The 106,707-nt window shown below is 43.8% G+C and overlaps 3 protein-coding genes across 6 annotated transcripts; 2 read left to right on the forward strand and 1 right to left on the reverse strand.

Moving 5' to 3' along the window:
- Window positions 1-708: 708 nt before the first annotated feature.
- On the forward strand, window positions 709-16,713 carry FUNDC2 (FUN14 domain containing 2). Of its 2 annotated transcripts, none has more exons than XM_030209390.1 (5): window positions 709-877; window positions 4,607-4,757; window positions 13,070-13,145; window positions 13,678-13,812; window positions 14,102-16,713. In XM_030209390.1, exons 1-5 carry the CDS (start codon window positions 859-861, stop codon window positions 14,177-14,179), a joined length of 459 nt encoding a protein of 152 aa, XP_030065250.1. In that variant the 5' UTR covers window positions 709-858; the 3' UTR covers window positions 14,180-16,713. The 2 variants fall into 2 exon arrangements, with proteins under 2 accessions (XP_030065250.1, XP_030065249.1); XM_030209389.1 differs by lacking the exon at window positions 709-877 and adding an exon at window positions 1,128-1,198.
- Window positions 16,714-17,838: 1,125 nt separating this feature from the next.
- CMC4 (C-X9-C motif containing 4) lies at window positions 17,839-52,057 on the reverse strand. Of its 3 annotated transcripts, XM_030209393.1 has the most exons (4): window positions 33,578-33,656; window positions 32,182-32,187; window positions 29,570-29,685; window positions 17,839-19,231 (listed from the first exon to the last, which is right to left on the reverse strand). In XM_030209393.1, the coding sequence occupies exons 3-4, from the start codon at window positions 29,625-29,627 to the stop codon at window positions 19,077-19,079; spliced, it is 213 nt and encodes a 70-aa protein (XP_030065253.1). In that variant the 5' UTR covers window positions 29,628-29,685; window positions 32,182-32,187; window positions 33,578-33,656; the 3' UTR covers window positions 17,839-19,076. The 3 variants fall into 3 exon arrangements, with proteins under 3 accessions (XP_030065253.1, XP_030065254.1, XP_030065252.1); XM_030209394.1 differs by lacking the exons at window positions 32,182-32,187; window positions 33,578-33,656 and adding an exon at window positions 51,940-52,057; XM_030209392.1 differs by lacking the exon at window positions 32,182-32,187 and having other exon boundaries at window positions 33,578-33,677.
- On the forward strand, window positions 33,672-65,532 carry BRCC3 (BRCA1/BRCA2-containing complex subunit 3). Its single transcript, XM_030209388.1, has 8 exons — window positions 33,672-33,866; window positions 51,510-51,629; window positions 53,341-53,428; window positions 55,530-55,618; window positions 57,986-58,041; window positions 60,239-60,370; window positions 62,817-62,860; window positions 63,869-65,532. The coding sequence occupies exons 1-8, from the start codon at window positions 33,762-33,764 to the stop codon at window positions 64,018-64,020; spliced, it is 786 nt and encodes a 261-aa protein (XP_030065248.1). The 5' UTR covers window positions 33,672-33,761; the 3' UTR covers window positions 64,021-65,532.
- Window positions 65,533-106,707: the final 41,175 nt, after the last annotated feature.

Consider the following 106,707-nt stretch of genomic DNA (forward strand, 5'->3'; position numbering starts at 1 on the left):
CTCTCATTTGCCACACTGAGAATCGGTAATGTGGCTTTAAAAAAAGAGGCCCTGAATGGGCTTGCTATCATTAGCCGCACTAAGAATCGGTAGTGCAGCTTTGTAAAAGAGGCCCTTAAGGATTTTGACATGTCTGTTAGTTGCTCTTCATTCTCAACTGTAAATTCTCTTATGCATTGAACCTTGATGACGTGTAATTAAATCACGTATTCTTAACATGTTTATCTTGCGCAGATTTACAGTTTCGATGAATACAGGTAAATCCAATATAGTCTCCTTGAACCCCATTATTTAGCAGGAGGTGGGGACACGTTTATACGTAGTAATAAAGACATCCTTGCACAAGAAACACACGAGCCTTTACTAAACCGCAGTAGAGATTCCAGGGCGGCAAACATATGTAACGCTACCCATATTTCATCGCATTTGTCGCGCAGGAATCGTTAGCACGGTTTATGGCGCCCACCCCAAAATGAATCCTAAGCAAAAGGCAAACGGATCAATAACCCTCTCCCGTTTAGAAGCACACATCAAGCACCACCTCCTTCCAAACACTCTCAGCTAAGTAAATACTGTATCTTCAGAAAGGCTTCAAATGTTTCAAATCCACAACAACCATTCAGTAATGTGAGTGACGCCAATGTATTACACCCTGAGGACGACAGTCGCACGAGAATGACATCATAAGGGACTACTTGATCACGTGCCAAGGGAGACTGTTCTGGTCCCCGACAGACTTTATTTCCCTTGAGAAATGAGAGGTAGAATGGGAAGAACACTCCGGTCACGTGTAAGGGGAGCGGGCCGTGGAGGGGTTTAGTCATCAACGTTGAATGAGACTGAAGGGCAGGCTTCAAAATGGCGGCCAAGGCTGGAGGTTAGTATTGTTTGTCTTTGATGCGGGACGATAGATAGTTGTTCGGTGGTGCTGAGTGTGTTATCTGGGGAGAGGTGAGTTCGAATGCGGTGGGTTATTTGTAAGGTGGAGGATCGGAATTTATTGGGTGATGTTCGAGGTTGTGAGTCATGGGGTGAAGAAATAGCTTCTTGAAGCTCAGTAGCTGGTGTCTGGGCTAGGGGGGGACGGGACGGGCAGACAGCGGCTAGGAGCTCGGTGGATTATGCCGGAGGATGCGGGATGTGTGGGAGGAGATGGGAGTAGAATGGGGTTCGGAGCTCGGTGGGCGATGCTTAACTGGTAAGTAAGTTGGATGTAGAAAAGAACTTCGTGTTCTTATTTCTTTTGCCTTTAAAAAGCGAGTTTTGTGTGGATGTGTTACGTATAGTTATCTCAAGGTGTAAACTAAAAAGTGTCTTTTAGCTGAGTCTTGGAGTCATGTTTCAGAATTAAAATTGTGATTTCCTAACGCTACAAATAAGTTCCGTTACTTTTACCTTTTTATACGCCCAAATTCTCATGAGATGCCCAAAGGTGCTTTGGGGTCACGATATCTAATTCGTATACGAGCGTTTGTGCAGAGAAAACTTTCTAGTTTGTATTTTCAGTTTTATGCTTTTCTGGGTTTGTGTTTGTCTATTCTTAAATCTAAGGAGTTTTGTCACAGGGTGCTACTTAAATTACATGCCACTTACCTTTACTATTCTGCTACTTTAGATACTCGGACAAACCTTGTGGATTCCTGGGGCTACAGAACAGATTGCTTTCTATCTTTATGGGGAAGGGGAGGAAATACTCTCTCCTACATCCCCTACTTTTCCACTTAAGATCTGCCCTCGATGAGGGTATGCAATTTTACTGAACAAATTTGGATCTCTGGCACACTTGCCTTCTCTCCCACACTAGAAAATCCTCTGTTCCTTGGCTTTTAGAGGGTATTTCTATTTTTTCAAAACTTAGCCGGTGGTGGGAGGCAGGGCTGGTGGTTGGGAGGTGGGATAGTGCTGGGCAGACATACTGTCTGTGCCAGAGCCAGTGGTGGGAGGCGGGGCGGGGATAGTGCTGGGCAGGCTTATACGGTCTGTGCCCTGAAAAAGACAGGTACAAATCAAGGTAAGGTATACACAAATAGTGGCACATGTGAGTTTATCTTGTTGGGCAGACTGGATAGACCGTGCAGGTCTTTTTCTGCCGTCATCTACTATGTTACTATGTTAGTTATGTTAATTGTTAACAGGTCCCACCCTTTAGGTTGGCACCAGGCCTTACCACAGTTCCTGGGGAAAAGCCTCAAGACTGTCTGTTAAGGAGGCTCAAAAGGCCTGATGCACTGTGCTTACTGTACTGGGACTGTTTGCTTTAGACAGGTTGTAGCCAGTCTAAAGCAAATGTTAATTTAGGGAGTAATGCACAAAGGGGTTTTCTGTGGCTCTAATGTGTTCTGTTAAGTAGCCACAGAGCATTCCGGGTAATGCACAGTTCCAGAGCGCCTAGCTGTAATGAGCTAATTTTTCGGCTGCTCTGGAGCTTTTGGAGAGGAGGGAAGCATAAGCAGACAGCTTCAAAGTCTGCCTGCTTGTGCTCCTTACCACCCCCTCCCCCCAATCATTTTTTAAAATGTTCACTGGACCACCAAGTATTCCTTGGGGTGCGGGGGTTGTCGGGGTTGGGTTGGGTCATGCATCACAACCGGCGAGCTATGCACAAAGGGGGATCGATGCAGTTCATTTGCATGTGATCTTTGTGCACTGGTTGCTGTTTGCGACTTTCTAAATTTTACTGAGGCAAACATATTTTACGGCTGCCTTTGTACAAAGGGCCCTCAGACAGCAAACAACCTCATTTTGGAAGGTTCACTCCTATATCTGCTTGCTTCTCTTATTATATCTTTTTGGCATGTTGGTGGAGGAGTAACTTAGTGGTTAGTGCAGCGAACATTGATCCTGGGGAACTGTTTGATTCCCGTTGCAGCTTCTTGTGACTGAGCAAGTCACTTAACACCTCATTGCCCCAGGTACAAATAAGTACCTGTATACAGGGTTGCCAGGTAGAAATTTTTTTTCCAGCCCAATCCGGGCCAGAAACCCGCCCAAACACAAACCCCGCCCCTGACACCCCCGCCGTCACCGGCCCCGCCCCTGCCGTCACCGGCCCCGCCCCTGCCGTCATCGGGCCCGCCTCCCACGTCATCGGCCCCGCCTCCCACGTCATCGGCCCCGCCTCCCACGTCATCGGCCCCGCCTCCCACGTCATCGGCCCCGCCTCCCACGTCATCGGCCCCGCCTCCCACGTCATCGGCCCCGCCTCCCACGTCATCGGCCCCGCCCAAAACGTCACTAACCCCGCCCCCCGCGGCCGAAAAAAATCAAAAAGCCGCCCGGAAGCCTAAAAAACCGCCCAAAAAACCGCAACCCGCCGCGGGCAAAAATTTCCCGCGGCGGGGCGCGGAAAACCGCCCAATTGGGCGGTAAAACCGCCCACCTGGCAACACTGCCTGTATATACTATGTAAACGCTTTGAATGTAGTTGCAAAAACCACAGAAAGGTGGTATATCAAGTCCCTTTCCCTTTCTCTTCTTTTCTTTTGCCCTGGAACCTGAGTTTGCTTGTCTGTGCTTATGTAATCATGGCAGAAAAGAAAAAATCCTTTTCCCCTCCAAAATTAGAACTTAAAACAGCCTAAGGGACCCATGTAGCAGCTCTTCTGGGCACTTCCAGTTGAGAACCCAGTTGAGAATCCAGCTAGAATAATTCTAGGGCTCAATTCCCCATGCAGTTTCTATAGTAGTTTCACTGGCGAAGGGGCATGTTATCAGAATTCCACCTTAAGTAACAAGGGTCTTTGTTGCTCATATTCATTGAAAATAAACTTAACTTCTAGTTAGTAACTTAAATGCAGCTAGTACAAGCTGCATTACTAAATAGTTTATTTCTACAGGCGGCATTGTTATGATGGTTCAAAAAAACTGCAGAGCAACAAAAAATTGTAATAACCAATATTACTCCTAAAAACCAATAGTAACCCCAGGGAATGCAGACAGAGGTATGTTAAAAAATAAACCTGTATAGCCCAGGGTGCCTACATAGATGGTGCACCCCTAACAGGGCACTTATCACCAGTTTCAAACTGAAAACCAACTACAGCAATAAACAACAGGGAGAAAACCTCGCTGGAGCAAAAAAACAGAACAGAATAAACTGCAAAATCTCTACAAGGATTAGTATTGGCGACTACAAAGACCTACTAGACTATTGCAAAAAAAACTAACAGGAGAAAAGGAATTAGTTTTACTTAGCTTCTCCACCCGGGTGGTAATCATCGCTTTCATCAGATCCACCAAAAATCTTCATACCGGGTCCCAATGCGTGGTAGAAATCCTTAAAGCCAGTATAGCTCCCCTGACAAGGAGCCCCCATGTTTCACTTCTGACTCGGGGGGACTTGCAATCCCATCTGTGTAGGCACCCTGGGCTGTTGAGATTTCTTTTTTTTTTTTAACATATCTCTGCATTCCCTGTGGTTACTATTGGTTTTTAGGAGCAATATTGTTGTTATTGTTATGATAATGCATTGTCCCTGCTTCAAAGGTGGGGCATTGTCCCTGCTTCAAAGGTGGGTCTTCATTGCTGAACCTATGTTCTAATTTCTAGATGTAATTAGCTTTTTGACAACAATAAAAGCATGTGTGGTTTTTTTTTTTTTTTGTAGAGAAAAAAGATGAGGTGTATGAAGTACTGGACCTGACTGAATATGCAAAGCAGCAGCGCTGGTGGAACAAGCTTTTTGGAAAGAATTCTGGGCCTGTTGCTGAAAAGTACTCTGTAGCAACACAGCTTGCTATAGGAGGAGCAACAGGATGGTAAGAGAATTACTGGTCAACATTTAATAATGACATTCTTGTGTTATTTTTGCTTTTCTCAGAGTGCTACAATGCTTTCAAAATTGAATTCATTTGTGTGAATGAATTGGCACATTTGAGCGATATTGCGTTGGTATACTGGTGTTTGTAATACAGCTGCTTGCCACCTTTTTGTAATTCCAAATTTTATTTTATTTATTTTTTTGTTGGAAAGAATAAAAAGCTTCCTAAATGAACACAAACACAATGTTGGGAAAATTATACATAAACCAACTGATATTAAGTCAGTTGCGCTTGGCTTTTTCAAAAATTTTGTTGTTTTTAACATTGACGCCAGCTAAAGTTTAGCCCCAGACATTCAGTGCTTGTCCATAGCATTGAACATTGGTGCTAATTGCAGGAGCTTAAGCAGGTCCTAGCTGATATTCAAGTGCTCCTGTTATGCAGGCCGTGGCTGAATATTGACTGGCACCTGCACACCCAGGGCTGTGGACTCCATCTTCAAAGTAAAAACTTACAACATTTATAATGGTTAAATTTATTTTATACTTGTATATTTTTTTGTCCTGTTAAAGGCCTGAAAAAGTGAATATTAAGTTTTAATCAGTAGGAATTCACCAACCTGATGTGACATTCTGGTTGATGGGATGGTATTTAAGACCATCACTTACATCGGTCAGTCATTGGCTGCTTCATCTTGTAACTGAAGGGAAGGAGACATTGGGAATTTTGCTTTACAATTTTTAAAAAATATAAATTCATAATGTCAAAGAAGCTTCCCATGAATCTGTATTTGAGCATTTCACCATAACTCAAGATGGAAAATATTTTGTGTGTAAATGTATGGCACAGGACCCAGATGCTGTGATGCCAAGATCAGCATGTATTCAGGCAGTGATATTGCTCCTACAAGAGCTTCTAGTCTTTTATAGCACTTTCATCCAGAAGTATTCAAGGCTGTGAGTGAAAAAGATGGCAAAAGCAAGGAACCAATGCCCAGTACTTCCAGCCAGGCAAAGGATCAGAAAACTTCAGACATCATACGCTGTATTGTGCATACTCTCTGCAGCCGGCAATAAGACAGTCTGTAAGAAGGACATGCTGCTGCTCTGATTGACAAGGTGAGGAATATGGTGCCAGAACACCTAAAGTTGCTTTAATTTTGAAGATGTGCAGGAAAAGTGGCTATTATTGATCCAGCCATATTCTGGGCCAGTATCTACTTAACATCACCTGAGTTTGAATTTGATTTTGAATATATCTGGATCAGAAGGAGCTTGCAAAGCATCTCTGCATAGAAAAGGATTCCACTGAACTCAGAGAACAAATTAACTAAATTTCTCACTTGCATTGTCTTACTCTCATTTCTTCATAATTTCTTTTCTCCATGTGTGTCTATTCATAGTCTTCCTGCAGCTTCTCACCCTTTCTCACCTTTGTTTCCTTTTTCTCTCCACCATGAACTCCCCCCCCCCCCCCCCGCAACTCACATAAGCCTTTTGAACCCCTCTTTTCCCAATCCCACTTATATGCTCTCCATTTCTTCCAGCTTCTTTTTTTTCTCTGCCTGCTTCCTTCGCCCATGTTCCATTTCCAAGTTTCTCAAAGGCTTTCTATTCCTCACACAGCTCCACTCCCTGTCCCCATCACCCAGCCTGTCTTCCCCTTACAAATCCTTTCTACCTCTTTCAGCCATTCACAGCAGCATCTTTCCCAGTGTTTTTTCTTTTTCATCTTAACTGCTTAACATTTTACTTTTGGCAACACATGTAAAACTGTCATGCCAAAGTTACGTCTCCCTCCTTTCTACTGTGTCTGCAGCACTTCTGTCTTAGGCTACAGAAGCTCCCTCCTCTCCCGACAGCCTATTGGTCAGACAAAGCTAGCCAATAGGCTACAGGGGGAGGCAGGAGCAGTAGATAGGATACAAACATTATGAATTTATATTAAAAAAAAAAAAATTTTCAAAACAAAAATTCCATTCTGTAGGGGAAGACAGGAAGGAAACACTTTCCTTCCTGTCTTCTCCTACAGAATGGAATGTTTGACTCCTTAAATATAAATTCATGTCAAAGAAGCTTCCCTTGAAGTCGGCTGTATTTGAGCATTTCAGCATGACTCAAGATGGAAAATATTTTGTGTGTAAATGTATGACACAGAACCCAGATGCTGTGGTGCCAAGATCAGCAATGATACAAATGCTCCTACAAGAGCTTCCAATCAAGACATTTACAGTACTTTTTATCCAGAAGTATTCAAAGCTGTGAGTGAAAATGACAGCAGAAGCAAGGAACCAATGCCCAGTACTTCAGCCAGGCAAAGGACCAGAAAACTTTGATTACAAAGTATTTTGTCAGTGACAGTTACTGTATCATACAATTTATTGTAAATGATATTGTACCTCTATCATTATTACCAGCTTTTTATAGGTCTGAATGAAGAAGTAGCCCGCAAATTTGGTGTTTCTGTGCGAAGACAGTGCTAGTAAAATGGTATGTGAAGAAGTCCTTAAAAAAAAAAAAAAAGAACTTGAAAGTTTTTTTTTTTTGTGGTTTTTTTTAAGGGTTGCTTTTGTATGTCAGATTTTTGTTTGCAACAAGAATGAAATAGTTATCAAGACACACAGCTCATCACACCAGCAAGTTTCTCCGTAGTGTAAAAGATTCTTCATGATTATGAACTTGAAATGTTTTTCTTTAACTGACAGTGCTTCAGACAAGCTAAGCACAATTAATGAATGCAGGCAATGAATGTGATCAACGGCTAGAAGAACACTTCAGAGATATAGGAATGTTTGAAATTGAAGAGCAGGCACCTGCAGCTGAGGAGCAAGCTGAAGTTGCAGTAGAACAACAAAAAAATGATGGTCTTTAAGACCTTGTAGTAGCTGCCTCAAAACTCTCCCAAATTCAATACATGCTGCTTCTCTGATTAGTATGTTGAGGAAAGTTATTGCTGCCAGAACACCTAAAATTGATTCCATTTTGAAGAGATGAGCTGGAAAAGGGGCAATATGGATCAAGCCACATGTTGGGGCAGTACCTAATTAATGATTCAGCGCTTGTTTGATCTGAAACCCTTTCTTGTGAACATGGTCAACCCTCAAATGATGCTAAGTAAAAGTCAGTGGACGCAGGTGACAGAATTGGAAGAGTTGCCTCATCGCCCATTTACAGTGACTAAAAAATTACAAGCTGAGGATTTACCTCCAAGCATATTCTTGGAATGGAAGAACCTGATGTTTCATCTGTCCCAAAAAGGAAGGTTAATTGCAAATGGCATTTCTGCTTCAATAAAGCAGAGAGGCACAATTACTAGAAAATAAAATTCTTTTGGCAGTTGTTTATGTAGGCTTAATGCATCGGATTGTTGTGGTATGATAAACCCTCACCAAAGGGAAAGGTGCTCTCTGTGAGATCGCAGTTAGGATAAATGGGTCGCAGGAATGTCAGGAGGAAGAATTTAAGGAGTCTGAAGACACTGCAGCACTAGTCATTTGAGAATGAATTTGATTTTGATAAATATCTGGATCAGAGAGTGTGCAGAGCATCTTTCTCCACATAGAAAAGGATTCCTCGAAACATATAGGGGCTGATATTCAGACCACGGGAGTTTGACTAACTCCTGTGACTGGCATTGAATATCCAGTTTAGTTTTGGCTGGTTTAAAGATAACTAGGTAAGTCGATATTCAGACTTAGCCGGTTATCTTTAAACCTGCCAAAGATATCCCATGTTTTCATGCGGCCAAATATGGCTGCTAAACTGGCTTTAAAAATCAGTAGATGGTCAGTTATAACTGGCTCTTTGCTGCTAACCGGGGATATTCAGTGGGGGATAGCTGGTTTTCTCCCCCGCTGAATATCGACAGTCAGTTAAGCACTATTCCCTCCAGTAGTCATCTGGTCATTTAGGGCACTTTTTTGTGCCTTGTTTGTTATAAAAACGGGTCTAGCTCAAAATGTCTTAGTTTTAGTCCTGGACTAAAACTAAGATGTTTTGAGCTAGTCCTGGATGGTTTTTCAGCCATTATGGCTGAAAAATATCCAAGTGTTAGAAATGCCGAGATCCGATCCTGCCCTTAACACACCCCGACACACCCCCTTGTGATTTGAATGCACTTCTGATGGGCTTCATAGAAGACACCTAAAAATTGGTTTTGAAATTACCAATTTGGAAATTTTTGTGAGGAAAAACATCCAAATGCAGATTTGTCACTTTTTGGACATTTTTCTCTTGAAAATGAGCTCCTTCGTAACTTTTAAATAACTTTTTTCCTTGAATAAATACTTTCCTTTGTGTTCATTTTTGCTTATTATTTTGAATTGCTTATAAATATTTAAAAATATATATATTAAGGGGCACTTTTATTAAACTGCTAAAAACTCATGGCGGTAAAATGGCTGTATTTCCATATTTTTCTTTAATGGCCATGTTCTAATTTCCCGGTTAGTGCATGGCAATTATTGTGGGAGTTGTTAGACACCTGTTTTGTAGGCACTAAGGTCTCCCTCACTAACACTGCAGTAATCAGGCAGTGTGTGGCAACGTGCCCGTGCTATCCGATTAGCGCAGGGCACGTCTACTCTGTGCCTGTAGTTGCGCCTCCTTTTCTGAAAAAAATAATAAATTATTTTTCCACATGGGATTAGCATGTGCTGATGGGCACACTACTGCGTGACGCCTCGTTGCCTCCTGCAGCAGTGCTTTTTGCCAGGTGGTGGGCATGCAGTAATGCCCACCACGGCTTAGTAAAAGGGCCCCTAAGTGTGTAACAGTGTGTTGCATTTTTTTTTCTTCAGGTTCTTTGTTCAAACTTCAAATTTATGTTGTGGTATATTAGTCCTAATTTTGTACATAAAGAAATATACTATGTTTCTGTAATATAATTTCTCTCCAATTTACTTACATAGTCTGAATAGGACAGTAGAAAAATAGGAGTCAGTCAAAGGTCTAGTGTACCAACTCCACAGCCCTGCGCATAACCCTCATTGCTTTCGTCCTCCAATTCCCACCTACCTCGGATCCTCGGTGGTCCAGCGGGGACAGGCGTGAACCTCATTCACTCCTGCCCTTAGCAGCTGCATGATTAAAATTGCTGTCATCCCAGTAGCCAAATAAAATGTAACCCTTCTTGGGGAGTAAGTTCCAGCATGTAGGAAAATACTGAGAAGTCTTGCTGGTGGATAGTACATTGTGCAGTTTCTTATGATGATGGTACAGGTAGTGATGCTTTGTGAGAGGACCTTAGAGGTCTCAAAAGGTGTGTAAAGAGCTAACATATTTTTAAACACTCTTGCCCATTTTGTCTGAACCTTGAAAATCAAACATATAAATTGCGAGTGACTGTACTAACCCGCAGATGCGTAGAGACTTCCCTCTGTGCCCCGCCCCCGCATCAATACGTGATGACGGGGGCGGGACAGAGAGGGAAATTGCAGGGAGGGAGGGAACCGCCGAGGTCGCCACCGCTCCCCCCCCCCCCCCCGAGGTCGCTGCCACCGCTGCCCCCAATCACAGTCGCCGCCGCCTCCCCTCCACCCGGCCCGGGCCCTGTCTTCGCTATTGAACTTACAGCACCGAAAACGCAGCAGGCACATCAGCTGAGCTCCCATCGGCTTTCCTTCCCTGCCTGTGTCCTGCCCTCGTGTGATGTAACGTCGGCGAGGGCGGGACACAGGCAGGGAAGGAAGGCCGATGGGAGCTCAGCTGATCTGCCTGCTGCGGTTTCGGCGCTGTAAGTTCAGAGGTCCCGGGTAGAGGGGTGGCGGCGGCGACTCCGGGGGGGGGGCAGTAGCGGTGACCTTGGGGGGGGGGAGGGCAGGAGAAATGCTGGACATGGGAGGGACGGAGGGGGGCCTTGGAGCTGGGAGAGGGAGGGACAGAGGGCCTTGCAGCTGGCAGGGAAGGAGGGAGCATGCTGGACATAGGAGGTCAGAAGTGGGGGGTCTTGGAGCTGGGAGGGAGGGACAGAAGGGGGCCTTAGAGCGAGCTGGGAGGGAATGGGGCATTGGAACTGGGAAGGCAGGCAGGGGCCTTGGAGCTGGGGGGGGGGGGGAGGGAGCCCCTTGGAGCTGCCAGGGAAGGAGGGAGGGCAGGGGGCCCTGCAGCAGCGAAGTGGGGGGCAAGGGGGCCTTGCAGCGGCGAGGGGAGGGAGGGGGCCTTGGAAAACCCCCATACCAATATTCGCCCGTTTTAATGGCTAGTAAAATATAGTTTTAAATGTAGCTCTGTAAGGTTCTGGTATCCAGGCAGGGTCTGATTTCATGCCAGCTGCAGTATTCTGTATTAGTTGGAGTTAGTGCAAACTTTTTGGTCTGACCAGTGTATTACAGTAGTCCAGTTGTGATGTTATGGCACAGACCACTGTGGTCAGATTTGTCTTTTCAGTATATGGAGAGAGATTTTGTAGTTTATTGCAGGTGATGGGAACAATTTTTAAATGTTGTTTGAATTTGTGGGATGAAAGGAATCAGTCTTGTAGTATCCCAAGATTCCTGACGTGTGTTTTTAGAGTAGTTCATATTTCCCAAATGTATTTTGAAGTACTTGTGTTAGGAACCCACAACATCTGTGTTTTGCTTGGGTCAGGCAGAGTTTAAATATGACAAGTATTTATTTAATATGCTGTAGCATAAAGATCATGGAATTGCTCCTTTCAAGGCAACACACGTACATACTAGTTCTGTGAAATGATCTGAATTCTTTACCCTTTAGGAACTCTGTCTACCCTATAAAAATCCCTATCCCAGGTGGGCCGGCTGTGATTCAGATATGTATTGTAAATTCTACTGTCAAACCTAGTAAACCATATAGCTTTCTTACTGGTTATATATGGTGACACTTAATGACTGAACTACTGGTTGCTATCGGGACTGTAGCGAGGGAGGTGGGGGCACCAAAGTTGTGCCCCATCCTTTGCTGCCTCTGCTCACCCTAGCACTTAGGATTTCATGCCCCTGAATGTGTTTTTTGCAGACCTGCCTCTGTGTGGCTCCCACATTGCTCTGTGATTTGGCTCTCTAAGGTTGAGTTGCACAATGCAGAAATTTTGGGCTGGTCTCGTGGTTTCAAGTCTTGTGAGACTTCCCAAACTCTCTAAGTTTGAGCCACATATCAGTGTAAATGTGGGTAAGGGGAATAGGTGCCAGACTCCAAAACAGTAGTTGCCTGGAGTGACACAGAGCACAACTAGGTGAAGGGGGTGGGGAGAGGAGAGGAAGTAATGAGAGAGAACCTGGGGTGGCATTGGTAACGGCAACTGGAGATTGCTGCTGCCTGCCCTACCCTAGACCCAGTTCTCGAGCATTCCTAGCCAGTCAGGCTTTCAGGATATCCTTAATGAATATACAGGAGATAAATCTGCATACCAAGGAAACAGTGCATGCCAATCTCCTGTATACATTTGAGGGTATCCTGAAAACCTGACTGGCTGGGGTGCCCCAAGAACTGGGTTCAGAACCACTGCCTTAGGACTACTGGGGCATCCTTCAGGTAGGCCCAGGGGGACTACAGAGGGTGGTAGTGGTCCTCAGGAGGAGGTAGATGCACTGAGGGTGAGAGAGAACTTTTTTTTGGAGGAGGTTGAATGTGCTGTAGTGGTGTGGTGTGGGGGGGGGGGGGGGGGGGGGGAGAGCTCTTGTGAGATACCATGGTGGACAAGTCACACCGGGCACAATTATAGCTTGCTAGGGCCTGGTTGCTGTGTACAATCTAGTAATGGAGAGCATGGCTATACCTGTTGCTTTGCTACAATGGCATCCTGTGGCTTAAATGTAACGTGCATTCCCCCCCCCCCCCCCCCAAGTATAATGGATACCTAATGGTTAGCTATACCATCACACTTGTTTGACAAGAATAAAATGAAACCAGAGTGTAAATGGAGCAGCTTCAAAACATTGATACTGCCTCCTCTCCAAGTTGGAGGTGGCACAGAACTGCATGCACCTAGAGAAGTTGGAGAGTTCTAAGCTGTCCTCCACATACCCTTCCCCAATTGTGCTCTAACTGAAAAGAAAGTAAGTTTGTGCTGCAGGTTCCCTAGGAATAAAATGGGTCCTTTGGCAGTGGGCGCTGTTAATAAATGACCCCCTAAGTGTTGGCAGCCTTTTCTACTGACAGGGTTCAATCTTTAACAGCGTTCATTTTGAATAATAGCTTTTTATGTTTTTTTTTTCTTCTCCTGACTGAAAAAAGAAAAACTGAATAGTGTTCTGTACTGGCAGGCAATTCCATACTTTTTTTTTTCTTTTTATGTTATCAGAGTCCCCTTTCCCAGCTCACTAGACTGCTGTTTTCTTAATCTTTTGACAGGTGTGCTGGTTACCTATTCAAGAAAGTTGGAAAGCTGGCAGCAACAGCAGTTGGAGGTGGTTTTTTCCTCCTTCAGGTACTTGTGATCTTTGAAGGTTTTAAAGATTAAGACTTGGGGGGGGGGGGGGGGGGGAAGAATCTTGTTTGGGTTGTCCTGGAGAGTAAGAGCTGAATGCTCTTGTAGTAATTAGAGCAGACCATTGTCCTGGGTATTTCATGAATGAAATTTTGGAACATTTAGGAAAGATCATGGTAACATTTTTATAATTTTACAAATGCAAAGATAAACCTAAATTCCTGATCACAAGAAACTATTAATCTCGTGGGAAAAGACAAGATCTAGAACTTCTAGTTTTATTCACTGGGCTAATTTCTATTATAGTTGTCACTATTGTGGAGAAAGTTTGTGCCCAGAATTGCTGAAGTCTTGTAGCAAATGTTCAGTAGTTCCTGATAAGTAGATATCTTAATGGCTTTTTCTCTTTTTATAAGTAGATTAGAGATGGGTTTTCTTTTAAATCTTCACTTTTAACAGACTAGAGCAAGTGTCTAGAGTGTGTTGTGCTTTTAAAATGACTTGTTTAAAAAAATAAAATTCTGTTATGCAGATTGCAAATCATTCAGGTTATATCAAAGTGGACTGGAAGCAAGTTAACAAAGATGTGAACAAGGCCAAGCATCAACTGAAAATAAACAATGTCACTGGCAAGCCAAGAGGTGAAGTGGGAAGCAGGGTTGAAGAGGTAAGTAACAGCCTGGAGTTGGGGAAAAATGTGCTCTCGATTTCACGAAATGCTCACTTTTTTTAAGTTCACAATTCTTTCCCATTAAAGCTGGGCAGCTGAAGCAGATACTTGGTGACTTCAGCTATTTTATGAAAACCTTTTTCTTTTTGTTTAATATTACCTTTCCTGGTGGAGAGTGGATGGGTCTAATTTGTATGTAAGTGGGAGGCTGTTGAGCGTTACTCTTAATTACATACAAGGTGGCACAGAGGAATCATTCCCTTTTTGTTTTTGCATTTTTGTCCAGGTGAAGATATTTGTAAAGAAGAATGCTGTCCTGACTGGAGGATTTGCTGCAGGATTTCTGCTTGGCATGGCTTCTTAGGAAGAAGATATATCACATGTTGTGCTGTTTGCCCTTCCACCTCCCCATAGAGATGGATGGTGTTTTTGTTTTGGTGATGACATTAGGTTCTTCTCCCTTCTATTAATCCCTCAACTGTGCCACAGCTTTTTTCCTGACATCCCTTTTGAGTTGTTCTAGGATGTCAGCAGTTCAAGAGAACTTCTTGAGCCTCAGTTTAAATGATAAATCAGTTTTATTGTCCCTCCCCTTTATTTTTTTTTTTTTAAACATAGCACCATTGGCTTTCTAAGTTAAACCAGTTCTATTTTATTTGTATCTTGAACTATGTGGAGTTGGCCATTAAACAGGTTAGCTATATGGCAAATTGCATTACCACACTTAGTTATACACAGTAGTACCATATATGCTTATAAGAAAAATCTCAAACTCTGAAGGAGTAAAATCTAAGTGTTCCTTCTTGTCACCCCCTCACAAGGTCCAGCTGCTGCTTGTGGTACATTTTATTTAAGAAAATACATTTTTTATTATCGCTGGGAATGGGTTATAGATGCCCTTAGTGAATGAATTAACTGTCCTAGTTTGTGGAAAAACTGACTGGATTTTAAATGGCCCAGCAGCAGCCATTTATATCCCTCAGTAACCAGCAGAATGAGGAGAGGTGCAGAGGAGTATTTGGTATCCGTTAGAGTTATTTATGCCGAGCTTGGCTTACAGAGCTGGCACAGGCATTGGAAATTCTGAACACTAATTCAGCCTGTTTAGGATACATTTGGTTCTATGAACTTCTCTAGCTTTATTGATTTAAAGTTGCGCGTACATTTTGCTATGGTATGAATGCTTTTTTTTTTTCCTCTCTCTATTGCTTGTAAGGTATTTATCCATTTTGCCAGTGAAGCATATTGCACTATAAAAACTGAGCTAATCTATACAAAACCCTTTTGTTTGAGGGTTAGTGAGAAATTTTTATAATAGTCTTAGCATAATCAAAGGGTCTGTAAATCGCCTTTCTTATATAGTATAATGGAGTTTTCTTTCCACGTATATTCTGATACTTGAAGAATGCATAGTGGTGTGGTTAGGTGTCTAAGACAGAGCTTCTCTGTCTGACTTCCTTGATTTCTGTGCTCTAGCTAATAGAAGAGCAGATTTTACAGTAACAGAGCATATCAAAGCTCCTGTGGTACAGAAGGAGCTGTTTAAACAACTTTCCAAGACAGGTTTGCACGTATCCCTAGGTTTTACATGTGAGGGTAATCTGGTGCCCTACAATAGAAAGATGAGGTAAGGATTCAGCTTCTAACCTGTCTTCAACTTCTAGTTAATCTTGATTTTTCCGTTAGACATTGGGTCCCCCCGTCCCCCCCCCCCCCCCCCCCCCGCATGTGATGTTATGCTAGTAGGAGAATAACTTGAAAAACAATGTGCTCAAGGAGAGAGAGTTGGCTCTTGTACTTGTAGCCCAGGCACTGACCTCTGTTTTAGGGGCACTTTCTTCTGATGTAAAGGGACGGAGTGATCTGAAAATAAATGACTCCCCTTAATTATCATATTCTATTTCTACCTCCTTGTGCCTCCGTCAGCTTTGGCCTGCATTCTTAGAATAGAGCTTAGTGCATAAATTGTGGGGTTTTTTTTTTGTGGGGGGGGGGGAAGAAGAAATCCTTTGGCTTGAGTTTCGCTCCGTTCAGTTAAAGCTTGAGTTGTGGTAGTTTTGCTGCTGTTTGAGGGAGGTTAAGACTCTTCTCGAAAGAGTGACACCATAGAGGTGATCTGACTGCTGCTGCTTAAATCTTTTACTTTCCTTTTGAGAAGGAAAACCCTGAGGATCCAAGCCCTTATTTTTTTTATCGAGGGCTTGCTTTCCATAGTAACATGTAAAATCATGAAAACTTGAATTGGACATGATTTAACATCAGTGATATATATATATTTTTGGGGGGGGGGGGGGGGGGGGAGAGAAAATTTGTTTAGGGCTCTAGACTACAGTGACATGACTCCCAGATGGAGTCTTGATAATGGATTTGTTGCTAGTCTCACCTGCCATCATCTAAAAGGTTTATTCTGCCTCGTTCCTGGGTGGAGAAATTAATTCACTAGTTGCACTTGTATGAATGAGATTTAAATAGAGCATTACCAAGATCTGAATATGCACTTATTTTAATCTCATTTTTTTCTACTCCGAGCCTCCTTTATTTTTTTTTTTTTTTTAAAGCTTTTATCTGAGTCAACAAACAGCAGGACTACAGCCCCAATTAAAGTTTAGCGAACAGGTCTGATGTGGTAGTTCTCAGTTAGTGGAACACTTGTACCAGGTTAGTGAAAATGTATGTGTGAGGATAAAACAATTTGTGTGTTTTACACAACTATTTTCCATCTCATTCAAAACTGTTTTAATGTTGATGTGTAAGCTATTAAGCTTTCATATGTAATGTGGAGTTAGAATATAGAAAGACAAGTGTGAAATACAATGAATTGTTCAAAGAAGCTTACTGTGTAGGTGTGCTGTATGGTGTGTGGGGAGATGTGGAATAAAGTGTTCTACAGGAATGGCTTAGGAAGGACTCTCTTGTACTTTCTCTATATATTCGGATGCTTTCCTTTCTGTAGCCCATTTTAGTCTTGGGGAAAACAGTACCTGTTCTGTGCTCAACCCTATCCTCCAATCTGCTCATCTCTGTAATCTGATCTTTCCACTGTATTTCTCTGCTACATCTAGTGGGAGGCAGTTCCCACCTTTCTCCCAGGGTTTCAAGTTTTAACCTTTTAAGCCTGTCCCTTTATGCCTAAACCAATTGGCCATTTTAGTAGCCACCTGCTGGACAGACTCCATCCAGTTTGTACCCTTAAGAACATGAGCACACCAGATTTGCACGAGTTGAGCAGTATGTTGCACTGAGTTCTGAAGTCTGTCTTGAGTCTTTTGACAGCCAGTTGTTTACTGTGTAAGCATCAGCAGTATTTTGCTTATATCCTGTTATTACAACTTCTGTATTGTCACCTACTACAATGTAGGTGTGGTACTAATTATCCTCCCCTTGTGGGCTGGGAGACTAATACATACTCCTTCAGTGCTGGAGTCCAGTTGGACAAATGCTAGTAGGCCTCATGAATGTTGTGACAATGTAAATAAAAATGAGGGTCAGTTTTTGCAGGAGCTGTTAATCATGGATCATTAACCTGTAGAACAGAGGTCGGCAACTTGTGTGCTGCAGCAGGCTTACCATTGAATTCTATGCAGCCAGTGAGACTATGTGAAATACAGAAAAGTCCAAAGACAGAGAACCAAAAAAACTGCCACACAAAAATGTAAGCAAACCAAGAGTGGAAGATGACCAAATGTTACAAAAGTTTCTTTAATGGGTAAAGAACATGTCGTTACAAGTCCCAGACAGAGAAACTCAACACATGCTGTTTTGTTTAAACTGTCTGTAAGGTTGCATATGATCAACATAAAGCCAGCTTAATGCAGTATTTTAATATTTTTGATTAAATTAAATTTTTGGTTAGATTAAATTCTGTTCTGTGGAGTCTCTACAGATTCTCCTGATGAAGGCTGCCCAGCCAAAAACACAACCTGTGTTGAGTTTCTTTGTCTGGGACTTAACTATATATTCTTTACCCATTAAAGAAACATTTTTGCAACATTTGGTCATCTTGATATTTTTCATTTTCCTCTCTTTTTTTTTTTTTTTTTTTAAGTATAGAAAGAAAACAGCCCTACCCATGTTAACCATAGTTTTGTCAGTAGAACTATTGGGAAAATAAAACTGGACAAGACTTGTCAAACAAGTTTGGAAAGCCAAGTTTACAGTAAGATCATTCTGGTGGTAATTTGTAAATCATTACCTTGAGTTTTATTGGCAGTGGACAATATGGTGCATTTAATTTTGTGTGCAGACCCCGGTATATAAAGCTTACCCCTACTGTAGAAGAATGCTAGACGGGGGCCAGAAAGTATGAAAAAATGACCTCAAGATTACAGGTTCAATACATATGCTACCATCTCGCATGTTCTACTGGGAGAAGGGTATTGCATAATGTTACAGAAGGCTTATGGCGGAATCACTGCCCTTTTTTCCCAGGTCGGAAGAGAAATATTACTTGCACAATGAAACAAGTGAGGGCATTTGTGATCAAAACGGACATGTCCTTTTGGTTTTCTGCAGATTGATACTCCAGTATTATCTCTAGTGCAGTATTGAATGTATCCCAGGGTGGTCATTTAGCTAAAACTTATATGTGTATATATATTTGTAATGTATGACAAATAGAAAATTCAGATGAAAACAAGGTTACCAAAGTGTGTTTTATAATATTGGATGATCACCTTTTAGTTCCTGTGTCAATAAATTAAGGCTTAAACTGGTGTTGGGCTTTTAAAATGTCTTGTATACTTTATGTAAATGTCTGGAGTATTTACATATTGTGGGGGGGGTTTCCCCCTGCATACTATTTGTAGGCAAAGTCGTATTAAATTATGTTCTACAAATTATAGTAAGTTGTTTATTAGATGACGGGCTCATGCCATGTCCTATTATCAAACCTATCTGGCCCATTACATGGGCTGAAGCCAGTAGGCGGAGCTTGTTGCCCTATCATTTTCATTGTTGTGGGAGTACTAAGATGGTGGCAGCTGCAGCGGGGAGAATTAAAACCACCTTGCGTGGAGACCGGCTTCAGCCTTGTAACATTAGGCCGTCTCCTGTTACCAAACCTCCTTGCTTCAACTACCTTCTGAGTGTCCTTGGCTAGAAGTGAGGGGAACTCTGAAGCTAAGGAATTATTTAGAAAAAGAGATGAGCTTTACAGCAAGTAATCAACTACATTTGTAAACTAAAGTAAATTTAATATGTCAAAGTTCAGTTGTGTCCTTATGAAACTTGGCATTTCTTCTCATCTTTAGGTGGTAGGGGGTTTAGTCTGATGTAGTATTACTATTCAGCCTTTCTTGTGTTGGCTTCTCTTTCTCAAATCCAGAGCAGGAGATGGATTTTCCTCTGGGCATTCGAGCACAGCATAGAATCATCTCTCTAACAACAGCTTCACATTTACTCTCCATATAATTGTTAGCTACAATTAGAGGGGAGAAAAAATGTTAAATTCATAATCCATTAACTAAGCAACTACGCTTGTAGTTTATTCTTTATTAAAAGAAAACATATAATACTCCGTATTGGGTTAAGTCCAGACAGCTGCTAATGGCAGAGAAAACTGACTAGCAATGTTCTCTAAGGCCTGAACTAATGCTTGCAAACATTTTTCTTCATGAGCAAAGGACTGAGTTGGTGTCAGCAGAAAATTTTAATACACAACAGGCAAAAAAAAAAAACCCTTTGTAAAAATGTATAAAAATGGAGAGAAGTGGTGGGCTGAAAGACTTCAGCAGATGAACTATATATCACAAGTTTATTTCTGCTTCTCAAGAACATAGCACTGTGTTTTGGTGGTGATACACCTGCCTCAGGGGTCACGCACACTGTCTTCTGTTGCAACTAATCTTTGTAGAAAAATGAGAGGCGAGACTAGTTGTACCTTAAGGAAGTTTATCCGCTGTTGACTAAGGTTTCTTGTTTTTCTGTTAAGGATGAAACGGTACCGTGTTGCCTATTCCTTGAGAAGCGGAAATAAACGTTGTGATATTCAGTTCATCTGCTGGAGTCTTTTGGTCCACCTCTACTCTGTTTTTATACAAACACTAGTTAAAAAAAAAAAAAAAAAAGGCCCGTTTCTGAGAAATGAAAAGGGCACTAGCAAGGTTTTCCTCAGTGTGTGAGATTGACTGTGAGAGAGAGGGAATGTGGGAGAGTGTGTCTGTGATAGTGTGTGCCAGGGGCCCATCACTCCCCCTTCCCTGGCAACCTCAGCTGACCTTGTTAATCACCCAGGGCAAGACTCGGAGAGGAGATAATTGCTTTACTCCAGCTGACCTTGTTAATCACCCAGGGCAACCACTCCAGGTGCCTGAGAAAACAACTGTGGCAGAAGTTAACTGCTTTACTTGCAACTCTCTTTTCCTTTGTGTACTTGCTAAACCGGATATCTATGCCACCTCAAGTTTCCGGTTGGAGACTTCAATTAGAACGTTGGAGGTGCCTTTTATATAGAGAGATTTTCTATTACACTGTGAGCACTTCTTACAGATGCATGCACGGATAGTTGTAGGGTGCTCTAATGTTTTCACTACTTGTTCGCCTGTAGTTTATAGCTAATCTGAATTTTACTCGGATAGTGAATGTTTAGCCCAGCTTAAATGGGAACACACTTGGCTATATCAGCCCTAGCTCCCCTGTCCACCATCTTCCTGTTGGCCATGTAAACATACTGTTCAGCAGTACTGTAACAAATTCAGAGATTACTGGCAAGAAGCAACCATAAAATAATTTACTACTACTACTTAACATTTCTAGAGCGCTACTAGGGTTACGCAGCGCTGTACAAATTAACGAATAAGGAAGGGCCCTGCTCAGAAGAGCTTACAATCTAAAGGACGAAATGTCAAGTTGGGGTAGATGAGATTTCCTGAGATGAGATGTAGTGATTAGGTGCCATTTACAAATTTACCTAGTAATGCTTTTGGTAAGCTGCAAAATAACCACCAGGCTTCAGCACTGCTAGTCTTTAGTTTGCTGTTCAGTTACCAAGCACAGATGTATTAGCTATAGAGGAGCAGTCTGAGAAGCAGGGACGGCGGGGGTCAAATCTCACTGATGCGCCTTGAAATCTTAGACAAGTCACTTAACTCTCCGTTGCCTCATATACAGAAGCCTAAGGGCCCCACTTACTAAGGTGCATTAGCGTATTTAGCGTGTGCTAGCCTGTAGGAATAGTATGGGTGCCTACACAGTGCGATCTAAAAATGTTAATGTGCTTCTAGTGGAGCTTAGGAAACAGGGCCCTGACCTTGTAAATCCTCTAGGGACAGGAAAATAACTACTGTACCTGAATGTAACTTCCCTTGAGCTATTGTTGAAGTAATGCAAAACACTACATATGTCTCATAGGGCCTACAGTGAAATTCCAACATACCATAACAGTAGTAACTTCCACAAGTCACACAACCAGGGATCTACCTAGGAAATGACAACACAACAAACACTATAGTGGGTGCTAGAACATCAGTCCACCTGTTGGAAAACTAAACAAGCCCGATGACTACAGAAAACCATGTAGAACACAGACCTTTACCCAGTATCAAATAAGTAACCACAAACTAAAAATAGAAATACAAATTAAACTGAGCTCCCAAGAAGCCAAATTCTGCATACAGTGCAACACTAGTGAAAGAAACAACGATGTATATCCCCCTGTACCATGCAAAAAAATGATAGCAGTTGTAAATGTCTAGAACTGATTGGAATCACTACATTTACAAATTAACAAATTATAAAAAAAAAAGAAATGGAAAATATACCATTTTATTGGACTAAATACATTTTTCAATTAGCTTTCAGAGGCCAAAACCACCTTCCTCAGGACATAACAGCAGTAAATTGTCCTGACCTAAGGAAGGAGGTTTTGGTCTCTGAAAAAAGGTATCTTTTTATTGGACTAATTTTAATAACACCCCATTCCTCAGCAACCCTCCAGACCGGTCAAGACGCTTGGGTTATGCATGCCTACCAGCAGAGGGAGACTGAGAACACTAACTTCAAACTGAGTACATATAACCTGTGCTAGCCCTCTATCTCCAGTATTTTCTCAGTCTCAGCAGAGGGTAGACATGCAGCCTGTGCAGCTTGTCCGGTCTGGTAGGATCTTGTGAGACTAGTTAATTTTCCTGATTTTCTGGGGATAAGTTGGTGATACAGTTCTTCCCTGTGCCTGGAACGCTGTAGTGTGCAAGGGGTTGGTAGGTCCGGTGGGGCCTGCCATTGTCCCCTCTGGGGTGTCACACCCGGGTGGCCGGGTCCCTCCCCCCGACTGGCTCTCCCGTTTTGGCCAGAGTTGTGCCTCGGCTGCAGTGTTAATCCTGCAGCCTTGAGTGCCTTTCAGATTCTAGCAGCAGGGCTCAAATAAAGTTTAAAAAAAAAAAAAAAAACTCCTCGTGTGGAGGACTGCAGGAGCTGCACTCCGGGGTCTCCGGAGTTGTTCAGCCGGTCTGGGAGAGCTGAGTCAGTATTCAGCGCCGGTGAGTGTTGGTTTTCTTTCTTTTAACTTCGCCGGTTGCAATCAGCTGTTTTTTGTTTAGACGCGAGTATGTCGGGGAAGTTCCTTCGTTGCCGGCTGTGCGCGCGTCGGGGTGTTGACGCGGCTGGCGGTTCCTGCCGGTTTTGTGGAGAGCCCAAGGCCCCATCCCTCGCGCCATCGGTGTTAGCTGCGGAGGCTCCTTCGGCGGGATCGCAGGAGAGTTGTGCGGCTCAGGTTGGCGCTTCAGCGGCGGTCCCGATTTTGGCGGGAACCGCCGCCATCTTGGATTCGGGTCTTTTGGGCGCTGAGACGGTCGTGGGGCCGCAGCCCCTCCCGATTTCGAGTCCCGTTGGGGGGGAGGCCTCAGGCAGCATGGGGTTCCCTCCTGAGTTTTTTTGGAGTTTGTTTCAGGCTTGGAAAGCGGGCCCATCGGGTGCGGAGTCCCTTAGTCCTAAGTTGGGGGGGGCTACCGCTAAAAGACCACGTGTGGAGTGCTCTGAAGATGTAGAGGCTTTTTCCCCTCCGGATTCTGAGGGTGATTTTAGCCCCCTGGAAGAGGAGGAGGGGTCGGTGGCAGGGCAGGATGGGGACCTGTCCTTGCCTGGGGAAGACCCCTCGGTGGTTAGGATTTTTCACAGGGATGAATTAGCGGACCTCATTGAGCAGGTGTCTGCCACTTTAAGGTTTGATCCGGCGGCAGCTCCCATTGGGGATGGGAAGCAGGTGGATCCTTTGGTCAAGGGGATCAGGCGGGTCTCTCGCTCTTTCCCTATGAATGCGGACTTGAGAGATATGATCACGCAGGAGTGGCATTCGCCGGAGGCTCAGTGTAAGGTGGCTCGAGCTATGACTAAGCTCTATCCTCTTCCTCAGGAGGACAGAGACTCCCTCAGGCCCCCGACTGTGGATGCCGTGGTTACGGCAGTGACTAAGGCTACTGCTATTCCAGTGGATGGGGGGGGCCGCGTTGCGGGACCCTCAGGATAGGAAATTGGAGACCTTCCTAAAGCGCAGTTTTGATCTGTCGGCCTTGGCGCTGCAAGCGTCTGTTTGTGGAGGTCTAGTGGCTCGGGCTTGTTTTCGCTGGGCTGAGAGGCTCCTGGATAGTCCGCAGGCTGATAGGGCTTCTCTTGTTCAAGATCTGGCCAAGTTGGAGAGGGGGTCGTCGTTCTTAGCGGATGCGCTGTACGATTTGTTGAGGGCCTCGGCTAAGAACATGACCTTTGCGGTGGCGGCTCGGCGGGCCCTGTGGTTACGGGGCTGGGTGGCCGATGCCGCCTCCAAGACTAAACTTTGTTCCCTCCCTTTTAGAGGCTCTTTGCTTTTCGGGGAGGAATTGGATAAGTTGGTGAAGGGTCTTGGTGATGCTAAGGCCCCTCGGCTTCCTGAGCTTCGCCCCAAGGTGTCTAAGGGGGCAGCAGGGCGGGGGCGCTTTCAGGAGGCTCGGCGGTATCGGCCCGGTAGGTCCTCTGGGGGGACTAGGGGTCGGTTTTTCCAGAGAACCCAGTCCTTTCGAGGTGGCCGTCGCGGGGGGCGAGGCTCCTCTTCGGGAGCGTCCGGTACGTCCCGTGTGTCTCGATGGTTTGGGGACTCAGCCTTTGGTTCGTGTGGGGGCTCGCTTACGCTTGTTTTACCAGAGGTGGGTCCAGATCACGTCAGACCAGTGGGTACTGCAGATAGTGCGAGACGGGTTCGCCCTAGAATTCGACAGTCCCCTCTCCGACTTCTTTCTCGCGTCTCCCTGTCATTCAAGATGCAAGGCAAGAGCAGTACGGGCCACTCTGTCGCGTCTAATCGGGTTAGGGGCGGTGGTGCCTGTTCCCAGGTTAGAAAGAGGTACGGGCTGTTACTCCATTTACTTCGTGGTGCCCAAGAAGGAAGAGGGGGCCTTCCGGCCCATTTTAGACCTCAAGAAGGTCAATGCGGCCCTAAAGGTTCCCTCCTTTCGGATGGAGACATTACGCTCAGTTATTGTAGCGGTGCAAGAAGGAGAGTTTCTGACGTCTCTAGATCTGACAGAGGCTTACTTACACATTCCCATTCTAGAGACGCACCAGCGTTTTCTTCGCTTTGTGGTCTTAGGGAGGCATTTTCAGTTTTGTGCGCTGCCTTTCGGCCTGGCGACTGCGCCTCGCACCTTCTCCAAGGTGATGGTGGTGGTGGCGGCGGCGCTGCGCTTACAGGGCATTTTGGTTCATCCGTATCTGGACGACTGGTTGATTCGGGCCAAATCAAGGTCAGAGAGCGAGGAGGCTACCGGTCGTGTGGTGACCTTATTACAGTCGCTCGGTTGGGTGGTCAATCTGGCAAAGTGTCACCTGGTGCCTTCCCAGTCTCTGGAGTATCTGGGAGTTCGCTTCGACACGAAGAAGGGCCGGGTGTTCTTGACAGCTTCTCGCATCTCCAAGCTACAGGGGCAGATCCGGCGGCTCCGAGCGCAGAGAGCGCCTTCGGCTCGGGCGTATCTGCAGGTGTTGGGTCTGATGGCAGCAACAATAGAGGTGGTCCCTTGGGCCAGGGCCCATATGAGAGAATTACAGAGAGCTTTGTTGACTCGTTGGTCTCCTCAGTCTCAGGACCTGGAGGAGAGTTTCCCTCTGCCGAGGGTTGCCCTTCGCAGCCTTCGCTGGTGGCTCCACGCTCCGAATCTAGCGAAGGGCATGCCGCTGGACCCTCCCAGTTGGACGGTGCTGACCACGGATGCGAGTCTCTCGGGCTGGGGAGCGCATTGCCTGGGTCAGGTAGCTCAAGGACGTTGGACGTTGGAGGAAGCATCTTGGTCCATCAATCGCCTGGAGACTCGAGCAATTCGTTTGGCTCTTCGGTCCTTTCACACCCTGTTAGTAGGCAAGGCAGTCAGGGTGCTTTCCGACAATGCCACGGCCGTCGCATATGTAAATCGGCAGGGGGGAACGAAGAGCCAAGCGTTAGCTGTGGAGGCGGCGGAGTTAATGTTCTGGGCAGAAGCTCATCTTCAGGGTCTCTCGGCGGGCCACGTGGCAGGGGTGGACAACGTGAGCGCGGATTTTCTAAGCAGACACACGTTAGACCCCGGGGAGTGGTCCCTCCATCCCTCAGTGTTCAATCGACTGGTGTTGGAATGGGGTCGGCCGGGGCTGGATCTCATGGCGTCGGCCGACAACGCTCAGGTCCCTCGCTTCTTCAGTCGTCGAAGAGATCCTCGGGCATCGACGCGTTAGTGCTCCCGTGGCCGACTCAACAGTTGCTCTATGTTTTTCCGCCATGGCCGCTGGTGGGCCGCGTGGTGCAGCGGATCGGGCGCCATGCAGGTCTAGTGGTTCTGATTGCGCCCAATTGGCCTCGACGTCCGTGGTACGGAGATCTAGTTCGGTTATTAGTGCAGGCTCCGATGCCGTTGGGGCCCAGGGTGAGATTGGTTCAGGGGCCGATCGAGATGGCCGACCCGGCTCCATTCTCGCTTACGGCCTGGCTCTTGAGAGGCTCAGATTAAGGAAGAAAGGTTTTTCAGCCAGGGTAATTGATACCATGTTGCGTTCTCGTAAGAGGTCTACTTCTTTGGCTTATGTGCGGGTGTGGCGCATTTTTGAGAACTGGTGCCAAGAGCGGGATTATGTTCCTCTACGCGTGTCGATCGCGGAAGTTTTGGAGTTCCTGCAGGATGGTCTGGACAGGGGGCTCTCGCTCTCTTCCCTGAAAGTGCAGGTTTCAGCGTTGTCTTGTTTCCGTGGAAAGATTCAGGGAATTTCCTTGGCGGCTTCGCCGGACGTGGGGCGGTTCTTGAAAGCTGTCAAGTTGCTTCGTCCGCCTCGTCGACCGACGGTGCCGCCTTGGGATTTGAATTTGGTCTTGGAGGCTCTGGTAGGCCCTCCGTTTGAACCGTTGGCTTCCATCTCGTGTAAAGATCTTACTTTAAAGACAGTGTTTCTGGTGGCCATTACTTCGGCGCGTAGAATTTCGGAGCTACAGGCTTTGTCTTGTAGAGAGCCTTTTCTCTCCTTGGCTAAGGAGAAAGTGACTTTGCGGACAGTTCCTTCATTTGTCCCTAAGGTGGTATCCTCCTTTCATGTAAATCAGGTGATCTCGTTACCAGTGTTGGGGGATAGGTCTGGTGATCTCTCTCAACGTCGTTTGGCTAAGTTGGATGTTCGACGCATCTTGCGGTCGTATTTGACCAGAACGCAGGATTTCCGAGCGTCGGACCGGTTGTTCATTTTGTTTGGAGGTCCCAGAAAGGGGGAAGCGGCTTCCAAGGCTACTCTGGCTAGATGGTTGAAGGAGACTATTGCCTCGGCGTATTTGTTGAGGCGTCGGACAGTTCCCTCGGTATTGAAGGCACACTCTACTCGGGGGGTAGCCGCTTCTTGGGCGGAAAGCAGTTTTATTCCTCCGCAGGACATTTGCAAGGCGGCGGCGTGGTCGTCCATTCATTCTTTTGTAAAGCATTATAGAATTGATGTGCAGGCAAAAGAGGATGCTCGGTTTGGAGCGGCTGTGTTGTCTTCTGCTTTTCGTGGGTCCCACCCTTAATGTGTCTACTGCTTTGGTACTTCCCAAGCGTCTTGACCGGTCTGGAGGGTTGCTGAGGAAGGTGAAATTAGGCCTTACCTGCTAATTTTCTTTCCTCTAGACCCTCCAGACCGGTCAAGAGCCCGCCCTGTTTCTTATCAGAAGTATTTTTCAGCCGTGTCAATTATCAGAAGTATTTTGAGCCGTGTTCTGCTATGTCTGTTCTTTTTATATTCAGTATGGTCGGAGAACTTTCTTTGACTCTAATATTCTGCAGAGTGGGACGCATGGGCGTTTCATCTGTTTAAGCACACTGTTGGTGTTTGACTATTAGTTTTCCAGGTACAGGGGTTCTATGAGTTTTCAGAGTTACTGTTCCAGGGATTTGTTTTCTCTGCTTTGCTAAGTGTATACTGGAGATAGAGGGCTAGCACAGGTTATATGTACTCAGTTTGAAGTTAGTGTTCTCAGTCTCCCTCTGCTGGTAGGCATGCATAACCCAAGCGTCTTGACCGGTCTGGAGGGTCTAGAGGAAAGAAAATTAGCAGGTAAGGCCTAATTTCACCTTTTAATTTATTAACATACCACACTATCTTAGACTAAAAATAAAATGCCTTTCCCCCCACCTTTGTTGTCGGGCCATTTACTTTTCTTTAATTGTGTTGGCCACAGTCTCTGGTTTCTGCTTTCCTCTTTTGGCAGGATTTCCTGTTCATTTATCATTTTTCTCTCCTTTTCCTTTTAGTTTTCTTCGGTGTATTTTCTGCCTATGTCCAGAGTTAATTTTTATTATCCAGTCCTCAATTTCTCTCTTTATACTGTGTCTAGCTAAAGCTTGCCATCTCCTTCCCTCACCCCAACTCACCTATTTTACTTCCTCTTGCTTCCCAGTTTCTTACTAGTTCTTTTTTCCCATCCAGCATCTGCTGTCTTTCTCCTCCACCCCCCCCCCCCCCAAATCCAGCATCTGCCCTTTTTTTTTTCTTTATTCCCACTTCCATCCAGTGCCTCCTCTCTCTTCTGCGCTTCCAGCCAGTGCCTGCCCTTCTCTCCTCCCTGCTTTGATTCAGCACCTGCCCCCCTTGCTTCCTTCTTAGATCTAGCACTCTTAGGTTCAGCAGCTGCCCCCTCTCCAGCTGGCATTTGCCCACTCTCTCTCCCCCATCTTCCAGCTGTCTGTCACCTGCTCTTGCTTTCACAAGCCAGCCATAGAAAACCAAAAGACAGCCAGTGTGGGACTTCTCTACTGTACCTGTGGCTGCTGGCTCTGACCCGGAACAAGAAGTGAGATTGGAGGGTGCAGACCAACTGCCACAGCTATGTATAGTAAGATCCTGTGCTGGCTGTTTTTTTGTTGTTTTGCTGCTGCTAGTTTGGGAAAGCAGAGGGTGGTGTGGGAGGTAGTTGGAGCAGCTTGTGGTGCTGTCAGCTGTGTAGTGGGCTACAACTACTACGTGGCCTCTTATGAAAAGGCGTGTGGCTGCACAGCATCGAGGGAACAGTGCTGAAAAGTCAGGGAGGACATTGCAAGCATAAGTCGTGAAGCACTGGAACTTGCCAGTACAGTAGAATGCCACTTATCCAGACTATCCTCTGCAAAGGGTGGTTTGGATAATCATAAATCTGGATAATTGGACAACATTGTACATTAAACATTAGTTTTTCATCAATGTTTGCAGAAAAATATAAAATACATTTGTTTGCCACATCCCTGCAAGCAGCGACAGCAAGGCAGAAAGGGTTTTTTTTCTGTTGCATGTGAGTCTAGAAAGGGCTTTTCTCTGTGTGGACCGCAAGGATTGGTGGATAATGGGTCCAGATAATTGGAAATCCGGATGAGCGGCATTTGGATAATTGGTGTTCTACTGTATTTCTCTGTCTCCAGCAGGTAGTGCAAGTGCTGTTGGAGGACTGGTGCAGTAGGATTCATTAGAGAAGGCCGGACTCCCTGGGCCACAGGCTACAGCTGTAGCCCTGTAGTTGAGTCCTTGGGATCAATTTAAGGATCTTTTACTTTATTGGAACTGGCTGGACTAGTGGAGGTCCCTTGGGCCCTCTGAGTGAGGGTCATCCCCCCCCTTTTCTGGAACTGTTGGAGCACTAGCCTGCAGCTATTATAGCTAGTGCTGGTACTACCTTACATCAGACAGATACATGTGCATAGTACAGATAGATATCTATAAATTAACAGATCTGAAGAGGGATGTGCAGGGCTGGCTTAACCAGTGGAGCAGGTGAGGCTCTGGAGCAGAGCGTCAAAATACCCAGCCTCTGACCTCACCTGGGCTACAGATTAAGCCTTTTCTAAACCCCCCCCCCCCCCCCCCCCCCAAGTCTCTGTCCTCTTACCTCCTTCCCCCCCTCCTGGGTCTGGCAATGCTCCCTCACCCTGTGGGTCTTCTCTCTGCTGCATCCTGCCTCTTCTGATGCAATTTCCTGTGGGTGGGACACGGCAGAGGGAAGACCCAGGGGCTAGCCAAAGGCAGCCTGTCAGGCTGCTGTTGATGTGCTAGGTGACTGATGTAAGCTTTACAGGATAAGGGGGAGTGAGAGGTGAGGGAGCAGTACCAGACCTGTAGGAAAGGGGGACAGAGGAGGTGGAAAGACTGGAGTGGGAGGTGGGACATGTTGAAGCTATGGGGAGGGGGGGTGCTGGCATCATGGCGATAAAGAAGAGCTACTGTAACCACAGAGGACCCAAATTAAAGCAGTGACACTTAACGGCACCTTGAAGCTATGTTGAAATGCAGAGTGAAGCTAAAGCACATGAAATCTAGTAAATACATACCTTACCTTGCAAGCATTTCTGGATTTCACAAGCTTGCTTCTGGCAAGGATCCTTCTGAGCCATACCAAGGAGAAACCCTTAGCTGGAAATGGTATTTTCCAGTGCTCTCTTACAGAGCCATCTAGGCAAAGAAGCACAAGCATAACAAGTGAGTACTGGACTTTCCTAATGATTCAGAGCAGGAGGAATCCATTTATTTGCAAACATAGAATTTTGAGACAAAAACTATATGCTTTCATTTCAAGAACAATGTCACATGCAATGACTTCGCTTATATCAAAAATAAAATGGTCACAACAGGGTTGAAAAACTAGAATACCTGCACATAGGGAACTCACTACAACCATTTAAATCTGCTATTTGTTTTTGGAGGCTTTTGGTGAGTGGGTTGGACAGGGTACATTGGCAGGGGTGTGAGTTTCCCCAATACCAACATTGATACATATGTACCAATTCCTATAGGTTACATAAATGCAAGATCAAGCAGTTGACAAGTCAACCATAATGAGAGACTGGCTTGAAACTGAGCAATTAGGTATACTATTCATAACAGAAATGTGGCTGCAAATGCGAAACGACCCAGTACTGCTTGACGTATGCCCACCGGAATATAAAATAACACACCAACAGAACCAAAAAGATTGGAGGTAGGGTCACCTTAATATACAAATCCTTCTTTACAGTAGAAACCATAGCTAAACATATATCCCCTGCAATTGAAATCATGGCATCACAGACTCAATATTAACTGATCAATTATGCAGTATACTTGAGGATGGTCCAACACCCAAGATGACTTCATATCAAACATATGCACAAACTTCTTGAATGTCCTGCTACTAAGTGATATCAATCTACTCCTAGACAAGCAACATGATGCCAACACCAGGCTTCTAACAAACTTCCTGAACCAATGGAACTTCAAAATGGCACCAGCCACCTCATCTCATGTAAAAGACATACTAGACCCTTAGCCAATAATAACCATATAATAGAGAATCATAACTGGGCAGAGCTGCCATGGTCAGACCATAACAAACTCACCTTCACACTTCAATGGAAAGAGATTGGCAAAAACAGAAAACCGAAGACACCATACACTGCCCTAACCAGAGGAAAAGTGGACAACCATAGCTTCTAGTCAACAGCAATGAATGATGAAACAACACTACTTAAAAATAAAATGACAACTGCGCCCCTGGTTCAACAAGGAACTATTAGAGATGGCAGGAAACTGGAAAGAAAATGGTCCAAAACCAAATCAGACATTAACAAAACCAAATTGAGGAAAACCTTAAGCAAGTACAAACACACCATATAAACAGCCAAAGCAGAATACTATAGCACATACATTCACCCAGAAGAGAGAACACAATTATGAACTAATGAAAAACGTACTGAACACACAAGTTCTGCTAACGTCAAACGAAAAACCACCAACAGCAGACAAGCTCACACAATATTTTGAAGAAAAAAAATTATAAGATCAAACCTAGCTGCAACACAAACAACACTCATAGATTTCCATGTGCACAAAGGTTTTGTGGTAAGTGCTTCTCTTGTGCACATGCCCAAACCTGGAAGTGCAAGCACACATTGGCACTGTTCTGCATTTTCAAATCTGAGCCTTTCAAAAACTGCACTTAAAATTTTTGAAAGACTCATAGTTAAGTACAGAAAAACGAGTGCTGAAGTGTGCTTTTCACTTTTGCTTGGAATCGCACACAGCGAGCCTCAATATCAGTGCTTAAAGTTGAATGGGCTTCTACTTGCAAAAGAAGATCAAATCCACAGTTTAATGTGACAAAATATCTTCTTCAGAACATCTTCTACAATGCCCCCAACCTGACAGTATATTTTTGGCATTATGGGTTGTCATTTCCTTTTGTGCATGTGGCCATTTTTAGCACATACATTAACATTGGTGCGCAAACCTTTTGAGCATTCAGCACTGTATAATGCTGGCAGTAGTTTTGTGCATTGGCTTCTTAAATTGCTGGTCTCAGCTTTTTAAACAAGGCCTTGGCCATATTTGACAGCTCTTTGGGTTTCACCTAGAAATTTGGGTTCCCAAAGACACTAAATCCCTGTGTGCCAGCTGAATCAGCCTGCTGAACAGGTGAAAGGGTACCATTAGAGATTCATGCAGTTGGGCCTAAAGAGAATGTATGTATCTGTACTGGGACAGAAGGTAAGAAAGTTATTTCAGTCAAACACGGCCCAAGAATGTACAGCTTCTGAGAATGACAGTGGAAGCCTATTATAATTTTAAAACGGTGATGAGATTATGGCCACTTTTAGAGGCTTATGCTTTTAGTATAGTGCTACAGGTTTTTGGGACTGAAGATCAGACTATTATAATGGGGGACTACTAGACAATCAATTTAGTATCTGCAAGCATTTCAGAACCAGTACATCTGGTAATGAGGCCCTAGAAGTGGATCCAGGCAGGCATCCTTTGTTGAGAATGCTGCACTGATTGCCAGTGGAAGCCTGGATTTATTTTTAAGTTGCTGTCTTTGGTCTTCACGCACATTTCTAAAAAAAGAATTACATGTATGTATCTGGTAGGCGAGGTGGCACGTTTGGTGGTTCTTTCACTTAAGAACATAAGAACCAGAGCCTGCTCTGTGATTCCTGAATGTGGTCTTCCAGAAGAGCCCAGAGCAAAAAGTTTGAACGCGTTGAAATCATCTGGTTTACTCACACCTTGAGACAGCTGATATATAGTGAAACTCTGGCCAAAGTCAGTGTGTTGGACCTATTACCTACAGGCGATATTTTCCCTGCATTTGAAAATTTGAAGTTAAGTTTGAAATTAAGTTTATGATTTTCTTCACATTTTTCTGGATCCATAGTTCTGTGAAGGTTTAGCATCTTTTGCACCATAAAATGGAAGGTTTTTTTATGCCAATGATAAAGGAAGGCGTGGAGGAGTAGCCTAGGGGTTAGTGCAGTGGACTTTGATCCTGGGGAACCAAGTTCAATTCCCACTACAGCTCCTTGTAACTCTGGGCAAGTCACTTAACCATTGCCCCTGGTACAAAATAAGTACCTGAATATATGTAAACCGCTTTGAATGTAGCTGCAAAACCTCAGAAAGGCAGTATATCAAGTCCCAATTCCCAATCTCTTTCAACCTGTGCCATTAAAGATAATCATTTGGGTTGGAGGTTGGGTGGATTTCAGAGGCTTTTTCCTTTTCATATATTTTTGAAACTTAGAAGAGACTAAAGTTCTGTGAAGTGCATCAAAGTACAATATTTGCCTCTATTTTAGAGAGAAATCTTTTGTGATACTGCTTCAAGAAGAGCCAACATTTGAACACTGGAATAATTCGGAGTTCGGGCCAAACGGACAACCTGGCTCTTTCTGAAATAAAAGGACGTGTGAAATCGTGTTGCTGATATTTGCTGTTTAGGGGAAAGTGGAAACTTTGAACACCGTGAAGAGATTGTGTGGAAGAGATAGCATGCTGGTGGTTTTCGGGAAGACTAGATTAAAAATCATTAAAAATAACTAAGTTATACTAGGCATTTCTTGGTTGGAAAATGGAGTAAAAGTGTTTGGGAAACAAACCAATAGTACACAGCACCCCTTCCCTCCCCTCCCAAATCTACGAGTCAGCAGAACCCCAACTCAGGTGTGATGAACTATAAGAAGCATCAGGAATGTGGTGAGACATATGCTGCATGATTTCCCGTCACCAGACCCATAGGTTCTCTGAATTGGCTCGTGCTGAAAATAATAAAAGCCAGCTCTGATTTAAAGCGGAATTGCTTCGATCAGGAGGATGCGGCTCGTTGTTGCAATACAATTTTATTGAGTTTTAGTAATGTTACCACACGACCTTAAAAAAGGCGAGACATTCAGCAAAAAGTTACCCAATCCCCCAATTTCTGAGACAACCCCTACATCAAAACCTGTCTATACAGTTGAAAAGCGGCTTGGCTAGATGAAGCGTTACGCGACGTCTTGGCTAACAAGCCCCTCGAGCAACAAGGACCATTTACCATAGAGTGATCCACTGACACGAGCCCGATGAGATGAGGTTAGAGCCAGCCTTGCAGGAGCCTAAGCGTGAGCTCTCTCCTGGCCCTGGGTGTAAGTGACGTAAACACGCTGGGGATTGCTTCCGGTTTTGCGTCGGTCTCTTGCTTCTTCCGTTTCTGCGCTCGGCTGACGCGGTAGACGGCAATGGCGGTGCAGGCTGTGCATCTGGAGTCGGACGCCTTCCTGGTGTGCCTGAATCACGCGCTCAGCACCGAGAAGGAGGAGGTGATGGGGCTCTGCATTGGAGAGGTAAAGACTGGGTGTCAGACTTATTGCACTACTTACCCAGCCTCTTTTTCCCGTTTCTTGCCATAATAGTGAAGGGGAAGTAAACCCTCCTAGTCCGTGTGGATGCAGTGAAAGAAATGGTAATAGTATGGTTTATAAGGTGTTTCTATTCTATTTTATTGACATTGTAATATAGTTAGTGGATGGCGTTAAAGATTTGCTGTAAAACAGTTTCTGACGCTCTCCTGTTCGATCCCAAAGTCTCCTGCAGTAATTCCATGGCCACCAGTTAAATATGGAGGAAGTTTTTGTGGCCCTTCCCGCAGCCAGAAAATCACGGTAGGCCAGTGGCCCTGTCTATGCTTTTTGTTTATGCAGGCATGTATGGTTATATTGCTTAAAGAATCCCGCGTTTCCAAACTCTTACCCAATGATTTGTAACTCTTTAATTTGTGTATTTATGTTAGCCTTTATTGTTTAAAGTGATTTGATCATGGTTTGTTTTTCTTATATTTCTTACTTTTAATTTTTATAATTTTAATTGTATACTGCTTTGATGCTCTAAAGAAAGATGACATAGCAATAATTTAAATAAACTTCTCCACTGGTTTTTGGGCGCTAACACTTCTCGCAGCAAGACTATATTTTTTGGTAATGTAATTTTTTGCTAATCTTGTTACATAGTAATATAGTAGATGACAGCAGGCCTGCATGGTCCATCCAGTCTGCCCAAAATATCCACTTAATCTTTTGTTAATGGTTATGGTTAAAGTTTGTTTGACAAAAAACTAATTTTTCTTTAGAATGTAGAGAGGTGTGGTAGCCGTGTTAGTCCACTCTTAAAGGCTATCAATAGAAATCAAACAAAATAAAACATGGAAAAGAAAATAAGATACCTTTTTTATTGGACATAACTTAATACATTTCTTGATTAGCTTTCGAAGGTTGCCCTTCTTCCTCAGATCGGAAATAAGCAAATGTGGTAGCAGATAGTATATATGAGAGAAACATCAAAGCATTACTTTGACAGTCTGACAGAGTGGGAGGGTGGGGGTATGCATGGGGACGTCAAAGCATTTCATTGATATTCTAACAGAATGGGTGTTGGTAGGTGAGAGGAGGGTAATAAACAGAGAAATAAAGAGAGAAATACAGCTTTATGTTTTATAATGAGTTAGAAAACTCAGATCCTTATTAAGTCCTGTTTGTTGGGGATCAAAATATTCAGTCATTCTTATTTCAAAGGTCTTACGTTCCTGTATTGTTTTAAAATTACCTTTCAGTATTCTTACTGTGAAATCACTGGTGCAGTGTTCTGGTCTTGTGAAGTGTTGGCCCACAGGGGTGGGGGCCTGACTGGCACCGGCTGTTTTCATGTGATGTCTGTGCAGATTGAATCTTGTCTTAAGCATCTGGCCTGTTTCTCCAATATAGCATCCTTCGTTACATTTTTTACACTGAATGATATATACCACATTGGAAGATGAGCATGTAAAATAGTCCTTTATGTTGAATATTTTTCCTTTGTCAATGACTGTGGGGTCTTGTGAAATGTTTTGGCATAGTTTGCAGCTGGCTGTGTTACACGGAAACGTGCCCTTTTCTTTTTCCGTCTGTGTTGGAAGTTTACTTCTGATCAGCTTGTGTTTTAAATTTGGTGGCTGTTGGAAGGCCAGCACTGGTGGGGGATGGGAATATCTCTTTCAGTAATTCATCTTCCTGAAGTAGTGGCTGTAGGTCTCTTATGATTTTCCTCAGTTTCTCCAGCTCTGGGTTGTATGTCACTACAAGGGGAATTCTGTCTGTGGCTTTTTTTTTTCTTTGTACTGTAGCAGATTTTCCCTGGGTGTTTTGAGGGAGGAGGCAATATTCTTGGAGATTATATTGGAGTTGTAGCCTTTCTGTTTGAAGGATGCAGTCAGGGTTTCAAGGTGTCTGTCTCTATCCTCTGGGTCCGAGCAGATACGGTGGTATCTTGTGGCTTGGCTGTAAATAATGGATCTTTTTGTATGTGAAGGGTGGAAGCTGGAGTTGTGGAGGTAGCTGCATCTGTCTGTGGGTTTCTTGTATATAGATGTTTGTATACAGCCATCACTGATTGAGACTGTGGTGTCCAAAAAATTGACTTTTTCTGGGGAGTAGTCAATTTTGAATCTGATTGTAGGATGGTATGTATTGAAGGAATAGTAAAATTGTTTGAGTTTCTTCCCCCTCCGTCCAAATCATAAAAATGTCATCGATGTACCAGTAGTATTTTAGAGGTTTGGTCTGGTATGTATTCAGAAATGTCTCTTCCAGTTCAGCCATAAAAAGTTTGGCATATTGGGGTGCTGTCCTGGTGCCCATTGCAGTGCCCATTATTTGTAGATAGATATCATTGTCAAAGTGGAAGTAATTGTGAGTTAAAATGAATTTGATTAATTTTGTAATAGTTTCTGGTGAGTATTGATGGTCCAGTGTGGATTTTTTTAGGAGTCTTCCACATGCAGCTATGCCATCGCATGTGGAATGTTGCTATATAGTGATTCTACATCCATCGTGACCAGAAGGGTGTTTGGTGGTAATTGTTTGATATTTTTCAATTTATTCAGAAAGTCTGTGGTGTCTTGTATGAAGCTGTTAGTTTTGTGCACGAGAGGTTTCAGAATTCCCTCTATGAGTCCAGATATTTCCTCCGTGAGCATGCCAATCAGGTATTGGCATGATCTGATATGATTGGTCTGCCCAGGTTTACAGGTTTGTGGATTTTGGGTAACATGTAGAATGTGCCCACAGAAGGCTGGTTTGGTATGAGTTTCTTCAGATGTGGCTGTGCTTGTGTAGGAAATGTATACAAACATCTATATACAAGAAACCCACAGACAGATGCAGCTACCTCCACAACTCCAGCTTCCACCCTTCACATACAAAAAGATCCATTATTTACAGCCAAGCCACAAGATACCACCATATCTGCTCGGACCCAGAGGATAGAGACAGACACCTTGAAACCCTGACTGCATCCTTTAAACAGAAAGGCTACAACCCCCAAATAATCTCCAAGAATATTGCCTCCTCCCTCAAAACACCCAGGGAAAATCTGCTACAGTACAAAGAAAAAAAAGCCACAGAGAGAATTCCCCTTGTAGTGACATACAACCCAGAGCTGGAGAAACTGAGGAAAATCATAAGAGACCTTCAGCCACTACTTCAGGAAGATGAATTACTGAAAGAGATATTCCCATCCCCACCAGTGCTGGCCTTCTGACAGCCACCAAATTTAAAACACAAGCTGATCAGAAGTAAACTTCCAACACAGACGGAAAAAGAAAAGGGCACGTTTCCGTGTAACACAGCCAGCTGCAAACTATGCCAAAACATTTCACAAGACCCCACAGTCATTGACAAAGGAAAAATATTCAACATAAAGGACTATTTTACATGCTCATCTTCCAATGTGGTATATATCATTCAATGTAAAAAATGTAACGAAGGATGCTATATTGGAGAAACAAGCCAGATGCTTAAGACAAGATTCAGTCTGCACAGACATCACATGAAAATAGCCGGTGCCAGTCAGGCCCCCACCCCTGTGGGCCAACACTTCACAAGACCAGAACACTGCACCAGTGATTTCACAGTAAGAATACTGAAAGGTAATTTAAAACAATACAGGAACGTAAGACCTTTGAAATAAGAATGACTGAATATTTTGATCCCCAACAAACAGGACTTAATAAGGATCTGAGTTTTCTAACTCATTATAAAACATAAAGCTGTATTTCTCTCTTTATTTCTCTGTTTATTACCCTCCTCTCACCTACCAACACCCATTCTGTTAGAATATCAATGAAATGCTTTGATGTCCCCATGCATACCCCCACCCTCCCACTCTGTCAGACTGTCAAAGTAATGCTTTGATGTTTCTCTCATATATACTATCTGCTACCACATTTGCTTATTTCCGATCTGAGGAAGAAGGGCAACCTTTGAAAGCTAATCAAGAAATGTATTAAGTTATGTCCAATAAAAAAGGTATCATCTTATTTTCTTTTCCATGTTTTATTTTGTTTGATTTCTATTGATAATCTTTAGAATGTAGAAAGGAACTCCAATAATAGGACAGAGAGAAACAAAGGACAGCATCAGGCATTCAAGGAGACAATGATGATGAATGAAAAAGGGAGTAATGTGATCAAATTTCTTAGCATGAGCGAAAAGTCTGAGGGCTGTATTTTGAATGCTTTGTAATAGTCAAAGAAGTGACTGGTTGATTCCAGAGTAGATGGTGTTGCAGTAATCCAGGCAAGATAGTAGCATAGCATTTAAGTGTCATTTGTGAATCTTGAGCTAATTTTCAACTACTGGAATTGCATGGACGGCCATTCCAGCCCAACCAGATTTATCTATCCATAATCGGGACACAGACTGTAGGAGTCTGCCTGACATTGGCCTTGCTTCCCAAGTTTTGGATTTGTCACTTAAGCAGAGCTAAGTTGTTTTGATTCCGTTCTCTTTTATTAGAGAAGAAATGTTAGTCCCCTAAATCCAGTCAAGAAATAACTTAGTATGAAGAATGGTATCTGCTTTATAAAATTTGTTTTTGTTTAATCATTTTCTTTCTGTGAGTGAAATATAAATGAAATGGTGCAAGCTTGGAATCTGGTTTCAGGTGTCCTTGCAGAAATGTTTCCATATATGGGGGCATAACAAAATCATGTTAAAAATGATTACAAAACCAATTGGTCATAAAAATCCAGAGGATAGGGAGGTTAAATGATTTTCCCACCCTTGTCTTGGCCACACTTTTTTTTTTTTTTTTTTTAATATGACAGCTCGGAGAGGGAAGGGGAGACTACGGTGCAATCACAACACCATGCATCTACAATTTCAAACTGTCAGTATGCATTCACAATTAACCCAAAGTGTAAAATGTTTCATACAGTTCCCTCGGGCCTTTTCTGTTTCCTTCCTCAATTCCTCCACATGTTCATTTATTTTCTCTTCAGCCATTGACCCTTCATAGGGACGAACTAGTTTATCGGGGAACAATATCTTCCTTTGTGTGGGGGGCATGAAAAGCAAGGATAGGCTACAACAAACTTATTCGGGATCACAATTGAAGGGGGGGGGGGGGGGGTTGCCTGACCTTCGTCTTTATAATGTTGCAGTGGCTCTTAGGTGGGTACTTGAGCTTCACACAGGACAATTTAAATTTGCCCCAGAGGGTATGTGGGAGAGCACAGACCTATCTATTTCTGTGTTTAATGCTTTACATTGTAGAAGCAAGAAAACTTATGTTTCCCCTCGTGCACCCATTGAAGAAGGCATGGGATTGGTGGAGAACCAGAATAGGAGGAGCAAAGAGAGCCTCTCCATTTCTGGAGATCGTGCGGAACCCCGATTTTTCTGCTAGCCAGCCTGGATCTCCTTTTGGGTGTTGGTTAAAAGGGGACTGTAGGTATATGGGGCAAGTTGTGGGACAGGGACAGAGCCCTACCTTTTCGCAATGTCAGTCCGCTTGGAATTTATTTATTTATTTGTTACATTTGTATCCCACATTTTTCCACTTATTTGCAGGCTCAATGTGGCTTACATAGCACCGTGAAGGCGTTTGCCAACTCCGGTAGAGAAACAAATACAGAGTGATATTATAGTCCTTCCTTGTCATCAAGCAGATGAAGCCATTACGTATGGGTTATGTCCATCAACCAGCAGGGGAGATAGAGAGCACTCAAACTTTCAAAGTGCCCTCTTGGCCAGCTAGCTCCACTGCCTCTCCAGTATTCTCTATCTCCCTTAGCAGGGTGGCTGCAGCTTGTTCGAGCTCCAGAAAAATCTGCCGGGAGGTGGTTCCTGGCTTGCCAGTTGTTAACCGGGGTGTTGGAGGCTATAGCAGCTTCACTTTAAAGGCACATAGGTTAGCCCTTTCCCTGCCTTACCCATACCTCTGTGGATGTGGACATATTGCCTTGCTTTCCCTGTCCTTACCCACCAACAGTGGATGCAGGCATATAGGTTCGCCCTTTCCCTGCCTTTCCCACTCATCTGAGCCTCCGGAGTCTTCAATACCTCTGCTTTCCTCACAGCTTAAAAAAAAAAAAAAAAGTCGCGTCGCGTTTTTAAACGCAGAGACGCTGGAACAGAGGTTTTTGACCTGATTTTCAGCAGGATCGTAGTTGTACACTAGATCCTTTGAGGTAAGAGTGTTTTCCAACTCCTCCGGGGTGGGCCCGTGATTGGGGCGATTTTGGCGCGAAACCGCCATTTTGGATTTTACCGCCATTTTTTGGCGATGGCTGCGGACAATGTAAAGCGCTGTTCCACTTGTGGCAAGTGCAAATCAGCAGCAGGGCTCTGTAAATCATGCTGTATTGGCGTAGGAGCCGGCCCGAGCATGGCGAGCGATGTTTCTTCCCGCTCTGAGCTGGCAGCGGGCGCCATTTTGCCACAAGGGTCGCCTGAGGCTCCTCTGATTGCCCCCCCCCCCCCCCCCCGATGAATTCTGGCCTGGGACTGCCCAGTGAGGCTTTTTTCCCGGATGCTTGGCCTAAAGATAAGCGCAGAAGGGTTAATTCCCCTTCAGATTGTGGTGCACCTTTTTCCCCCCCCCGTGGTCAGGGTGTGAGGATTCGGAGAACTCTGACAGACGTTCTTGGTCTGAGGAACCAGAGTCAGATGCGGATTTACCACAGGATCTGGATGATCCCTCCGCGGTGAGGATTTTCCACCGTGATGAGCTGCCAGCGCTTATTTCAGATACCCTGCAGGCCCTCTCGATTGAAGATCCTGACAGTGGCATGGCCTCCTCGGGTAATCCCAGGATGGCTAGTACCAAGAAAGCTGCTCGGGCCTTCCCTTTGCATGACTCCATCCTAGAGCTTGTTTCGGCTCAGTGGGCTGACCCCGAGGGACCTTTGAGAGTTTCCAGGGCTATGGGGCAGTTATACCCTCTGCGTGAGGGACATATGGCTCGTTTTCAAATGCCTACAGTGGATGCCCTAGTCACTGCGGTGACAAAGAGAACTACCCTCCCTGTTGAAGGAGGTGTTGCCCTGAAGGATGTTCAAGACCGTAGTCTGGAAACAGCGTTGAAACGGTCCTTTGAAATTGCAGGTCTCACTGTTCGGGCGTCTGCATGCAGCTGTTATGCTGTGAGAGCCTGCCTAGCTTCGCTGCAACAGGCAGTGGCTCAGCCCGGAGATGGAGCGGAGCCCTTCTTGGATGTGGCTCCGCGGATGGAGGTGGCCTTGTCTTTTCTGGCTGATGCCCTTTATGACCTTGTCAGAGCTTTGGCTAAACAAATGGCAGTAGCAGTGGCGGCCCGCCGTCGTCTATGGCTACGACACTGGGCAGCGGACATGGCCTCTAAGCAAAGGTTGGTGAAGTTGCCTTTTCAAGGACTTCTCCTATTTGGTGAGGAGTTAGAGAAAATTGTGAAAGGCCTGGGTGATCCAAAACCCCAGCGCTTGCCCGAAGATAGGCAGAGGCCTTCCTCTAAGGGCCAGGCGGTCCACTCCTCGTACAGACCTCGCTTCCGTGAAGCTAGAAGGTACCGCCCGGGGCGTTCTGCTGGGTTCACTTACGTGCCCGTGGTCAGCAGAGGAACTCCTTTTACTCAGACAGGGGTTCCGCAGCCGGTGGTTCAAGACCAGGAGTTCAGGGGCGACCCTCTCAATGATGGTGCGCCGGCCCTCTCCTCGATGCCTGTCATCGGAGGACGGCTTTCCCTCTTTGTCGAGGAGTGGGCCAAGATTTCCTCAGATCAGTGGGTTCTGGACCTGATCAGAGGTGGATACAGAATAGAATTCAACGCCCCAGTAAGAGACGTGTTTGTGGAGTCCCGATGCGGTTCTGCCGTCAAACGGACGGTGGTGGAGGAGACTTTACAAGGTCTGATTCAGTTAGGGGCAGTGACCCCGGTGCCTCCCGCCGAGCAAGGCTGCGGCTGATACTCCATCTACTTTGTGGTGCCGCGAAAAGGTGGGTCCTTTCGCCCTATTCTGGACTTAAAAGAAGTGAACAAGTCCCTGAGAGTGCGGCATTTCCACATGGAATCCCTGCGCTCCGTCATTGCGGCGGTTCAGCCAGGAGAGTTTCTCACGTCTCTAGACCTGAAAGAAGCTTACTTGCACATACCGATTTGGCCCCCGCACCAGAAGTTTCTGAGGTTTGCGGTGTTGGGAAAACATTTCCAGTTCAGGGCCTTGCCTTTTGGCCTCGCCACAGCTCCCCGAACCTTTTCGAAGGTAATGGTGGTAGTAGCTGCTTTTCTCAGGCGAGAAGGTATCAGGGTTCACCCGTACCTAGACGACTGGCTCATCAGAGCAGACTCTGCAACAGAGAGCTTACAAGCTACAGCCAGAGTGGTCTCAGTACTGCAATCTCTAGGCTGGGTCGTCAATATGGCCAAAAGTCACCTGTCCCCTTCACAATCTCTAGAGTTTTTGGGGGCCAGGTTCGACACAGTCTCGGGCTATGTGTTCCTACCCGAGCCAAGGCGGTGCAAGCTTCAGAATCAGGTCCGTCTGCTCCTGAGGATGCCCCGCCCGCGAGCTTGGGACATTGTCCAGCTGCTGGGATCGATGACAGCCACGATGGAAGTGGTACCCTGGGCGAGAGCGCACCTGAGACCTCTACAGTATTCCCTACTCCGGAGATGGTCTCCTATTTCTCAGGATTACCAATGCAGACTTACTTGGCTCCCTGCGGCCCGTCTCAGCATGGAGTGGTGGCTCTCGGACAGCATGCTGCGGCGAGGAATGCCGCTGACGCTCCCCGTTTGGTGCCTAGTTGTAACAGATGCCAGCCTGAAGGGCTGGGGCGCACACTGCAAGGGGAAGCATGCCCAGGGTCTATGGACACCCGAGGAGTCGGAGTGGTCCATCAACCGCCTAGAGTTGAAAGCGGTGTTTCAGGCGCTTCTGGCCTTTCAAGTGACCCTGGAAGGATTGGCTGTCAGAGTGATGTCGGACAACACAACAACGGTGGCCTATATAAATCGACAAGGCGGAACATGGTGCAGAGCACTAGCCGCGCAGGCCGAACTGATTTGCCACTGGGCCGAGCTGCATCTTCAGTGTCTGTCGGCAGCTCATATTGCAGGTCAGAGCAATGTGCAGGCCGATTATCTGAGCAGGCATCAGATCGATCCAGCAGAATGGAATCTGGCAGACGAAGTATTCCTGCAGATCTGTGCCAAATGGGACAAGCCCGTGATGGATCTAATGGCGACAAGTGCCAATACCAGTCCCGTGCTTCTTCAGCAGACGGAGAGATCCTCGCTCGGCGGGGTTGGATGCCTTGGCTCAACCCTGGCCTCCGGGTCTACTTTATGTGTTTCCCCCATGGCCCATGATAGGGCGCCTGCTCTTGCGGATTCGGCTGCACCCAGGAGAAGTGGTCCTCATCGCCCCGGACTGGCCAAGGAGACCTTGGTATGCAGACCTCCGACAGATGCTCCTGGAGGCTCCTCTGCTGTTACCTCTGGTACCAAACCTGTTGACTCAGGGACCGGTAGCCATGGAGGACGCCGGCCGCTTTGGTCTTACGGCATGGCTATTGAGAGGGCGCAATTGAGGGATAAAGGTTATTCCAATAAAGTTATTTCCACTCTCCTGCAAGCCCGCAAGCGGTCCACTTCCGTGGCTTATGCCAGGATTTGGTGCCTGTTTGAGTCTTGGTGTGCTTCCAGAGCCATTGTTCCATTGTGGGCTCCTGTCTCGCCGATTCTGGACTTTTTGCAGGAAGGTGTACAAAAAGGCTTGGCCTATAATTCCCTGCGGGTGCAGGTGGCAGCGTTGGCCTCCCTTCATGGTAAGGTGGAAGGCGTGTCTTTGGCTGCTCACACAGATGTGGCACGGTTTCTTAGAGGGGTGCTTTGGCTCCGACCTCCAGTGCGAGCACCCTGTCCAGCTTGGAACCTGGGGTTAGTTTTGAAAACCCTGCAGGCATCTCCTTTTGAGCCGCTTCGGCGAGCATCGGAGAAAGACTTGACACTGAAGGTCGTTTTTCTGGTGGCCATTACCTCGGCGAGACGGGTGTCAGAGCTCCAGGCGCTGTCCTGTAGAGACCCATTTCTGCAATTTTCAGAGTCCGGAGTCACGGTTCGGACCGTGCCTTCCTTTATGCCTAAGGTGGTTTCAGCCTTTCACTTAAACCAGCCTATTTTCTTGCCCTCTTTTTCAGAGGAAGAGTTTCCAGAATCTTTTGGGCAGCTGCACCTTTTGGATGTGCGAGTTACTAACTCTTTCAGGACTTTGATCATCTGTTTGTTTTGCTATCCGGTTCTCGCAGAGGGTCTCCAGCGTCTAAAGCCACTATTGCCTGCTGGCTCAAAGAAACTATCTTTTCAGCTTATCTGCTGGCCGGCAGGGTTCCGCCTGTAGCCTTTAAGGCACATTCTACTAGAGCGATTTCTTCCTCTTGGGCTGAAACTGGAGCACTCTCTCTTCAAGAGATATGCAGTGCAGCAAGCGCGTGGTGTGGCTTGTTCCCACCCTATCTAGGGATTGCTTTGTTACATCCCATACGTAATGGCTTCATCTGCTTGATGACAAGTAAGGGAAAATTAGGTTCTTACCTTGGTAATTTTCTTTCCTTTAGTCATAGCAGATGAAGCCATGAGCCCTCCCTGTATGATTGTCTGTATGCTGTGAATCTGTTTTTCAGGTTCTGTTCTAATTTCCTGAAGTTCCTTCCTTGGGAGAAAGTTGGAAAACAATCTTCAGGATTCATGTTCAGTTTAAATTTAGGAGGATGTGTTCATTCCCTCCAGCATGTTTTTTTTTGGAGAATGTGTTGATTCTCTCCAGGAGGCGCGTGTGTTCCCCTCCAGTTCTATAAATAGGAGGATGAGTTCATTCCCTCCAGTGTGTTGGGAGGATGTGTGATTCCCTCCAGGAGGCGCGTGTGTTCCCCTCCACTTATACAATAAGGAGGATGAGTTTATTCCCTCCATGAGGATGTGCATTCCCTCCTTTATGAGTTCATGCCCTTGTGATGGGCCATCGTTCGCTGTGAGGAAAGCTCTTGTGATTCCCATTGCGGTTTGCCATACTGCTTTGGAAGCTTCAAATACTGAAGAGGCAGTGGAGCTAGCTGGCCAAGAGGGCACTGTGAACGTTTGAGTGCTCTCTGTCTCCCCTGCTGGTTGATGGACATAACCCATACGTAATGGCTTCATCTGCTATGACTAAAGGAAAGAAAATTACCAAGGTAAGATCCTAATTTTCCCATAATTTCATAGTTAGACACAATTGGGAATAGTCGAGAAGGAGCGATATATATATCTATATATAGATATATAGATATATATAGTGTTCATTACGCGGTTTGGTTACGTTGTGTTGCAGGGGTTTTAGGCACTTAAGTTGGGTCGGTGGGGTATGCTTTTTTGAACAGGTGGGTCTTTAGTGATTTCCGGAAGTTAAGATGGCCATACGTTGTTTTCACAGCTTTTGGTAGTGCATTCCACAATTGTGTACTTATGTAGGAGAAGCTGGATGCATAAATTGATTTATATTTGAGACCTTTTACAATTTGGGTAGTGGAGATTTAAGTATGTTTGTGAAGATCTGGTTGCGTTTCTGGTTGGGAGGTCTGTGAGGTCTGTCACGTATCCTGGGGCTTCGCCATAGATAATTTTATGGACCAGAGTTCAGATTTTGAAAGCTATGCGTTCTTTGATTGGAAGCCAGTGCAGTTTCTTTCGGAGGGGTTTGGCGCTTTCAAATCATGTTTTTCCAAATATAAGTCTGGCTGCTGTGTTTTGAGCAGTCTGAAGTTTCTTTAAGAGTTGCTCTTTGCATCCCGCATAGATTCAGTTGCAGTAGTCCAAGTGGCTTAGTACCATTGATTGTGTCAGGTTACGGAAAGTTTCCCTCGGAAAGTATTGTTTCAGGTGTTTAAGTTTCCACATTGAGTAGAACATTTTCATGGTTGTAGAGTTCACTTGGCTCTCTAGTGTAAGGTTATGGTCGATTGTGACCCCGAGAATTTTCAGGCTGTCTGAAAATAGGGAGGTTGTAATCTGGGGTGTTTAGGTTTATGGGTTTGTTCGTGTTGTGTTGGGATGAGAGGATGAGGCAGTGTGTTTTTTCTGTGTTGAGTTTTTTAATTGGAATGCATTTGCCCATGAGTTCATAGTATTCAAGCTGAGCGTGGTTTCTTTGATGATTTCTGACAGGTCGTGTTTGAAAGAAATGTATATAGTGACTTCGTCTGCATAAATGAAAGGGTAGAGGCCTTGGGTGGCTAAGGATTTTGCTAGTGGGGTCATCATGAGGTTGAAGAGGATCGATGATAATGGTGATCCTTGCGGTACTCTGCAGTCTGCTTTCCACTGAGATATGTTTGAGTTTGATTTCACTTGGTATGTTCTGGTAGTTAGGAAACCTTTGATCCAGCTACGTATATTACCATCAAACCCGAAGTAGTCTAGGAGTCTTAAAAGGATATTGAATGCACTAGACATGGAGTGGTAAGTACTGTTTCGGTGCTATGGAGGAGGCGAAATCCAGATTGTGATTCATGTAATATTGATAGAAATCAAACTGCCCATTATAAACCATAAAGCTGTATTTCTCTGTTGATCACCCTCCCCACACCTATCCACACCTATCCTGTTAGAATATCAATGATATGCTTTGATGTCCCCATGCATACCTCCTACCCACCCCCATCCTCCCACCCTGTCAGACTGTCATAGTAATGCTTGAATGTTTTCACTTATATACACTGTCAGCTAGCACATTTGCTTATTTCCGATCTGACGAAGAAGGGCAACCTTCGAAAGCTAATCAAGAAATGTATTAAGTTATGTCCAATAAAAAAGGTATCATCTTATTTTCTTTTCCATGTTTTATTTTGTTTGATTTCTATTGATAACCTTAAGAGTGGACTAACACGGCTACCACACTCCTCTACTTATGTAATATTGAGAATTTATTTATGTGATCCATGAATTGTTTGGTTACCGTGCTTTCCATCAGTTTGACTGCTAGTGGGATGGATGCTACTGGGGGGTAGTTGGTCAGTTCATTTATATTTTTCTTGGTATCTTTTGGTATAGGGGTGAGTAGGATGTTACCATTTTCCTTGGGGAAGAGACCTTGTTGGAGCATGAAGTTTAGGTGAGATGTGAGGTCTGTTATGAAGCGGTTGGAGGCGGATTTTATTAGGTAGCTGGGGCAGGCATCCAGTTTGCAGTGAGTATTGGAGAATCTGCGGATCGCATTGGGTAATTGTTTCAGTCGAGAGGGGGGCGAAGTTTGACCAGGTTCGGTCCGCTGGATATTCTCCTGGGGTTGGGTCCAGACCATTGATGAAATTTTTGGTATCGGTAGTGTTATGAGGGAGTGAGTTACATAGTTTTATGATTTTTTCATTGAAGTATTTGGCAAGTTCGTCTGCCATTGGGATGTCTGTATTGGTTGTAGTGACTAAGGTGGTGTCTAATAATTTGTGTACGAGTTGGTATAGTTTTTTCGAGTCTTTGTAATCTGGTCCTATTTTAGTTTTAAAATATGACCTTTTAGTCTGTCGTATTGCGTATTTGTATTTTCTTTGCATTTGTTTCCAGGCGTTGAGTGTGTTATCGTCTTTTATTTTTGTCCATGCTCGTTTGAGCTTCCTGGTTTGTGTTTTTAGCTTTTTCAGTTCTTCGTTGAACCATGCTATTGAGTTATGTCTTCGTGCTGTTCTTGTTTGTAGGGGTGCTGTTTCGTCTAGTATGCTTCTGCGTCTTTTGTCCCAGTCAGAGAGGTAGTTTGTGGATTCCGTCTGAGCTGTCCATTGGTTATTGTATATCTGTTGCCAGAATGTTTTCGGGTCTATTTGGCCTCTTGTGTGGTAGGTGGTGTGTTCTTGTATATGGTATTAGCCCTCTTTTTTTGCCAATTTAGGGATAGGTTTAGTTTGTAGTGATCGGTCCAGGGTGTTTCTGACCATTTGGTGTCTGTTATTATTAGGTTCTGGTCTGTGGTCCATTTGTGTGCGATGAGGTCGAGTGTGTGCCCTTTGACGTGGGTTGCTTGCTTGGATGGCCATTTGAGATCCCATAGGTGGAGGAATTCCTTGCATTCGCGTGCGTTGGTAGAGTTTAGGTCTTCTAGGTGAAGGTTGATGTCTCCTAGTACTAGTATATTGGAATTGGCCACACAAGTATTTGAGATGAAGTCCGTGAAGTTTGATTGGTTTTCGTTCCAGTTACCTGGTGGTCTGTAGAACAAGACACAGTTCAGATGATCGAGTAGGGATTTGCTGTGGATTCTTATTAAGGCAATTTCAAGTTGGTTTGTTATTGACTCGGCGGTAAAGTGGGATCGGTAGATTAAAGCTGTGCCTCCGCCTCTTTTTTTCCTTTCTGGTCCAGTGAGTGATTTTGTATCCTGGGGGGCAAAGGTTGAGGATTATGGGGTCCTTTTGATCATGGATCCAGGTTTCGGTGATGAAAATAAGATCAGGGTTTTCTGACATAGTCCAGTCTGTTGTTATTGTTGTTTTGTTTACAACGGATCTGGCGTTGATGTATCCCAATTGAATTTTTTGGTATGGGTCTTCTAGGATTGGTGTTGTGTGGATTTTTTTTAGTTGTCATTTCTTTGTGAGCGTGTGGTTGTTTTGACCTTTCATTATGTTCTGTTGATGTCCACAGGTTGGTGTTCTTCTTTGTTTTGGTTGTTGTTAGTTTGGTGGGTTGTGGGATATCTGGGCAGTCTGTGATGGTTGTGTAATATCGGTATGATGATGTTTTCTGCGAGTGGGGTGGTTAATGTTTGATGAATTAGTGATAAGGAATAGATTACTAGGAGTGATTTGATGGTATTCATTTTGGATCGGGACAGTTTGGGCTGTAGTAGTCCGTGTACAATAGGGAGGGGTGAGGTTCCTGTTTGGATTGTCACCTAATGGTTACTTGTATCCATTGTGAGGAATAGACGACAAAGATACTTTTATTCATTTTTACAATTCAGACATTATTTAGCTTCTCTGAGAGGTCGCGATGGTGGCCTTGCCTTTTTCACAGCTTTGGACAATATGTATCTGCAGGTGCCTGCCGCCAAAAACTCACTTTCTTTCTGGTATAGGATGGGGAGGGAGCACAGACCTTCCCCCTTTTTCAAGCAATTGGCGGCGGACTGGAGTACACGTTTGGGGGTGGAGGTCTCTGTCCAGGAGTTATCCTGGTGCTTTGGCCTAGCTTTTTGGGTCACGCCTAATGCGGGCGTTCATGCGATCCAGTTTAAAATACTACATAATGCTTACATCACCGAAAGTAGGGGTAAGTCCATGGACCTGTGGAAGACGGATGTATGTGATAGGTGTGGCTCGGGACGAGGGTCTCTAGTTCATCAATTTATAGAATGTGTGATGCTCAGGGATTACTGGCCCAAAGTTATTGCTGTTTTGGGGGATGTTTTGGCAGGCTCCTACGAATGGTCTTATGGGGTTCTGCTGATGGACTCGGACACTGAGTTGCAGGATCAGAGTCTTAACAGTAACTTGTGCAAATTTGTTTGGCTAGCACTGTTCTTGGCCAAAAAGGTCATTTTGCAGAACTGGACGAGCCAACTTGCCCCACCTTTAGAGCAATGGTATGGCCATATGCATCAGATGGCAGACTGAGAGGGCCGGAGGAGCGCCACTTTGGCCCGAAGGTCTTCCCAAGAATATAGTGGTTTATGGAGACGGTGCTTGGAGCGACTGCCTGCTGCGCCTTCGGCTGCCACCTCTGCTTCCTTTGTATACTTACTGGACACAGGGAGGGAGGGGGGTAAATGGGTAGGAAAAGGGGGGATCCTTGGTTTTCTTTTTCTATTTTCCTATCAGTTAAAAGGCAAGTAGAACATCGAATTAGGCTATGTGACAGTGTTTGATGATGCTAAAGTTTATAATGATGCTATGTTAATGTTCCACATTTTATAGCCTGTTAAGAATGTGAATTAGCTTTGTTATTGCTCTACTTGTTAACAAAAAAAAGATTAAAAAAAATAAAAGAAATAAGCTATTGTTGGAGTTGGAAGGGTAGAGGGTGGTGGTGAGGAGGATTGTTATAGCTGCTCGCTGTTATTGTTTTCTATTTGTAATTTATACACAATAGTTGCACAGCATACTGTTCCTTTTTATACTTTAATAAAAAGATTTAAATTAAAATCATTGAGACTTCTGCAGATGAAAACAGAGCCCCTGGGGATGGAGCGGGGATGGGGACAGAACCTGCGGGGATGGGGCAGGGATGGAGATGGAACCCATGGGGACAAACTTTGTCCCCATGTCATTCTCTTTCCACCCATCTTCCCTTCTGACCAACTCATGCCTCATCAATTCCACTTAAATACTGTCCATGCTCATTTACACTCCCAGACTCTCCTTCATTCCCATTCATCTCCAAATTCCCTTGCCCACCCCCACTCTCTACATCGCTTCCTTTCCTACTCATATCCACAGCTTCTTCTTAGTGGCCTCTTTCTCCTTTACCTATGTATCCCCCCATCCCCCAGAAGCAATATTAACATTCAGCTTTTTAACACTGACGTTGTCGCAGTTCTCAGAATTAAATTGGCCCTCTGCACCCTTGCATACACTTCACCTACACTGATGCTGGTAGTCAGTAGCCTGAAACATCCTCTCTCTCTTCTGCCCTTCCAAGCAACTCTGCTCTTCCTCACTTTTATGACTTATTCTCATCTCTGTCTTGCATACTCGGGGTCTGTATCCAACAGCTCCCTCCCTTGGACCTGACGCTGCTGCATGCAGATGAGTATGCTCTGAGTCAGGCATCTGATCCCCACCCCGCTCTTACTTGCATGTTGCTACCCACGTCTCCCTTATCTGTCAGCACCAAACCTTTTCTTTCCAGTTGTACCCTACCTCCCTCCCCTGTTCTCTGAAGAGAAATGCCACCAGCTGCATATCCTATTTCCCTCACTTTGCCAGTAGCCTGCAGCCAGTTCTTCTTTCTTCCCCAGTGTCTGATAGCTTTGCCTTTGGTACGCCTGGGGTCTGCTGCTGGGGATAGATAGCCCACACGCTACAGCTACCCTAAGTGCAGTATCTTCTCCTTTGCTGTAATCCTTTCAGATCTGCTCTTGACTCTCCAATTCTTTCTTACTGCCTTTTTGTTTTTTCTAAGAAAAACAAAATTATGAGGGCAACAAAGAACCCATTTCTGATGCATACAGAAAACATAGTTTTAAAAGCACATGATGCATGCATGTTCTTTACAAAGTATGTACTGATTTATTTAGCCAAACAGATGATACTCAGAAATAAATTAGCAAGTGAAATGATTGACATGAAGAGAGGTTCCTGAATACTAACTTCTGAGGATGCGTGCAGACAGGCAGGAGTGAGAAAATAACCAAAATGTACAAATCCATAGAGAAATTCCGTCCTACCTTAGTTGAGGAAGTACAGGAAGTTTCCCAGGTAAATGGCAGCTGAGTACCTGAGAACAGTTAGAGCCCACGGCATTGTAACATCAAGTTATTTAAGCAGACCAGGTGGGCCATGTGGTTCTTATCCGATACCATATTTTCTGTTTGAGATAGCTTTTCCCATTTGTGTTCATTTTGATAAATATTGGTAAATAAATTGGGTAATACTGTTCCTCTCTGGAGCTTGGAATTCCTGACCTTTGTGCTCTCAAAGAGGGAAGACTTATTTCTTTGCCTCTTTTTCTAGGTGGACACCAATAAAATTGTTCACATTCACTCTGTCATTATCTTGCGCCGCTCTGATAAGAGGAAGGATCGAGTGGAAATCTCTCCAGAGCAGCTTTCTGCAGCTTCCACGGAAGCAGAGATATCCTTTTATGTGGCTGAGTACAAGTGAGGAAGATGTCAGAAACCCTTCTGCACTCTGTGGCTACCAGCTGGATATAACTCTTTCAGTGTGGGCTGAACTGAGCGGTTAGACTGGAATGAGCTGATCGATCTATTTCTGCTATGATCTGATCTGTTGCTATTCAGACTGGGAGCGTCCGTCAGAATGTGTTGATCTGACCTATGTTTGAGTTGAAGCTTTTGAGAAAATGATTTGCATTATAGTGAATGAATGAAATGTTTCCCCCTGAAAAAGTTGTGTGCAAGATGCTGCTTCCTTGATAGCTTACCTTTTTATAGAACATCCCCTCCCCTCCTGTCGCAGCTGGTTTCCGTTGAAAAATCTGTCATGATAAGCTGTTCAGGAGCAGGTTCATCATATGTCAAGTCCACTGCTATGGAAGATGCCCAGGATGTGAAAAAGAAGACTGTTGGCCTGCCAAAAAAACCTGCCTTTGCTCAACTACTTGTTTGTTTTTCTTTTAATGGAATGACTCTCTGTTTTGTTCTGGTGTTTGAGGGCCCAATGCACAAAGCTTACCATGCTTGGAATGTTTGCTTTAGACCGGTTGTAGCCTGTCTAAAGCAAACATTTTTTACCATGTAATGCACAAAGGAGTTTTGAGTCCCTTTAACTGTTCCTTGTAGCAGCTACCGAAAACCCTATAGAAATGCATTGCAACAAGCTCATTTAGTATTAAAATGAGCATTCCGAATAATGCACAGACATAAGTACCTACCTTTAAAGTGAAAAAAATGTTATGGCAGGTCTGGACCTGTCCTTGTGGGGAGCAGTCTGCTTGCACTGTATAGTGCAATCAGACTGCTCCCCATGGTAGTCGTTCTCCTCCTCCCCCATAAGATCCTTTACAAACTTCCCTTGTAGTCCAATGGAGTTTTTTTTTCCTTATATGGTGCTTAGCCCCTCCCAATGCATTCTGGGATGCACTGGACTTAGGCTTGGGCACTGCTATTTTGAGAAGGCGGGGTCCAGAGGGAGGAGGCGTTGCTTCTGCCCTCCTGCCTCCAACAGAGGGAGGGGAGGGTGGTCACTAGACCACCAGGATGACTTTTGCTTGGGAAGGACCGGGAGGGGGTACGGCATGCACTGGACCACCAGAGATTTTTTTGCTTGGGGGAGAGAGGTCAAGAGGGGATGCCGGGGTCCACTGAACTACCATAGATTTTTTTTTTTTTTTTGCTTGAAGAGGCGGGAGGAATGGGGTCCACAGTACCACCAGGGGTTTTCTGGAAGGGAAGAGGGAGTCACTAGATCACCATGGAGTTTTTGAGTTGTGCGAAGGAGAGGTGGAGGCTCGACAGGGGGGGGGGGGGGTCTACTGGATCCCTCTCAAGCCCCCCCACCCCCACGCAATTAAAAGTTTCTGTTGGCTGCTGTCAATTACAGTTGACAGCTTGTGCATCGGTTGCTGTTTGCAACTCGAAGAGGGATCCATGCATCTCATTTGCATGCCTCGTCCTTTGTGCATCGGTCGCTGCTTGTGACTCATTAATTTCTTGTAGGGCTGCCATTTTTAACGGGGCACTTTGTGCATTGAGAGACAGACTTTCAGGACTGATAAAGTTGTTGTTTCAGGCAAAATGTACCAAATAAGAATGGAGGAAGCTGATTTTATTTTGTGAATGTATCATCTGATTTTGAAAAGGTTGTAGGTTCTTGACTTGCACACAGGCTAGCAGAGACGACAGGACGTCCCATGAGGGTTGTGGGCTGGTATCACTCGCACCCCCACATAACTGTTTGGCCATCTCATGTTGGTAAGTTCCAGTATAACGTGAACAAAGCTGTCAACTTGAAAAAATAAATGTAAAATTAGACAGTTACTGGTTGGTCACTTTTTTTTTTCTGTATTTTTAGAAAATTAAATACAGTAAAGGAAAATACACCTAACTTCTAGAAGGTGACTACATTTTAGTTTCAGCACCAAAACCAGCCCAAAATTCAGATTTGGCCATGTTTCAGTTTAAGCCGAAAAGCCGTTGTATTTTCGGCTGAAACTGACCTCTTCCCCCTCTCTCTCATCACCTTTTTGCCCTTCCCTGGTCTGCCTTAGAAGCCCTGGTGGTCTAGTGGCTTAGATGGGGCAGGAGCAATCTCGGAGGTCCTGGCAGCCATTTTGAGATCAGAGCTAGCCTGGACAGGAGTGACTAGAGATACTCCTGCCCTGACTAATTATCCACTAGACCACCAGGGCTTCTAAGGTAGACCAGGGGAAGGCAGCGTTTTTAATTCAGTGGGGTGAGGGGGGGAGCGTGTGATACTGGTTTCGGCTGAAACTGTGCAGCAAATTTCAACCACAGATTTGGTTTCACTTGAAACCAAAAAACCCAGTTTTGGTCGTTCTCTGCCATCTTACCCAACCAAATTGTGTGCTAAAGGCCGACTGAATTTTGGTTTCGGATTCTGTACCTAAACGGACCAAAAATCTGGGTTTGGGCTTAGGCTGAAAATGCCTGTGCATTTTTGGCTGAAACTGAAATTCGGCCTCCTGTTCCCCCCTCCCCGACACCAGTAGGCCCTCCCCAAGCCTACCTTAGGAAGCTTGGTGGTCTAGTGGCCACTTCAGGGGCTGCTCCAATGGAAATGACTGCCACGAGAAGTCCTGGCAGTAATTTTGAGGTAGGAACCGGCATGGACAGAGAACTCACTCCTGCCTGTGCTAGTGCCAGTCCTCAGCAGCCATTTCCATTGGAGCAGTGGCATGGGGCAGGGAAAAGTGTAGTTCATTCCTGTCCCTGATGAGACCACTAGACCACCAGGGCTTCCTAAGATAGCCCCATGGAGGTTCTTCTGTTGTCTGGTAGGGGGGAGGGGGACTGAGGGTAATTGTGGGGTGGCTGCTGGTGCCAGGGGGTGGGGTTGGCTTTTTTGGTCGATTGGCTGTGGGTGGGGGACATTTTTGTTTGCAGTTTTGGTTTCTACCGAAACCAAACCACCAATTTCGGTTGCAGATTCGTTTTTGACAGAAACCAAAAATTTTGGGTTTGATTGGGCTTGTATGCATCAAATAAATTGATGCTGTAAAATACATAGGGCTCCTTTTTACTAAAGTGGTAAATTTGGGGGGGGGGGGGGGGTTGTACATTTTACAGTGCTTTAACTGCAAAACTTTATGCTCGGTAAATTCTGAGACTATATGGTAATTGTTGGGGGTGTTCAGGATATCCTCTGGACTTACCCCACAGAAAAATTATTTACCTCACATTATGGTTAGTTGCTATTAGCATAGCTGCACTAATTATGGACAGCATGCGGTAAGTACCATATGCTAACTGCAGTGTATGGTCTGTGCCAACTGCAGTGTGTAGTCTGAGCCTATTCTCTGCCCATAGCCTTCTCCCCCCTCCCCCAGTTCCTGCCCCCTTGCATGGCAATGCAATTAACATATAAATTACCACATGCTGTTATGTCAAAACAGTAACAGATACCACACTTTGTGCATTAACTTCTGCTAATTAGTGTGTTAGCTTAACATACTTTAATAAAAGGGCCCCATAATACATTGATATTCACAGATTTTAAAACAGTAAATACATTAAGAAAAAAAATAAAATTTCAGAGATAGACCTTTCAGAGCTGGCTCTGGCTTACTGAAAGGGCTACTGTGTCATATGGGAGTTTCAAGTTTCATATCCAGTCAGAATATCTTGTGCCAGGTAGTGATTTTAAATGAGCTGGGTTCTACCAGCCTGTTTTGGTGCAGGTAAGAGAATTTTCTCTTCCCTGAGCTTATGTCCCAAATTTGTTTTTCTGTGATGTTGTTTTTGTTTTGTTTTGATTGACCTGTGGTTAGTAGCTTTAGACTTGGTTGAACTAAAAGTGCTTCATGTTTCTGTTGCTTTTTTTTTTTTTTTTTAGATGTTCGCACCCAGGCTATGTACCAGATGATGGACCAGGGTTTTGTGGGGCTCATATTCTCCTGTTTCATCGAGGACAAAAATACAAAGGTAAGTATACTAAAGTATCATTTGTGATATCAGTATACTCCTGTGGGGGCATTTTTTGAGCATGATTATTTGACCTCACTCTACCATAATTCCTGGTAATGGACAACCCTTCTCCAGGAATGATCAAGATCAGCAGCAGGCAGGCTTTAACAGGTCTTGTTGGCCAGGCCTTAAATCAACATTTTGCTTTGTCTTGTTTTTCCAATTTTCAAACACTTGGCTGTTATTCTTTGAAAGAAATGAATGGGATGGTAACAGGAGGCCTCCCCGGGTTGCTTTTGAGGGAGCAGAAGTGTAATGGAGATAGACACTGCAGCACCTAGATTTCTTGTATTAATACACTGGTAACAACTCATTGGTTTTCCGTTTGTATTGGAGGATGTTTAGGAAGGAACCAGCTTGCATTGTTATGAATATATCCAGAATTGTCACTTTTGGTGCTTTATAAACACAAAAATTTTCTTTATATAATATACGCAGGCTTCAAAATTTCGGTGTTCTGTTCTAGCTTTGACCACAAGGGGGCATACTCATACAATACATCAGTGATGGCGAACCTTTCAGAGACCGGGTGCCCAAACAGCAACCCAAAATCTAATTATTTATTGCAAAGTGCCATTCCCCCTCCCTCCTCCCTCCCAGTTCCAGGGGTAACAAAGGAGAGAATGTGTATATATCTGTGAGACAGTATTAAGGGAGGGTGGAAGAGAGACAATAAATAAGCCTACCCACCCCCACCCTCAACTTCCACTGCCAATTAAACTTCTAACTAATCTATAAAGAATTTCACGGTGACAAAAAACTCCAAAGTTTGGGGATATTACCTGGGCTCTGTCTGCTCTGCTCCTCCAATTGCAAGTCGCGGAGCGGCGGCTGCACTGAAGACCAGTGGGCGGGCGCACTGACGTGCTGGCGCAGGGTGAGGAAGATGCGACGCCGTGACGTTTAGTCCAGATGGGCTGGACTGGAGACGGAGCAAACGTCCTTGGGCGGGACTCGGGAGAGAGGAGCCTTACAGTGGGAGGAGACGAAGCAGTGAGCGAGGCAGCGAACGCGGCGTAAGTGGAAGGTGCGTGCCGGTGACACCCCCCTACTGGCTGCCGAGCCAAACAGCCAATGGGATGGCTGCCTGGGCTGCGGTGCTGCGATTGCTTGTTTTTTTTTCTTTTTCTTTTTGTAGCGGCCACGAAGGATGAAGGGAAAGTGGCTGGGCGCGCGTGCCAACAGAGAGGGCTCTGCGTGCCCTCTCTGGCACACGTGCCATAGGTTCGCCATCACTGCAATACATGTTCTCTGCAAAAGAAAAGGCAAAGCACTAAGGAGGTGGAGTTCCAGCTGAATTTTCAACTTGTTACTGTAGCTAGGCTTAGTATATGTACCTAAGTTCTTTAATATTGTTGCAAACATGAGTGTGACTTACTGTTTTAATATTCATTTGGGCAGAGTCCCAGTTTTGAATTTTTCTATATATGGGCAGTTAATCTAACTGCTTGAATTCTTATCACCCATGAGTTGTAAAAATGGATGGAATTCATAAGCAAATATAAACTTACAGTGGTGCCGTAGAATAAATGTCCCTCATACTAGGAGCAGTTAAGAAGCTTCTGTTAGAATATCATTACTTGGGGTTAGAGAATGAGACCACAAAGCAGGGGCGTAGCCAGACCTTGCCAGGAGGGGGGGCCAGAGCCCGAGATGGGGGGGCACTGTTAAGCCGCCTCCCCCCCTCCGGCAACCCCCTTCCCCCGCTCGATCGCGCCGACACTTAAACTCCCCCCCCCTCCCGCCACCAACCCTCCCCCACCATCGCCGCCAGCCCCGCTACCGCATGATTTACCTTGATTGCTGGCGGGGATGCCCAAACCCCGCCAGCCAAGAGTGTTCTTCAGCGCTGGAGTTAGTAAACTCCGGCGCCTTCATTCAAGAAAGTTCGTCTGAAGGATCAGCTGGTTTTGACGCCTTACGTCCTGCACCGTGCATGTAGCCCCGTGCAGGACGTAAATGCGTCAAAACCAGCTGATCCTTCAGACGAACTTCCTTGAATGAAGGCGCCGGAGTTTACTAACTCCAGCGCTGAAGAACACTCTTGGCTGGCGGGGTTTGGGCATCCCCGCCAGCAATCAAGGTAAATCATGCGGTAGCGGCGATGGTGGGGGAGGGTTGGTGGCGGGAGGGGGGTCGTCGGCAGGGGGCCAGGGGCGAATCTGCGGGGGCCCGGGCCCCCTCAGGCCCCACGTAGCTACGCCACTGCCACAAAGCATTTCAAACGCTGATAAATGGGGCTTAGCAGGTTTCAGGTGCTGTGTCCTGCATACAAAGACCATTCTCAAGAAGTGGCCTGACTTAGTTTTACTGGTTTTCTTTCAGACAGGCCGGATTCTCTACACATGTTTCCAATCTGTACAAGCACAGAAGGGCTCAGAGTAAGTATGAAGGATTTCTTGTCTTCACTTTGTGGAAGATATAAGAGGTACTCTGTGAGTTTGGATGATACTTCCCAGGAGTCTGAGTATTTTATTTGACCTGTTTATTATTGTGTGCTTATTTATTGTCAAACTTATAGGGGATTTCTAAGGTAGAAATATTTAAGTTGGGCCAGCCTGCTGGCTCAATCCCATAGCATTGCCTTGCTGAGGACCTGGGATTGATTTCCTATGCCAGGCTTTGGTGGAAGATACTACAGAGGCATTACCCCAAAGGTATAATGCCTCAGCAGTTGCTCAACAGTGACACCTAGCAGTCATTCTCAAGGACTGCAGTTACGTGGCCTCAAGGGAGTTAAGTATGAGGATCATTGCCACAAAAGCTGTTCTAATTAAGGGAATTGGATATAAAACAGAAATACCTCAGGTAGTTTCAAATGAAGGATCATGTAGCAACTTTCCCAGCTCTCGTCTACCTGAGCTGGAAGTATAAAGGAGGATGAGAAAACTACTTGGCCCCCATGTATAATGTGTGCACGCATACTGGGTGGGTGAGGGGCTGCTGTCAAAAATACCAGGAACAAAAAACAGGTCATGTACTTGCTGCCCCCAAGCTCTGAGTGTCACCATGTGTTAGTCATGTTCAAGATATGTGCTGTTTGTTCTCTGAACAGCTAAAAGTAAGGGGTACGGTTAAAGTACGTGGAGACTATATTTTTACCTACACAGAAGGTTGACTATTCAGAAAAAGCAACATTTGTTTATAAGCTGTATCTCTAAAAAAAAAAAAAAATAATAACTCAAAGCAGTTTATAATTGGACAACCAAAATGCTATTGGGTTATACTAAAATCTAATTGTATTACATTCAGTAGTAAAATTGCACACAATAAGAGAGACACCATATGTAGTAAATGATCTAAAACCGTTCTATAATCACAGTAGAACGTTTGGTTGTATTTGCCTTTAATTGCTGTTTTTAATGGACAATTTTAGGTGGGACACAGAGGAGAGCATAAATAATCAGAAAGGCCATGTAAATGTGTTTTGCACATGATATATACACAACAGCTTCTTATATATGATGTGAGTTTCATCATGTTCCAATAGTTACTGTCCCAAGCCACAATTTTGATAGAAAATGCCATTTGGTCTCAAAATTGTTTTATGTAGCCCAGTTTATTTAATGTCAAAAAGAGATAAAACATTCTCTATTAGGATAGTAGGATGGACAGACATCACAACTGACTCTTTTTTTTGTGTGTGTGTGTGTGTATTAAACTAGATGCTAAAGGGCCCTTTTGCTAGGCTGTTCTAAGAAATAGGCTTAGTGCATCCTTATGCAGGATTTCCCCTTGTGCTAAGCCCATTTTTAGCACAGCTGTCAAAAGGGCCTTTTTTGTATTTCTTGAATATATGGCCATGTTCTATGTAAGCATTAGCGTGCAGCCATTGGAAACAAATCCTGCTGGAGCACTTATTGCCTCCTATTTAGGAAGTTGTAAGGACTGTTGTGTTCTGGATCACTAACTGATTAGTGTATCCATGCCCATTCTCTCCTCTGACACACCCTCTCCAAAAAATAAATAAATAAATAAAATGCGCTTAGCTTGCACAGATGGCAAAACAAATGCAGAATGCTTTACCACATCCTGTTAGGCTGTTTTTCCTGTGTTACGAGTCCCTGTTCTGAAGGAAAGGGGGAGGAGGGATTTAATATATTGCCTTTCTGTGGTACTGTCAGAGTTGTTTACATATTATATACAGGTACTTTCTCTGTCCCTAGTGGGCTCAAATCTAAGGCTTTTTTGTACTTGGGGCAATGGAGGGTTTAGTGACTTGATCAGGGTCACAAGAAGCTGCAGTGGGGGTTGAACTCAGTTCCCCTGGGTTTCAGGCCGCTGCACTAACCATTACGCTACTCCTCCACTCAGATGTGTATTAGCAACTAACACAGTTTAGTAAAAAAGCCTCTAAGTTAGTAGATGACAGGATTTTTCAGTATGAAAGACTTGCTTATAAGGTCTTTATGGCTTTATCTACTATGTTTTATTCTATATTTATGTCCTACCAAAATTCATTTTGTGGCTTCAGAAGGGAGTTTTTTTTATAGGTTATACAGGTTATAGTGTTATGATGCCTGCAACATGTTTCTCGCTGTTAATACAGTTCTTAATAGAATATAATGTGATTACCAGGTTTGAGAGAATTGAGATTCCTATTCATGTAGTTCCCCATGACACCATTGGGAAAGTGTGCCTGGAATCGGCTGTGGAACTTCCCAAGATCTTGTGCCAGGAAGAACAAGATGCATATAGAAGAATCCACAGGTAGGGATGTTGACAGGTGGATTCCATGCAAACCCATAATTTAGAAGAAATAATCTGAGTCTGAACTGGGGAACAATTTAGCAGAATTGATCATGTTTTTGTAAATGTTTGGGATTTCCAGGAGCATTTTCGATATGTCGTCTAAATTCAATTTTGGATGTTTTGTGGAAAACATCCAAAAATCCAGTAGTGAACATGGCCATTTTCAAACCAGAAAGTCCAACTTTTTGTTTTGAAAATGGCCGTTTGCTAGATATTTTTGTGTTCAATGCGTCTATTTTTTAGGGTTCCAAGGGAATCCACAAAAACAAGCCATTCAGATGGGGGGGGGGGGGGGGGGGGGCAGCATTCCTACTATATTGGCCACGCAAACATCCCAGCAGAATAGTGAGGCACCCTAGGAGGTCCCAAGTACAAATCTCACTATTACCCCCTTATATTGTATGTGAGCCCTCCAAAACCTACTTGACCGTATACCACTGCAATAGTGCTTATGTCTGCAGGTGTGAACTGTAGGTACATTAGGTTTTTGGTGCGTTTTGGAGGGCTCACACTTTACAGCACAAGTGTACCAGTTAGAATGGGATATGGGCCTGTGTTCCTCTCTGTACTGTGCACTGCACTGACCACTAGGCTACTCCAGGGAACTGCTTGCTGCTCTAATAGGACTGAACATAACATCTAAAGCATCATAGAGGTTGATATATGCTGCTTCTTTCACATTCCTTGGGGGAGTGGAGTCAGTGACCACTGGGGAAGGGAGTATGGGGGAGTCATGCTTTAATCTGTCCAGTGGTCATCTGGTCATTTAGGGCACCTTTTTGTGACTGTCATGATTGAAACAGGTCTAGATCTAGCCTGAATGTTTCTTTGTTCCATTATGTCAGAAAAACATCCAAGTTTTGGGAATGCCCAAATCTTGTGATTTGGATACACTGCAGAGAAAAAGTCTCAAATCTGAGTTTTGAAAATCGCAATGTCCAAATGCCACTTTATACCATTTTTAGACATTTTTCTCTTTTGAAAATGAGTCCCCAAATCTGCTTCATCTTCTGGTTCTTTTCTTTTAATTAGAACAATTTAATAAAGTGGCACATTTCCACTGTTTATAATGGCATCAAATTTACTTAATAAGCACTATGAATTTTGACTGCTGGCTACTACTACCGTAATTTTTTATATTTATTTATTTGTAACATTTGTATCCCGCATTTTCCCACATATTAGCAGGCTCAATGTGGCTTACAAAATACCGTAATGGTGAACGCTAAGTACGGTAGGTATTAAACAAAAAATGGACAATCTAACCAGCTTTCGCAAATCTTTGAAGACACATCTCTTCAACAAAGCCTACTAAGGACATCCTTACTAAATCATTCCTCAAACTACTCAGATGCATCAAAACACCTCTCACAACACCTTACCTAGCATCTAAATTACCTACCTTAGCTTATTATCGACTGTATCTAAGATCATGTAATGACTGCATCATAACAACACTCTGTAAGGCACATTGAGCCTGCAAAAAGGTGGGATAATGTGGGGTACAAATGCAATAAATAAATAAAATTAGAAAAAGTGTCAGGTAAGGTAGGGGTAAATGGGTACAATAAGGGACAAGGAAATAAATGTCCATTGCAATGTATGTATAGATGCATAGTAGAGTTGAGGCATTTAAGTAGAATCAGTAGGGTAGTCCTTGCAAAACAGGTCTAAAGTTCGCTTGAAGTTTTGATGGTCGTGCATCATTTTCACACTCTTTGGTAATGCATTCCACATTTGCATACTTAAGTAAGAAAAGTTGGATGCTTAGGTTGATTTGTATCTGAGTCCAATGCAGCTTGGATAGTGAAGGTTCAGATAAGTACGTGATGAACTGATTCTGTTTCTGGCTGGAAGATCTATTAAATCAATCATATATCCTGGGGCTTCACCGTAGATTATCTTGTGGACCAGAGAGCAAATTTTGAAATAATGTGGTCCTTGACAGGGAGCCAGTGTAGTTTCAATCAAAGAGGTTTAGCGCTATCAAATCTTTTTTTTGTTGAATATCAGTCTGGCAGCTGTGTTTTGGGCTGTCTGGATTTTTTTCATAAACTGTATTTACAACCCGCATTGCAATAATCTGTGTGGCTCAATACCATTGATTGTGTCAAGTTGAAAGAATCCTGCCATTTCATTTGACTAAACCATTTCTAACAAACCCAATAATTAAAGTGTGATTGTTCACTCATGGTCTGTTTTCTGCATTAATCCATGAAGCAGGAAACATCAATAGCTTTCTAATAGTGCATGGAGGGAAGAGAGAATAAATAATTAAACTGAAGTCTTTTTTTTTTTTTTTTTTGTTCTGAAAACATTTGGCATGGATTCCATGTCTGGCTCACATTTGTGTAGGTGCTTTGCTATTCTTAGTTTTGAGTGACCATTCTTATTTCTTTTTCAGCCTTACCCACCTGGACTCTATAACCAAAATTCATAATGGCTCAGGTAAGACTCCTCTGCAGAGAGGATGGGTGGTGGATGCTGAATGAGTGTGAGGTGGGAATTGCTTTTGGACAAGTTTAACTTACTCCTAGTAAAAGCAAATGTAGCTTACTGGTTTTGACAAAGTGGGAACCAAGCAGACATTAGCAGGGGCACAAAGCTGTTTTTCAGATACCCAGCAATGGAAGTATTATGTCTATGTTATGATTGCTTTCTTCGATTAGAAGGAGGTGCCTTCTGAAACTCTTTGGATCTAGCACAATAAGCACACCTGTAGTCCCCTATCTTGTAGGATAACACTGCAATTTCCCCCCAGTGTGATATGTTAATGTGGAACTGATTCACTTTTTGCGATCTAATCAAAAATGCATTTTCTTCTGCAAAATGTCTCAAAAAATTCTGTGACTGCCTCCCTTCCCCCATATTTTCTCAATTAGTTTAGCCTGTTTTGTTTTTATTTTTGTATGTATGTGATAGGTGGGGTTAGCTTATTTTGTTTGTTTTAGGGGGAAAATAAGGGGGGTTTCAGTTAATGGGCTTTTTCTCCCAGGTTGATGGCACAAAGGAGGGGAAATTGTGCATTGGAATAGCCTGGCACAGATACTGTGAGAAGGATTTCTGTAGGAAAACTGCATATGTGCATTGGAATAGCCTGGCACAGATACTGTGAGAAGGATTTCTGTAGGAAAACTGCATAATAGTTCCACATTTCACTCTGTTCCATGCTGTGTGGTTCTTGAATATGCAGAACTAAAAATAAGGAGGAACAGCTTAAACTGATACAAGTTGGCAAACTTTTTCCTGATGCCTCATTTTCCAGATTCAACATATTTGATGACAGATATCTTCAGGTTTGGTACTACAACAAAATGTGTCTCTGGTTTGCTAACAGTTATTCTTCAGGGCTTGCTTGTGAGATCTTGCTTTTCTGCAAGTAACAGATCACATTTTCTAAATTTGAGGCATGAACTCTCTTCTTGTGTGTGAAATGTTGCTTTTTGGATTTTTCAGTGTTTACGAAGAACCTATGTAGCCAAATGTCCGCTATCAGTGGTCCCCTTTTGCAGTGGCTGGAAGACAGGCTAGAACAAAACAAACAACGTGTTCAGGAACTGCAGCAGGAGAAGGAGCAGCTCCTGCAGGAACTGGCAGCCTTGGAGTGAAGATGATTGTAGGGGAAGAATGATGAAAACCCTGTGAACTGTGGCCATGCAGTGTGTTAATCACTTCTGGTGGGAGGATAGACCACCTGGTCTGAGCTGGGTGTACTGAGCAGTCTCTATACATGGGCTTCCAACTTGGATCTGTTCCTACCAAATAGATGCTGCTGTTGTCAGGGGAGGAAGGGTAGGCCATGGGCCAAATTCTGGTTTGAGTTGTTAAGAAAAAGATGGTGATAAGTTTAAAGAAGATTGTTCTTAAGCTAGTAGTTCATTTCTGGAAGCGGGGGACATCTATCAGATGTGATAGAACCACAGTGCCTAGCTAGCGACCTGTGAGCTCATTCTGAGCAGCCAGCCCACTCTGCCTTCTTTTTATATGCTGATACTTAACTATCTCCTCTAAGGTGTCCTAGAAGGCTCCCCTACACAGTTCCACACCTTTTGAAAGACCAGAGCTTTACAAGCCTGGGACTTACAAAGGAAAAGAAAACAGAGCTCCTTGGTATCATATGCAATTGCATGTAACCTCTGTCTTTCCAACACTGCAGCAGTGTACCAGTCTTTTTAGAGACATGATGATGGAATCTGACATTTGCCTTATTCTTTTCATCAGCTGTGGGAGGCTTATATTTGACAGGATTCTCAAATTGTGAGTAGTTCAGCTGTGATGTCGCTGCAGCTATTAACACTGTTGTTGGAACATTTTTCTGATTGGAAAGGGTGGACTAAGGTAACTCAACAGCTATACATTTTAATATCTTTTGTTAGGAACATGTCCTTTAACATCCACGACCCATTCATAGTCCTATAAATTGAGAATGACTGGTAACGCTAAACAATGGTCATCTGTACCAGGAAGATATGGTTCCTGAGTGAGGCAAGGGAATCATTAGATTTCAACCTGTTTGCAATGTGTTACACATAATTTGCATTGTAGGTTCATCTAGAAGTTTATCTTAAATAGGCCAGCATTATGGTGATATACGTAATTCTCAATATTTATTTCTGTTGAAAGTACATTACATTTTCATAAGGATCCTGGTGCTTATAAGCATACTGCCCACGGAGTTAATTCATATTTTCTTGTGATCAGTGATACCTTATTGACTTGCTTTTTCCTGATAAATTAATTAGACTTTTTTGCATTGACAGAAAATGCAAGACATTGTGCAGGTTACGTTTTGCAGACTAATCCCTCATATGATGAGAAGAACAAGTTGAAGAACCTTTTTTATTTATATGTACTGTTAAAAAGTGATTGACTTTCCCAGGATAATTTCATGTTTTGTTTTTTTAAATCTTGGGGAAAAGTTATTTAATTAGAAATGGTCAAGACTTGAAGACCCTAGGAACAGCAGATATGGGATGAAACCTATAATTGCTATGCTCCTTGTCAGGTTCACTTCTGCTCCTTAGTGCCAGTAATGAGCATTTTCTATTTGGAATATGTGGGTTCTTGCATGTGAATGTACATCAGTTGAACCAATAAAGATAAGAAGGTTTAACACTCAATTGTATGTTTAAAAATCATTAAGTGGGCCTGTTGATACAAAAAATCTTCTTTGTAAGCTATACAGAAGTGTTAGAATTTGAAAACAAAACTCTTTGCAGTGGCAATCTCTAGTATGCTCTGGAAGCTGTCAGCATTTGCATGCGTACCAGTTGAGTCAGAAATAAGATTATATACGCAGTCAGTTGGTGTAAGTGTTCAGACTAATATTACAGACCAGCTCTGAGTGAAATATAGTTGAGAGGACATATGTTAGAACTTTGACCATCTCTATTTTTACTTTGAATTAGAATTTTATTTTTTAATCAGACTCTTATCCAAGCTACTCTGTCTTTCTTCATAGTACTATAGAAACTGCAGAGCAGCCAAGGTTCTCATGTTACCTATATTCTGGCTGTTTGAGTCTGGATTTCGTCCCGTTCAGTGCATGGAGTTGTAGTTCTATTTTTCCTAAGATGGAATTCATTTATGCGCTGTGGCAGAAGCAGGACTTGGTTTACCTCTTCAGGTTTACCTGATTCACTTAGCAACTCTATAAAGCAGAGCAGTCTGAGGTCTGCTTCTTCCTTCTCAGAGGGATGCTGATGGACACTCTTCAATTGCTGTGTACAGGTTTGGTGGAGAAAGTTTACCTTTTGTCCAGTAGCAGGCAAGCTGCAACCAGACTGTCAAATACACTTTACTTGGTTGCTCTGTGTGCAAGAGTGGTAAAGGTGGAGCTAAACAGTATTACAGGATAGAGGGAGATCAGTCTGTAACGAAGAAGATCCAGCTGCTAGATTTTTTATTCCTGGGAAGAGCACAGCCTGTGCTACCGCTGCTTGCTTAGGACACAAAAAAGAGGGGTTAGAATTGGGCCTTTTCTGCTGCTAAGCCGGAGAGATGCAATTGGCATACAGCTTCCACTACAAGAGAGAGAAAAAGAGGGAGGCATGGCAGAAGTCGAAGATTTAAAAAGAGGGAGCATTCTTGTTGCAAGACGGTAATAATCAGTAAGTCAGAATATAGTAGCTACAATAACACAAATGGGTGTGGGATTACCAAAGCACACAGCCACAACTCAAAATTAATCCCCACGTATCACTATGAAACTCAAATGTATTTCCAATGAAAAAGGGAAAAAAATCCTCAAAGTATCTCAAACCCAACAAGGTTTGTAGATCTAAATAGATCCTTACTTCATCATAAGCAAAAACCTTCCAGAATAATAAAGTAACATCATTTATAATCACAGTGCTCAAAAAAATGTTTTTAGAAAGTCATTTAACTTACAAATAAATGGAGCACAGAGACGGCATCTGGGAGCAAGGCCGCATTTTGAGACATCCACCAGATGTGCTCCATTTATTTATAAGATAAGTTCCTGTCTAAAAAACAATTTTGAGCACTGTGTCTATAAATGATGTTACGTTATTATTCTGGAAGGTTTTTGCCTATGATGAAGTAAGGATTTTTTTAGATCGATGTAGCTCTACAAACCTTGTTGGGTTTGAGCTACTTGAGGCTTTTTCTTCCTTTTTCATTGGAAATACGTTTGAGTTTCGTAGTGATATGTGGGGATTAATATTGACTAAAACCAAAGTGTGTCTGATGTCCTGATCTGTATTTAATTTTTGAGAAGATGATGAGGATGAGAAAAGTTTCCTACTTCACCATTCCCATATCCTACCATTAGGAGCTGCTGTGCTATTCTGGCTTGACGTATGATCCTACATCTTACACAGAATCTAAGTATGCCGTATGGATGAGCTTCACTCCTTCAGAGATTGCATATGAATGTAGAGAGTAAGTGGCAGTTGGTTAGTGCTACACTTGTTAGCACCTTCCAAAATGTCATCATGAAAGAAGAAAATATTTTTACAGGAGGAGGCTGGAAAAACTGCTAACCTATATATCTTCTGTAGAAATTTTTGTCATCTCTGGTCATGAGGTAGCATTCTGATGTGTATTAGAATTCAGAATGTGTGTGTTAACAGCAGCCTTTGTAGGTCTGCGTAAACTTGAATCTTTTATTGAAGGCCAGTTGAGAGGCATGTTAGAAGCTGATAGTTTTTGCAAGGACTTAAATAATTTTAACTGAACAACCCCCCCCCCCCCCCACCCACACACACACACAAACAAACAGTGCAAATGAAGAAGTCTCTTGAGAATAAAGAGTGCATATGGGCAGTCCAGATGTCAGATCCCTAGATATCTCTCTTCCATGGAGATTTGGAAGGGGGCCCTGGCTTGGGGACTTGTCACTTATAGCAGGTGATCTTTTGATTTGTGATTTTTTTTTTTTTTTTTTTGGTGAGAGCTTGCTTAATGCAGCTGTTTCTCCAAGGGCTTTATTACTGAGTTATACCCATGGATGAATAGCTAGAGGTATTTAGTCCACACCATTTTTTCTCAGAAATTAGAGCTGACTCAAGAGTTGTTCATGGCAGTTTACTTGTGCTGTGTATTAGGAGAAGCCATCAGACAGTCCCTGTATACCCACAAATCTTCTCCATTGTCACTAGAAGAAAAACTATTTTTCAAAAATCCCCACAGCATCCATTTACCTGAGCATGTACCTCAAAATAGCTCTTGCCTGAGGCTGCAGTAAATCCACTTGGCTAACATTGTATATGAAATCATAGACCCCAGCTCACTAGGGCAATGGAAATGCCTCCTTCCCCCTCAAACTTTCTGCTCCCACCCTTTTCACTTACTCCTCCATTTATTCAGTCCATTTCCTTTCTTTAGTATGGTGTTTCCACGCTACCCCTCCATTCCCCTATATCCTCTCCCCCTTCCCCCATCATTTAGTATGATAATTAGAAGACTCAGAGATTCTTTTAGAGTAATAAAAAATAGAACATCAATATTATGTTTATAATTGGGAAATAGTGAGATACAAAATTATTAATATATGTTTTCTTCTCAGAAAAGAGTTCACATTTTATTTACATGCTTGTCTCATTTTTTTAATAGCTATATTTTTTGAAAGGCAGTTATCTCAGATCAAAGTTATAATCTTTTTTTTTTTATTATTATTTTCTAGTGTCTTAGAATTGTCAGCTGGTAAACCTGCTTCATTCACCCATTTAAAAAAAATAAAAAGTGTCATCTATCCAATTATCCAGATCATATCCTAATAATATCCACATAGCTGTGATATTTTTAGTGCCTGGCAGTACTCCTATACCACTCAAGACCCTCAGTTAAGTGGCTTGTAAAATTAGTGCTTGGCTCAGATGAAGGCAGTGTTCTGGCAATGCTGCTGTGTAGGAAGAGCAGACCTTGCTTTGATCTATTGCTTTGGGGATAGGCAGTACAGTGCCCTCTGATCATGCAAACTTATTTTTTTAGTTATCAAATATGTTCTGTGAACCAAATGTGGAAAGGAATGTAGGAGCAGCACCTATCTGAAACCATGAATTTGTAGGATGGTGCCCAGAGTAGGGTAAATGACCCGTTGCCCCTTTGTAGTGATAACTGTGTCCAGCTGTCAGGGGTTCTGTTTAAAAAAAAAAAAAAAAAGGCTGATCTCCCCTTTTATTGTAGATGGTTCTACATTTTGGGTAGTAAACTGTGTGATGGATTGCAGGGTAGGGAACATGTATTTTTTTTTTTTAAGAAATGTATTTTTTTAAGGGTAGATTCTTTCCTATCCTACCAAGATACTTATCTTTTAAATAGCCAAGGTTCTGGAATTTAAAAATGGAGCACGTTACCTATAATAAATAGTGCAAACAAAGCACTGTGTTTTATGTAATTTATGTGGAAATCTTTTTATTGGAATTCAAAACAGATAAATACTGCTGATATGCATGAATGATATACAAACATTCCAAGAACTGTAGGTAACAATAAACCATCAAAGGCCTGAGCACAAACCAGAATCCCCCCCCAACAACCCATTGTGCCCCCGAAATCCCCCCCCATACCCCACTTTTCTGTAATACCAGATACCAAGTGTATAAGATCAGGAGATAATATATGAATGTGCAGACTAGAATGCCAATCCTGTAACAAATAAAATAACAGAGGGGACTTGGGTTCTTATAGTCCTCTCTGCAATATGAGCACATTAAGCATGAGAACAGCAATGTCATATATATTCCCCTCTCTCCTCCCAATCCTACACCCCTCCAACCCCCCCCCCCCCCCCAAGATTTTCTCATTTGCACTCCTCTAAAAAGAGTTTATGCAATTAATCTACATAATCATTGCTGCCTGAAAGTAACCAGTGTTTCATAAATCTGAGTGAGTTTGCTTTTCTTAAATACACTTGGAACAAGTTTCTATAGTAAAATGATTTATTGTTATGTATTTAATTTTACAGAAATCTCAAGAGTGTCTAAAAGGTTAGCACAAGTTATCTGCCACAGGGCCCATTTTATCTGCTATGGGCTCTGCTGCAGATAATTTGTATTAATCTTTAGTGAAAGAACCCCTAAGTCAGTAAAAGGTTTTGAATCACACACACACACTTTCAATTTTTGCTGGAGTAGGCCACGGTTTATGTTTGTTCGTCTTCCACAGATGGAAACTTACCGTATTACAATGCAAGTATGGTTATGAACTAGGAGCAGTGGGCAGCTGTGGGTTAGGGATAGGAATTGGTCAGATTTGTACACAAGGAATAGGGTTTGGTCGAGTTATGTGGTATGAAAAAATCACAGATGAGACACCTTTTGGTTAAATGCCTGCAATAAGGCCAAAGATGACCTGGTGTATTGTGGATTCAAATTGGGAATGGTGGCAACGGTCATTGGGTGGCTGGATGCTACAGTTTTTAGGATCACCACCCCTACAGTCGTAGCTCTAACAGCAGCAGCAGCCTATTATGAAAAGAATCTTTATGCAGTACAATGCAAAGACTGTTAGTGCTTACCTTTGAAACATGATCAGGATAGCAAATGCAGTACAAATGACCCCTTTCTGGACACCAGATATGGGGTGCTGAGCACCTGTAGCTGCTAGGCTTCTTGTCAGTGGGGTAAGTGAGTGTAGCCATCCTTTCAAAGATCACAGCTTTTGTCTGAGCAGCTCTATGGAGACTGCATAATGGGTGGAGATAGTGTTCACAGTGAGGGAGGATTAAATATAGGAGAACCGTGGATCTCGTTGCATCTGCTTGGACAGAGCCTTAGACGTTACTGGTAGCAAGTCTGGAGTTAAAGCATCCACAAGCATGATGTGAACTGCCTGATGTACTGGTATCGTCACAGTGCTTTGCAGTGGGCTGGGCTGCACCTTGGCATTGCTGGTCTAGAAGGTGAAGCAGAGTTGAGCACTGGCATGTATATCGGGCCTTAGCTGGGCTGGAGGTGAAGGTGATCAGCATCCATGGAGCTGGGTGCCATAAAGCAGAGCTTCTGTTCTGACAGAACCCAGGTGGACTGGTCCATCACATCTAATAGAGGTCTTGATGGAGGCTGTGCAGCTCATGTTGGGGCATAGATTGTAACCTCTGCAAGGGACCCTGGAGTGCCAAAATGTTTTTTTATTGAACAATGTATACTAATGCATAAACTTGGTGCATAGATGTCACCTCAGGTTTTTCTGGGTTTTATTTAAAAAAGGTTTGCCTGTGTTTTTTTTGCCTCTGCTTCTGAGACAAGTTCTCCAGTCTTGTGTTCAACACCTTTGCTGCTCCTGGGTTGAGAGAGAGCTGTGCAGGCTTGCAATGACTTCTCTTCTCAGGCACTGCTGCATCTGAACACTCCAGTATTCTTGCAGGCCCTGAGTAAGGGATCTCTCTGCGTGAACTGACTTCTGTTTCCTTTTGAGAGACAAGGATAGGATCTCTGGCCCAAAGCTTGCTGCCTCTTCCTTTGAGTATGTGGAGGAGAATCCCTGACTGCATCTGTGCAGTGGTTATGTTTACACTGGCTGCTGTAACATCTGCCAGACACAGCCTTGGTTTGTTCAATTGCAAACCATGTCATTTTTCTTTTTTTCTTTTAAATTGGTGGGCCTGAATATAATGAGTTATGTATTCATTTGTCACCTGGCAACCACATAACTCACCTAGCATTCTGTTGTTAAAATTTATATTAGTAATAGCAGGCCCTTTAATTCACCAATGGTCCTTTTTACTAAGCTGTGGTAAAAAGTGGCTGTAGCATGCCCTTGCTGGGGTTTTCCACATGATCCTACGCCATTTTTACTGCACCCATAATATGGCTGGTTTTGTATTGTTGGCATTAATGGCTATGTGCTAGCGTTAAATAATAACAAAATACTACATTTTCCTTTCACTAGAATGATACAAAAAACCAGTATACAATTATGGAATTATAATCTGGAGGAAAAAAGAGCCTCACAGAGCTCCTAGACAATGTGTCTGTCTATTGGAGCTAAAACGGATCTTAAACTGATCCTCTGTTAATCATTGGCTCTAAAAAAACCTCCAAGAAAGCATATTAATCATTGCTCACTAACAGATTTAAGAAAATGACTGTAGTGACAAATTTAATAGTTCCACTGTAGTGACAAATTTAACAGTTCCATCCAATTGTTACTTCACAAGATATTGGAACTTAGTGCAAAATAAGCACTTATCTTTAACGCTAGAAGACTTAAGACACACTTCTTAAGACGCTCCAAGCCAACGTGGCCAGTGTTTCGTAAAAAACTGCTTCAGGGCTTAGGTAGCGCTAGTCTTCTGTTAATGAAAAAGAAATTCAAATTATTCATCACTATAATTGTAAAACAATATTATACTGATTTTAACAAACTCGCCCACTCACATGAAAACCGCTGTAGCGATAGTCTCCTGCACTCTACAATGCGATTCCTTCAAAATGGCTCCGATTTATAATGAATGACGTAAGATGCCATGCAGTCGATTAACCAATCAGCATAAAGCATTGCTTAAAGCTTTAAATGTGTATTACCACTCACGGCAATTTAAAAGAAATGGCATCATTCAACTTTTGAGTTGAGCCCTGCAGGTTCCAGAGAATGCAATCGATAGATCCACTTCTGCTCAAGTTGTAGCAACAGACGTCTGAGATCTCCTCTTGGAGACTTCCGAACAATTTGCAGAATAACACATTTAAAATCTTTAAATTCATGAAGTTTTTGTTTGCGATGCATGACCAGTGGCGAACCAATCTTTTCAATGTGTATCGCACTTCTGTGCTCAATTAACCGTGTAGTTAACATCCGAGATGTCTGTCCTATGTAAATCTTGTTGCACGGACATCTTAAAGTATATATTACGTTCTCAGACGTGCATGTTGACAACGATGTTAACTTATAGATCTTATGATCAACTGGATTAACAAAAATCGTAGTTTCATCCATAATGTCACAAAAACTGCAGTTACCACATTTAAAATGCCCGTGGACATTGGATACCTGAGTAGAATCTTCAATGGGGAGCACTGCTGGGCATAAAGATTCTTTCAAGTTTTTGCCTCTGCTGTATGCTATTCGTACACGGGACCCCCTAAAGATGGAATGTGATTGAATTAGGGGCCAATATTTCTTAATACTTTTAACCACTTGAGGTGTGCTTGCAGTATATTGTGTCACAAAAGTAAAAACATCTTCATCAACATCCATCGGGGTGACTCTAGATGTTAGGAGCAATTCTCTGTGATTAAATTTTGCTCTTCGGTATGCTGTGTGTACGACTCGTTTAGGATATCCCCGTCGAAGTAATCTAGCTGTCAAATCTTTTGATTGATGTCGAAATTCACGGTCATCTGAACAGACCCTACGATATCTTAAAAACTGTGAAAAGGGTAAACTGTTCTTGAGTGTACTGGGATGACAGCTGCCATAGGCTAGAAAAGTATTCCTATCTGTTGTCTTGTGGAAAACTGTAGTCTTAAAATTTTTTCCGGTATTTAGAACTTGAACATCAAGAAATGAAATACTACTTGGATCTGCATGCATGACAAACTGGATACGTGGATGGCATTGATTTAAATCTGCTACAAATTGGGTTAGTGTGTTGATGTCTCCATTCCACAATAAAAAGATATCATCAATGTATCTTACCCATAAACAGACCTTATCATATGTACGTGAAGTATAGACATATTTCAATTCAAATGCTCTCATAAATAAATTTGCTACTGAGGGAGCCATCGTGGCTCCCATCGCAACACCCGATATCTGCTGGAAAATAGTGTCTTCAAATTGAAAATAATTCTTTTTCATGGCTATCGTAGCCAGGGATATAATGAAAGAGGTGGTAACTCTACTCGATCTTCTTTTGTCTAAAAAGACTTTTAACACTTCTAGTGCCTCATCCTGTGGAATAACAGTATATAATGAAGTGACGTCTAAAGTAGCCATCAAAGATTTCTCTGCAAGGTGACTATTGGCTTCTAATTTCTGTAGAAACTCTGTTGTGTCCTTTATATACGATTCACCTTCTGTGTCAAATGGTTGCAGAAAACAGTCAACAAACATAGAGAGCGTCTCCAAAACGGAGCCTCTGCTGGAAATAATTGGTCTTCCTGGCGGATCAACTAACGTCTTGTGGATCTTGGGCAAGATGTAGATTACTGGAATTTTAGGATGAGAGGTATTCAAAAAATTATATTCCTTTTGAGTCAATATACCTTCAGCATAAGCTTTACTAGTTAAGGAAAACATATGTTGTAGCTGGCTGGTGGGATCTATGGCTAATGCCACATAATCATTGAGATTGTGGAGTTGTCTGAGAATCTCAGCTTTATATTTTTCTGTGTCTAAAATCACAATGGCTCCCCCTTTGTCCACCCTCCTGATAACTATCTCTGACCTAGACTTAAGGGAGATAAGAGCTTTATGTTCTTCAAGTGTTAAATTAAATTTCTTAAACTTATTAGCATTTTTAGCAATTTTATCAGTCTTGCAAAATTAGATGTTGAAATGATTCTAAAAGCGGATTCATAGGTCCAGGGGGAGACGATTTAGATTTACACTTCACCACAGAGATATCAACACGCTCTTCATCCACATCAGAAAAATGGATCTTCAATTGCAAAATTCTTAAGAACATTTTGAGCTCAATTCTTAATTGAAAAGGATCATGAAAGCAAGTAGGGACGAAGGATAGGCCCTGAGACAGCAGTCGACATTCTGCTTCAGTCAGTGTATATGATGATAGATTCACTATAGCAATTTCGTTTACTGTTGTCTGGACCGCGTCGACGGGCAGTCTACCTGGGGAGGCTCTTGGAATACACCTCTCCGTCTTCCTTCTCTGCCTCGTCGGCTCCTTCCGCGGGTGCCTCGTCCTCTGCCTAAAAAAGCTTGTTCTGGCCCTGAGGAGCCACTATCAGACATACTCCGCTCATCTTCTTCAAACGGAACAGTTCCACTGACTGTATTTGTTTCTAACCATGGATAAACTGCCTTGGCCTCATAATCTTTTTCGTCTCTATGCAATTTTTTAATTTTCAATTTCTGAATGTCCATACGAAATTGTTCAATCTTATATTTAATATCATCGTGCTGTCTTTGAAATGAATCAATCGATTCTTTAACTTTAAGACCATCACTGATCTTATCGACTTCCAGTCTAATCGTGTTCGCTACTTCTGTAGTTTTATCTATAATAAGCACCATTAGATCTAGAGAGCATTTGTTCAGGATGCCAGCCCATTGTTCTAAAAATTTTTTATCGTCCTGAAATAATTTAGGTTCTTTATTAATTATTAAACCCCTAGGGATTAACTCCTTCTTGCAATATTCAATCAAAGTAGCACTATGTAATTCAGCTTTGACTAATCTTTTCATAGTATTAAACATTGAGATCCATGATACGGATGAACCAGGGAAAGCATCCATTTGTAGAAGTGACATTCCTTTCAAGGTGTCCGTTACGTGTTCAGATGAAAAACCATGACCTGTCTTCCATGACTGGGTGTGGGACTGGGACGTCATTCTCAAAAAAAACCTTACTCAATAGTATCCACTACAAAGCAACCAATAAGGTATGGAAAAATTTGCTTACAATAAATAATAACAAAATACTACATTTTCCTTTCACTAGAATGATACAAAAAATCAGTATACAATTATGGAATTATAATCTGGAGGAAAAAAGAGCCTCACAGAGCTCCTAGACAATGTGTCCGTCTATTGGAGCTAAAACGGATCTTAAACTGATCCTCTGTTCATCATTGGCTCTAAAAAAAAAAAACCCTCCAAGAAAGCATATTAATCATTGCTCACTAACAGATTTAAGAAAATGACTGTGGTGACAAATTTAATAGTTCTACTGTAGTGACAAATTTAACAGTTCCATCCAGGGGCGTATCTGCGTGGGGCCACAGGGGCCTGGGCCCCCGCAGATTTCGCCCTGGCCCCCCTCCCCGCCATCAACCCTCCCCCGCTGCTTACTTTTGCTGGCGCCGAGGTCCGACCCGCAATCTCCGTTTTTCGTCTTCCTCCGTGGCCATGCTTCCAGGAAGTAATGCTGCAGTGCTGATTCGTTGAATCCAGTTCGGCGTCTGACGTCAGACGTCGAACTGGATTCAACGAATCAGCACTGCAGCGTTACTTCCTGGAAGCATGGCCACGGAGGAAGACGAAAAACGGAGATTGCGGGTCGGACCTCGGCGCCAGCAAAAGTAAGCAGCGGGGGAGGGTTGACGGCGGGGAGGGGGTGGAGAGAGGCGGCGGCGGGGGGGGGGGGAGGGAGGCAAAAATGTGCCCCCCCTCTCTGGCTGTGGCCCCCCCTACCGCCGGATTCCAGATACGCCCCTGGTTCCATCCAATTGTTACTTCACAAGATATTGGAACTTAGTGCAAAATAAGCACTTATCTTTAACGCTAGAAGACTTCAGACACACTTCTTAAGACGCTCCAAGCCAACGTGGCCAGCGTTTCATAAAAAACTGCTTCAGGGCTTAGGTAGTGCTAGTCTTCTGTTAATGAAAAAGAAATTCAAATTATTCATCACTATAATTGTAAAACAATATTATACTGATTTTAACAAACTCGCCCACTCACATGAAAACCGCTGTAGCGATAGTCTCCTGCACTCTACAATGCGATTCCTTCAAAATGGCTCCGATTTATAATGAATGACGTAAGACACCATGCAGTCGATTAACCAATCAGCATAAAGCATTGCTTAAAGCTTTAAATGTGTATTACCACTCACGGCAATTTAAAAGAAATGGCACCATTCAACTTTTGAGTTGAGCCCTGCAGGTTCCAGAGAATGCAATCGATAGATCCACTTCTGCTCAAGTTGTAGCAACAGACGTCGGAGATCTCCTCCTCTCGGAGACTTCCGAACAATTTGCAGAATAACACATTTAAAATCTTTAAATTCATGAAGTTATTCATGTGCTAGCGTTGCCATTAAGGTCGAGTTACCATGTTTGCACTTATCGCCACCCATTTTGTAGGTAGTAAGGGCTCACGTGGTAATCCTGCGTTAACCAGTTAGCATGCGGTAATGTGGCTACGCTAACTTTAGCACAGGAACACCTACTCTCCACCCCCTCAAAAAAGTAAAAAATAGTTTTTAGCGTGTGGTTAGTGTGCACAGGTTAGGCAGTTAATGCAGAATGCCTTAATGCAGTTTTTGCCAAGTCCAGTCCTGCAGTACCCCTTGCCAGTCAGGTTTCCAGGATATCCACAATGAATATACATGATCTTAATTTGCATACAGTGCCTCCATTATATGCAAATCTCTTTCATGCATATTTGTGGACATCCTGAAAACCTGACTGGCAAGGGGTACTCCAGGACTGCTGTAGCAGGTTGCGTGATCCACCATTTTAAGCTGCTTTAGCGCCCATTGGTGCCTATCTGGTTTAGGAAAAGGGCCCCTAAGTAACTGGATGTTATCCATATAGCCCTCTCCTCAAGTCACTTCACTGGCTTTCTATCCGTTTCCGCATACAGTTCAAACTCCTCTTATTGACCTATAAGTGCATTCACTCTGCAGCTCCTCAGTACATCTCCACTCTCATCTCTCCCTACATTCCTCCCCGGGAACTCCGTTCACTGGGTATATCTCTCTTATCTGCACCCTTCTCCTCCACTGCTAACTCCAGCCTCCGTTCCTTTTATCTTGCTGCACCATATGCCTGGAATAGACTTCCTGAGCCGGTACATCAAGCTCCATCTCTGGCCGTCTTCAAATCTAAGCTAAAAGCGCACGTTTTTGATGCTGCTTTTAACTCCTAACCCTTATTCGCTTGTTCAGAACCCTTATTTTATCATCCTCACTTTAATATTCCCTTATCTCTTGTTTGTCTGTCCTAATTAGATTGTAAGCCCTGTCGAGCAGGGACTGTCTCTTCATGTTCAAGTGTACAGCGCTGCGTACGTCTAGTAGCGCTATAGAAATGATAAGTAGAAGTAGAAAACGAGGCAGGGTTAGGGAAGGAATAGAGGTGGTGTCAAGCTATCCAGTTTTGTAGCGATATTTAGCCACTAAACAGATACGTTGCCTTTTAATGTATGCCTGCTGGATAGCAAGCCTAAGTCTGTACGGCTTGTGCTAGTGTCATCACTGTTTGTGTATAGGCGGTAGTGCTGCTTAAAGGGATAGTGCAGCTGATTTTACTTAGTAAGCACTGGGGTCAGCATTTAACTTTAAACAGTAGCTGTTCTGTATGACATTCAGGCTCACTATTTTTCATTGACACCATGCTTTACTCTATCCAAGAACACCTGAACCCTCTGTTTAGAAAGATGAAAAAAAGACATATTTGCACAAACAGGTTGTGTTCCATATTTGTATAGCAATGCTTTTCCTTTTTCTGGTGGTGGGGGTGGTGGCGGCGGCAGCAGCATGCTGCTATGAACTGTTGTTTCTTCCTGCTCTTCTTCTTTCTCCCCTCTATCTTCACTAGTAAGCTGTGATTCTCTGCCAGCTCTGGGCTGAAACTGGAAGAGGTGTTTGATTTAATATGTTATGGGTTGTACATATATAAGAACAAACCTGCAGCACTGCTAGAACACATGTCGTGCATCACTTTCACTGTTTTCCTCTTAATTTGATATAGTTTACGGAAATAAATGATATACATGCAAGTGATGATTTTTGTCTGCCACTCCCCTCTTGCTCAGGGGTTCCCAAACATTTTCATAGCAGGATCACCTTGAACATTCCAAATCATCAAAAGCACTTGGGATAGTAGGACACTGGCATTTCATACTGCCATTGCTGTCTTCAACTGGTAGAGCCTGGGTCCACTGTCAGGCCAGTTGTCTTTGCCCATGTCACGCAGGGGGAAATAAAAGTCTCCCTCTGTGGGGGCGATTCAGCCTTAGACAAGAAAGTGTGACCAGAGAAAGGAGTTCTGTGAGCCACATACATAAGTACATAAGTAATGCCACACTGGGAAAAGACCAAGGGTCCCTCGAGCCCAGCATCCTGTCCACGACAGTGGCCAATCCAGGCCAAGGGCATCCAACCTCATGAGCTGTAGTTTAGGAACCTCCTGTTCTAGATCATCTGCAGAGTACATTTGTGTCTAATTTTGTTTCCCCAAACTCTCACCATCAAGATAAAATAAAACAAACAAAGAAACCAGATGGAACACTATAAACTCTAGCTAATCAAACCATCATCTAAGTAGAAAATGTGAGGGAGAATCATAAAAATGGGAATGATGCATGTGACCTGTGTAGGAAAGCACACTTGTGGTTAAAACTGGCCACCTAAGCTACCCGTTTGTGATCATGCCCTCTACTGCAACCCGCCTTTCCATATAGAGTATTATGCTTATTTAATTTTTTAATTTTTATGTTTTCTGCTTATGCAATATTTATTATTATTATTGTTCATCAAACAAAATGCATTCTGCACATACTAAAATACAACCATACTGCCATAAAGGAAAATTAATTTTCATCTCTGCACCATCTCTCAACAGTTGGCAAGCTGCTATTCAATAATGCATTGACGTTTTGTTTACATAATTATTTTTTACACAGAGCACGGGAGTAACCTAGTGATTAGAACAGCAGATTGAGATTAGGAAAGTCAGTAGGGAAGCTTGACAAACCATTGCAGTCATGATTCTTTGTTTCATGCAAAGTTTGTTATCCATCCTCTAGATGGGAAAGATGTGAAAACTATTCTTGACCATACATCTTTCTGAAAATTCATCAATGCACTGATACATGACACAGATCTTACAGTTCTGTTCACTGTGCATTAAAGACCCCCTGCTGCAGACAAATGACAAAGCAAAGCTGTGTCAGGTCACATCAATAAACTGGTTTCAATAGTGTGACTGCTGTGGCATCCTTAGCTCCTGTTGGCCATCTCTACCTTTTTTTCTCCCGTCATTGGCAATGCAGTGGGAACATATCCTATTTTGCATGTTGTTAAATGAAAATGAACAAGGGTCACGTAATGCTATGGTGGAGAGAGGTCACGGGTGAACTTCTCTCCGAAGCCTGCCTGTTAATCCCCATATCTGCAAGAGAATTGAACTCCCCAAACTCAAAATACTCGCTAGAGCAGGACTTAGTGCAAACATCTGGTCAATCAGAACGGGCGGAAAATCGACCATGGCGACGAAATCAGCCCAAAAGGAAAGGCAGAGGGGAAAGACGGCCGAAGACAAAATGGCGGCGACTTTCCCCGAAACAAGTCCATCGGTATCTGCGTGGGTGGCTGAGATCACCTCCGAACTAACGGGGGTGATGGAAGATCTACTAGATCGTCGGCTGACCCCCACTTGATCAAAAGTTGGATACCAAATTGGAAAAGCTGAACACAAAAATAGAAGATTTGACTAAGGAATGTGTAGCGTTCCAAACTAAAGTCAGCGAAGTGGAAAACAGAATGACAGGAGTGGAAGACTCTCCAAAAACTCTGCAGAGAAAAATATCGGACCTGGAACTTAAAATCGAGGACCTGGAGAACCGCTCCAGGCGGAATAACATCCGCCTGGTATGCCTGCCCGAAGCGCTCGGCAGGAATTGCAGCCAAGAGGAAGGCATTCTCTCCAATATGCTCAAAACTATTTGATTTGAAGATCCGTTTTAGCCTACAATATCTTGCTATTTTGAAAATAACACATAAGGGCAAATTGCGCTCCTTTACATCGGAAAGAGAGGCAAAAGACTTTGTGGTGCAGCTGGAACACCCTGAAATTGCTGACTCTGAGGACACAGAGCCCGCGTGAGCCAAAAAGAAGCTGCAGCCATGAGGCTTAAAAAAAACTCAGCTCTAGATGAGATTTCCTACAGCAACATACTTGAAGCAAGGGAAATCTTAAGGGGAAGAAAAGAGAGAGACTCTGAAACTGAAGGTGGCAGAACTGTTATCTGTTTTTGATGGTATTTAATTTTATATGTTAATACTGTTTTGATTATTATGTTCAGCACACAGGGGGGGGAGTTCAAGAAGGGGATTATAAAGGGAAATTTAAATGTTGGGAAATGCTAGAATGTAAAAAGTGAAATGCTAAGAAGATTCTAGAGGAATTGGGAACCCACAAATATAAGAATAAGGGGAGGGGTGGGCTAGCATTATAAAGTGACGGCTTCATATAAGGAAGCACATGGTAAAGGGGGACAGGGAAGAAGAGGGGGGGATAAGTTGGGGAGGAGTCGGCAGCGGAGAGGGATAGTACAGAGGGTTAAACGTGAATGGAGTTGAGGGGCAGGCAAGGTGTACCATAAAATATATTAACATCAGGCACGTAGAGCAGCTAATGTATAAAAAGATGGGGAGCCATAGGCTGAGATGGCTTCTCAAATACATAAATACAATTTTTTCAATTAAGGATATTGTGAACCTATACTATGCAAGATGATTAAAATAGTTCCTTGGAATATAGGGGGCATACACTCCCCTATCAAAAGATCCAAAATCTTACAGCATTTACAAAGACTAAGAGCGGACATAGCACAACTGCAAGAAACTCATCTATCAGATGAGGAACATGCAAAGTTGGTTAAATGGTGGGTGGGGGACTGCCCAGCGGTGGGCAATAAGGGGGGAGGTGGCCATTCTTATCAGAAAAGGGGTGGTAACCAAATTCATAATCAGCATAAAGACACAGAAGGCCACTTTATGTTTTGTAAGGCCACCGTTGCTAGAAAGCAAATAATATTAGGTAGTGTGTACGCCCCAAATACATTGGACCTCAAATTTTATAAAAAAGTAACTACAACCATTGCCAAAATGGAGGTACTCCCGGTGATGATGGGCGGAGACTTCAACATGCCATGGAATCCACAAATTGATAAATCCCACCCATCATTGGCGCGTGGGGATGTGAACACTAGAGGGCCACCAGACATGTGCAATACATTAGACCTATTAGATGTGTGGCGCACATTACATCCAACAGAAAGAGAATATACTCACCAATCAAGGGCCCATCAAACCCACTCCAGAATTGATTACCTGTTAATTTCACGCAAGATTTTTACACATATAAATGAAGCGGAGATAGGTCCCTGCGTGATTTCAGATCACGCCACAGTTTGGATGACCTGGCAAGTGGGGGAAAACAATCCCCAAGGAGGGGGATAATGGTTATTTTCTAGTTACCTTTATAAGAACGAGAAATTTATGGAATATTTAATAGCTAAATGGGAAGAGTATAAACGTTCATTTATGCATTCATATCAGCTATAGAAATATAGATGGAAAGCGATGGCCACAAATGCTCGTAGTCTAAGCAATAAAGTTCATGACCTTCAAGCCCTGATGTTGGAGGCAGACTTAGATGTTGTTGCAATCACAGAGATGTGGCTCAACGGTTCCCACGAATGGGATACAAGCATACCAGGCTATAATCTATTTAGGAAGGATAGAGAGGGTCGTAAAGGTGGAGGAGTAGCTCTGTATGTGAGGAATGATATCATGGCGACTGAAATGACAGGGACCTGGGGAAAAGAAGAAGTGATATGGATCACCTTAAAAAGAGAGGATAGAACCTCGGTCCAAGTGGGTGTTGTCTACAGACCCCCGACACAATTAGAGGAACTAGATAAAGATCTGATCGCAGATATTCAAAAATTAGGAAAGAAAAAAGAGGTTCTGTTGATGGGATATTTCAATCTGCCGGATGTAGATTGGAAGGTTCCGTCTGCCAAATCGGAAAGAAGTAGAGAGATCGTGGATGCTTTCCAAAGTGCTCTGCTCAAACAGATGGTGATGGAACCCACGAGGGAGGGAGCGATGCTGTATCTGGTGCTCACAAATGGGGATAGTGTGTCAAATGTCCGAGTGGGTGCACATCTGGGAAGCAGTGACCATCAAACGGTTTGGTTTGATATAACGGCTGAAGTGGAGGGCGGCCACTCTAAACTCAAAGTCCTGGATTTCAAGCGTGCTGACTTTAGTAAAATGGGGGAATACCTGAGGAAGGAGATGATGGGCTGGGAAGGACATACATGAAGTGGAAGGGCAGTGGTCCAGGCTGAAAGAAGTAATAAATAGGGCCACAGACCTTTATGTAAGGAGAGTAAATAAAAGCAAGAGAAAAAGGAAACCGATATGGTTCTCCAAGCAAGTGGCTGAGAAAATAAAGGCTAAAGAGTTAGCGTTCCAGAAATATAGAAAATCTCAAGAAGAGGAACACGGGGAGGAATACCGGATGAAACTGAAAGAAGCCAAGAGAGAGGTACGTCTGGCGAAGGCGCAAGCGGAAGAACAAATGGCTAGAAATGTAAGGAAGGGCGACAAAAATTTCTTCAGATATATTAGTGAAAGAAGAAGGACTAAAAAGGGAATTGTGAGACTAAAAGATACAGCGAACCGCTATGTAGATAATGATGAAGAAAAAGCCAATTTGCTAAATAGATACTTTTGTTCGGTTTTCACTGAAGAAAATCCTGGAGAAGGACCGCGAGGGACTGGCAAAAGTACACCTGAGAATGGAATGGATATAGCACCGTTCATGGAAGAGAGTGTGTATCAACAACTTGGAAAGCTAAAGGTGGACAAAGCCATGGGACCGGACGGGATCCACCCCAGAATATTGAGGGAGCTCAGAGAGGTTCTGGCGGGTCCTCTTAAAGATTTGTTTAATAAATCCTTGGAGACGGGAGAGGTTCCGAGGGACTGGAGAACGGCGGAGGTGGTCCCTCTTCACAAAAGTGGTGATAGGGAAGAAGCTGAAAACTACAGGCCGGTAAGCCTCACTTCGGTTATTGGAAAAGTAATGGAAGCCATGCTGAAGGAAAGGATAGTGAATTTCCTAGAAGCCAATAAGTTGCAAGATCCGAGACAACATGGTTTTACCAGAGGGAAATCGTGCCAAACGAATCTCATTGAATTCTTTGATTGGGTAACTGGAGAATTGAATCCTCGACATGCTATAGACGTAATCTACTTAGATTTTAGCAAAGCTTTTGACACGGTTCCCCACAGGAGGCTCTTGAATAAACTAGATGGGCTGAAGATAGGTCCCGAAGTGGTGAACTGGATTAGGAACTGGTTGACGGACAGACGACAGAGGGTGGTGGTAAATGGAGTTTGCTCGGAGGAGGGAAAGGTGAGTAGTGGAGTGCCTCAGGGATCGGTGCTGGGGCTGATTCTGTTCAATATATTTGTGAGTGACATTGCCGAAGGGTTAGAAGGTAAAGTTTGCCTATTTGCGGATGATACTAAGATTTGCAACAGAGTGGACACCCGGGAGGGAATGGAAAGCATAAAAGGGATCTGAGGAAGCTAGAAGAATGGTCTAAAGTTTGGCAATTAAAAGTCAATGCGAAGAAATGCAAAGTGATGCATTTAGGGAGTAGAAACCCACGAGAGCCTTATGTGTTAGGCGGGGAGAGTCTGATAGGTACTGAGGGGGAGAGGGATCTTGGGGTGATAGTATCCGAGGATCTGAAGGCGACGAAACACTGTGACAAGGCGGTGGCCGTAGCGAGAAGGTTGCTAGGCTGTATAGAGAGAGGTGTGATCAGCAGAAGAAAGGAAGTGTTGATGCCCCTGTACAAGTCGTTGGTGAGGCACCACCTGGAGTATTGTGTTCAGTTTTGGAGGCCATACCTCGCGAAGGATGTTAAAAAAATGGAAGCGGTGCAAAGAAAGCTATGAGAATGGTATGGGATTTGCGTTCCAAGACGTATGAGCAGAGACTTGCTGACCTGAACATGTATACCCTGGAGGAAAGGAGGAACAGGGGTGATATGATACAGACGTTCAAATACTTGAAAGGTATTAATCTGCAAAAAAATCTTTTCCAGAGATGGGAAGGCAATAGAACGAGAGGACATGAAATGAGATTGAAGGGGGGCAGACTCAAAAAAGATGTCAGGAAGTATTTTTTCACGGAGAGAGTGGTGGATGCTTGGAATGCCCTCCCGCGGGAGGTGGTGGAGATGAAAATGGTAACGGAATTAAAACATGCGTGGGATGTGCATAAAGGAATCCTGTGCAGTAGGAATGGATCCTCAGAAGCTTAGCCAAAATTGGGTGGCGGAGCAGGTGGGGGAAGAGAGGTTGGTAGTTGGGAGGCGAGGATAGTGGAGGGCAGACTTATACGGTCTGTGCCAGAGCCGGAGATGGGAGGCGGGACTGGTGGTTGGGAGGCGGGAAATACTGCTGGGCAGACTTGTACGGTCTGTGCCCTGAAAAAGGCAGGTACAAATCAAGGTAAGGTATACACATATGAGTTTATCTTGTTGGGCAGACTGGATGGACCATGCAGGTCTTTTTCTGCCGTCATCTACTATGTTACTATCCACCTTATAATTGAAAGAGAAAAACACCTAGATTTTGACCCAAATCGGGAGATAGACGTTTATCTCACAAAAACGAATAAATCGGTATAATGGAAAGCCGATTTTGGACGTTTTCAACTGCACTCCATCGCGGACGCGTACAAAGTTGACGGGGGCGTGTCGGAGGCGTAGCGAAGGTGGAACTGGGGCGTGGTTATCGACCGAGGAGAGATGGGCGCCTTTCACCGATAATGGACAAAAAGTATGCGTTTGTAGCTAGAATTTAGGGCACTTTTCCTGGACCCTGTTTTTTCACGAATAAGGCCCCAAAAAGTGCCCTAAATAACCAGATTACCACCAGAGGGAATCGGGGATGACCTCCCCTGACTCCCCCAGTGGTCACTAACCCCCTCCCACCACAAACAATGATGTTTCACAACTTTTTATTTTCACCCTCAAATGTCATACCCACCTCCCTGGCAGCAGTATGCAGGTCCCTGGAGCAGTTGTTAGGGGGTGCAGTGGACTTCAGGCAGGTGGACCCAGGCCCATCCCCCCCCTACCTGTTACAATTGTGCTGCTTAATGCTTAGTCGTCCAACCCCCCCAAACCCACTGTACCCACATGTAGGTGCCCCCCTTCACCCCTTAGGGCTATAGTAATGGTGTAGACTTGTGGGCAGTGGGTTTTGAGGGGGATTTGGGGGGCTCAACACACAAGGGAAGGGTGCTATGCACCTGGGAGCTCTTTTACCTTTTTTTTTTTTTTTATATAAAAGTGTCCCCTAGGGTGCCTGGTTGGTGTCCTGGCATGTGAGGGGGACCAGTGCACTACGACTCCTGGCCCCTCCCACGAACAAATGCCTTGGATTTATTCGTTTTTGAGCTGGGCGCTTTCATTTTCCATTAACACTGAAAAACAAAAACGCCCAGCTCACAAATTGTCGAATAAAACATGGACGTCTATTTTTTTTCGAAAATATGGTTTGGTCCGCCCCTTCACGGACCCGTTCTCGGAGATAAACGCCCATGGAGATAGACATTTTTGTTCAATTATGCCCCTCCATGTTATGTAAATATCTTTTTAGTTATAATTGCAGATTTTATATTTGCTTCCAAATTGATTCATATGTTTATCTATGTTCTTGTCACAACATTTATTTATAATTTATAATGGTAATATTTTGCGCAGCTGTGATATGTCAATTTTTATATCTAACTTTATTTTTTACTTTTTCTTTTAATAAATATTGTTATTCAACTATAAAATTTGATTGTTTTATGTATACATTTTATGTTCTGAATATAATTATTGAGTGTTGTTTGATGCTCATCAAATCTAACGTGTTGAAAAGAGGGGACATCCAAAAGGCCCCTGTCTGCAGAACATAACACTCTAATGGGACAATATAATTTTAAAGAATTAGCAAGACAGAGTGGACTATCACCATGCTTTATAAATCAGGGTTACGATTTTAAAATAAATTCTCCACAAAATAGGGAGCCAATGTAGATTTAGTAATCGGTCATGCAGTTGCATTTTGAACAATTTGTAATCCATACAATGATTGTTTTGAAAGTCCAATAAACAGTGCATTACAATAGTTGAACAACAGTTCAAAAATTCGTAGCATTTAAAATATTTTGGAAGCGATGAAGAGTTTTCAGTTCAAATAAAACTTTCTGAATAATATTCTTAAAATTCAGTGTAAAGGGTAATATGGAATCCAAAATTACTCCCAAGTAATGCATTTCTCTAGTAATAGGAATTTCAATGCCCTCAAACATGAGCATTGAAGGAAAATCAGATAAATCCGAATCCAAAAGGAAAAGAACTTGCGTCATGGCAACATTAGGCAAAACACATGTGCAGATAGCCAAGTTCATATCATTGTTAAACAAAAAGCCAGAAAGATGAATAGCCTCAGTGGGAGTTCCAGAAACAGGAAAAAAAAACAGTGTAAAGTAACCTAAATCTAGGGACCAAATAAATATTAAAAAGCAAGGCTGAGCTTTGAGGCACCCCTGAACAAATAATCCTCCAAATTGAAATATCAGTTGCCCACTTCACCTCCTAACTGTTGATCTGTCAAAAAAAAAAAAAAAAAGACATAAAACCACCTTAATACCATTCCTGAAATTCTAAAATACTCTAAATGTTTCAACAGGAGTTGATGACTAACATTATTAAAAGCAGCAGTAATGTCTAGTATTATCATTAAAAAAAAATCTATACCTTGGTCAGAACTACAGCGAATGTTATAAAATACTGAAATGAGTAAAGTTTCTGATTTATGCTTATATACCTAAATCCAAACTGCAACTGATCCAGAATTCCAGTCCTGTCAATAAATCTTGCAATTGAAATAAAATTAACTTCTCCAACACCTTTGCTAAAAAAGATAATGAAGAAAGTGGGAGATAGTTTGTGGATATTACTGGATCTTGTTTAAAATCTTTCAATAAAGGCCTCACCACAGCTAATTAAGGGGCCCTTTCACCAAGCTGCAGTAAAAAGGGGCCTTGTGGTGGCGTTGACACGTGGATATACTACATGCCAAGGCCCCTATTACCACAATGTTTAAAAAAAAATAAAAAAAAAAGGAAATGGCTGTGCAGTAAGTACAAACTTGCCGCACGGCTGTTTCCAGGGGAAGCCTATAGGAGGCGGGGTCCCACGCCAACCTGACTGTAAAAATAAAGAGTATTACTGGTCACAATGGAAATGGTGCATGGTGGGGGAGGCAGTACCGCTGGTTTCCGCAGTGGGCCAGCGGCAGTGTTGGATAGGTGCACGCCAGTGCCGCGGTAGCTCTATCGCAGTGTTGTAAAAGGGCTCCTGGGTCTGAGTTTCAGCAGTTGATCTGCTTCAGGGGAACATAACAAAGAGAGCAGAGTTCCAAAGTCCTACAGAACTTGCCTATACCTATAGATATATTGTAGAGATTCTTCATTTCTTCTGTCCTAGACTCTACATAGGAATATTACAAATGGAAAGGCATTTTACAATGGCAATTATAGTTACACATTGATGGCTCAGTTGGTCAGTTTTACCATGATTTAACTTTTCAACACAAAATCACATGCAAGCTTTCATTTTTATTATTCTCCATCTCATTTGTCCTTTACATTCTGATTACTAGTGCGCACCTGATGCAACTTAAAACAGCATACCGTGGAATGCGCTCAGGCATTTTGCAGTAACATTTTGTATTTTGAGTGGCCGTGTCAAGGGGCAGCGAGTAGGCATTCCTGCCCTAACCAGTTAGTGCAGCTACATTACCACACACTAATAAGTGCATTGATAACCGTTTGAGCCCATGTCACCTACAAAATGGGTGGTGGTAAGTGTTCATCTGGTAATTCTTCAAAATGGCCATGCGCTAATGGCCACCTTAATGCATGCCATCTAATACAAAAGAATGTAAAAATCCATTTATATGGCTGTGGGAAAATGGCCTTAGAAAGCAGGAAAGACCCGTGTAAGGGTGTGCTAAGGCCACGTTTTACCGCAGCTTAGTAAAAGGACATTTTTCTTTTTCTCTGTCTCTCTCCAGGCCCCTTCGCTGCGTGTGTTCCTTTTGTCAAATCTTAGTCAGCTATGAGGATCTACTGAATGACAAATTTAACCTCTGTGTTCATGATTTAGAGATGGGAGTAACTAGCGAGGTAATTAAATTTGCTGATGACACAAAGTTATTCAAAGTTGTTAAATCGCGACAGGATTGTGAAAAATTACAAGAGGACCTTATGAGACTGGGAGACTAGGCAGCTAAATGACAGATGACGTTTAATGTGAGCAAGTGCAAGATGATGCATGTGGGAAAAAAGAACCCGAATTATAGCTACGTCATGCAAGGTTCCACATTAGGAGTTATGGACCAAGAAAGGGATCTGGGTGTCGTCGTCAATAATACACTGAAACCTTCTGCTCAGTGTGCTGCTGTGGCTAGGAAAGCGAATAGAATGTTGGGTATTATTAGGAAAGGTATGGAAAACAGGTGTGAGGATGTTATAATGCCGTACGCTCCATGGTGCGACCGCACCTTGAGTATTGTGTTCAATTCTGGTTGCCGCATCTCAAGAAAGATATAGTAGAATTGGAAAAGGTGCAGAGAAGGGCGACTAAAATGATAGTGGGGATGGGACGACTTCCCTATGAAGAAAGATTAAGGAGGCTAGGGCTATTCAGCTTGAAGAAGAGACGGCTGAGGGGAGACATGATAGAGGTATCTCTCTATATAAAAGGCACCACCAACGTTCTATGAAGCCTCCAGCCGGAAGTGTGAAGGGGGAGAGATATCCGGTTTCCCCATGAGTGTCTGCCCCACCCTCTCTGTAACACAAACAAAGCACGAAATCAAATCGCTCTCTCTGTAACAGTGAAGGACTTAGAGGGGGGGAGGGGAGAGAGGGCAGGGACACACACAGAAGAAAACCTTGCTAGCCCCCGTTTCATTTGCATCAGAAACGGGGCTTTTTTACTAGTATAAAATAATGAATGGAGTGGAACAGGTGGATGTGAAGCGTCTGTTCACGCTTTCCAAAAATACTAGGACTAGGGGGCATGCGATGAAACTACAGTGTAGTAAATTTAAAACAAATTGGAGAAAATGTTTCTTCACCCAACGTATAATTAAACTCTGGAATTCGTTGCCGGAGAAAGTGGTGAAGGTGGTTAGCTTAGCAGAGTTTAAAAAGGGGTTGGACGGTTTCCTAAAGGACAAATCCATAAACCGCTACTAAATGGACTTGGGAAAAATCCACAATTCCAGGAGTAACATGTATAGAATGTTTGTACGTTTGGGAAGCTTGCCAGGTGCCCTTGGCCTGGATTGGCCGCTGTCGTGGACAGGATGCTGGGCTCGATGGACCCTTGGTCTTTTCCCAGTATGGCATTACTTATGTACTTATGTACTTATTACTGCTTATTGGGACTGAAACCTTCCAATCCAAGTAATGGTTTGTATAATAATGCTCTTCAGTGTGTACATTTATGTAATGTGACTAGAAGCTTCTCTGAGTTTCAAGTCTCAGAGCACTATGTGGAATCTCTGTGTATTGTGCTATCGATCATCCCATTAAGAGTTATTGCTTACATACACGATGTGTCACATACTAGAATTATCCCTAAACAATTAGATGGTCCCTTTGCAGCTGTCCTGAAAAAGCAATCTCTTGTTTTAATTTAGCAATAAAAGAACAGCTCGGCAAGCTGTCTAATGCACTTTCAAGGTTCCCTGATATTCCTTGTAATTGAATCATGCCTCCATTCACTGTTCGGGCCTGGAATAGAGCAGCTGAACTTGGTTCCAGCATCCTGTTTTTACTGGAGCTGGATGGCTCAAAGGGCGCCATATCATCCAATTATGAAGAAGCTCTAGGCAGCTTCCTGGACACACAACATTGCTGTATATATCATGTCTGCTGTTCCAGTGGAGCTAAAGCTTTGGTGAACTGCTGCCTGCTATACAGGACCGGCCTCAGCAACTGTGGGGCCATCTGCGGACCAGTTTGCTGGATTTCCCAAGATTTCAAATGAGGTGTCAGAGATTTATTTATTTAAACAGAATTTTTTAATCATTGACTACTATTGTAATCTCAGTGATTTAAAACTTGAGATACCCTGGATCGAAAAGGCAATAAAATGGTACTGTTCCTCTGAGAAGCATGAAACCAAAGGGCAAGGTGGGTAAATCTCTTTTATCTGCTCCTTTCTCCTCCACTGCTGACTTCAGACTCGGTTCCTTTTATCTTGCTGCACCATATGCCTGGAATAGATTTCCTGAGCTGGTACTCAAGCTCCATCTCTGGCCGTCTTCAAATCTAATCTAAAAGCCCATCTATTTCATGCTGCTTTTAACTCCTAACCCTTACTCACTTATTCAGTACCCGTGTTTTATCATTCCCACCTTAGTAATCCCTTTACCTCTTATTTGTCCTGTTTGTCCTAATTAGATTGTAAGCTCTGGTGAGCAGGAACCGTCTCTTCATGTCCAATGTACAGCACTGTGTATGTGTAGTAGCGCTATAGAAATAAGTAATAGTGGCAGTGGCGTTCCTTGGTCGGCTGCTACTTAGGGCGGATCGCCGCTGTGCACCCCCACCCCTGGGCGCAGCATCGTCCCCCCCCCCCCGGGTGCAGCACAACCCCCCCCCCCCCCGGTGCAGCGTACCCCCCCCCCCCCAGCGCATCACCTCCAAGCCCCCCCCTTCCCCGGTGCATTCTTCTTACCTGCTGAGAGCAGCTGCACGGCTGTCGGCTCCACTGGTTTTCTGCTCCCTCTGCCCCGGAACAGGAAGTAACAGCAGAGGGAGCAGGGAACCAGCGGAGCCGACAGTCGCGCAGCTGCTCCCTGCACCCCTCCTTCCGTGTGCACCCAGGGCGGACTGCACCCACCGCCCCACCCTCGGTACACCACTGAATAGTATTAGTAGTAATGTAGGAGTGGGATGAGTATAGAACGTCAGTGCAGAGGAACATGATTACAAGGGAAAGGGAGAGGCAAAGCGATGTAGAGGGGGCTTGAAAGGAAAAAGAAGCTTTAACTTTTGGTCAGCCGCCAGTTGCAAAGTTGATTCAGTTAAGGCTGAGGGCCCCTTGTGCAGCCACCCCTGCTGCTGTATGTATCTGCTGCTGTGCAGTTCCCATGGCTCTGTAGCAGGACTGAGCTCTGCCATCCCTGTATTTTAGAAAGAGAAGCAGACCTTATGCAGAAAAATAGGTTTATTGGTTCATCAATACTACCAGTTGTAAACTGACTCAGGGAGAGACACACTTGTTACCAGTGTTGGTGAAGTTTTAGGCTCTACACCAGCTGGTTTTCTTTGCCCCTGATGCAGCCGGGTTTTGGCAAAACATGGCCATGCCGGGTACTTGTTTGTGAATCCTGGCAGTATTAATAAATGAGTAAAGACTGCTTTTCTATATAAGGTCTTCTTCTCTTTCTGTTCCATGTTGTATCTAGTAGACGGTTTACCTTCTCATCCCTGTACATTAGTCTGCATGTTAAATTGGATGGGATTTTGGAATAAGCAACATAGATAACTGCTTCTGGTGCAACATTTTAAGAGCTGCTAGCAGTACCATGCCTCCATCTGTGCCTGCTACCACTTGTTCTGGCATGGCCCAGCAGTAGGAAAGGTATGGTAATTCCCTCTATACACAAGCACCAGGCTGTGAATGACTGTTGGGGGCTACCACAAATGTAACAGTTTCCATGGCAGGCCATGAGTAGGGCACGTTGCCAGCACTATCCCCAGCCATCTCAAGGCAATGGAGGGGGTAAAGTGACTCACCCAAGGCCACAAGCCATCACTGTGGGTTTAGAACCTGAATCTTCCAGTTGCCAGGCCACTGCTGTAACCATTAGGGTACTTTTCTGCCTTGCAATAGCAATGTCATAAAATAAATTTCAATGTGAGGCCTGTGAGACTCCTGTGGCATTCTGCCCCCTCTTCTATATGGGCTTCCTGCCTCTATGGGAGCACATGCCAGGAACAGATCAGCATGCAGCAAGGCCTGGCAGTGTGCAAGGCCTCACAGGCCCCATGCTGAATTCTTTTTTAGTGTTGCTACTGCAGGGTTAGGGCCAGCCCTTCTCCAGGATACGTGGAGCAGGGACTTGGTGGTAAAGGGAGAATCTGGGAAAGACTGTCTCAGTAGAGAAGTTCAGTAGAGCGCGTTCAGGGGAAGGACTATTGGTCAGATATTCTATTCAGAAATAGCACGAAAGAAAATTCAGATAAGTGCTTATTGACTTTTTGATAAGTATTGCCATTGATGAACATTGAGGTTGGTTTGCACTAACATTATACACATTTTGTATTTCAAAATGTTTTTTTACACAGGGCTGGTCTAGAAGGCATACCATTTGAGAACTCACACCAGTCCGTTAGCACTTATTTGGTGTTTCATTACACATAAAAAGAGTGACCGAATGAAAGAAGTGCTACACCACTAAGCAACAGAAAGATTCAGTGTGCTCAAGATAGTGGGAATATCTGAGGGTGCTCTAATTAATGTATAAGAATTTTAGAAACACATATATATTACGGCAATACTATACTACACACTATTAGCATTTGGATATGTATTTGTAGTAGGCTACTGAGATCTTGGTTCCAGTAGAGTAGCAGTAGACGAGTTGGCAAGGGGCAAAGTGCCCAGTCTGATTTTTGTGTTATGTCATCTGCTGCCTGGTTTAGCTCAGGCTGGGGAGATTTGGTCATTGCTTAAAGATTTGGGGCCAGGGCTGGTGCAACCAGGTAAGCGTGACCGGGGATGCCAAAAGATACCACAAACTGTGCTACCTGTTGCACTAGGCCACTCTCTCCCCTTCCCTAGCTCCCGTGGGTTCAGCATCTCCCCTCCTCCCATTCTAGCACTGCATCTCATATTACACCAATACTATATGAGCTACACTGGTTGCCCTTTGAAAAATCTGTTGTGCCTTGTTTTTTAAGTGCATATCTTATCAAAAGACAATAAACTAATGTTGCCATCCCTCTTATTTGCTTCAGCATAACCAATACTCTAGCCTAGCTTCATAACAAACACAGAATTATTCCTAATATGTAAAATGTTATAATTAAGTATCTGACTGCATTATATTTTTGATGTTTTTCTTGAATGTAATGGCGGCGACCAAAACGTGGGAAACGAAGGAAGGCTGGGCAAACCTCAAGATCAACAGAAAAAGTTTATTACTGCAATATATAAAAGACAATGCACAATAACATGAAAGAAATATTCAAGACTCGACACGGCACCGTGTTTTGGCACAGATGTACCTGCCTCAGGAGTCTGATAAAATAGGAGTAAAAATTAGATTGTGCAGTTAAGTGGAAATGATGGAGTGATCTTTAAAAAGACCGTGCATGCATGAAGGATGCACTATTCAAAATACTAGTATAATGCTCGATACTCCTTGGTGCATGTGTCTGAATATTAATTATGTCTTAAAAAATGAACATGTGTCTGACAATCTTAATTGTTATGTATTCTCTCTTGGGGCTTTTGTGTTCAGTTACTTTCTTGAATGTAAGCCACATTGAACCTGAGTTTGTTCGGGATAATGTGGGATACAAATGTCATAATAATAATAATAAATGCCAAAGCTCAAATGTCAATGTGGCCAGAACTGACTCTGTACTATGGTCCCTCCTAAAGCCAGATTGAGATTCATGTAAAATATTGTGCAGAAACATGTTTTGTTATATGGAAGTGAGAAATTTGTGACTGAAGTGTTGCATACAGCTTTTTGATATGGGATAGGCAAATTCATACTAAACTTACAGTTAAACAATGAAATATTTAAAAGTGCTTTGTTCAGCTGTGAAGTGTAGTGTTCAGTGTGTTGCATACATGAACATTGTCAGTCAGGTGTGTCACAACGGAAGAAAGGTTGAGAACTATTGCCTTAAGCCAATGGTGTTGAATTTTAAATTATTTGCATATATGGCAAACCAGCCTCTGCTCTATCCAAATTATACCCTTGGAAACACCTATATGCAGATCATGTAAAGGTAGATGCACAGTTTCTATACGCATGCTGTTTATATGCCTATGCAATGGCACAGTCTTATAAAAAACCGTTCTCTGTGTGTAAAACAGGATTCACTTGCAGAAAAAGTCATAAAATTATGCTCCTCATTCTGTCTTAATCCAGTTCACCCGGACCATGAGTGGTGCAGCTGCACAAGACACAATGGAGAGATGGGGTGGGGGGGGGGGGGGGCGCAAAGATTGCTCCCCATCCATTGTTTCTGCTGCAATCGTCAGTGGGCAGGATGGGTGCATGTTGCATAGGGTGTGATTCTAGTTCGGGATACTCCTGCACTCAAACCTGCCCTTAGGCTACTGAGTATCCTTCAGTATAGATTTTTTTTTTTTTTTTAAAGAAACCATTTCCCAGACTCTGCCCCCTAAAAAATTTCAACTAGCAATACATTTCAGTGTGGGAGATTAATATATTTTTTTGTCTCTTTTCATTGAAGCTCTTCCTAGGATCTTTGTAGAGTTAGCTTTTTTGGCTCAGAACTGCTGTTATTTGCATGATTTGGCTACACTTTATTTAAAAGCAATGCATTACCATTATTTCATGCCTGTCTGAAGATTTTTGTGTCTTCTCAAAGGCATTGGCTTCCACCTACACTACAGTAGATCTGTGTGTGATGATGAGCCATCTGGCTGCCTGTTGGCAGGGGCTGTTTGCTTTGTCCTTTTGCTAGAGAGCTCCCTGCCTTTTGTTTGGGAGGTCTGTAAACAGTATTTACTGGGCTTTGCTCTCATACTACTGAGAGCAGCCAGGTGTTTGTCATGGGACCCACTGTTCACAGGCTTTCAGTAGCATTCAGGGCTTTCAAAACAAAAGCGAACAATCTTCTCAGCCTAGAATCCCACCAGGCCTCTGCACTTTTTGTTGGGTGTTAGCTGATGCTCTTTTCTCCTCCTCTTGTTTAGTCAACCAGCAGGCCAGGGGTGAGCTGTGTGCCCTATGTATTGGGGTTGTTTTCCTGCTCATTTTGCTTTTCTAGGGGCAGGAACTACTTATAAGGGGATTTATTCCCTTGTTTGATGTGGCACAAACACACACTTAATTTTTCCACTGTAAATCAGGCTGTAATTTCCAGGATTGAGGGCTCAAAGTGCTGGTTAATCAACACAGATAGCATTCTTATTCTTCTAGGGTATATCTTTAAACAACAACAAAAAATGTAGCATGAGACCAATTTCAGAATTAAAAAAAAGCATTTGTAAGCTGCTTTCCTTTGTTCAGATGCATATCAGCCAGCACACGCCCCTAAAGAAGGATGCCTGCTAGTGGTGGTACCATGAGACTAACATTAGGGGTCATGGTGCCTATTTTGTTGCCAGAGCCCAATAGGGTGGGACTGCTCCTGCACTTTCTCACTAGCCCACTGGGATGAAGGAAAGAATGGAACACTCGGAGCATTTTTTTAATAGAATTTTCCATTCAAAGACTTGAAGGCCCTTCTGGACATGCATAAGGTTTCCACTTTCCTGCTCCAGTTTCTTTTTCCATTGTAACTGATGGTCATGACCCTAAACTCTACTGATTTTCTCACTGTCTCTAGACATATGTTTTGTTAGGTATTTGTCTTCAGCTTTCCCTTTCATGCATCTATTTTAGTAACAGGTCCCATCCAAATATCTATGTAAGGCCTTATTTAATAAAGATGTTTTTACACAAGCCTAGATTAGGTAAAAAAAAAAAAAAAAAAAGGCCATAGTGCTCTTCATATTCTCACTGTATAGCTGAAATTATTCCTGAAGATATGGTCTGCCTTTGAAATGAAAATGAAATCTTTTTTTTTTCCTATCCAAGAGCCAGAGCTATTAAGCATTTTCCCAGAGACATAAAGGTCTGATTCTTTGTCTGTGGAAAAAGACTTTAATAAATGGGTGATGAGCTTTAATGAATCAAATCTAAGTGGGAAATACATCTCTGTCTTACTTCTGGCGGAATTCTTTGCAACTGAGAGGGGAGCACGGGATGGGGGAGACTGGAGGTAGAAGAACACAGCCTGGGGGGGGGGGGGGGTGCGATGGGACAGGGAAGAGAGAATGTTTTGGAACCAAGAAGGGGGATGATTAAGGAAAGGATAGATGGAATGTAGATGGGGGGGGGGGGGCAGTGGGAGGGAAGAAGGCAACAAAATAAGGTAGTGCTTCTCAATCCAGTCCTCAGGATATCCACAATGAATATGCATGAGATAGATTTGCACGCACTGCCTCCTTGGTATGCAAATGTATTTCATGCATGTTCATTATGGATATCCTGAAAATCTGACTGGCTGGGTGTGCCCCTAGGATTGGGTTGAGAAACACCGAAACAAGGGAAAATTCCTCGTGCTGTCTTCTGGTGATTCCATGATGCAATGATTTTCAAACTTCTCCTGGCAACACACCTAGCCAGTCAAATTTTCAGGTTTATCACAATAAATATATTCTTATTTTAATAATTTTACTGCTGTAATTGTCTGTTGCTTATGTTTGACTTATTCTTACTGTACACCTGTCAGGCCCGTGAGCTCTTGTACCAAGTAGAACGCTGGCGAGTCCGGGGATCGAGGAACCAGGTTCTGCCTCGGCGGTCGGGCAACCCTGAGGCTTCACCTGCAATGACCGCCATTCCCCAGAGGTTGAGCCCCTAGGTGCAGGCGACCAGCCGGACTTAAAAAGCAGAGGCTGGAGGCTAGGTCAGGCAGGCAGCGAGCGAAGAGTGGTCCAGGTACAGGCTAGGGTCAAGCAGGCAGGCAGCAGGCAAAAAGAATTCCAGGAGCAGACCAAGATCCAGAAAACAGAGGAGATACTAAATACACAACTACGAAGGAAGCTTACCAAGGTAGAAGTCGAAGCACAGAAGCAGAGGGAGAGTTCTCTAGAAATAGTGCTGGCGTCTGATGTCAGCAGGAACCAGCTGGAAGGAAGAGCCATCATAGGGCAGAGGAAAACCAGAGATACAATCAAGCCACCAATGGGAGAAAAGCATCCAAGACCCAGAGACCGTCCATAGGCCAAGAAGGCAGAGAGAGAAAGAGAGCAGGAGCCCGCCTGCAGAGGTGGCCAATCCCTGCGGAGTAGAGAAGTGGGCCCCAGGACTGTGAGATGAAGCACCATTTGTACAGCACTGCGTAACCCTAGTAGTGCTGTAGAAATATTTAGTAGGAGTAGGAGTAGGAGTAGGAGTAAGAGTAAGAGTAAGAGTAAGAGTAAGAGTAAGAGTAAGAGTAAGAGTAAGAGTAAGAGTAAGAGTAAGAGTAAGAGTAAGAGTGGGCAGTGTCGCGCGAGGATGTTGGGCGTGAAGCACTGCACTGGCAGAGATGGTGGGGAACACTGCCACTGGAGGGATTACCAGGCCAGCTATGGCAGTGGGGATTCCTGTGCTGCCGGAGGGCCCTGCCGCCGATGAGGTGAGGGGCATGACAACACCACCTTGAACAAATTCCCTCAAAAAGGAAGTAAATAAATCCTAATAAATAAGACAAATTTGCATATATTGGAAACCCACAATAAGTATGTACATATTTATTGTGATAATCCTGAAAATCTGACTAGCTAGTTGTATTTCCAGGAGTGGGCCGAAAAGCACTGCTCTGAGAGGGGGGCAGAGGATCTTGTGAGGTGAATTTTACAGGAGTGGAGATAGAGAAGGAGTTTTATCTTTGTCCTTAAATGGTCTTATGGAAACTCAGGAACAGAACATGTAAGTTACACAAAACTGTATGATATACGATTAGAAATCATAATGTAACATTCTCGGTAGTTTGCATTCCGACTGACAGGTTGTGTGTTTTATATCCATTTTTCATATGGAAATAAAGAATTGTAAACCAAAGAAAGCTAAAGTCAACCGCCTTCAGTCTCACTGTTGGCATCTTTGATTTCTGTTCTAGTAGAGAATCTGCTCTTGGGGTGTGGAGTGAAGAGTTGGAGGGGTTTGAACCTAGGGGTGGGTCTGAGAGAGAGGAGGTTGGCTGGGGGGGAGAGTGGAATGGACAGCATAGTCCTTGGGGATTTCTGGACAAAAAACTATTCAACATTCCACATCTTTCAGCAGTAGACTTTTTAGTGTATTGACATGAAATTAAATTACTCAAATACAGTGGTTTATATTTTGTTATGTTGACAAATATAAACTGCACAGAATTTAATTCTTTTTTTTTTTTTTTACACAGAATTTCACAGTACTCTGACCCTAAGCCTTTTAGAGTAACAAGAAAAAGCATCTGGTATTAAGGGGGGGGGGGGGGGGGGGGGGGGGGGAAACACATCACATAAGATCCGTTAAGGTAAATGCAATCTTTGTTTTTACAAGAATCTCCATCTGTTCAGATGCTGAACTTATCTGTCTCTTCCTCTCTCTTTCCCTGTAAGGTGACTGCCACAGCTGTTCGGTGCCATTTTTCTCTGTGCATGGTTTTACATTCTTCAGTCAGCTGCACAAACAAGTCCAAAGAGCTGGAATGAGGAATACATCAAAAAATCTATTCAACTGCAATAATACCAGAGAGTCACAGCACAACTCAAAATGGCTAGTTTAATTAACTTGGCAATTAGAGCCCATCAAACAGGAATTTCCACTTTTACTTCAACCCTATGCAAAGAAAAGTGAAGGGGGATGCAACATTAGCGAAATGAACCAGAAATTAAGAACAAGAATAAACCTTCAGGGACACAAAATAATACTTTATAGAGAACAAAATGACACATTAGTAGGAAGGGAAGATCACACCCTTAATACCTCACAACTCAAAGGGAATTAAGAACTACAAGGAATGCAATGTGTTGACATTCTAAATAGTATACTATGCCATACTTTGTATTGTTATTTGAATATTTTTACTGCTGCAATTGTCTATGGCTTATGTTTGATTTATTCTTACTGTATACTGCCTTGAGTGAATTCCTTAAAAAAAAGCAGTAAATAAATCCTAATAAATAATTTGAAAATAAGATGAGCAAATACTTTCCAAAAAATACAAGAGAACAATTTTCAAAGCCACTTACCTGGGTAAACAGTGATTAATCTGGGTAGATCCACCTGCTAAAAGTGCCTGTGGTTTTCTATAATATATGCATTTCTAGCCAGGCAAAAGGAGACATTCCAGTGTGTATATTTAGATCAAGGGCAGGGCCCGGGGCAAGGCCGCCCCCAGGGTCCTGCTCCCCCCCCCCCCCCCCACCCGCCACCTCTGTGTGAAAGTGCTGCAGGCAGCAGGGCAGCAGATCGCTTCCCTTCGGGCCTCCTTCCCTCCTTGTGTCCCGCCCTCGCGGAAGTTACATCAGATGAGGGCGGGACACAGGGAAGGAAGGAGGCCAGAAGGGAGGCGACCTGCTGCCTGCAGCGCTTTCACACGGAGGTGAGAGGCACTGTGATTTAAATGCAGGGGGCCCAGCCCGGTGGCAGACAGTCGACGACAGAGCGCGGGTGGGACTGCGGCGCCGGGCCCCCCTTGGAGTCCCGGGCCCGGGGAATTTTGCCCCCCCCCCCTCTCGGCGGCCCTGATCAAGGGAGAAAATAAGTACATGTGGGACTGAACATGGAAAGAGGAACATCATCAGGAAGTTGAAAGGGGGGGATTGCTGCTTAAAAACCCAGCTTTCCAGGTGGCTCAGCCTCCAATCCCAAAATGATTAAGACTTGGCACAGATAGCAGCCCAAACTTTTGGATTACAGTAAATTGTCTTGAAATGTACAATTAACCCTGGATTGATCAAGTATATCAGCTTCATGAGGAAAATCTGCTAACCTACACTCAACTGGACAATTTGTCATTCCTAACAGCAAGATTCAGAAAGGAATACTTCAGGGAGATTCTCTATCAATACTTTTGTTTGTCTGTCAATACTTTTGTCTGGTGTTAATCTAATACTTGCTATAGGGTGAATGGCACTTGATAACGGCAGTTAATAAATCCCAATAAACAAATAATCATGCAAACAAACAAATAAATACTCTTATTAGATCCTTGAGCCATAGATAAAGCCTTAATTCTAGAGATACTAAAGACCCAGAGGTAATATCGCATCCCCCCCCCACCTCCCGGATTCTATATATAGTGCCCAAATTTGCAAGTGATCCCAAGATACAGGAATTCATTAGGGATGGTACTGACTTCACACAATAAATGTCAATACCTAAGGAATTTCTTGAAAAGAGGTTGCATTTCAATGGGTATTATGAGAAGGGTTGGAATTTTCACAGCAGCAGTGTTCTCAAATGGAATTTCGCTGCATTCTTGACTCTTTGGATCTGATTCACCAAAAAAGGGGTTCCCATAGATAAAGAGTGGGGGGGGGGGGCAGTCTCAGAGAGTTAAACCCACGCTGAGGCAATTGCTACCAGACATAAAGCAGCAATTTTAGTTCCTCAGCCAGCCAACCAACCATATGAGGATGTCTATTAATGAGCTTGAGAAGTGTGCTGCTGACTGGGCAATCAAGCCTGGCAAAGATACAGACTGAAAACATCTAGCGAGCCTGAGAGGTTCAGATTTCAGAAACACTGAAATAAAGGTCAACTAAGTAGACAAACACAGCAGTCATGTTACTTTTAATTTTCAAGTGGCAGCAACCCCATGATCTTTCCAATGCTGCACAGACTGCTGAATCCCGGTCACCAGGGGTCTTCAGAGATAGCTCTGTGCCTTTTCATTCACACTCTATGAAAGAAGCTTGCAAAACATTTAAGAAATGTAGAAACATGACACCAAATAAGGGCCAAATAGCCCATCCAGTCTGCCCATCCTCAGCATCCACTATCTCCTCCTCTGCCTAAGAGATCCCATGTGACTGTCCCACGCTTTCTTAAATTCAGCCATAGTCCTTGTCTCCACCACCTCCACTGGGAGGCTATTCCATGCGTTCACCACCCTTTCCATGAAATAGTATTTCCTTAGATTACTCCTGAGCCTTTAACTAGAGAATGACACAGGGATAAAATTTGTCCCTGTCCTCACCCCGTCCCTGTGGGTTCTGTCTCCATCCCCACCTGGTCCCCACAGGCCCCCATCTCTGTCCCTGCCCCTGCCCCATCCCTGCAGACCCCATCTCCATCTCCGCCCCATCCCTGCAGGTTCTATCCCCATCCCCGTACCCACCCCCATGGGCTCTGCTCTCATCTGCAGAAGCCTGAACACTTATGGTTTTATATTTAAATCTTTCTATTAAAGTATAAAAAGGAACAATATACTGTGTAACTGTTGTGTTTAAATTACAAATAGAAAAAAATGCACTGCCATGTTCCCTGCCCTGCTCTGTCTTCCTTCTCATGTCCTGCATGCTCCTTTAAGTGAAACTGCTCAGTTTCACTTAAAGGAGTGTGCAGGACATGAAGAGGAAGAAAGGGCAGGGAACACGGCGGCACTGCAGACTGGCGCTGAAGAAGGCTTCAGCTGGTGGGAGTTGGGGACCCCCGCCAGCAAAACCAGGGGCCCAGATGAAATTTATTTTTTTGGGGGGGGGGGGGGGGCAGGATCCCGTGGCCCCACCTAGCTACGCCACTGATAAAGATTGGAAGTAAAATAAAATTCTTCTTTCACTGGGGCACATGGAATCACATCTTCATCTCATCTCTTTTGTACAAATGGATTATTCTGTTTAGAGCATGTTTCAGGGACAAGTGGTTTTCATAAGTCAAAATAATAATAGAAAAATATTTTCTTTCATGCAGATCTCTCATTTGTTTTAACATAACTAAATGGGCTTTAAGCCCCTAATGCAGTCCATTGGTTTCTTTATGCTTTGTCCTTGTGGTGACTTATACTGTGCCAAAACCTGCCACTTCCACAGTAATGCCACCATCCCCATCCAGCGTACTAGTCCTACCTTGATGCCCACCCTGGTGGTGGTGTGGCCTCTGTGGCAGGAAAGAATCCCACTCTTTCCTGCCCACTGCTGCTACTCCGTCTCCGGTGCTCTCTGCTTTTCTTTTCCGTGCTGTAGGTGCTACCGCCAGAAGCCTCAGCAGCCATTTTTAAAATACGGTGGGGCCATCTGTGGCACAGAAGAGAAAAGTGGAGAGCACCGGAGACAGAGTAGCAGCAGTGGGCAGGAAAGAGGGGGATTCTTTCCTGCCCCTGCAGCCGCAGAGACCACTACATCACCAGGGCGGGTGGCAAGGTAGTATTATGTGGAAGGAAGATGGTGGCATTGCTGTGGCGGTAGTGGTGGGGGGGAAGGGCAAGCAAGGATAAGCATGGCAGTCTCTGGCACCCTCCGAATGTTGGCACCCCCCTGCCGTGCATACCCTGCTTACCACGTCCCGCTGGCCCTGTTTCTTAGCCATAATTCAACTGAAGGTGTTTTATGTACCTGTGGATAGAAGATAGAAAGAAAAAGACCTACCAAAGTCCCAACCCTATTTTTTCCTTCACTTGTTCTGTAAGTTACAAGAAGTAGGTAGTTACTTTAATGTGAGATCTAAGAACCTGTGATGAGGTTGAGATACTCTCACAGCCCAATACTCAGAACTACTGTAGTAAGCCAACAACACTGAAAAAAATACCGCTGGAACAGCTAAGAAAATTAGCTTGTTAATGCTCAAAGGAAATGACATGAAAATTATATGCAAGCTGTTAAAGCAAAAGCAAGGAGGGGAATGTGCTTGGCACATGCGCGGCAGAATTAGCACAGTAAGCACAGCTCCCGTATGCATGTGCCAGGCAAACCCGAACGTGAAGTATACATTGGCGTCTGTTTTCTGTGCCTTTAAATATAAGCTTTTCAATGTTTTTTTTTTAAACTTGGAAAGCTTACATTTATATGCAAGAAACTTGCACCAATGTATGCATTCTCCTTTGGGTTTGCTCAGACTTGCACACATTTGTTTCTCACTACTGGCACTTAGGGGCTTGCATGAGCTTCCTTCTGCATCCAAACTGTATAAAAACTGACAGATTTTAGAGAAAGATTCATGAGAAATCCTCTCTTCAAACCCCCTAACACCTGCTCCAAGTTGGTGTTATTTTTTACAGCGGTGAGGAGGCTTTGTTTTGTGTGCTGTTCTCTGAGCATTGGGAGGGAATAGGAAATGAGCTCATTAACATCCGTTTGACTACATTAGCATGCTATTTCTACTAATGTTTGGAGCTCTTGCTGTTTCCCTCACTCGAGCATCTGAGCATTCTGCACACATTACTGTAGGTGCTAGTTCAGGGCTAATGGCCTCTAGTGCCCACGTTTGTTTCTGCGAATCGGGAAACAAACCCACAAACATAAACACCCCAGATTATACCCTCCCTATCTCAGACAGCCTGAAATTCTCTGTGTTACAATCAACTGTAACCTCACACTAGAGAACCAAGTGAAATCTAGAACAAAGAAAATATTCCACTCAATGTGGAAACTCAAACACGTGAACCATTCTTCCCGAGGGAAACATTTCGCAACTTGATACAATCAATGGTACTAAGCCATGTAGACTACTGCAACAGAATTTATGCAGGATGCAAAAAACAAATTATAAAGAAACTTCAGACTGCTCAAATACGGCAGCCAGGCTTATATTTGGAAAACTGCGATTCGAAAGTGCCAAACCCCTCCGAGAAAAACTGCACTGGCTCCCAATCAAAGAACGTATTGCTTTCAAATCTGCACCCTGGTTCATAAATTATCTACGGCGAAGCCCCGGGATACATGACAGACCTACCAACCAGAAACACAACGGATCAACACGAACATACCTAAATCTCCACTACCCAAGCTGCAAGGACTCAATACAAATGAATCTGTGCATCCAGCTTTTCCTACATAAGCACACAACTATGGAATGCATTACCAAAAGCCATGAAAACAACTTATGATCACCTAAACTTCCAGAAATCATTAAAAACTAACTTGTTCAAAAAGGCATACCCTACCGACCCAACTTAAATGGCTGTACCCTGCAACACAACAAAACCAAAGCTCGTAATGGACATATAATACTCTTCCTCTCTACGATTCCCTAATGTGTCTGTACACGCGAACCTTATTCTACCACAACATTACTGTATCTGTTCATACCGGAATTGGCGAATGCCTTTATGGTACTATGTAAGCCACATTGAGCCTGCAAATAGGTGGGAAAATGTGGGATACAAATGTAACAAATAAATAAATAATGGTGATGAAGATGAGAAACTCTCAGATAATAGAGGTGTGATAACAGTGAAGAGGTTGAGATAATCTCAGCGACTGGAGGTATGATAACAGTGATGAGGCTCTGATACTCTCTGTGAGTGGAGGTGTGATAATGGTGAAGAGGCTGAGATATTGTCAGTAAGTGGAAGTATGCTAATGGTGATGAGGCTCTGATACTCCTGGTGAGTGGAGGTGTGATAACGGTGATGAGGCTGTAATACCCTCAGTAAGTGGAGGTATGCTAACGATGAAGAGGCTGTGATATTCTCGGTGAGCAGGGGTGTGATAATGGTGATGAGGATGTAATACTCTCATTAAGTAGAGGCATGCTAATGGTGATGAGGCTTTGATACTCGCAGTGAGTGGAGGTGTGGTTGATGACGAGGTTGAGATAATCTCAGTGAAAGTAGTGACATCTGGATAAGAGGAAGATTTTGAAGCTTGACTGTAGGGGGCCAAGTAGAACATAGAATAGTCATGGCAGTGGAGAATATAGAGTAGGAGACCAGTGGAATGGTCTGCAGTGGCGAATATGATTGGGAAGAGATATGTGGAAGAGGAAGAGCAGTGGAGTCACACGAAGCAAACATACGAAATGGTGCTGACCTGAGGTAGCTGGAATGTTTTGTTGGGTTGATTCTGTGTAGCCAGAATTTGTGGCTGAGTTCATCCATGGTATGTGTCTTCTGGCCTGCAGATCAAATGAGCATGAAGTGCCAAAAGTCCAAGTCCTGGTAGACAGTAATATCTATAACTGGCAATAGCTCATGCAGTTGAGATTAGTATGCAGAACAGCTACAAGATTCCCAGTACCCCATTTCCCCGATATGAGAACGAGCAGGAGAAAACACAAAATGTACAATTAAACTAAGTCCATTTGGTCTGTGACTGTGTTGGGGGTTCAACATTTCATGGTATTTATTTAAAATAAGCTTCAATTGTATGTTTTCCAGCACAGACCTCAAAACCTTTTTGGTCACTTTTCTCTGGGTTGCCTCTAGCCTCTTCATGTCCTTACTAGGAATGCGCCCACTGCCAAGAATCAGGGTCAGTGTTAGATATTCAGGGGCCCCAGGAAGAACATGGGAGAGGGCCTCAATACTCACCTTCAGATTAATAACCCCTTTAGTGTCCAATGTTCCCATCAATCTGTTCCCATATGGCTTTATTACGGAAACATTGGGACACTAAAGCAGGCATGGGATTCCCTGAGACAAAGGGGCCAAGGACAATTGCTTCTGGTTGCCACTCCTGATGTTGGCCCTGCCCAGTAACAAAAAATGATTAATTTTCAGGTCATGTTTGGAATATTTTCCCAATTGCTGGACATTTTATGTTTTGTTTTACGTTTGTATTAACAAAATGTTGAATATGCATTTGAACTTCGTAACCAGTGGCGTAGCTACAGGTGGGCCTGGTTGGCACAGGCCCACCCAGCTGCCAGCGCCACACTGCTCTCTTCCCCCTTCTCCTCTGCATCATCCCAGCATCTGCACTCTGATCTCTGAACCCCTTCCCTCCCGGTGTAGGTACAGGTGTCCTCTACGCATGCAGAGATTCGTTCTTGCAGCTTGTGCCGGCCCCGCAGGCTTCCATCTGCCACGGTTCCACGAGACAGCAAACAAGCAAGGACATTAGCAAGGGCAGGACATGGCAGATGGAGCCTGTGGGGCCGGCACAAGCAGCGAGAATGAATCGCTGCACACGCAGAGGACGCCTATAGCAACATCGGGGAGGGACAGAGTTCAGAGACAGGAACTCAGATGCCAGGATGCAGCAGAGGAGAGGGAGAAGTTGTGGGGTAGGTGAAAAAAACCCCTTATGTTCTTAAAAAATATCTCCGGGAAGACATTTGTGGTGTGTGGTGGGGGGGGGGGGGGTGGGAGGGGGCATATGCGCATGGAAGGACCCATCCAATTTACCTCTGGGCCCACCCA

This window comes from Microcaecilia unicolor, chromosome 7, assembly GCF_901765095.1.
Source record: "Microcaecilia unicolor chromosome 7, aMicUni1.1, whole genome shotgun sequence".
Lineage (NCBI taxonomy): Eukaryota > Metazoa > Chordata > Amphibia > Gymnophiona > Siphonopidae > Microcaecilia > Microcaecilia unicolor.

Excerpts from the sequence above, each read along its gene's own strand:
- FUNDC2 (XM_030209389.1), top strand. The coding sequence starts at position 1,132 with ATGCGGGATGTGTGGGAGGAGATGGGAGTAGAATGGGGTTCGGAGCTC. Across the intron at positions 1,199-4,606 it reads CGGTGGGCGATGCTTAACTG|AGAAAAAAGATGAGGTGTAT; the intron begins GTAAGTAAGTTG and ends TTTTTTTTGTAG. Across the intron at positions 13,813-14,101 it reads TGGGAAGCAGGGTTGAAGAG|GTGAAGATATTTGTAAAGAA; the intron begins GTAAGTAACAGC and ends ATTTTTGTCCAG.
- BRCC3 (XM_030209388.1), top strand. The coding sequence starts at position 33,762 with ATGGCGGTGCAGGCTGTGCATCTGGAGTCGGACGCCTTCCTGGTGTGC. Across the intron at positions 53,429-55,529 it reads TGTTTGGCCATCTCATGTTG|ATGTTCGCACCCAGGCTATG; the intron begins GTAAGTTCCAGT and ends TTTTTTTTTTAG. Across the intron at positions 60,371-62,816 it reads GCATATAGAAGAATCCACAG|CCTTACCCACCTGGACTCTA; the intron begins GTAGGGATGTTG and ends TTTCTTTTTCAG.
- CMC4 (XM_030209394.1), bottom strand. The coding sequence starts at position 29,627 with ATGGCTCAGAAGGATCCTTGCCAGAAGCAAGCTTGTGAAATCCAGAAA. Across the intron at positions 19,232-29,569 it reads AATCCAGAAATGCTTGCAAG|CTAACAATTATATGGAGAGT; the intron begins GTAAGGTATGTA and ends CTCTAATTGTAG.